This window comes from Periophthalmus magnuspinnatus, chromosome 7, assembly GCF_009829125.3.
Source record: "Periophthalmus magnuspinnatus isolate fPerMag1 chromosome 7, fPerMag1.2.pri, whole genome shotgun sequence".
Lineage (NCBI taxonomy): Eukaryota > Metazoa > Chordata > Actinopteri > Gobiiformes > Gobiidae > Periophthalmus > Periophthalmus magnuspinnatus.
In genome coordinates, this window is record NC_047132.1 from 28,935,321 (window position 1) to 29,079,499 (window position 144,179).

At 38.9% G+C, this 144,179-nt stretch overlaps 1 protein-coding gene across 6 annotated transcripts; it reads left to right on the forward strand.

The window, feature by feature from the left end:
- Positions 1-389: 389 nt before the first annotated feature.
- On the forward strand, positions 390-95,341 carry LOC117373050 (neural cell adhesion molecule L1-like protein). 6 transcript variants are annotated; one of them, XM_055223168.1, is made up of 26 exons: positions 11,312-11,430; positions 17,799-17,896; positions 17,957-18,033; positions 19,798-19,906; positions 19,986-20,161; positions 20,233-20,355; positions 25,888-26,058; positions 27,317-27,428; positions 28,455-28,636; positions 31,013-31,147; positions 33,039-33,179; positions 33,640-33,751; positions 35,981-36,147; positions 37,778-37,937; positions 38,204-38,328; positions 40,600-40,704; positions 42,288-42,485; positions 44,006-44,076; positions 44,180-44,402; positions 46,887-47,002; positions 47,738-47,942; positions 49,933-50,055; positions 58,654-58,836; positions 76,488-76,667; positions 79,034-79,106; positions 93,971-95,341. In XM_055223168.1, the coding sequence occupies exons 2-26, from the start codon at positions 17,892-17,894 to the stop codon at positions 94,182-94,184; spliced, it is 3,486 nt and encodes a 1,161-aa protein (XP_055079143.1). In that variant the 5' UTR covers positions 11,312-11,430; positions 17,799-17,891; the 3' UTR covers positions 94,185-95,341. The 6 variants fall into 6 exon arrangements, with proteins under 6 accessions (XP_055079138.1, XP_055079141.1, XP_055079143.1 ...); XM_055223163.1 differs by lacking the exon at positions 11,312-11,430 and adding an exon at positions 390-550 and having other exon boundaries at positions 17,799-18,033; XM_055223166.1 differs by lacking the exon at positions 11,312-11,430 and adding an exon at positions 391-550 and having other exon boundaries at positions 17,799-18,033; positions 76,488-76,619.
- Positions 95,342-144,179: the final 48,838 nt, after the last annotated feature.

A 144,179-nucleotide genomic window follows, 5' to 3' on the forward strand; every position in this document is an offset into this window, starting at 1 on the left:
CTAACGGTAGTCCTTGTTTTGGCTATGCTTTGGTTCAGTGGAATCCAAAATTACTATGGTGTGCCAGCGGCTTGCGTGCCAGGCCGGCTACAGTTTACAGTGCCAGCCAACCATGTCTTGTAATTCCACAAAACACTTCGGTGACAGAAAAAGCAGCCACTTAAACCGCATTGAAGAGCCCTTAAGAGAGCGACACACCTCCACAAACGGGACATGTGTTTTGGAACGGGCCGGTGCTATAAGGTGGCGTTGCTTGTTAACATGTCAGCGTGGATTTTCTTAAAGGGAATTTCATTGGCCGCTGTGTAGTCCTACTCCTCTCTTGGCGTTTAAACCAGTTGAGCACGTACACAGTGTAATTCAGAGGAAAGCCTTCCCCTTTTACATAAGACTGGCTGCGCAGGTTTGATGTTGACGTCGTTTGAAGTGGCTGTCAGGTGTAGAGCTGCATGTTTTTGTAGTGTGAACTGGCAGCACACATGATTATTAGTTTGGTGGAGGTGATAGAGATGAGCGGCTTTGGAGACTAATGACAGCATGAAACTCTAAGGTAAGGAGACTTGAGGTTTTATTATTTCCATTTTGTCCAAATACTGACTTATAGCTGTTATAGTTGTGATAGTTATAGTTGTAGTTGTTGTAGTTGTTCGCTTCGGTAAACATCTGAGTAAAGGAAACTTCGAAATATATATGAGTTTTTGCGTTAAGTTGGTTTTGTTGAATTGGTTAAGTTCATGTGACATAGCAACATTTTAATTTGTCCATAATTTATAATTGAGGTTGAGGTCAAGTTCAAAGTGCATTTCTGTGATGTTTCGTCTTGGATTAATGGGAAATATCTTTGTAACTATTAAATCAGGCATGCCCAAACTGCGGCCCAGGGGCCAAATGCGGCCCTCAGACCAATTTTTCTTGGCCCATATTTACTTTGAACAGCACTTTTTACTGTACATTTCTGAAAATCTACTTTAACAAGCCCATATCAAATATTTAATGTGTCTCATTGAGGATCTAAGCATGAATATAGATCTAGTGGTTCAGTCTAACTTGTAATAATAACACAGATTTGAAGTATTCACTGTGTTGGTGACCAGTCCATGTCCCTCAATCGGCCCTCAGCTTTGTCTGTGTTTTTATTTGTGGCCCTTAATGACAAAAGTTTGGACACTCCTGTATTAGATCTATCTGTGTGAAGAAAAAACCCCACAAAAACTAGCAAAACCCTCTCTGTAAAAACACTTAAACCATAGTGATTTTTATTTACATTTTTCCAGTCAGTCATTCACTCAACAAGGCGTCACTGTTCTGATTTAATGGAACTTTAAGCCATAAATTTAATATTGCAAATTAACTCTGTAACAAGTAATGACATGATTGTTATTTCTTTCAAACACGGTGAATCACCCCTGAAGTTATATTAGCCCCTGTGCTCCATCTGAACTCATGAAACTCAACACTGACAGGCTAAGGTTGGCACGGGAGTCGAACCGGCGACTTTTTGCTCGCCACTACCCACTATAACGCCACGCTTTCATTTGCATATTATAAAAGGCACCGGCAAAGATCATCATGTAGATATTAATTACCATATTTTCTGGACTATAAGCCGCACTTTTTTCATAATTGGGGGTGCGACTTATATTCAGATGCGACTTATATGTGAAATATCTGTTTTTTTTCCTTCATTATATGCACTTTTTAGCTGGTGCGACTTATACTCCAAAAAATACTGTATATATGTTTAGAAATAGAAGTAAGAAAGTGAACGTGAGTGAGCCCTCTTGTCATTGTCACTTGTAAATAAAAACGACCCAGCTGGTATTTGCTTTAACCATTTAAAGTTGTAGTATTTGCCCTGTAGTAAAATTAGTCCTGTAGCTTCCTGTACCTCAGCACGCTAGATATTTACAGCTGTCTACCCTGTCAGTACTGTCTTCAAGTCTGCCTAAAGTACAGCGTTTCAGCACCTACAAATTGTCCTTGAAATGTATTACGTTTTTGGGATACAAAACAGCCAAAAGCGCTTTTTCTCATCTCAGTCCTGGCGCCGCTAGCTCTTAGACTTAAACAATCGTGTGATCTTGTATTAAAAGTTCCCGTATCAAAGTATAACAAGCAAGTAGTGCCTTATAAATACATTTTATACAGTGTTCTCTTCTGGCAGATAGCGACGGCGAACCTACTTTTTCGAGTGAACAGCGATGGATTTAAATTCATCACCTGTTATGAAACGAAGGGCTGAGTCAAAGAGTGAATCTAAAGGTTTTTCAAAGTTGAAGCTAAAGTCTGCATGTAAATTATATCTCCATAATTCTACTGCCTATACTGCATAGTCAGGTGTGTGCAAAAATATCAAAATATCAATATGTCGTTTTGTTTAATTTAATGATACAGTATTGATATCGTGGGCTGCTGTATCGATATATTTTTTTTGCATATTTTACGAAATTATTCTATCACAGCGCTACATTTGTGTGGCTTGTTTAGAGGAAAGAAACGTATTTATGCAGAACATTTAACATTTGATTCAGTTTTGATGATAAAAACAGGTGTATTTCATATTAACTTTGCGCAGACAGTGGTTTAACAAAGACTTTTAGTATCGCAGTCATGTTTAGTCGATTATATTTTGTGATCCTTCAGATCCATTAAACTGCAGATGTCCTTATGTAAATGTAAATGTGGAGCTCGTATAAACTGTGGATGAGTAATATTGACCAATAGAACAGTCTGATGTGTTCTTCTAGTTAGCAAAATGAGCTAAACAAAACGCACGTGGTTATGTTCATTCATCTTCAGTAAACGGAAGATAAATGCACAGTTAATGTTTGTTTTTTGTGAAAATGGGGTTGATCATTAAGGGTCACAAAAGCCTTTATTTTTCACTGAATCAAAAAAGTACTGTATTGAGATATGTATCGTGTCGCGGCCTATATACTGAGATATGTATCGTGTCGCGGCCTATATACTGAGATACGTATCGTATTGTTGCCTATATATTGAGATATGCATCATATCATGGCCTATATATTGAGATGTATCGTATCGCAGCCTATATATTGAGATATGTATCATATTGTGGCCTATATATTGAGATATGTATCGTATTGTGGCCTATATATTGAGATATGCATCGTATTGTGGCTTATATATTGAGATATGTATCGTGGCCTATATTTTGAGATATGTATCGTATTGTGGCCTATATATTGAGATATGTATCGTATCGCAGCCTATATATTGAGATATGTATCGTATTGTGGCCTATATATTGAGATATGTATCGTATTGTGGCCTATATATTGAGATATGTATCGTATTGTGGCTTATATATTGAGATATGTATCGTGGCCTATATATTGAGATATGTATCGTATCGTGGCCTATATATTGCAATATGCATCGTATCACGTCCTGTGTATCGAGGTATGTATCGCAAGGGCAAAATCTTAACGATACCCAGCCTTAGGGCATAGTCAGGTGTGTGCAAAAATATTAAAATATCTATATATCATATTGTTTAATTTAATGATACAGTATCAATATCGGTGGCTGCTGTATCGATATATATATATTTTTGCATATTTACCAAATTATTCTGTCACAGCGCTACATTTTTATGACTTGTTTAGAGGAAAGAAGCTTGTTTATGCAGACTTTTAATGTTTATTTTTTTGTGAAAATGGGAAAAATTAATCATTAAGTGTCACGAAAGCCTGTATTGAAATATGTATTGTATCGCAGCCTGTGTATCGTATCGGCAAAATCTTAACGATAACTAGCCTTACTGCATCATACTGTCAGGTGTGCGGGTTGTTTTTTTCCGTTGTATACACATATAATGCCTTCTGTTGCCACATTTCCGGCGTCAGGTGTGCCCGTGTACTGTCCGAAGCGTTTTTGATTATACTAATTACGCCCCATCACATATATTTACATGTATTCACCTCAGTCATAAGATGCCCCTGTCTGTGTTTAGCCTGGTCTCTTTGGAAAGCATGTAGTAATTAGCAGTGTGTGGGTGAAGCTTGGGGCTAAAAAAGACTTGTCATTATAAGAACACCACAGGGGAAACTGTTATTATACATTATTCAGGACAAAGGCATGGGGAAGGGCATCTGGGTTAGTCATAAAGGGGCTGAACTACACAGAGGACTTCTCACATACCTGCTGTCACGGATTCGTCTGTAATTTAAGGCTAATGTAACAGAAAGTCCTATGAGTCATTAGAGATTTGAAGTATTTAGCTGGAGGTGAAGTAGTACTACTGTAGTTCAGGGTAGGATTACTTGCGTATTTACTGTAAACCACAGATGTATCATGTACATATTTTACAATCCTAACGTGTAAATAAAAAGTTACACGTGCTACAGACAGCTTTGTTTTTTTATATATATTCTCTGAAGTGTTCTCACTATGAATTATGGGTGAAGAGTAGGGAGAGACATTCAGTAAATTGTCTATCTTATCTTCTAGGACAAAACCCCTTACCTTAGATATAGGGGGGGTGAAGTGCTCATTTTTTTTAAGTAAAAGTAAAAATATCACATGAATAAATCTACTTAAGTAAACGTATTTAAGTACCCTTTTAAAAATGTACTTTAAGAGTAAAAAGTACAAGTATTTCACACAAATGTTGTTTATTATCATACATATTTTGGTCAGAAGTATCAATACAAATCAGTTTCTTCATTTTTCTTATGAATTTTGTGGATTTATTTTTGTTTTGCTCAAAGACGAAGCTTGAACTTTTTGAATTTTTGTCAAAATGTTTCCACGAACATGGGGAAAATAATCCCTCAAATCATATGAAAAGTACTTTTTACTTTTCAGTCCAGTTCAAAAATGTAGTTGACTAGAAAGTACAGATACTGCTCTCAAATGTAATGAAGTAAAAGTGAAAAGTATATACTGTGAAATGTACTTAAGTAAAGTACAGATACCTAAAATTCTACGGTTACATTCCACCACTGCTCTTATCGCTGCAACAAATACGATAACCGCAAACCACAACGAAGTAAACTGACATTACCACAGACTGTAATGCTTAAGCTGATCTAACCCCGGCTAATCCACCGTGTAAAGTACTTTAGATGAGGATTATATATGTATTTTTTGGCCAAATTTCATAATTGTAATTCATGAACCTCTCAATCTTGATTTTCAAATGGATTTTCTTTAGTTAATATAAAATTGTTAATTTATTTACATTTTAATTAGTTATTTCATGGACTGACTTTAAATCCTCATGTTGCACCAAACTCCAAATTTTACTCCAAACCAAGGATGGGACAATAAACAATAATATCGTTTATTGTGATAAAAAGGGTCGACGATAAACGTTCGTGGGACATTTTATATAATCATGATAATCCCCTTTATATCTCCAGAATGTGGAGAAAAACAAAAACAAATTCTCTGTGATGTTTTCTTCTAGATCAATCACTCCCTAAAGAGTCTGCGGCTCTTTAAAACCACCAGTGCGGCTCTTTAAACTCACCAGTGCGGCTCTTTAAACTCACCAGTGCGGCTCTTTAAACTCACCAGTGCGGCTCTTTAAACTCACCAATGCGGCTCTTTAAAACCACCAGTTTTTTGCACTTAGATTGTTTTAAAAAATAATAATAATAAATAATTTAGGAAAACAATTTTTGGGGTATATTTTATTTATTAAGTTTGTATTTGTAGCATATTTATTTCTATTATATTTAATTACTTTGTCTCATTACCTGCAAAAACATGACTTTTTCTGACTCTCATTTGTTTTGAAATGGGCTAATGTGTCTTTTTTGCTGTTAAAGGCTGCAGACTTTGTTCAAGATCACATGTGTCAAACTCTAGGCCTGGGGGCCAAATCCGGCCCGCCACGTCATTTTAAATGGCCCACGACAAGGTAAATTAAAATGTATGACTGTCTTAAAATGTCAGTTTATCAGGAGATACACAGTTACAGTCATATTTTTTACATCTCTGCAAATTTGAGGACAACCATTTTGCTGATGTGGCCCTCGGTGAAATTGAGTTTGATCATTGTTGTTTTCACTGATAACGTACAATTCTATAGAAGTTTTTCAAATACAGAACCTGTTCATAGTATTTAAATGATAATACTTCATATCCATAACATTTTTAAACTGTCAACTTAAATAATTATTGTGATATTATCGTTAATCGCAGTTATTTTGGCCATGATAATCACAACACCAGATTTCCATATCGTCCATGTCTTCTTCAAACTACACAATCCATGTCTAAGCGTCAATCTTGATTCAAATTCTCTTAATCACTCGGCGCTAACGAGAGTATCAGGAGCGTACTTACTCCTCTGTTTTACATAGCGAGTCCTTAAACGAGGCTTGTCTCGGCGCTGATCATGTGACCTCCTGTATACTATTTACACAGACCATAGTTTGCATGTTCGTTCTTGCTACAGCTTTTGTCTTCAGTTGACATTTATCCGCTGCTGACAGTCTGGGCAGGAGGTCACGTACAGGGTGAGCCATGCTTTGAGTTTAGACTAAACATAGGCAATGCATAGTGACGATAATTGTGCTTCAGCTCAGTGTGTGGATTGAAATAGACTCGTTTATGGCGGAGAGTTTAAGGACCGGAGCAAAGTGTCGTACGTTAAAACAGCAAGTCGTAATAGGATTGGAAAGCAACATGGGAAATAAGGAAAAAAGCAATCATTTTGAAGTTAATCTGAGTGAATACACAATGCAGTAACTACGTATAACGCCGTTGAGTGAAGGTATCATCGTAATGTACAACAAACATCTTTACTTTCCTCCCGTACAAAGTTTCTGTACTGGTTTATGGAGATATACTGTATTTTACGAACTATAACTCACACTTTTTTCATAGTTTGTCCGTGGGTGCGACTTATACTCAGATGCAATTTATATGTGATGTTATTAAAATATATCATTTCACACTGACAACCATGTGAGGGCGCTCTAGGCTTGTGTACTGGTATGACAGCCATCTACCTCCGGAGTGGAGTTTAGTGATTTGCAGCTTGTTTTTTCTGCTTTATTTATCTGATTAACTGTTAATATCTTACGTTAACACACCAGACACGTGTTCAGTTCTGTCTATGCTTCATGTACGTGTTTATGTATGTGTTATGTAACAGTTGATTATACATGTTACAGTTCACTTGCTGGTGTGTTTGTAATACCTGTAAGAAAATGTACTGGACTCATTTTCTTTTATCTGTTTTATATTTAATTTCCCCTTCATTTATAAGACCATAAAGGTGATCGATTAAACATTTACAGTATTGTTCCAAATGAAAAATTATCATAAGTCTAGTTTAAGGTCGTGAAAACTACTTCCTGTTTTCCAGTTCAGCCTTTTACACTAATGTGAAGTTTTACCCGACAGAGCACTATTTAAGAAACAACTGAGAAGTAAAATATTAAATTTTCAGTTCAGGGGTTTGTTTACTAGCAGGCCAAAGTGGTGTGTATATTTTCCGTGCGTTCATGTGCAGTTTTGTGTGTTTATGTGATATGAGGCAGAGCTTATGTTATATTTGATGTGTTTGCTCGTTCTACGTTGTTAACTGTGATGAAGAAGTAAGACCACAGTAAACATCAGTGAAAACAACTCTTGTGTTTGTGGACAAGCCGCATATGTGACATTAGCGTAGCATATCTGATTAACTGTTAATATCTTACATAAAAATACCAGACAGTTTGTTGTCTGTGTGATGTTATTGTGCTGTACTGATATTCGGCCTGTTGTTCTCTATTTTATTGCTATTATTATAACTTACCTTTAAAGATTAAGTGTCTGTTCTTGGTGTTGGATTTTGTAGAATAAATTTCAACCAAAAACTGCGACTTATAGTCCAGTGTGACTTATATATGTTTTTTCTTCATTATTATGTATTTTCGGCTGGTGCGACTTATACTCCAGAGCAACTTATAGTCTGGAAAATACAGTAAAAAAAACATCTCTGTTCACTCTATGAAAAAGTAGGTTGGCCATTGCTGTGTCAGAAGAACAACACTGTATAAAATGTATTTATTCAGCACTACGACGACAGACTGACTCAATATCTCACTTGCTTTTTGAACATTGATACGGGAACTTTTAATACCAGATCTTGAAATTATCTATGTCTAAACACTGGCTGCACTAGAACTGAAATGGAAAAAAGGGCTTTTGGCTGTTTTGCTTCTCAAAAATAGAATATATTTCAAGGACATGCAAAACTGGATACATCGGTGCCACTAATGCACTTTAAAAACAGGAGCAGGTTTGATTATCAATGTCTATCACCAGATTATTAATGTTTTAAATGGACTTATGTACTTACTAGTTTTATTTATATTGCTCTGTATTTGAACGCACATGAAAACGAGAGTTGAGTTCTGTCATTGGGCTTTCCCTAAACTCATTTTCAAAGGTATTTTATTGGATGGAAGGAAGCATTGGAGGGACAGGTAATTTGATCCAATCAGAGACATTGGGTGAAAAATGGGATCATCTTTTCCCAGAGAGTTGTTTTAGTGTCACGGTTCATCATCAGAGTGAGACATAAGACGTATCTCTGAAGGATTTAAGGTTCAAAATAGGGTTCAACTATTATTTCTATGAATCCTGTCACGATAAATGCGACATCGACTTATCGTTCAATACATGACAAATGGAACAATAGCGTTTGTCCACTGATCTGAAGGTTGGTGGTTTGAATCCCGCTCTTCTCAACGTACACCGGTACATCATTGATTGAGCGCTGAAATCCACTGACTCAGAGGTTGGCGGTGTGATTTCAGCTCCCACAGATGACTTTTGTTGTTGTGTTCTTGGGCAAAACACTTAACCCACTTTGTCCCAGGTGTTTGCGTAAAGTGGTGTTTGAATGGAAAGCGCTTTGAGTGGAAAAACTGTATAAAAACGTAACCATTTACCATTTTTACCATTGTGAGGACTATTTCTATGTACTAATTTGACATTTTTGCTTATTTTTTCTGCACTAAAGATAGAATTTGAACTGTAGAAAGTTGCATTATGAAGTTCTATGACTCATTATGCATACAAACTAACCATGCAACTATTACATTCTGGCTTTTACGTATTGCAGCTCATATTTCTTTAACAATTTTGTACATTTAGAACACGTTTTTGGGGATATTTCTGCTTCAAGGTTTGGTTTCAGTGTTCTCTTTTATCGTCTATATTTACTTCAGCAATATATCGCACTTCAAAATGTGTTTCTACATTCGTAAGGTAGAATAAAAACACGGGATTTCTCTTATAGAAACGCCTCATGATATATACTTCAACGTGTAACATGATGTCAGTTTGTGCCATGTGAATTGCTTAAAATACTTTCCAGCGGCTTCCTCACAGCTTCACACTTGACCGACTTGAGAATTTTCACACTACATCATAATTTTTTGGTTACGTGGCAGACTTAACCAAAAAAATGATGATGCCTGCAACTTTAGCAGCAGTGCGGAGAGTTAGAGCAAAAGCCAAATGTGAGTAAAGACGTACGTAACTGTAAATGTGCTGTTTACAATCCAGCCAGAAAAACACGCGGCACAACACGACGACCGTTACAACTCAATAAAAGGTAATGTCTGGTAATAAACAACCAGAACGAACACTTATACCTGCAGCCCTGCTAGTCTGAAGCTACTGAAGTAAAGGAGTTTAATTAACAACAATACGGCGTTTAATTCACACGTTTAAGTATGAAAGACTTCAGTTACATCAACAAACGCCCAGCTCTTCGTTCTGTATCTACTGAAGCAGGGCCCTATTTCCTGATCTATGTTATAATGTTGTTAGGCTGAGTTCTTCTCTCAAACGGAAAACACACTGTTCCACTTTGTGATGTCATCATGTGGTAAAACAGGGAGTGCTTCGCCGTGTTTTCAAACTCGTATACACCTTCACTAGAATCATTTAGATCATTTCAGCCCTGGAATTGACAATTAAAAAAAGTAAAAGTAGCTGTTAACTTGAAAACTACCACAAAACACAACTTCAGGTGTGTTTTTTAAGCAAGGTAATAGTGTTGTTATTTCCTCAAAAACACACAACTTCAGGTGTGTTTTTGAGGAAATAACAACACTATTACATTGCTTAAAGCTCAATTTTATGCAATGTTTGTAATGTTTTGTGTAATATAAGACCTTTAAGACATCAGTTCTCAGCTTAAAGAAACGACTAGTATTTTGCTGACATTTTGTATAATTTGTTCTTTTGTTCTTGGATTGAAAAAATAATGTTTTTACCTGAGCAGATCTCATAGGCTTTATAGTTTTGATTATTTATAATAATCTAATATAGACCATTTGAGTATTCAGAAAAAGAATGTTCTTTTCTGGAAGAGAGCAGAAAAGAAACCTCTTTGCCTCTCCATGGAGATGTTATTACTTTGCCTGGAATGTCCCATAGTATAGTATTAAATGTAACTATCTTCATGGGGAAAAACAGGGGACACTACCAGGGCTGTTAAAAGTCAGGTGTGGAGAGACAGTTAGACAATTTTTCAATGTATTTCTGAATTAAATGAAAAATTCCGTTGTCTTTTACGATGGATCACACCTGGACTACTCAGAGATTACACAGACGATGTATTTTTGAGCAATAGAAACACCTGTACTTGAATTAATTGTGAATGAAACATGAATTTTGTTGGTTTAAGTGTAGGAATAGCATCAAAAGCATATGTCGATTTGTGATATTATTGACTGGATTAACCAAAAAAACACAGTAATTCAGTTCTAAAAGTTAGCCCTAGCTTAAGACTTTATATCTTCCGAGTCCTGCAGACGTTTTAACCTTGACTGTAACATGAAGGTGGCTTAAGTAGAGCAAAACCATCAACAGCCGTCTATTTCGGGAACGTCGTCCTTTGCATCCATTTATGATTGCCCCAAAGCACACCACTAATAGTGCACTTCCACAAAAGCCCCGGTCCTGTGGCTGAAGATGCCTCCCTTCTGTGTTCAATGGACCTACTGCACATTGCATTTAACATGTGAGCGGGTGTAGTGTAAATGGGCGTGCAAGTTTTGTAGAAAGACGGCACAGAAAAAGAGAGAGAGACAGATAAGCGTTCATAGACTCTGCTGTATACTTCCTCTCCTCCTCGTCCTTAATGCGCCCTGAGTACCCCCACAGTGCAGCCTTTGTTCCACTCATTGTCAGAGGGAGCTTAGCTTTGCCAAGTGAGAGGCTTTGGTCACATATGTCACTCCGGTGCGGACTCTTGAGTGGAGGGGCGGGCCGGGGGGGCGTGCCTTTGCCCCGGGACAGGAGCAGAGACACGGGCAGGGAGGGACATGTCAGAGGTGCTGCTGCTGGTTTACTATAAGGATCGTCCTGGACTATCTCTGCTGGACTTTAAACACTACAGTACGTCTCTACCAACTTGTACAAGGATGTAGCAGGGGCAGTAAAACAGTGAGTTGAGTTTAGAGTTGTTTAACGGCAGTGTAGGGCTGGGGATATGCTGGTAAAAGTCAAAATGTGAGCTCATGCCTGTTACGATTTGGTATTTTGTGAACTTTGTTGCTTCATCACGCATCGATTTTCTCTTGAACGCAGCTCTACATGCTCAAACGAAGATACTTATTCCCAGTTTTGCTCTATTTAGTCAAATTTAGAGTGAATGACAAGTGGATTTAACTACTTCGAGATGACTTTAGTTACCTGTTCTAGCTACATTTTCTTCAGTTTTGAGTTTACGATTATAATTTCAGAACAATTCAAGTAATCTAGCTCCAAGAAAAGTGCGATATCAGTGCTATGTTTCATGTCCACCTCTATGACGATGCATAGAAGTAGTAGAAGAAGAAGTAGTAGTAGTAGTAGTGAGTAATAGGAAGGAACATAAGAATCTGTTTAGCACCTAATCACTTTACTTAGACCGTGTGCTTTCCAGTCTGGCGTGCGCTGTTTATAGGTGCGCTTCGGTGTCAATTATAGTGTGTCCTGAAGTTTTGTTTTGGGGAGGAGGGGCAGGGGTGTCGGATTAGCCGCGTTGTAGTCACACTTGTGGTGCCCAAGCAAACTACGGGCTTAGAGAAACACAATCCCTTTACAGATTTGTGGCTATGATCCGCCATGTGTGCAGGTAACAGATCCCCGTCTACGTGCTTTGTTTTATGTTTACATAGTAACTCCACCCCGTTTTTACGCTGGCAGAAATTCCCCTGCGGAACGTGCACGCGGTTGACTTTGGAGTGGCGGGTTTGCAAATCTGCACATGTACTCGGAGGACTAGCGCGACGTAGATAAAGGTCTTAGGGCGTGCGCCACCTGTTTGCTGCGTGAATGAAAGTTGCTTCTGAAGTGGCTCAGGTGCGGAATCGAGTCAAATCCTCGGAAAGGTCACAGTTGTCATGTCAGCGAGGGGCTTTAGGATGCTCACCCGTCACCTCCAAGACATCGGGGATTTTCCAGATGATTTGGAAAGTTAAATGGACCATAGTGCACTGCAAAAAAGAAATAGAGGGTTGAATTTAGAGTATTTTTGGTTTGGATATGGCTGTAGAAAGATATCCACGTACGTATTTCAGAATGATGGAAAATTCAGACCTGTGCCGTAGCTATTAAGGAAAATATTATATCTTTTGAATGGGGAGAAGTCCTCAAACTGTTGCATTTAACACGAAAATAAAACCCACAAATATGTCTAGTTCATAGCACTTTGTAAAGCTGATTGTCAACAACTCCTCTGACCAAATCATTTCGCTTCAAAAAAGTTAAATCATGACACAAACTTAATCCTAACTGTTAAAACTACAAAAAAAAAAAAAAGGCGAGAATTTCATATCAACTGTTTATAGCAAACAGTGGCGTGTTGTCACTGAGGAAGCGTCCGTTTTCTCAGATGCAGAAAGAAGCCTTGAAAGTGTTTTTGTGAAAAGCAATTTGTACCAAAAAAACATGGCAAAACAAACTAATATGCAGCACAGTTTGCGAACAGAATAGCCTCTTTGAAACTTTGTGATTACCATTTTCCGACTGAAAACGTTCATTTCGGTACAAAAATGTGAGAGTTTTTTTCTTTCTTTCCTTGGCTCCTGTCTGACCCAGTGTGTAAGCCTACTGTTTTCTTTGGCACAAACAAATGACCCGACTGCAAAATTTGTTTAGATATTTCGCAGACGCTGCCACTGACAGATGCGTTCTTATTATCTCACCACTGCGTATGCTTTTTATGCAAGTACAGTATGTCTATTGCCAGCTCAGGATAAGACCGTAGGTGGCCCGTAAAACCAGAGCTGCATGTGGGAGCTTGTGTGGGGCCACTGTGTCAAAACATGCCACAGTATAAGGCCACAGTAACAATAACTACACAACAGCCTGCTTGGTCACTGCGCAAAACTACAGTGTTGAACATCTACTGCTGCTATTGTACTTTTAATCCACCGGAAACATAATCTGTCTGAAGTTTTGTTCCATATAATTCGTAGCAACTGTTCAATTTGTCTAATGGGTTGTACATTTAAGCAGCGTAATCCTATATGTCGTCTTAACAATCGCCACGTGGTGTAACTTACCCTTTGAAAACGGCACAAAACGTGACAAAACATGACAAAACCCAACCCGTTTCTACTGTATATGTCATTGTTTAGCATCGTCTTAGTACAGTGATGCATGTGACTGCTCGTTTCACTCTCTTGATAGTGGGATTAGCAGGAGGATGAAACCATTTGGCATCAACGCAGCCTCTGGGAGAAGTAAAGCCGTGAAATACTGACAGGCTCAGACCAATTTATAGTCTGCCATCTTGGATCTAGCGGTGGTTGCAGCCAGCAGCTTAGCTTTTGTGCCCGTCGTTTCTACTGTAAGCATGCCATGCGATGCCACCAGGCAGAATGGGGAGTTCAGAGGGTAATCTGTAGACAAGTGCTCCGCTGTGTTGGGCTGCGACATCAGACTGGAAAAGACAATAGACTATGCCTCGCTCGGTGATAGAGGATTTGCATCAATTAAAAGAAGAATTTTTGGGGGGGTCTTTTTGAAAGTCAACAAACCGGTCGAAATACGCTGGTGCCGAAATCACTCTGACTGATTTACTTTACTGTTAATCAGCGCTGGATGAAGTATTCAATATGGTTACTTAAGTTAAAGTACAGATACAGAGGTAAAAAGTTACTCTAACATGAAAAAATTTACTTAAGTCAAAGCATTTAAGCGCCTGTTTAAACGTGCGTGCAATACTTTTACATTTTAATCTTAATATACAAGTGTTTTTCATTTGTTAACGTGATATTGATTAAATATCCGTAGCAATACAAATTCATTTCTTTATTTTTCTTATGAGTTTTGTGTACAGCGGTCCCTCGTTTATCGCGGGGGGTTACGTTCTAAAAATAACCCGTAATAGGTGAAATTCACGAAGTATCAGCTTTATTTTTTTCCAGTTATTCTATATGTTTTTGGCTGTAAAACCCCTCACCACACACTTTATACACTTTTCTCACACAGGCATTAACATTTTCTCACATTTCTCTCTCGTTTAAACTCTCTCAAAGTTCAAACCTTCGTAGGCGCCTTTGTCGGTGCAGAACGTTTCATCGACATTGTGGTTTTTGTCCAGGAGAAAACAAATTGCAAACATACAGCACTTCAGAGTCACACTGCGATCCAACATTTATGTAAATTTGTCTGAACACATTCTGTACTGCACAGGAGACACGGCACGGAGGAGACTGATGGACAATGGTCTACAGTCCAACAGCCAATCAGGACGCAGAACACAATGCACGCTCATACGCCGTAAAAAAGCATGAAAAATTACACGAAAAAAATCCGCGGGACAGCGAAAGGTGAACCGCGATATGGCGAGGGACAACTGTATTTATTTTTCTTTGGTCAAAGCTAAACGTAGCCTCAAAAACTTTAGTCAGGATGTTACGAAAACATGGTAAAATAACCCCTCAGATCATATGAAAAGAGTAGAAGAAGAGTAGATGTAGAAGAGTAGAAAGTACAGATACTGCTCTCAAATGTAGTGAAGTAAAAGTAAAGCAGATATTTTTTTTATTTGTAATTTCTCTTCCACTGCTGTTTACTAATTGAAATACATGAGCTTCTTATTACCTGAACATGCTCATATTCTCTTAAATTTCCTTATATTTTAGTTTTTTGGGGGTTATGCTGCATGGCCTGTTATAAACGCTCAGAATAAGACTCCTGACTTCTGTTTGCATGAGCTGGAAATCATTTTTAGAGCTCTTTCGGGGTCTGGCAAATTGTGTCTGCATGTACTAATGGTATCTTGAAGAGTCATGCAACGTGTGAAGTGTTTCTTATCCGTGTTGCTGACAAAGAAGCAGTGGGAGAGTGGCAGACTGTACCACGTTAAAACACTTAGTAGCGAGCGAGCACACGGACTCAAAATAAGTGGGCTTATCATTACTGCGATTCCTCTCTCTAAAAATGAGTGAATGCATTATCTCTGTTTTAAAATAGTTTTGTCGGGCTTCAGTTTTTGAGGTGCATCTGACTTAGGCCTGTCACATTTTGAAAGGCGATATATTTCCACAGAGATATACCTCGATAAACTATAATATTGTAAATACTTTATGCCACTGACACAATAACAATAAAGCAAGATATAAATATTTTAATATACAAAATCATTAACAGACACAAGCTGCAACAAATAAAGCAGCAGGATGAACCAAAAAATTTGCCACATAAGTTACTTTTTCAACCCCTCAACAGCTAGATTTTTTTGTATTACAACAAAAATAACAAAAATCTCTCCACTTTTGCAAAGAAACTATACACAAGACAAATACTGAGCACCAAAGAACATCTCCCACATGAGCCACATGAGCCATCTCACACTCTGAGGACTTCAGGGGCAGACCTCCTGCTGTAGTCCTGATGTAGTCCTGGTTTAGTCCTGGTTTTGCCTTAGTTTAGCCCTAGTTTAGTTCTGGTTAAGTCCTGGTTTAGTCCTGGTTTAGTCCTGGTTTAGTCCTGGTTTAATCCTGGTTTAGTTCTTATTTAGACCCGGTTTAGTCCTGGCTTAGTCCTGGTTTAGTCCTGGTGTAGTCCTTGTTTAGTCCTGGTTTAGTCTTGGTTTAGTCCTGTTTTAGTCCTGGTTTAGTTCTGGTTTAGTCCTGTTTTAGTTAGTCCTGGTTTAATCCTGGTTTAGTCCTGTCTTAGTCCTGGTTTAGTTCTGTCTTAGTCCTTGTTTAGTTCTGGTTTAGTCCTGGTGTAGTCCTTGTTTAGTCCTGGTGTAGTCCTTGTTTAGTCCTGGTTTAGTCTTGGTTTAGTCCTGTTTTAGTCCTGGTTTAGTTCTGGTTTAGTCCTGTTTTAGTCCTGTTTTAATCCTGGTTTAGTCCTGTTTTAGTCCTGGTTTAATTCTGGTTTAGTTCTGTCTTAGTCCTGGTTTAATCCTGGTTTAGTTCTGTCTTAGTCCTGGTTTAATTCTGGTTTAGTCCTGTCTTAGTCCTGGTTTAATTTTGGTTTAGTCCTGTCTTAGTCCTGGTTTAATCCTGGTTTAGTCCTGGTTTAGTCCTGGTTTAGTCCTGTTTTATTCATGGTTTAGTCCTGTATTAGTCCTGTCTTAGTCCTGGTTTAATCCTGGTTTAGTCCTGGTTTAATCCTGGTTTAGTCCTGTCTTAGTCCTGGTTTAGTTCTGCTTTAGTCCTGATTTAACTGTCCATATGACTGAAAGTTTTTTACTCTACACTCTTCTCTTTTAATATTAACTTTACAATGATTATTTATATTTTGTTTTGTTGTATTGTGATTTTAATGTCTTTCTTATTCTGTAAAGCAATTACTCTGTGTGCAAAATGTGTTGTACAAATAAACCTTCCCTTATTGAACGATAAATGGATATAGCTGTAATTATCATGACAGGCCTAATGTGAGTCACTACCTACAGCAGTGAAGTAACAGTCACAGTGATCACTATATCGACTTATTGCTCAATACATAATACATGAAACTATACATTTTGGGGGTGAATATTTATCATTAGCAGTATTTTTTCTTTCTAAACTAGAGCTGAGATTTTTTTTTAGATGAGATTTAAACTGTAGACGGTTGGATTATGAACTTCTAATTACTAAAAAGTGTTTCATTTTGATATTTATTTATTACAGCTCATGGTTTTTAACAATATTGCATATTTAAAATACGTTTGTGGCTAATTCTGCTTTAAGATTTTGCTTCAATATTATCGTTTATCGTCTATATTTACTTCAGAAACATATCGTACTTAAATTTTTTTTTTAATTTTGACAGGCCTACGAAGTAATGACAACAAACAAAGGCAAAAAAACTCCAGTTGAAGCGGCGTCGTTGTGTCTTTTCTGTCTTTTTACTTTGTTGATTTTGTAAACCTGCTGCGTCGCAAAGGCTGACGACATTATTTGCAAACATGGCGGTATGTAAATATGTCAGCTCCGCAATTTCCAATCTCCTGAGGTCTACTCCCTTCTCCCGAGGACACGCAGAATCAAAGGTGCGCTATGTAACTTTTCTGGCGGAGCGTCTGCCAGCTGCTCGTCGCCGTGGAGATGTTACTGCTCAGCCTGAAATATTTCACAATACAGCGTTGGCCTTATGTATCTCTGAAGACAAGCAGGTGACGCAACCGGGACAAATTAGTGGTAAAAGCCGTGCAGATTTGACCCAACTCACAGTCAGAACGCGTGTTTTTGAAAGCCTTAAACGCACTCACAAACAGATAAACTTAATACCGTACTGCGGGACATTCCAGACAAAGCAATAACAGGTGCATCTTTATTTTAGCTTTACTTCGTTCACTTAAAATCTTTTGTTTCTTTCCGTAGCTCGCCGGTGCCTTAGGGTTTCCCAGTGACCGTAGCTGATCCCAGTTCCCTGTCAGTCCAGAGCTCCGGTGTCTTCTGACCGTGTGGAGGGGGATGAGGCGGGCCGGGGGTCTGCAGCTCCTCCTGCTGCGGGCCGGGGGTCTGCAGCTCCTCCTGCTGCGGGCCGGGGGTCTGCAGCTCCTCCTGCTGCTGGCCTGCACCTCCTGGGCCACAAGTCTCCAAATCCCCCCAGAAGGTACGACAAACACCCGCTCTGCAAATGACTAACGGAGCTTTGACCTCAGTATGAGTAGGGCTGGAATATATGATTTTCTAGGGCTTTAATATATATTATTTTGTAGGGCTAAAATATATATGATATTTAAAGGCTGGAATATATATGATTTTCTAGGGTTTTAATATATATTATTTTGTAGGGCTAAAATATATATGATTTTCTAGGGTTTTAATAGATATTATTTTGTAGGGCTAATATATATATGATTTTCTAGGGTTTTAATAGATATTATTTTGTAGGGCTAAAATATATATGATATTTAAGGGCTGGAATATACACCATTTTGCCACGAGCGCCGCCATCGTCATTTGGGTGGTATTATTTAAACTGGGGCTAGTGATTTTGACAGCAAATAAGTTCTACACGGATCACAGAGCTGTTTTAAAGCCTCCCAGAGAATCGGTGCAGTGTTGACTTGTTGGTCACATGAACGTAGAACATTTTACACAAATCAACACAAACTTTATATCAGATTTTTGAGGCAGTGTTTCACGAATTCGCCATTGAAAAGAGTGGAATTTCTCCTTAATCCAGAAGTGTCACCACAAAGAAAGTGCGGTTTGGAATAAGGTCAAAATGATCACAGTTTTACTTACAAATAGAAATGTCTTTATATTAGAGAAGGATGATGTGACAAAATAAGTAATCTGATTTTTTCCCCCATAGTGATGAACCCTGTTTTTTGGTTTTGGGCGGTTCACTTCACCTGCTCGTCTCCTTTGGGTTTTTATTGCGTTGCCTGGAATGTTCCACTGTTTGACCTTAAACCTGTCGATCTAGCCTTCATTTATTTAATTACAGGAATTTTTATTGCTAAAAAGACCTTGAAAAACATGGATTCTTACTGTCAGCGAGGTTGGCTCTCCACAGATCTTACTAGTAACTTGGCATAGCCGCGTTATCTACTCATGTCCGTGGTTTAAGTTTGATTCCATAGTGCACAGTGGAACATTATAGGCAAAGAAATAACATGTGGAGACAAGTGCATATTGAATAAAATAAATAAATAATTAATAATAAAAAATATAAATAATAATAATAATAATAATAATAATAACAATAATAATAATAATAGTAATAATAATAATAACAATAATAATAATAATAATAATAATAATAATAATAATAATAATAATAATAATGAAATAATAATAATAAATAAATTACAATAATAATAATAATAATAATAATAAATAAATAAATACATAATTAAGTAAATAAAAATGTCTTGCAATATTTTAAATTCCTAAACATAAACAGTGATATTAAAAAAAAAAAAAAAAAAAACTCACTTCACCTTTGCTCCAAACCACACACTTTTACAGACAAATTGGCTGTGAACCTCTGAATTAAAAACAGTCAAACATCATTTTGTTTTTATTTCATTCTTTTTTTTTTTTGTTATTTATACAGAAAATACAAAAACACAAACAAAAAAAACCCAAAACAGACAGACACAAGAAATAAGCACACAAGTCCATTTAAAACATTAAAAACAGGAGCAGGTGTGAGTATAAATGTTCGTTACCACATTATTAAAGTGCAATTGCAGCCTTAAAGTATCCAGTTTTGCTTGTCCTTGAAATATATTCCATTGTTGTGACGCAAAACACGGAAAAGCCGAAGACGATTTTAAAATTTGAATGATTTCCTGATTCAGATTTGACTGACTGCACTGTGCTAAACTGACTTGCTTCTCTTCTACTTTGTTTTTCACTACAGTTGAACAGCTTCCAACGATAATTACACAAACCTCCAGTCCTATTATCGCTCTTCCTTATGACGGGAATGTTACTATCAAGTGTGAAGCTACCGGCAACCCTCAGCCGCAGTAAGTGTTTGACTTACTACAACTCAGTCCAAGCAGGTAGGATTACGATTTATAAAATGTTTTGTTTTGTAATCGACAGGTTCAGGTGGACGAAAGACGGCGTTGACTTCGTTCCTCCGCAGCTCGTCGACCGCACAAAAGGATCGTTTGTCGTACATAACAAGCAGCTCGCTCAGTATCAGGGGAAGTACAAGTGTTACGCCTCCAACAGACTGGGCACGGCGATGACGGACGAGATTCAGCTGATCGCCTTAAGTAAGCGGCCCCCGTTTTAAATCTGAACGATGTGACGTACGATAACGAGGTTTGGCGTTGCTTTGGTGCAGGTGCCCCCAAATTTCCAAAGGAGAAACTCGATCCGATCTCGGTAAACGAAGGAGATCCACTCGTCCTGAGATGTAACCCTCCAGCCAGCGTGGTCCCCTCGCAAATCCACTGGATGTCCATTAGTAAGATCTTTTTTTTATAAATACTTGCAAAACGTAGTCGTAAAATGGTTCCAAGAAGTTGTCATTTGGATTTTCTTATCCAGTTGAAAACGTTGATAGTTTAAGAGCCATAGAAGTGTTTTCCAATCAGGCGTGACCACTTACCAGAGGGTACTTGGGATGATTTCAGAGTCATTTGAACAGTATTTGAGTGCAAAATGGTATTTGCAGTACAGTGGTCCCTCGTTTATCGCATGGTTACGTTCTAAAAATAATCTGCAATGGGCAAAACCTGCGAACGAGTAGTAGTAGCTTTATTTTTTGCAGTTATTCTATATGTTTTTGTCTGTAAAACCCCTCACCACACACTTTATACACTTTTCTCACACAGGCGTTGACATTTTCTCACTTTTCTCTCTTGTTTAAACTCTCTCAAAGTTCAAACCTTCGTAGGCGCCTTTGTCGGTGCAGAACGTTTCATCGACATCGTGGGTTTCGTCGTGGAGAAAACAAATTGCAAACGTACAGCACTTCAGAGTCACTGCGATCCAACGTTTGTGTAAATTTGTCTGAACACATTCTGTACTGTACAGGAGACACGGCACGGAGGAGACTGATGGACAATGGTCTACAGTCCAACAGCCAATCAGGACGCAGAACACAGTGCGCGTTTATATAATGCACGGGAAAAAACATGGAAAATTGAACAAAAAAAATCCGCAAAAGAGCGAGACCGTGAAAGGTGAACCGTGATATAGCGAGGGACAACTGTACATTTCACACTCTTTTTATTGATTGTGTAGGATAATTATGGCATCTATTTATAATCAAAACAAGAAAATGTAATTAGTTGGATTAAAATCATGCTACACAATAGAAAACCGGTATAGACGCCATATTGGCAGGAGTAAATTAGCGGTAATGAACGGCTTCCGCGTTTGGAGTTTTTAAACGTCTTTAAATAAAATCGTACACAATGATTTATCTTAAAACTAATCTGTTTAAACATAATGACGCATGACGTGGCTCGGCATGGGACGATATTGAAATTGTGTGTGACAATTCTCATAACTGCGATTAACAATTATATCACGATTATGATTCAAGTTGTTATTGATATGAATAATTACAGTTTTAACAGAGAATATTAAGGATAAGCAGGGCCGTCAATTGAAATTTGGAGGCTTGGGGCAATAAGCCTAACATGCCTCGCTGTAATACAAATAAATAGAAAGAGGGTCTAATTCTGGGCCCCCTAAGACTCTGGGGCCCCGGACAACAGCCCCCTTTGTCCCTCCTGTTGACTCCCCTGTGGATAAGTCATTCTTTTCTGTACATTCAGGTGATAAAACGGTGATTATCTTTGTTACCGACTATCATAATTATGTCCCACGAATGATTTTTGACAACCCTTTTTATCACAATAAACAAAATTATTGATTATTGTTGTTTGTTGTTTTAAAGAGCATAGATGACGTCGATTTCGCTTTAACTTCAATATCTGGACATCTGTTTTACTTTCCACCTTCTTATATCATCAAAACGACTCCCTGGATGTGTGTTTGTGAAAAATAGACTTGTATCTTGTTACATTTACCGATACTGACAGTTTAAATAATGTGAAATTGATGAAATAGTTAAAACACGATGTCCTCTAGCTAATGCGCAGATGTTGTAGCGTGTTAGCAGCTAAATCACTCATGTCAATGTAATAAACACACAAAAAAACACCGCTACAAACGACGTTTCTAAGCAGTCGGTTAACGTTACGCAAATGAACAGAGTTTAGCAAGAGGAATTTGGGATTGTTTCTTCTCAAACTTCTCTCTCTGCTCAATTAATGGACGATAACGTTAACTGACAACACACAAACGTACACTTTTTGAGACCATGCATGAATCTTTCAAATAAAACCAAACCTACAATAGCGATAGCGATATAAAAAATACATTCGTAGCTCAATAAATCTACGTCTTGATTAGCTGTTAGCGCATTTAGCTGCAGAAATCCACTTCTACCGCGAATCTTCTACCCTCGATATACTTCCAAGATGGCGCCACGTACAGTCGTCCTGGTGATTTGGTGCTTTTGTTGTTCTGATTCTGCTGTTGTGTATATTTTCTACCTCTAAGTATATCTTTTTAAACTTTGTGCATGCCCTTATTTGTATTTATTCAGTGTTTTTATGTTGCACTTTATCGCCAAAGTAAGTTCCTAGTTCCGATGGCGATAAAAGTCTTCTGATTCTGATAATGTTTACGTACATCCCACTGTGCAACATTAACCCACAATCTCTAAAACTCCCCAAACGAGCATTAACACAGAACAGTACATCCAGAACACTGCTGCTCGGGTCAGGACTAGAACCAGGAAGTACTTCACACATGTGTCCTGTGGCTCAGGTCTCTGGCTCCTGTGGCTCAGACTTTAAAGCAGCTCAGTGTGAACAAGTCTCTCCATGGACCAGCACCAAAGAACATCTCCCACATGAGCCACATGAACCATCTCACATGAGGAGGACTAAAGCAGGACTAAAGCAGGACTAAAGCAGGACTAAAGCAGGACTAAAGCAGGACTAAACCAGGGCTAAACCAGGACTAAACCAGGACTAAAGCTGGAATTAAACCAGGACTAAATCAGGGCTAAACCAGGGCTAAACCAGGACTAAAGCTGGAATTAAACCAGGAATAAACCAGGACTAAACCAGGGCTAAACCAGGACTAAACCAGGGCTAAACCAGGGCTAAACCAGGACTAAACCAGGGCTAAACCAGGAATAAACCAGGAATAAACCAGGAATAAACCAGGAATAAATCAGGAATAAACCAGGAATAAACCAGGAATAAATCAGGAATAAACCAGGAGTAAACATGGGGAATTAACATTCAGTTTTCTGCAGCTAAAACCTGAAACAATCTTCTTGATGATGTGACTCAGGCCTCGACTTTGACAATGTTTAAATCCAGACTGAAACGGTCCGATTTATCTGTGCACATGACTGAAACGTTTTTACTCTGCACTTTTCTGTTTTAATGTTGATTTTATGATGATTATTTGTGTTTTCATTTGTGTGATTTTAACGTCTTTCTTATTCTGTAAAACACTTTGAATCGTGCTATAGAAATAAACTCGTCTTGCCTAATAACGTCATATTAGCACCAGCATTACATTTTTTTTTACACTTTTAGCAGCATTCGTTTTCGTCTGGAGTCGCTGGAGATTTTTCAGTTATAGTTTTGTTTAATACTGACAACTTCCAACTGCTGTGACGTAATAGTTTACCCGTCGCTGTTTGGCCCTTGTCGCTCAGATCTGTCCTTTTGCACATTCCGATCTTCACATTCATCCTGATTAGTGTATTTTCATTCTCACTGGACCAATTCACGTTTATTTCTGGTGTCTTTTGTGAATGTTAACCAAAGGGAGGACAAGAGAGTTTCCATTCTGCGTTCCTTTAAATAAACAGTAGTTCCAGTCATAATGGCGGGATGAGCGTTAGCGTCTTCCCCCCTCAACGTTCCTAAAATGGACATGAAGATTTACTACGAGGGCTAAACATTTACTTCACCTGTTCAGTTTTTTTGCTGCTCGTGGCTCATCCTTCTCTTTTACGGAGACGTATTATTAACAAAGTAGAAAGTGAAGCCAAAGACGTCAGTAAATAAGGATTTTCTTTTCATTACATAAGACATGGATGTTATATGCACATTTCTGGAAAAAAAACAAAACAAAAAACAAAGTATTTTTTAAAAGTTCTATTGTGTTTTTGTCTGATATGAAGCTCTAATTATGGTTAGAGTTATTGATTATTTTAGTAATCGAGTAATCTAATCTATCTATCAATTATTTACTTCAATCAATCAAGTACTGTGTTAATCTTCCGGTTGGAGGAGGTGGACCAAAGCACGGGACAGTTGCTACGTGTCTTAAGCGTGGAGAGGACAGAGGACAGAGGACAGAGGAAAAAGTGAATGAACTCTGCTCCAAACTCACGCTGACCCCGCGCTCACCTTCAGTCAGGACTGAAAAAGGTTTTGAAGCCTCGTCTCCTGTCGTTCTCGTGTCCCGGTGTCTTTGTCTCCTGTCATCCTCATGTCCTGTTGTCCTCGTCTCCTGTTGTCTTCGTCTCCCGTTGTCCTCATCTCCCTTTGTCCTCGTGTCCCATTGTCCTCGTGTCCCGTTGTCCTCATGTGCCGTTGTCCTCGTGTCCCGTTGTCCTCATGTGCCGTTGTCCTCGTGTCCCGTTGTCCTCATGTGCCGTTGTCCTCGTGTCCAGTTGTCCTCGCGTCCCGTTGTCCTCGTGTCCCGTTGTCCTCGTGTCCTGTTGTCCTTGTGTCCCGTTGTCCTTGTGTCCCGTTGTCCTCGTGTCCCGTTGTTCTCGTGTCCTGTCGTTCTCGTGTCCTGTCGTCCTCGTGTCCTGTCGTCCTCGTGTCCCTTTGTCCTTGTGTCCCGTTGTCCTCGTGTCCTGTGGTCCTCGTGTTCTGTTGTCCTCATGTCCCGTTGTCCTCATGTCCTGTTGTCCTCGCCTCGTTGCGTCACAGCAGGACTCATATCTCCTTCACTCTTTAAGAGTTGGACTTGTCTTCTGTCCTAACGCGTTCGCGCTGCGTCTCGACCTGTAAACAAACAGCTCTGTGTGATGACGTCAGTGGGCGTGGCTTTGGCTGTGCAGGTGTGACTCCGGGTTCAAAGGTCAGTGTGGACCTAAACTCATGGGTCTAAACACACAGCTCTTTTCACTCGTGCACAGTCCGTGTTGTTCAGGCTCCGTTTAATTGATCCACCTCAGTGTTTCCAAGCTCCTCAGTTTCATGTGGTTTTATCTCATTATTATAATTAAAGGAGGCAATAAAATAGAACTGGAGCTTTTTAGAAATTAAATTACTCGATTTACTCAATTGTTTCAGCCTTTGCTATAATAATCTGTGACACGGTCTATTCATCTAAAACGAACATGGATCTGTTAAAATAACGACTTAATAAAAGAAACAAATCCATTGACTTTATTAGAAAACGGCGGCGCCCAATGGGACCGGACACTGTAAACGTCACTGCGACAGAATTTTTTTTTTTTCATTTCTTCCCAATTTACTACACAACACCGCTGAATCCCGTGCGAAGTGTGTACGTCACAGTGGGCGTGTGGCACCTTCAAAATAAACTCAAACACAAATCACTGCAAACTGAGGGTGAAATCATGAGAGGAAACAACTGCAACGTGATGAAAAACTGATTTTACATAATAGTTCTGCTTTAATTGTTTTGATGTTTTACAAGTTTATGAAATGTGATCTCGCCATTACACAAAAGGTTAAAGATTAAAGTCAGATTTGTGGAATAATCACTTTTCAAATAGTGAATGATTCATATTTGGGTGTAACCTTTTGTTTACTTCTATATTTAAACCAGGCAATACAACATCATTAAAATTCCATAATCAACCCGTCCTTCAGCTTCTCTGTAATTACTCCATGTTTATTTCTATACGTCTCACTGTGGCTCCAGGTGACTTCATCTAGTCGTACATTAAAATAACTTTTCTTTTTTTTTCCAGATCTACAGCACATCCTCCAGGACGAGCGGGTTTCCATGGGGATGGACGGAAACTTGTACTTTTCCCACACGTTACAAAACGACAGCAGGACGGACTACACGTGTGTGGCGGCGTTCAACAAGATCAGAACCATCGTCCAGAAGAGCCCCATGACCCTGGTGGTAAAAAGTGGTACGTCTGTGTATTTATTTATTTATTTGTTTGTGTATTTATTTATGCATGTATTTATTAGTGGCAGTAGTAAGAAGTAAAAGTACAGATACAGAGGCAAAAGGTTACTCAAGTACAAGTAAAAGTATCATATGAACAAAGCAACTTAACTAAAAGTATTAAAGTACCCATTTAAAATTGTACTTTAAGAGTAAAAAGTAAACGTTTTTCACAGTGTTAAGTGTTAAATGTAGGGATATTTAATTAAAAAAACAACAAAATAAAACATATTATGGTCAATAGTAGCAGTACAAATCAATCCCCTAATTTTTCTTATGAATTTTGTGAATTTATTTTGTTTCCTGAAGCTTGAAATAGAAAACTTGAGTCAGAATGTTACTACGAACATGGTCAAAGTAGCTCCTCAAGTCATATGAAAAGTACTTTTTACTTTGCAGTCCGGTTAAAAACGTAATGGAGTAGAAAGTAATACTTGCTTTCAAATGTAGTGAAGTAAAAGTAAAAGTATCCACTGTAAAATCTGCCTCAGACACCTATAAATTCTACTTAAGTACAGCACTTTACTACTTGTACTTCGTCACCTTCCATCTCAGGTATTTACTTATCTATTTTCTTATCGATACTTGCAATAGGTAAAATCACAGCATCAACACAACCCGTGGTTAATATGCAAATAAATACTTTGAATACTTTGGCATGAGGGATCGTCTTGTAATGACAAATGTAATCCGTTTAATACCTTTAACTGTATCTTCATTTGATAGTTTAAATTCTGATTTTCTGCACTTAACAAAACCTTTACATGCGTCGAAAAGCGTCACGTTTCCAAGATTATACGATTATAAACCAGTCCAGAATTACATGTTTATATTTCGCTGTATTTTTTGGGGCATTTTTCACAAAGTATTGGACAACTGTGTGTTTTGAATCACAGCCAAACAGTTTAATAGTAGATTTTTCCCACATTATATCATTAATAGTCTCTTTCTACACTTATATTATAGTAATTTGTACAACAGAACCTCATCCAGACGCCATCACCATCTTTATTTACAGATAAAAATAGAGCGATAGGACATTTGAACCTCTGCACGTGTTCTAGCGCGAGGCCTTTTCTCAACGATTGCTCACACCGCTCTGAGACACCGGGAAGCGAACGCACGTCACAAACATCTCACACAGTCAATTCTCTTTGTTAACAAGCTGCGTGACAATCTGATTACCGTCTGCTCACATGTGACAACTGTGTCCCGAGCAGGAGCTGCCCCCGCACTCTCCAAACCCAGGATCCTGCTGCCCTCTGGTGTTCAGAGCGAGGTAGTGCTGCTGAAAGGGAAGGAGCTGAAGCTGGAGTGTTTGCCCGGAGGATTGTAAGAATATTTATATTTGAAAAACACAGTACATATGCAGTAGTTTTCTTCTTTTAACTCCTTTTCGAGCTTGTGTAAGGATTAATTTGTGAAATGTGCTGATACATGTGCTCGAAATGAATAAATAAATGAAAAGAAATGAATAAAATGGCCAAAAACACACTAAACGTTAAGCCAATTAAACTATATTTCAAAAAAAAAAAAAGTTGACATCTCATCAATATAAATGTGTGGATATGTAAAGCTGCACTATGTAATTTCTCTGGAAAAGACCTGCTTTTATTTATGGAGATGTTACTTCTTTGCCTAGAATATCCCGTTGTATGGCTTTAAAAGTGTCTCTCGCCGCTGAGACAAAAGTGTGGAGTCAAATTTGAATTTTAAAGTATTTTTGAGACATAAATATATTAAATGAATGCAAGAAAGATGTGTAAAGTGCAGAAGAAAAGAGAAAAGAGAAGGGAGGGTGGGAAAAAGGAAAATAAAGAAGAAAAAAGGGAAAAGGGAGAGAAGAAAAGGAAGGAAGAAAGGAAAGGAAGGAAAAAATAAATAAATAAGAGAGACTCAACCCTGAAACTCATGTCAAAACTAGTTTAAACTTCATAACTAAACTCACTCATTCATTTTACAACTCAATAATAAAACATTAGCTCATTGTAAGACCCCAGCCCACCCCCTCAACCCACTGTACTGTTTTTTTCATAAATAAAATAAAAAATAAATAAATACTATAAAAAATAAATTTAAAATAAAATAAAATAAAATACAAAAAAATAAAAAATAAAAATAACATATAATAAAAATACAAAGTTAAAATAAAATAAAAATACAAAATATTACAAAAAATGAAATAAAATACAAAATATACAAAAAATACAATACAATACAATACAATACAGTTGAACAATCTATCTAGGCAAAACAATTACAGCTTTAAAATATTCATTGCAGTATCTTAGGCCAGGTATAACATGCATTATATAATGTGCATATCTGTATAAATCTCTGTCTGTTTTGTCATTCCAGCCCCACTCCAACTGTTGAGTGGATTAAACTGGGGGACAATCTTCCAGAACGGACCAAATATGAGAACTTTGGGAGGATGTTAACAGTGGCAAGCGTGGACGAGAGCGTGGAGGGAAAATACATGTGCAAGGCTCAAAACCTGGAAGGAGAGGAGGTGCACTACTTTGACGTCATCGTGGAGGGTGAGTTTAGACACTTCAGGTAAATTCTGTTTCATATATAGATAAAAACAGAAAAAAATTATATATTTGATGTTAGGTACTTTTACACTACCAGTCACAATTTTTATTTTTTTATTTTTTTTATTTTTACTATTTTTGACATTTTATATACATACAGAAGGCATCAAATATATGAAGTAAGTAGCATTATTTAGCAAAAAGTGAAACAACTCTACTAAATACATTTTAAAAATCTATATATTCACATCCTCTAAGAAGCCACCCTTTGCTTTGTCTAAAAATTATTATTATTATTATTATATTTTTATTACAGTTTTTTTTCCTTTACTTTAATTCCATATACCTTGCTTCATTTATTTGATGTGTTCTATTTGTAAAAAAAAATAATAATAATAATAAAAAAAAAAAAAAATAATAATAATAATAATAACTGTTACTCAGATTTAATGCTCAAATTAATGCTCAAAATAATCTTTAGTTAATCCAAGCCAAGAAATACATTAAACTCTAATATCAACCACTGCTATTACTTTTTCTACATATATTTAAGCCTCTATATCCATTACCGCTACTTCAAACCGCACTATGTAACATTTCATGCAGAGGTTTTCGAACCTGTTTTTTATCTCCATGGAGATGTTGTTGCTTTTCCCACACACAATATGGAATTTAATTTAGTTTTCATGGAGTAGAGTAGGTGATGCCTCCACAGGTCAGCTCTGTGGAGAGATGGCTCTAGTCTGATACATGTTTTTCATCATATCACATGTAATTGAAAAAACGCACGATAAACAACGCCGTAATATTCCCGACAAAGCTATATTATCTCCATGGCGACGAGCAGGTTGGCAAATCACCTGCACCAGAAGTGACTTAATTGTTTTTAGTTCTGTTACCAGTAAGAAATAACCTGCAAATAATGATGTTTTATATTGGTTTGGACTGTAGGAAACAGACTGTATTAGACATTTGGACATTTTATTGTGTTTTACTGCTAGTGTCAATGATAAACTGATAGTTTTATAATGCAATTGTAATGAAATATGTGTTTTTAATGTGTGTTCACCTGCCCAGCGACTGCACATGGAAAGTAAAAGCAGCTAAATCTCATACAAATCATCTTTTCTTTTGTAACTTTAATGAATTTGTACATGATCCCTGATAAATTAAAGTACTGCTACTACTGTTACACTGACAGAAGTACAGTTGTCCCTCATTATATCGCGGTTCAGCCAAATTTACATAAACGTTGGATCGCAGTGTGACTCTGAAGTGCTGTATGTTTGCAATTAGTTTTCTCCCCGACAAAACCCACAACGTTCTGCACCGACAAAGGCGCCTACAAAGGTTTGAACTTTGAGAGAGTTTAAACAAGAGAGAAATGTGAGAAAATGTTAACGCCTGTGTGAGAAAAGTGTATAAAGTGTGTGGTGAGGGGTTTTATAGCAAAAAACAGAGAATAATTGTAAAAATAAAGCTGATTTGATTGAGTTTATGAACACTTTTCACAACTTTCACATCAGACAAGAGCAGAGTTTGGGGTTACGGTAAACAACTAGCATGCTAACACACACTTCCATATTGTCAGACATTAAAACGCTTCATAATTTCGATGCTGACAGCACTTTGGAACTTAGAAACGCTGAAAAAACCAACAGAAAAAACTCAACACTGGCTCACGTAATGGTTCCGTCTTTGAGTCATATTGAGGAGTGTCCAAATAATCTTAATCCAGTTTATATTTCTGCGTATTACGGGTTATTTTTAGACTTAACTCACGAGATAAACGAAGGACCACTGTTTTTTTAATGTGTGTTCACCTGCCCAGGGACTGCACATGGGAAGTAGTTGTCACGCTGGTGAATTCATAAAGTTTATTTGAAAATGAAAGAGCCTGCATGTCTTCTAAATGAACAACCAACCAAATGAACAAACAATCCAGACACTCGAAATGAACACAGGGAGAACATAAAGGCCACACCCCTGATAACAACAAACTTCAGGTGCGGGGAAACAGGGAGGAAGCAAACCATGGACTGGAGATAACCAAAACAGGCAGAGTTGTGACAGTAGTAGTAGCTAAATCTGGTACAAACCATCTTTTCTTTTGTAAGATTAATACATTTGTGCATAATCCCTAAAGATTAAAGAGTATTTGGATTAAAAGTACTGCTACTACTGTTATACTGACAGAAATACACTGATCCATACTTATAAGACAACACGTTTAACCTACTGAATCCATGTACTTGTGGTTGATTTTTACGTGCAGACTACATAACCCTCTGTACCCCCCTTCGCTTTTTCAATAAGTGCCATCCGCCCTGGTCTGAACTGCTTGTTGACTCCCCTCTCTTTCTCTTTCTTCTCTCCCAGAGCCTCCGCAGTGGCAGAGCGAGCCGCCCCAGAGCCAGCTCTCTGTGATTGGCTCAGATGTCCAGATCAGGTGCGCAGTCAGAGGGAAACCAGTGCCAGACATCACATGGAGGAAGAATGGAGAGATTTTCCGAGGTGAGGGAGAGTAATTGTGGCTGTGGTTTGAAGCCTGTGTTGCCGGTGGGCAGATGGACTGAGCTGTGAGGCTCTGAAGACAAATTGAAGTTGGCAAAGAACTTCAGAAGTGTGTTTTTCAAAGTGCCTGAGACGCTTGGCTATTGGGACGAATTATTTTGAAGATGTTTTAAAGAGAGTGGTTTAACACTTTCAGATGGACGGCTTAAAACGCACAATGATCATTACTTGGAATATTTATTACACCAAAAAGTTCTGCATAATAACCTTTCCTTTCAACGCACTATATCGACTTATCGTTCAATATATGAAAGTTTGAACTATATTTTTGGGATTAGTATTTATTTATCGTACATTTTCTTTGCATTAATGGAATATTTTTTGGTTATATTTGGCTATATCATAAGATTTGAGCCATAAAAGGTTGAATTAATTACGTTTATGACTCATTGCAGACTCAAACTGACGACTAAACTGTTTCATTCTGCTGTTTTTAACCATATTGTAGATTTAGAATAATTTTTGCGGTTTAAATCTGCTCTTAGGTTTTGCGTCAGTGGCATAAATTAGTTGAAATATTATTGTTTATTGACTATATTTGCTTCAGCGATATATAGAACTTCAAAATATGTTATCGTGACTAAGTAATAGGCAGTTAAAGTGTAAATAAATAAAGACATTATAATGAACTCATTGACAACTGATGGTTTGTTTTTGCTGCTAGTCATTACATGCAATAATTTATATGAAAAAATGTCACTCTGTCTCTGTTTATAAGTGTATCATTCGCTGCTATTGAAGAAAAATAATGTGTAGTTGTAACTTCGTCTATGTATATCTTGGCGCTTACTCTACTCTACATTTACCATCTGTTTCGCTCACACTAAATGAAAACAATATATATGGCACTTATTTTCTTATTTTCTTAATGAATTGCTGCACATCAGTGATCGGCCGATATGTTTATTTATTTGTTTATTTATTATTTTATGGCCGATGTCGATACCGATTGTTTAGAATCCAGAACAACCGATGGTCGATAAGTTCTGTTGATATTTTTGGGTCGATATACAAGACCGATTTTTGATGATTTTACCCAAAAATATATGATTTGAAACTACAACTAATGTAAATATTGTCTATACTTTTTACTGTTGCGTAATTAAACTATTATAAGGAAAAATGGATGTCTAAAAATACAAAAGCATAAGAATCACACCACATAGACTGTATATATAAATGGACAAAGCTAACGTGCTAGCCGCCACGTTCCAAACAGGAAGTGATCATGGGCGCGCGTTCGGCTCCATCGACTCTGGCTCCAATTCACTTTACATTGGAAAACTGTTACTCCTCTCTCTGTAACCTTTGTCAGACTTGTCATTTTGGTCTTAAATGTTCGTATTAACCCGCTGTACATGATCCTGGTGTTTTTATTTCGCTTTTTTGTCTGTAAATCAAGATACGAACATGAATAAGAGACAAATCAGCTGCCTTCTTTCCAGCGTTAGCAACAGGTTTGATTGACAGTGTTGCTAAGCGCTTGCTCCCTGCTAAACGAGCGATGCGGGCGGGAAGGGGCGTTACCTTCAACAGCCTGGCTCCGGATTGGCTCTTTGGTTGCTATGATACTCACGGTCGGAACTGCAAATATGGAATCAGCTGCAAATTCGCCGCTAAAACCACTCGCCGAATACTGAACACTATGGGTGACGTCACACTCACTTAATCCACTTCTTTACACAGTCTAGCATTAAAATAAAGGTTTATGCAGCAGTTGATGAACCCAAACTAAATATCAGCCCAAGCGAGAGACTTAAAGAGACGCCAAAAAGTGCAAATATCAATCTCTACTACAGTGTAATCATTATATTTTCTTAAATGCTTTCAGGCGACCCAGAGCAGAAGAAGCGCGTTATTGAGGACACAGTGGTTTTACATAACGCCGGTCCTGAAGACACCGCCGTTTATCAGTGTGAAGCCTCCAACACACACGGCACTCTGCTCGCCAACGTCAACATCCTGGTCATGAGTGAGTAACATTACAGTCTTTTTACACTTTGCTCGGCTGCCGTATTAATTATTATTCATAAAGGAAGTGATGTTTAATACATTTCCTAACATAAACGCAAACATTCTAACCAAAATGTCCAAAATGTTATTAATTATTCTACGCGGGATGTGCATCAAAACATATTTTTCTGTTTAAAATAATCAGAATATGTGTTAGTTATAACCAGAGTCTCTTTCAATAACAGTTTTTGCGCGATGAAGGTGTAAAGGCTTTTCATGCTGCATCTTTGAACATTTAATTATGCCATACCGGGCTGGTTTATTTGATAAGAAAAGTCCATAACACGAGTAGAGATTTCAATGAATAAAAATGACGTTATTTTTAGTCAAAGAGAAAAGAAAGTTCAGCTCAAAGTCTCATCAATCCAACTGTGATCTACTATTTCTCAGCTTTGTCTGTATATTTTCTTGTATTGCAGATATGTCTCCCCTGATCCTGACTGCAGACCTCCAGGAGTACGCTGTGGTCCAGGGGGGTAACGTCGTTCTGAACTGCAACGTTTTTGGCTCTCCTCCGCCATCAATCTCGTGGTAAGGAAACACTTGATGGCGAGAAAATGGCGAGAAGTAGCCAATAAAATGTTTTCTCTCCAAGGAAGTTTGTGCTATTGCGTTTTGAGCTTGACCAAAATTTCTACTACTTAAAAAAAAACAACAGTCAACAGATAATTAAAGGTGTTATACCCGATTTTGACTCGCTTAAAAACATGAAAAACAGAAGTAGTTTGTGTGAAATGGTTTCTCATGGTCCTAAGCTGTTGCACTTTTGTTTTGCAGTCCAAGCGTCCCAATTAGAGCTTATAAGCATCGTTCACAAGTTTCAGAGGCCAGAACTGAGTTTTGCTGTCACGGAAAGCTGACAACTAGCATGCTAAGACGTACTTAAAAATTGGGTACAGGGCTTTGAAGTTAAGTTTGGACTGAGTAGCTGTATTGTGTTTTAGAAATCCAAGTAATTTGCAAAAATTACTAGTTACTAGTAGGAATCGTGATATATTGCTAAAGAGAAATATTGAGATAAATGATAAAATTGAAACTTTATTTCATTGACACAAACCAGGAGAGTCTCATTAAACCAATTTCTAAATATACTGTGTCATTAAAAGCCCTGAGCCTCCTCAGGGTCAGGCAACAGCTGAGCTTAACAGGCCTTCACCAACACCAAAGGAACACTTTCTTTATTATTTTCTTTTTTTTAAATTTTTTTTTATTTTTAAATTTTTATTTCTATTTTTTTTTTCTCTCTCCAGGTATATTTTCTATACCTATCTTTCTTTCTTTCTTTCTTTCTTTCTTTCTTTATGTATTTATTTTTTTATTATTATTATTTTATTTCTATTATTTTGTTTTATTTTTTTCTCTCTGTCTATATTCTCTATACCTTTCTTTCTTTCTTTCTTTCTTTCTTTCTTTATAATAATAATAATATTTTATTTTATTTCTATGATGTTATTTAATTTATTTTCCCTCTCTGTCTATATTCTCTATGCCTTTCTTTCTTTCTTTCTTTCTTTCTTATTAATTTTATTTTATTAATTTTATTTTTTTATTATTTAATTTCTTTTTTTTCTCTCTCTGTCTATATTCTCTATACCTTTCTTTATCACTTAACAATGACTAGTACCAGCGCTCTCCTCTGCCGTCTCCACCTTAACCCCCTCCAAAATCACAAAAAAGTCTCACACACACAACACACGCACACACACACCCCCACACACACACGCACACACACACCCCCACACACACACGCACACACACAACACACACACACACACAACATAAACATACAATTGTAAACAGCTGTTGCATCTACAAACCACGTTATGTCTTGTATGTCTTTCCACCACTTGTCACTATTGTATATGTGTATTGTATTGTGTGGTCACTATGTTTGTATGTATTACATTAAATACATCAATAAAAAAAAGAACATCCAAAGAGAGGGAAAAAAAGCCCTGAGCTGCAACAAATGAACAGCAAAATGAAGCAATAATCACCCCTCTGCAGCTCAAATCTAAATATCGACCCCCAAATTCTATAGTTCCAGTTTTATATATTGAACAATAAGTCGATAATATAGTGATTATCATGGCAGGTAGTTACTAATATAAAATTATATAACGTCTACTTAACTATAGCTTAAACACTGTTATAATCACAAACAATAGATTTCGCAGTGGACTTGGAAACACATTATTTATCCGACAGCTTTTCTTACCTCACCATCCCAGTGGCTCGTGTTAAAACAAAACAATTTTCACAGTTTTTGTGTGGGAGGAAATTGCTCCTTCCTAACAGCCTTGGGTCGCACTAATAATCCCCAAATGCTTGAGGTGTCTGTGTGCCGGAGTCTGCTGACACCTGTGCCTTTTTAATGAGATAGCAGTACACTACAAATGGAGGAGGCTAATTAAAGAAGCGTCGTCAGTAAAGAACAGCTCAGACAGTGCTTGACAATGTACAAAATTCACAAACAAATACAAATACAGTTGGATTTTTTATTCAAGATAGATTGAAACGTGCGCTTTCCAAATCAGACGTTGTAATGCATCTTATACGCTTGACCTTGCTGGAAGAAAGTGACACATAATTGATGCAAATTCAGTTCAACAAAGAATTTTAATTAGCTCCCCCAACAAAAAATCAACTGCAATCAAATCTAGACAAAACTGTAATTTTAGTCTTATTATTTTCAGCGTTTCCAGGCAACATGGCTTGTCTAATTAGTACGCTAAACTCGGTCTGAAAACTCTCTCCCAGGGCCGTGAATGAGACTTCGGCGAACATCGAAGGGGAGCGGTTCTCGGTCCTGACGAACAAGTCGCTGCGGCTCATCAGTGCGGAAAAAAACGACAGCGGGGGGTACGTGTGTGCGGCGTCCAACTCGGAGGGCAAGGCTTCAATCACCGCCCTGCTGGATGTGAAAGGTACTGGTGGAAGTGGAAAAACAACACGAGACAGAGACAGACTGGTGTTACAGATGAATTAAGGGGTTTAAATGTGTGTTTTGAATTGGATCTGTACACGCCTGACATGATGGGTGCGATATCGACTTATCGTGTTAATATTTATCGTGGGTAGTTTTTCTTTCAATACGAGTGAATATTTTAGTTTTTTTTTTTTTCAATACGATGAGATTTGAGCTGTAGAAGGTTGAATTATGAACTTCTATGACTCATTACAGGCACAAACTAACTACTTAAATGTTTTATTCTGTCATTTATTTCTTGCAGTTCATATTTTTTTACATTTTTGTGTACATTTAGAATGATTTTTGGGGGATAATTTAGCTCAGGATTTGTTTTTTATTTGTTTATTTAGTTATGTATTTATTTATGTATTTATTTATTTTAATTTTATTTATTTTAATTTTGTATTTATTTAGCTTTTTTTTTTAATTTATCTTCTGTATTTACTTCAACGATATATTGCACTTCCTGATTCTTGAGGATAAACCAAGACATTTTTTTTTTAACATATAACTGGATTATATCTATAGCATTTTTGCAGTTCATATATCTTTTTTTTTTTTTTTTTTTTTTTTTTTTTTGTACATTCAGAATGATTTTGGGGGGTAATTGTGCTTAGGGTTCAGTTTTATTGTTTTATTTATTTATTTTATTTTATTTTATTTTTTGTATTTATTTATTTGTTTTATTTATTTACCATGTGTATTTACTTAAACGATATATATTGCACTTACTACTTATTGAGAATAGACCAAGACAATTTTTTTTTTTTTTTTTTTTTACACATATAAATAAATAATACAAAATAATTCAACATTATCATTTCCCGAGCCATCAGGAGATATGTTGTTACCTCTATTCACGAGAAAATTGTAGAATATTGTCCATATTTTCCAAAACGTGTCAAATTAAAGTCATTCTTTTCAACCATTTAAAAGCAGAACAAGGAATATGTGAGTTCCACGATGTTACTATACAACGTTTGGTGTCCAGAAAACAAATATTCAGCAAAGATTCCATATTTTTAGGCAAATCTACTGAATAAATACACTTTTGACCTTTGACCTTTGACCCATGACCATGCTAGCTCGTGATTGGCTTATTTACCTGTCAATCACGCCTATCTGAAGACTACTTTTTTGTAAAGTATTGGAAAAATGTGTATTCTTGTTGAGGAAGTAACAAAAGTACCACACACCTTCTTCTTCTCGCTCTTCTTCTTCTTCTTCTTTTTGCTTTTCTTCTTCTTGCTCTTCTTCTTCTTCTTGCTCTTCTTCTTCTTCTTCTTGCTCTTCTTCTTCTTGCTCTTCTTCTTCTTCTTCTTGCTCTTCTTCTTCTTGCTCTTGTTCTTCTTCTTCTTGCTCTTGTTCTTCTTCTTCTTGCTCTTCTTCTTCTTCTTGCTCTTCTTCTTCTTGCTCTTCTTCTTCTTCTTGCTCTTCTTCTTCTTCTTGCTCTTCTTCTTCTTGCTCTTCTTCTTCCTCTTCTTCTTGCTCTTCTTCTTCTTCTTGCTCTTCTTCTTCCTCTTCATCTTCTTGCTCTTCTTCTTCTTCTTGCTCTTCTTCCTCTTGCTCTTCTTCTTCCTCTCCAGACCCAACCAAAATCGTGACCCCGCCCCAGGACACGCAGGTCGTCAGCGGGACGGCGGCTCGGCTAAAGTGCGGCGCGGAGTTTGATGAAAGCCTGGAGAGCAGCTTTGAGGTGACGTGGATGAAAGACGACGAGCGGATCCCACTTAACTTTGAAGAAAAGTAGGTGCCATTTCTTTGAGTGCGTTTATTGATTCGCAAATGCGTTTTTAAATCACAAACGCCGTAAACGCTCGCACGCCGCCCGGTCTCGTTCTAATGAAAGCGGCCGTGCGACTTCAAGGCCGGCTAATGCTGAGAGATTATGAAAATATGATTGATGCATTAACAGGACCTTGAGAATATACGTCTGAGATGGATAGTGTGCTGTTTATGTACATACACATACATTTTATACACCTCTAATGCACTTCCATCTTTTTTTACAGATACTCCATGACCAAAGGAACGCTGCAAATCATGAACGTGAACTTAAGCGACCAGGGAGTTTACACGTGTATCGCAAAAACCAGCCTTGACATGGACAACGCTTCCTCTTTAATAACAGTTTTAGGTACGTCTTTGTATATTTACAGGATGTTACGCTTAATTTATCTTTATTTATACAGAGAGAGCCTAATTTGAGCACTCAGACTCTCCTTTTCATAGGCGTTTTGTTCAAATACAGTAAAATATAAAAGCAAAAAACAAGCAAAATAAATATAAACTGTGCAGGTCCATTTAAAACGTTAAAAACAGGAGCAGGTGTGAGGATAAATGTTTATCTCCGCATTATTAAAGTGCATTTGTGGCGCGATGTCCTTGAAATACATTCCATTTTTGAGAAGCAAAATAAATACCAAAAGCTTTTTTTCCCAGTGTTTTTTCAGTTCTAGTGTGGCTAGTTTTTAGACGAAGACGATAATTTGGGGAAACGCTGTAAAACATACGTAGATCCTTTAATTAAACTACAGAAATGGGCAATAAGAATAATTAATAAAGCCTGATCCGACTAATGGACTAGTTATACAATCGAATATAGTAAAATTTACGGACATACTGTAGTTAAGTTAAAAATTTTGAGGGTTAGGGTTCAGTCAGAATCAGTCTTTCTTTAAATTAAGAAGTACTCGCTATAATTTAAGATGTTTGCTTCGGTTTAAATCTAATAAAATAAGAACTAATGTGAGACAAAGGTGTGTCTGTTTGAGGAATAAGACTTTGGAATGAGCTCACTGATGAATTTAAGTTAATTAAAACTCTGTCTAAATAAAAAAAAAACTCTAAAACCTGACTTTATTCACACATGTACATCGCAGTAGGTCAGGTGTGTCCAAACTTCTCATTAAGAGCCACAAATAAAAACACAGACAAAGCCGAGAGTCAATTGAGGGCCATAGACTGGTTAATACAGTGAATATTTTAAATCTGTGTTATTATTACAAGTTAGACTGAACCACTAGATCTTTATTCATGTCATCATTAAAATATTTGGGATAAGTAGATTTTCAGTAAAAAGTACTGTTTAAAGTAATATGGGCCAATTCACCTGGAAACTTGAGGGCCGAGAAAAATTGGTCTGAGGGCCACATTTTGCCCCGGGGCCACAATTTGGGAATAGGTTATGCGAGCCGGGACATCTGTGTTTTTAAGATATTGATTGTGGAGTTATGTGTTGGTCAGGACGGTCTTACATAAACACGTACCTTCAGCCTAATCCTTTTTTTGGCTGTAATTAATAAAGAAAATGCTTTGTTTTCCGTATTAAAGCTGAAAAAATCGAGTGAGATATTGAGTCAGTCTATCGTCGTGGTGCCGTATAAATACATTTTACACTGTTGTTTTGACTGTTTTTACTACTTTTTCATAGCGATGGGTTTAAACTCATCATCTGTTATGAAACGAAGACTTGAGTAAAAGAGTCAATCTAAATGTTTCAAAGTAGAAGCTGAAGTCTGCATGTTTATTATATCTCCATAATCCAGTACAGACAGAAACGTGCTTGAACAATGTCTTTTCTTTAAATCAATGCGACACAAAATTTGTTTCTGCAATAAAATGATATAAATATATTTACTCCAACGATACATCACTTTTCTAAATGAGTTATCGTGACAGGCCTAGATCTGTATTACGATAATGGTAATGATAGTTTTTTTTTTTCTTTTTTTTTCTTTTACATATGACTGGATAATATTTATACCACCTTATTTCCTATATTTTTTAGAATTTTATTTCTGTCATTATCAGCTATCCAGAGACAACATTGTGATTTTTGGAATATACCGCTACTAATTTGGAAATAATGTACCGTATTGTATAGCAAGGAAGTAGCATGGGATCCAGACTGCTCCTCTTTGTATTTTCTAAACAGAACATTTCTCAGTCTGGTCACCGTCCTTCCTCTGTGTCTAAGGCCAAACTCGTGTATTTTAGTGGATTATGGGTAACGGAGGAGGTTGCTTTCAAGGCAAGGCGACTTTATTTGTATAGCACAGTTCATACGCGAGGTAATTCAAAGTGTTTTACGGAATAAAAACAACATTAAAATCACAATACAACAAATCGAAACATTATCAATCACAAATAATCATCATAAAATTAAACATTAAAGGAGAAAAGTGCAGAATAAAAACCTTTCAGTCATCAAGAAAGACAAAACGATGCTTGAACAATGTTTTTTTTTCTATAATTTGATGGGACATGATATTTCTTTCTGTAATAAAATGCTACTTTTGGTTTATTTATGTATTTTAAAGTTTTTCGTCAAGTCAAAACTCAACATATTTCCATGTCGTGACTCTTTAAAGACTAAAACATGTATTTGTATTTGTTCGTTTCGTAGATGTTCCAGACGCTCCTGTAAATTTATCGATTTCTGAACTTCAAGACCTTAGAAACATCAGCTTGTCCTGGACTCCTGGAGCTGAAAACAACAGCCCCGTCACAGGTGCAGTATTTAATCTTCACTATAATTACTCTCGTCTTTATCGTTAAACATTAAATTAACTGGTCCAGTGCTCCATCATTTTGAGAATTTGTGAGTTACTGCAGCATCAAAACCCATTTAATACATTTAATACGGCCATAACACATCCGTAATATAGATAACTAGAGGTGTATCATTAAAACAGTGTGGATTGATTTCATGATAGTTAACATCTGAATTATACTTTTAGTTTGCAAATTGTAACATATGTAAAATTCTGAAGTGTTTTATTTGGTTATGTATGTTCTTAAGTGAAGTTTAAGTCATGTTATAATGTTGTTACTGCCTGAAAAACAGACCTGGCGTTGTGTTTTTGTTTCATTCACACACGTTTGAGTCACATTTTATTATTAGTCTGTCCATCTCCAAACCTCAAAATGCTCTGGTCCACCTCATGATGTCATAGTTTATTGGTTTATTTTAAGAGGGACCATGTGCAAACACGTTAATATCATAAAAAAAGAGATGCTTTACACTAGATTTAGCTAAAACTAGTTTCAATTTGCAGGTTATAAACGATTAAAATACCTCTAATTATCCATCAATTTCAATCAAACCATGTATACTCCCATTCGGTCATGTAAAAACATCCATATTTCCACATTTAAAGGGCTGATATTATCTTTAGTGAAGGTGTGTGGAGTTTAAAAACACAGTGGAGCACTTCCTGTATTACCACACGATGACATCACAAGTTGGAACAGAGTGTTTTCAGTTTGAGAGAAGAAGTCAGCGTAAATCTGCAGGGTTTGTGTGTTAAACATGTGTGAATGAAACAAAACATAAGTCCAGGTCTGTTTGTGATGAGGAAACATTATAACGTAGATCAGAAAATAGCGTAATATGGGCCCTTTAAGAGTAGTGTGTGCATACAACCACAACTGACATTTAAATGATTTTATTTTTTTATTTTTGCGAGTAATGCTAATTTTTCACGTTGTATTATGCCCCACTTTACTTTTTCTTACAGTTTCCTCCATTCCAGAAATTAAAATGTATTTGTACAAACTTTTAAAGGGCCTATTGCTTTATTTTTCACAATTATTCTATATGTTTTTTGCTGTAAAACCCCTCACCACACACTTTATACACTTTTCTCACACAGGCGTTAACATTTTCTCACATTTCTCTCTCGTTTAAACTCTCTCAAAGCTCAAACCTTCGTAGGCGTCTTTGTCGGTGCAGATCGTTTCATCGACAATGTGGGTTTTGTCGGGGAGAAAACAAATTGCAAACGTACAGCACTTCAGAGTCACACTGCGATCCAACGTTTATGTAAATTTGTCTGAACACACTCTGTACTGTACAGGAGACACGAGGGACAAGTTTAATCCTAATTTTTCACACTGCATTTTACGTTTGCCTCCAGAATTCCACATTTAGAGTATATTTGTACAACTTTTAAAGGACCTACTGCTTACTCTATCCTGGTACACACACGTCTTCTTGTATCTAAAATGTATACAGTGTAATATCATAAGCCCCATGTGAAAATCTGACTATTGTGCTCGTGGCTAAACCTGTTTTTTCGCGCCCGGCTGCAGAATTCGTGGTGGAGTACGAGGAAAGCCAGTGGGAACCGGGAAGATGGAAGGAGCTGAAGAAAGTCCCTGGTAACCTGGCAACCGCCAACCTGATTTTACATGGACACCTCAACTATCAATTCAGGGTGTACGCCGCTAATATGGTGGGACCGGGACCCCCCAGTGAGCCCACGCTGAGACACAAAACGCCCCCTGCTGGTAACACTCACACAGCTGTATTATGTTTTCTTCTCGGGTTTATCTGTCTGGTTTTGAACCTATATGCAAAGTTTTAACTACTCTTTTGAAACGCACGGAAAGGAGGAGGATGTAGCCACAGGATTTAGTCGCAGTGGGGGGTTAGGAGATAGTTTTGAAGGCCTTGAAATCCCACAGTATCTGCTCCAGCACATGTCAATGCTTCACCTTGACTCTTCCATTTGAATATTTGCATCACCAGCTGCGCAAAACCTGTTTCAACCTCCAAGGCGTGCTTCAAAAACACCTCAAATCTCAGGTCGAGGTGAACGAAAACGAAAGTTATTGCGGTCGGTAAATAGGGGACGTAAGCAGCTCTGAGCAAAGTGAATTTATAAACATCAAAATATGACATGAGAAGAAACGGAGAACTGAGAAACTGTGGGCGATATGATTTGAAATTGAACTGCGGCGTGGTCTTGTAGTACCTGTATTTTGGAGAGGAAATATTTGTGATGTAATGAATTTCTGTTGCGTCTACGTTTTCCCCTGTCGTCCTTCCTTTGTCATGCTTCACGTGATTGACCAGATGAACCAGTGTGTGACAGTGATGTATGATTCTAAGAAGAGGCAGACAACTTTAATTACTGCTTAAGCCAAAGTAAAGATTAGACGTAAAACTGGAAATAGGGCTTTGAAATTGACTGAATTTTCATAGAAGCAATGCAATACTTTCAAACTGACTAGATTGGGTTTTTATTAGTAAAAACATCCAGTTTGGAGGAAAGATTTTTTTTTTTTTACTTTACTTTTTTACTTTTTCTTTTTATATTTTTTATTGATTTTGTAGTACAAAATATGCATATAGTGTACAATTGATATTTTTTTTTCTTATGTAAAAGGAAATAATTATAAAAAAAACAATAATAAAAAATAAATAAAATAAATAAAAGCTACAAATAAATAATAAAACAATAAAATAAATAATAAATAAATAAACAAATTAATAAGTAAATATATATATAATAAACAAATAAATAAGTAAATAAATATATAAATAAAAAATAAAAAATAAATAAATAAAAAATAAAAATAAATTAAAATTAATAAAATAAAATAACAGTAGCAGAACCAAAACAAAGGGGGAATAAAGGCATTTAAATAAAGTCCGATCTTAGTGGTTTTACAAAGTCCAGCCAGTCTTTCCATATATTCTCAAATTTCTCTGTTTCTAATCTTTAAAGTATAACTCAGTTTCTCCATAACATAAATATCAGCCATCACATCAACCCAGTTTTCCATTTTTGGTGGGAGTTCAGACTTTTAAGGATTGACGTGACTATCTTTGTGTTATTTAGGGCTCTGAGAAAAGTCTGCCTTGTTTATATCAAAAACATAACATTTAAAGCCATGTTTATCAAAGTAAAAGTCGATTTTTTGGTCATCGCGATCACATTAAAATCAAGATCTGCAGTAGACTCTTATAAAATTGCCATATGATGATTTTCTTTCACCCACTTTTACATAATATGTCTTCACAGCACCTGATCAAAACCCAGAGAACATCAAAATTCAAGGCTACCTCCCTCATCAAATGGAAATAAGCTGGGACGTGAGTTAACCATTTTTCCATCTATATATTTGTACAGTAAAAATGATTGTGCTTGGAGCTGTGAATTTCATTAACATCTTGTCCGTTCATTATTCCGTCACAGCCGCTGTTGCCCATCGAGCACAACGGGCCGGGCCTCGAGTACAGGGTGAGCTACAGGAGGCTGGGGGTGGACGACCAGTGGAAAGAGTCTCTCGTCAAAAGACACTCCTTCGTCGTCAGGAATACGTCAACGTTTGTGCCGTACGAGATTAAAATCCAAAGCAGGAACAGTCACGGGTGGGGGCCTGAACCGAAAACTATCACAGGGTACTCAGGAGAAGACGGTAAGTGGACAGTAAGACACATTTATAGACAAGAGACAAGTTATATCAACCACACGGGATTATCGAAAAGGTCACTCTCTTTCAGAAAATGTTGAGGTTCTGACTATACAACCTTGAAAACACTTGATTTTGCCTGATCGAGTACATACTGTTGTTGTATCCTGTGAATACATTTGGTAGCGGTGGGAAGGGTCAACGTCGGAGATTGGTAGCCTTCCTTCCATCAGTCTGCCCCACGGCCACTGTAGCTACGATAATATCTTACCACCAACAAGTATGGAGTGAATGACTTTGAGCAAAAAAAAAAAAAGGAGTATATACAGTAAATTTCGGACCATAGAGCGCACCTGAATATAAGTCGAATCAACTAAATTTGAAAAGAAAATCAATTTTGTGCATATGTAACCCGCACCTGAATATAAGTCGCAGGTTTTCATGTTGTAAAATGAGATATTTACACAGAAAAACTACAGGTACAGGGAAGTTTTGTTTTTCTTTTTTAGTTTTAATTTAAGACACACTTTTTAAAAAAAACTGTGCCTGGAAATCGACAGTAAAGCACCAACACGGGATGAACATACCTGCAGGTTTAGAAAATAAAACAGCACGAACACTGGCTATCTGCGTTTATTTCCTCTAAAAGCTTTTGTCGTCTTTTTACATTGACTAAGTTCTTCCCGCTGCCGCCTACAACGTTGCACCATCGGTTCATCAATGCCAAACTTACGTGCAGTGGCTCTTCTTTGTGTGTTTTCCATGATGAGGCTGTGGCGTGATGGACAAAATCAAAACTAGTCTTTCTCCACATCTCTATTACTTTTGCGTTTACTGCTAGAGAGCGCCCCCTGGTGGGCCATTAGCCAGTAAAAATATATAAATTAGCCACACCGTTGTAGAGGCTGCAGGGTTCAAATCATGGGAAAAAAGTAGCATCTTATAGTCTGAAATGTATGTTAATTTACTAATGCATTATTATTATTATTTTGTATCAAGATTATGCTAAATACTTGAATTGATGAATTGTTTAAAAAAGACAAACAAGTAAGAGAGAGAACAAAACAAAAGCCATAGTTTTTGTGCAGCTTTTTGTGGAATAATGTTTGACTGATTTATTCAAATTTTAAAATCTCCCCCTCTGCAATTTCTAAAGAAAAGCACAACAACAATTTTCCACTGTTCAAATCATAACATTGTTGCAAACTTTTACATCTTACAAAGCAAGTATTAATTTAGATGTTCTTGAGGGTTTAAACTCTAGCTCTTTACACCCAGACATTTCTTTGAACATGCTTATGACAATTGTAAAAATCTTCCGTAACACCTCTGTTTTATTTGTTCCTCCCCCGTCGCTGTCAGCTGTTGTGTGGCATTGCCTGCGTGAAAATGTCTCAGGTTGAGTTCCTCCTCTCTTGTTGTTCTAACTCTGTGCAGGTGTGCAGTAGTGACTATTAGCCCCCTAAGAAAAAGTAGTTGTGTACAGCAGGTGTCTCCCGGCCTGTGTTTCCCTTGTGTGTGAGAATCTGTGGGGGTTTTCACAGATCACGACACAGCTTGAGTAGGCCCGCAGCGGCAGAGTGCTTCCCTCCAGTGAGCCTTTGAATTCAGCCCGCCGTGTTTAGAGCATTTGGCTTTCATGATAGATGTGCTGTTGCTTTGTGATAGGAGTCAGGGGCTTCATTGGGGGGTTCTGTATTGCATAAATACATCTGTATATTGGAATATTAAGGAAAGCCGTGTAGACTCGGCCGTAGCTGTATGGAGTTAGTTAAACATAACACACATTTGAAATAGGATGATATATATTGGTACAGAGAACAATTAAGTCAGTAGTCACTTCAAATCATATATATATAGGCGAAATTATGGAGTTTATTGGCTCTCATCTGCTCTAGATTCTAAAATATCAGCATCGGCCATAATAAAACCCATATCGGACGATCTCTAACACATTATATTTTGCTTAAGCTGAAAGAAAATGCATTTTTTAACATCATTCTAGCGTTCATAAAAAAGTAAATAAACTTTTAGTGTGAAAATGATTATTTGTTCATAAAAAATTGAGAAGGTCTCACAACAAAACCCTCTAAAATTGACCCATAACAGAATGTCTTATTTTATTTTTATTCCATAAGTGGGTGGCTGGAGCCTATTCCACCATTACAGGCCTGGGGCAGCACAACCTGGACTGTGGCCAGTTCGCTGCAGCTGTGGGATTAACACTCTCTATCACATTAGTTCACTATGAGACATTTAACTCACCCACACATTCATGTCTCTGTGAAGAAGCCCGGGTGCTAAGAAATGTAAATATTTTGGGGAGTTTATGTTGCCTTTTTATATAGTTCCACACATTTTGACAATGGATACAACTGAGAGTACTTTTTTTACCTTCAGGACAAATAAACTTTATGGCAGCTCTAAAACTTCTGTATTGTTCATATTGTGTCTATTGCTTTACTGACCCCTGGCTCTGACTTTGTTCAGTTCCCACTGCAGCACCGCGGGACGTGGCGGTGGAGGTGATCAACACCACTGTGCTGAGAGTTAGCTGGACCCCAGTCCCACCGGCCACAGTGCGAGGGCATCTGGGGGGATACAATGTGAGTAATCATGTTCCAAAAACACTGGACTCCACACCGGCCCAAGATCTCGATGCAACAAACTGGGACACTTTAATTTTAGACAGAAAAATCCACAAGGTTAAGGAGTAGATGGTACATTTTTATAGACTAGGCTTGTGTACAGATTTTGTCATTTTAAACAGTTAATGTATATTTCCTTATGTTTTTGCTGAACTTCAACATTTCATCTAGTTTGTGTATGTTTTTTCTGGAGCATATCTGAATATAAATAGAATTAAAACACCAAAACATGTTTCGCCAAATCGCCAGACTATGGAACAGCGCCCTCTGCCTGTCAAACCCTCTCAGTATTTACCACAGTTTAAAACTAGACTGAAAACCCACCTCTCCTCCCTGGTATTTAACACTAACTACACAGGATATCTTGGTGTTTTCTTGTTCTTTTCCTATTTATTGTGTTATTTGAATATTTGTTTTTTGTTGACTTTTACGTGAAGCTCTTGAAGTTGTGTTTAAATGTGCTTTATAAATACATTTGAACTGAACTGAACTGACAAAAAATCCCAATAGCCTCCATGTTTTTCCTGACCTGAACTTTCTAACGAACGTTTTTGATAATAACTCGGTTTGAATAAGGCGTTTTCAGTGCGTCTTACCAATTACTGCCCTGTCAAATCTCTTTTCACCGTTTGACCCTCTTTGTCTCCTCGTGTCTGCTCTCGGGCTAACCACTCTGCCGCTCTCCTCCCACAGATCCACTGGTTGAGAAAACGAAGCCTCCTGTATCCGAGCAAGCTTTTAGACGAACGCCAATCCCTGTCATTTCCCGGGAAAAGGAATCACGCCATTGTGCCCAGTCTTGAACCGTTTTCCGAGTACAGCCTCACCGTCAATGTGTTCAATAAGAAGGGCAATGGGCCAAAGAGCGACCCGGTCATCTTCAGCACTCCCGAAGGAGGTGAGAGGCACCGCTATCCCACTTTTCCTATACATTAGTTATAAAGCATTGAACCAGTGTCTATTTTCTTGTGCGTTTGAATCGGAACTGACAGCCGGTGTCAAAACCTCGCTTCCATTAAAGACCCAGAAAATGTTTAATGACTTGCACAGGTCACAAGAGCAGAAAAAGTAAAACTACAAGAGAATGGAAAACAGCTATTAAGTCGGCTGTTGCTGAGTGTTGAGCGCAGAAAAGCATGCACTCACAACGAGAATTCATATACACCAACATGAGAATGTGAATTATAGCTATTGTAAGAGGAAAAGTGGATAATTGGACTTTAAGTGGAAATACTTTTGGCTGTTTATTCTTAAAGCAGATCTATTCTACATTATTGACTTTTCAGAGCTTTTAGCAATGATTAAGTTGTTCCGTATTCGCATTTAACCTCTCCAAGTAGTTTTTGGAGCGGTTCGTGCATGTTCGAGCAATCATTAATCGCTTATTTTCAAGACGCCATATTGTCGATTAATCCTCGTTTTTGCTGTCACTGTAAAACACCCACTGTAACGTACGGACTGTTACTTACTTGTTCTTCAATTTTATTTTCTTAATCGATGGTACGCATAGGATTTGGCCGCCTTGTGTAGTCATTTTGGCACAAATTTGTTTTTAAAATCGCTATTCGCTAGTCTGATCTGCAGCTATCTATAGGAGAGGCCAACAGCTACACGGCTCTTTGTTGCGATGACATTTACGCCAACATCAGCTCCCATTGGACACTGCATATTTCTAACACTTAAGTCAGCGAACTTCTTGTATTGAGTTGTTTAAGATGAATATTATGATTTAAAATGTGCAAGTTTTAACATAATGATCCACGAGTGTCAGATTATACACTGCCTGGCCAAAAAAAAAGTCGCCACCTGGATTTAACTAAGCAAATATGTTGGTCTTGCTGCAGTTGGTCCGGTCTAGGTTCAGCAGAATGAGGTCAGCTGACACCTCTACCATCATCAATGCACGATCAGGGTGGAAAATTAATGCAACACTGGATGGAAATAAATCTCGTGACGTTGCAGAAGCGAAATCGAAACAATGCTACGGCGAATGTGTGACGTAATCAAAGCTAAAGGCGGAACAACCAAATATTAGAGTGTGTGAGTGTGTTTTTTTGGACAGGCAATGTAATTATATAGCAGACACAAGCATAATAGGTCTTCTTTTAAACATAATTTGGGATTAAAAAAATAAAAAAAAGGGTGGTATGCTTTCATAATTGTAATTAAGGTAAGGTCTTCCCCTGCTCCTATTGTCTGTTGTGTTACTAACTCCTTTGTGGTTATTGTTGCACATAAACAGTGCAATCCTGGTTCAGATCTGTGTGGCATTCATGCAGGTTTCAAAATGTTACGCTTGGATGATCACATAGAAGCAGTTCAAAACACAAAAGGAATAATCAGGAAAAGAAAAAGCGATAAATGCCAATTAAATATGTGACTTTAAACGAGGCTAAAACGAGATAATTGCTGGTTTGCATCTGTGACTGCTTCGCTTATTTCTTTTAAATTTAAGAAGAGATTAAAAGGCTGCATGCAAAAGAAAAGGAACGATAACTATAGACGTTGGCGTTGAACATTTTTGCTTATATACGTTGAAAATCTGACAATCTGACATTAAGATTTTGATCAAACAAAGTTACATTAACCGCGACACACTTCACAATAGCGACAAATGAACGCGGTAAGTAAGAATAGCCCCCAGTTGTTTACCGCTCCATATATGCAGTACCTCTTGATGCTTTAGGCTAACAAATACACGGTAGAATAAAAACGAGATCAAAGAATTCAGAGGAAATCCATGACATGATGACAGCCCTGTTAAATTGTCAGGTTTCTGATAACTGACGGAGCGCTGTTCATGACTAAATAAAAATAATGATAGTTCTCATACGGTACATCGAACAGATATATATTTTAACGTGAGATTATCATTTTTTTCATTACAGTTCCCGACCAGGTGCCCATCCTGACCACCTCCAACGCACAAAAAGACTCCATTTTACTGGTGTGGAGTCCCCCGTCTGAGACAAAGGGCGTCCTCACGGGCTACGTCCTCCAGTATCACCTCAGTAAGTCACAAAGTGTTGATATCTGTCTATGGATTACATTTAATTTATGTTCTAAGAGGCTCTTTTTTGAAATATGTGGCTTCCATTACACATTTAATCATATGACACTGTATAAATAATCCTTGACTGAATTTGGGGTTTGTTAAAAGCTCCAGTTTTACTCCATTATCGCTATTTCTTATTGTTAAAAGTCTTATATTAAAAATTGACTCTTGTGAGCTTTACGTCATGTTCTAATGCTGTTACCTCCTCAAAAACAGACCTGGAGTTGTGTTTTGTTTCATTCACATGTTTGAGTCACCCTTTATTATTAGTCTGTACATCTCCAAAGCTCAAAACGCTCTGTTCCACCTTGTGATGTCATGACGTGGGAGTTTTCAGGTTCACACGCTTCTTTTAGCTTTAGTTCTGTAGAGATTGGCAATTCCAGGGCTTAAATCATCCAAATGAGTCTAGAGAAGGTGTGTGGAGTTTAAAAACGCAGTGGACCTACTTTATGACGTCATAAGGTGGAACAGCGTGTTTTAATTTGAGAAAATAACTCGGCTAAATATGCAGTTTGTGTGTTAAACATGTGTGTATGAAACAAAAGAACAAAACACACAACTGCAGGTATATTTGTGATAATAATAAAGCTCAGAAAATAGCATAATATGGGCCCTTTAATGCAGAGTCCAATAGTGTGTGGAGGACAGTTAGTAACCTAAGAGCAAAGATTGAAGTTCTTGTTTACCTTTGAGCCTTGGGTTGTTTTTCTCATTTGATGAGGCTGATAGCCTGCTGTTTACTCTTTCAATCACTCGCCCTTTCTCATCTCCCCTCTTCAATACATTATGTTCTCCCAGTAAACACTAGGTGGCACTGTTTAATTCTGAACTCACTGCTCTGTTCCTTCCCTGCAGCAGCCCAATTTGTGCTCCGGCTTTGGGACTGCATTTTGACAGTTCTGTCTGTGTATCTTATCTTTTCTCCCCTCTTGGACTGCAGCTTTTTTGCTCTAAAAGGGAACATCCCACTCAATAGCATCTTTTTTCTTCAATTTATTTGGCATTTATCACTCACAAGCGCTCCGTCTGTACAAACAGGCCACCTTTATGTGAACGGACAGTCCGGGGTGAAGGAGTGAGGGAGGGTCTTTCATTGGGTTTGCTCTGTTTCCAAAGGCTACGCTCTTGTTGGCTGACATTTGTAAAATCTTTTGTATAAAATGGAAAGCTAGAGACAGCCCTTTGCCGCCTACGCCCCTGCCCACCGGGTCTAGTCAGATTCTCAATACATTACATCCTGTTCTTCCTTATTCAAATATATGTAAAGAGTCAGAGGTTCAGTGTGTATGCTCCAAAATCTAGATGATTTTTTTCGGATTCCTGTTATAATAATATTTGAGATAAAGGTACATTAAAAAGATCCCCTCTGTGGCTTTCTCTTTATACCTTTTATATCCAGTTAGACCAATCCACTTATCCACTCAGTCTGTAGTAAAATATGTTAATTGGTGTCATGTAGGAACAATCCAAAGAGCAAGAGTAGGCGTATTGTTGCATATTTTTGTTTTGATTCAATCACTGTACTGCTTCGCTCCAAATTTAGTTCAAGTGCAAAAAGTCTTTCATTCATAATTCTTATTCATATGGGCTCGACACACACGGGAGGGGATGACGTCGACGCTTTTCTACTCGTTTCCGATGGAACGTGCGCGACAAGCCAAAAAATCGTCTGTCTCCCTGGCGACAAGCGAAAAAGGAAAGTAGTGCCCCTGGAAATTTTGCGGTCGTGCATGTGGATGTGCACACGGCATCCTGAAACGTTTTTAACTTTTGACGCTGTCGCCGATGCTACAGTCAATCAAGGAGGGTTTTTGAGCTGACATGAGGACTGCCAAACTCAACATGGAGGAAAGATGATGTTCACTGTGTTCGATTGTCCCCTGCCTGGCCAAAAAAAAAGTTGCCACCTGGATTTAACTAAGCAAATATGTTGGTGTTGCTGCAGTTGGTCCGGTCTAGGTTCAGCAGAATGAGGTCAGCTGACACCTGAATATACTGAATGACCAGGTTATTCCATCAATGGATTTTTTCTTCCCTGATGACACGGGCATATTCCAAGATGACAATGCCAGGATTCATCGGGCTCAAATTGTGAAAGAGTGGATCAGGAGCATGAGACATCATTTTCACACATGGATTGTCCACCACAGAGTCCAGACCTTAACCCCATTGAGAATTTTTGGGATGAGCTGGAGAAGCTTTGTGCAGCGTCAGACTCGACCATCATCAATGCGACACTGGATGGAAATAAATCTTGTGACGTTGCAGAAGCGAAATCAAATTGATGTATTTCTAACATTTAAAAAACATGAACTTGTTTACATTTTGTCCGATTTAAGATGATCCTTCGCTAGTTACCACGTAGCTGGTTGAACTCTAATCTGTCTTTAAGCTCTTAATATATATTTTTAAAGTCTATAGGGAAAAAAAGTGAGATTTTATATTCTGAAACCAGAAACCTCCGCCTACGATTGCTCTACATACTCATAGTTTTTTTGGATAAAGTTCAGACTGCAGGCGGTCCAAGGAAATATTAGAGTGTGTGACCTTTTTTTTTTGGTGGCAACTTATTTTTTGGCCAGGCAGTGTATAAATTTTATAAAACTACTACGAGGATATACGTATAAACCCTCAGTTGTCCAGGTCTGATCCATAACTGAACTGAAGAAGTGGCTTGGGTGAGCGGCGACCCAGGTTGTTTTGGGTTTTTTTTGTTTTTTTGATGCAAAGCAGAATTAACACAAACCAATTATTCATGCACAAACCTTATAGGTCTATTTGGCTTCGTATCACAGATTTCCGCCGTATAAATTCCCTCAAATTTCACAGCCAATCAAACCTACGGAAAAGCCGCGATCTGCCCTGAACTAGACCGTGACGTGTGAAGCCGCTCGTAGCTGCAGTCCATCCAGTATTCGCAATGATTCTCTTTAAATTACTGAACCTTATCCATTGAACTATGAGTATGTAGAGCAAACGTGGGCGGAGGTTTATGTTTTCAGAATATAAAATCCCATTTTTTCCCCCTATAGACTTAAAAAATATATATTAAGAGCTTAAAGACAGATTAAAGTTCAACCAGCTACGTGGTAACTAGCGAAGGATCATCTTGAATCGGACAAAATGGAAACAACTTCATGTTTTTTAAATGTCAGAAATACATTTTACTTTTTATTATTCCAAAGGTTAGCTAATTAGCCCTCAAGCTTTTCCATAAAACTCTTAAAATTTATATTATTAAAAAAGAAAAGTCTATTGAAAAACTGTCTGGCAAGTCTCTACCCACTGATGAGCTCCGTACAGGCGGTGACAAGTATTTAGACGCACAACAATAGCAGTTATTGTAATTACCAAAATTAAATCGTTAAGTGCGTTATTTATTTGTTTCTATTTCCATGGCGACACCGTGCATCACCGTCCTGCTTTCACGCCTCGTCATTCTTAAAAACACCTCGACACGTGTGAGAGCATGTTGTGTGCACATTTTCTACGCGTACGTGTACCGACGACGCCGACACCGGGATCAGGAGGAGGCGGACTGAGCGTGATTCTCTTGACATCCTCTGAAGGACATAAATAAGCAGAGGGCGCAGCCAAGACATCGTGACTACGACTCTATAGGGTACACGGACAAAGATAGTCCAAGGTTTGCGCTGGATGCATGAGATATTTGAAGACATTTCATTTCAAAACTTCAAATGATCCATAGCAGAAACGCAGATTTATTGGCTCGTAGTGATGCGAGTGAAAAGTTATGCTATGCTTGAGCGAACGTTTTCATGCATTTGTATTTATTTCTCAAGTGGAAGTTTAACAAGCTCAACTTTTTCCTATAAGATCTGCATTTTAAACTTCACAAGACTAATAGCACTACTTTAGTCTAGTTCTAGCCTAACACCGTGAACTGTGAACTGTTAGCATCGCACTTACATCGGCGGACATGGGTCGGCTCTGGGGATCTGCACACTCTGTAGCTACAATCCTATTAACGCGGAAAAAAGCAGCTATGGCGAAGAGTATCTTGACTGCAAAAAGGGTAGTACTTGTGTATATATGTGTCGATGATTATTAGGACACTGAGTGATACACTGCCCGGCCAAAAAAAAGTGGAGATGCTGCTTTTCTGATCTGATTTCTTTTTTTTTTGATGCAGAAGAAATAACACTAATCAACAAAATATTAGCATGTGTCACCTTTTTTTTGATGCCGACTTTTTTATTTATTTTTTGCCCAGGCACTGTATCTATGCAGAAACTATTGAAACCAGACACTCATTTACAGCTAGTACTAAAGTATCAACACTGAAAAAAAACTACAAAATGATCTTGATCCGTTTCCGATCTAAGGTAACACATCGTTTCTGTCATTTTTGTATTATCATTGCTGTATCAAAATAGACACTAGGAGCATCAAGTCTATTCCTTAGCAAGCGTCACAATTGAGTTTTTACTGCTGGGACTACACTACGGGGCTATATATGTATGTAAATTTTGTGTAAGTGTGATATAAAGCTATATACTGTACAGGTATAAAGTTGATTTGAGGCTGCAGCTCATTTAAAGTTCAGGTAATTACAGCATCTCCCCAATCGCACATATTTGAAACGGCTTAGGAGAGGCCCATAACATAGATTTTCCTCAACAGTCTCAGCGTAGTTGCACCTGCATTTTAATGTCTGCCCAGCGTGATATGAACGAGGGAGGTTCCCGGAGATGCATCGCTCTCTCAGTCTGCACACACACTGTACTCTGATGTTTAATGCATGCTGGGTATTCCTGCTTGTGACTGCAACTCTTCACATGTCTCCAGATATCCCATGTTTAATTTCTCTTTTGGTCTATTTTCAATTTCCCGGGACTGTCAGCTGCGGGTGTAAGGTGAACAGATTATTAAGAATGTAATGGAAAACTTCAATGATTCAGTAGCGATGCAGTATTTGTGTTTTATCGTTTGTATTTTGCGGTTGTTATGGTGATTGATGGACGGTACATATTGCGAGCGGGCGTTGTCGGCGAGTAACTTTGCCGGATGGTGTCGCCGGATTATCTGCGCGGAGATAGATACGTTTAATAAGTTGTGTTCACGTTTTAGGATTTGATGATTGATCGGTTGGATTCTCAGATGATTTGCAAGGGCTTATGTAACTTTACGGAGTTTTTTTTTTTTTAAAGAAATATATCAAATAGAAATCCACGTTTTTAAGGATCAGCTCCACAAACTTGGAATATTAATCTCATGACTCAAAAATCCTTTCAAATGACTTGGGTTATGCATGTATGTGCATGGTAGAATGTTGAGCTGTTACAAATTAGCGAACTCTGTCAAATAAGGTTAAACAGCGTCTGAAAACTCAAAAAAAAAGACAAAATTTAGTTAAACAATGCATTTTTGGGAGCCTGTGATCAATACAAACAGTGCCATGAGGATTTTGAATGTACAGGTTTATTTGCAGGCTGAAAAAGTCTGAAAATGAAATAAAAATGTCACTCACAGACATGAAGATTCAGTGCAATCCGCTTCAGTCCAAGATGTGGAGACACTGGTGTGGCTAAATGTTCACTGTTTATATTGTCACTGTCCTTGTCTGTTTTTAAAAATGGACCATGAGTCTGGAATAAAGATGAATTAAACTGAATCCGAGGGTTTATGGTCCTGTTTAGGTGTTTGATTTTCACTCAAAAACTGTTGGCTAATGCTACCTACCGTGCGACTGTAATGTTATGTCAGACAGTCTTGTTCAACGTTTACAAAATCCGCTCACCTGTTGTAGTTCCAGCTACGTCAGTTCTTTTTTTGCATTAAAATAAAACTCGGATTAAACTCTAGCAAAGCCTCAGACAGAGCAGTGCTTCCAGATAGCATCACAACCCCAGGGAATATCGATAACGTCAGCTGCAAATCAAAATCATTTCACTTTTGTTTATTTATACTGACGCTGAACTTGGTGACATCATTTTCGAATCGCGTAAAACAATAATTAACATAAAAATACTGCTACCGACACCGGAAACGCATTTTAATTTATCATTTAAGGAAAGCTTTTTAAAACTTAATATATTCAGTAAATCTCCTCGGTATGATACTGTACACGTTTCACTTTGAAGAAACCAGGCCCTTCCATGATATTCTAATTTGTTGACGCTGCGCTTGTTTTCGTTTCTTCTCCTCCTCCACTCCTCCTCATCCATTGCTCCTTGTTTACCCTCTCCACCCAAGCTCTCTGACTGTTCCTTTAATCTTCCCTCTGCTCTGTTCATAATGTATTCCTCCTCGGCTCACCTGTCACCGCCGCTATCTGCTACTTTCTGTTTCAGCTTGAGCTAACGTGACATCTCTTCATCAATCGCCTCCCTCTCCCATTGACCCTCGTTATAACCGCGTCTTATTATCGCGCCGCATACATCGCGCTGGGGAGAATTTCTTTGGCATTTATCTAAAGATATGGAAATTTGGACTCAAGGACAAGTACTGTTAAGAAACATTAATATACATAATACTTCAACCGCTATTACTGTCATCGGGCGATAGTAGCTCAGGGGTTTGTCCAAAGATTGGACGTTGGAGTCCCGTTCTCGACATAAACGTCATTGGTTGAGCGGTCAGATCCAATGACGCGCAAGTTGACGGTGCAATTCTGGCTCCCACACATGAATCCTGTCATTTTGTCCTTGGGCAAGACACTTAATCCACCTCATTCCCCGTGTCCGTGTTCTCCCGTGTCTGAATTTGTGAGTGGTTCCTTGTTGTGAAGCGCTTTGAGTGTCTTAAAAGTGGAAACACGCTATATAAAAATGAGAGCGTTTACTATTACTATAACTAGAATGATTAATACAGGTTTTACTATCGCCGCTGCTGCTATTGGGAATAACGCCAAGACACTTTACAAGGCGCTATACTGTCTTTACTGTCTTCGAAAGTGACAAAATGAATGTGTTTTAAAGCGTTTGCAGTGGTTCAAAGTTATTCTTCACTTTTCTAATGCATTACTAGCATCGTAATTGTTCACCATGATGAGTTTTTAAGCTTGTTTCACACACTTTCAGAGGCTAGAGCCGAGTTTTGTCGTCTCTTGTAATGCAAAACAGACCAAAAAGTGAACAAATATATGGTTTATAATTAGACGCAGACAGCAGGGGTCTCATTTTTACCAGAAGAGCTGCTTATATGCTACATTTTTACTGAGATGAAACAGGTTTTACTCAACTACATGGACACATCCGGTACAGACACTTTTTTTTTTTTTTACTCTTTTTAATCACTTTTTTATTGACTCTTTTACTCTTTTTGTTGTTTATCATAAAACATCAGAGGAGTCGAGTTGGGTAAAAGTACAAACACTTTGTACCTCTGCACAGGTAACACGTCTGGTGATGACTTTTTCAGTCTGTCTGACTTCCACACCTGTACTGACATGACATCTCTCACCTCTCTTCTCACGCTCTTTCTCCCTCTGTCCTCTCTCTCTCTCTCCTGCTCTATCCACTTTCTCCTCTTTTCGTCTCTCTCTCCTCCTTTCTCTTCCCTCTGTCGCTCTTTCTCTCTTCCTCTATCTCCCATCTCTCTCCCCTCTTGCTCTCTCTCCCCCACCTCTCTCGCCTCTTCCCTCCCTCCCTCTCTCTCTCTCTGTCCTCTCTCTCTTCTCTCTCCCCCATTCTCTCTCTGTCTTGCTCTCTTCCCTCCCTCTCTTTCTCCCTCTCTCTCCTCTTTCTCTCTCTTCCCCCTTCTCACTCTGTCTGTCTCTCTTCCCTCTCCCTCTTTCTCTCTCCTCATTCTCTTTCTCCCCCTACCCTCTCTCCCCCTCCCTTCTCTCTCTTCTCTCTCTCTTCCTTCTCCCTCTTTGTCTTTCTCTCTTCTCTTTCTCTCTCTCCCCGTGCCTTCTCTCCCTCTCTCTTCCCTCTCTCTCTTTCTCTCTCTTCTCTCGGTCTCTCTCCCTCTCCTCACTCTCTCTTCACTCCCTCTCTCCTCTCTCTCTCTTCTCTCGGTCTCTCTCCCTCTTTCTATCTCTCCCCCTCCCCACTCTCTCTTCTCTCCCTCTCTCTGTCCTCTTTCTCTCTCTCCCCATTCTCTCTCTGTCTTGCTCTCTTCCCTCCCTCTCTTTCTCCACCCCTCTCTCTCTCCCTCTCTCTCCTCTCTCTCTCTTCCCCTTCTCACTCTGTCTGTCTCTCTTCCCTCTCCCTCTTTCTCTCTCCTCATTCTCTTTCTCTCTCTCCCCCTCCCTTCTCTCTTCCCTCTCCCTCTCCCCACTCTCTCTCTCTCTCTTCCCTCTCTCTCTCTCCTCTTACTCTCTCTTCCCCCTTCTCACTTTGTCTCTCTCTCTTCCCTCTCCCTCTTTCTCCCTCTTTCTCTCTCCTCATTCTGTTTCTCCCCCTCCCTTCTCTCTCTTCTCTCTCTTCCCTCTCCCTCTTCGTCTTTCGCTCTCCTCTTTCTCTCTCTCCCCGTGCCTTCTCTCCCTCTCTCTTCCCTCTCTCTGTCTTCTCTCGGTCTCTCTCCCTCTTTCTCTCTCCCCCTCCCCACTCTCTCTTCTCTCCCTCTCTCCTCTCTCTGTCCATAGTTAATGAGAGTTCCCTGGAGGTGTTGGAGTCCCGGGAGAAGAACATCACTGCTCCTGACACCACCCAGTGGCGGCTGCAGGACTTGCAGGAGGGCAGCCTGTACCGGTTCCAGATTCGCGCCTGCACCAGGGCGGGATGTGGACCCCCGCGGACAGAGGAGAGTCACACCTTCACTCCTAAAGGTGAGGCACAAACCACTGCACTGAAAGACGAGGGGGGTGGGGACTTTAGTAGAGTTTTAAAGCTGGACTATGTAACTTTTCTGGTGAAGGGGCCACCCAATAATGTGTTTTTTGTACTGCAAAAATGACAAACTAAAACTGAAACTTACTTGCTTTTATGGAGAGTTTATCGTTTTACCTAGAATGTTCCAAAGTATTGCATTGAAATTATTTAGCGGTCGATACCATAGAGTAAAATGTCAGGTCAGATCTGTGGAGAGGTGACCCCACTCACAGTAAGAATGGAAGAAGCCATCGTTTATCGCAGGGGTTACGTTAAAAATAACCCGCAATAGGCGAAATCCGCACATTTTTTACAGTTATTCTATATGTTTTTTGCTGTAAAACCCCTCACCACACACTTTATACACTTTTCTCACACAGGCGTTAACATTTTCTCACATTTCTCTTTCGTTTAAACACTTTGTAGTTTCGTAGGCGCCTTTGTCGGTGCAGAACGTTTCATCGACATTGTGGGTTTTGTCGAGGGGAAAACGTGCAAACATACAGCACTTCAGAGTCACACATGTATTATTATGTAAATGGAATACTGTGAAAGAATTCGAGATAAAGCTAAAACATCTCCATGGAAACAAGCAGGTGGCCGACCCCGACTAGAAAAGATCCATAGTCCACCTTTAACCCCATTTAACCATATAACAATCTATGCGATGTAAAAAGATAACGCTCACTTAACCCGACAAATCGCGCCAACAAAAGGAGTCTGTTACGAGACACGGAGGAGGCTGCAGAAGAGGAGTGATCTGAACAGCCCCCTGGACCCCGCACACTGACACTGTCCTCCTTTTCCCTCCCTCTGATATGACAGTGAGTGACAGCGGCGTTCTCTGAGCCTGGATCATCTGACAGGCGGAGATGCTACAGATCAACACACCAAACATGTGGCTGGGGTTGTAGTGTTTTTTTTTATAGCTTGTCAAATATTAAATTCCCTTTTCCGTGCAGTCAGATTTCATTATTGTCCTTCCTGGTTTGGGTGTCGTACGTGTCTCTAAAGTCCAGGATTAAAGTGGGCTAATTAAAGATTGCACAACAAGGACAAGGCTAATTTGGTTGTAAACATTAAGCGAAAATTGCTGGTAGCGCTAACTGTTCGGCTAATGTACGGACTTTTACGCGTCGTTTAGTTTGAACAATTGACACATGTGTAAAATACATTGTTTTTAATTTATTATTAACGTATTTTCTGGAGTTTAAGTCGCACCAGCCAAAAAATGCATAATAATGAAGAAAAAAAACCCATATTTCTCATATAAGTCGCATCTGAGTATAAGTCGCACCCGCAGGCCAAACTATGAAAAAAAGTGTGACTTATAGTCTCGAAAATACGGTATTATTTATTTATCATTTATTATTATTTATTAGACTTTTTGGTCTCAGGTCAGATCGAAATGTTTTTGTTTTTGTTTTGTTTTTTATTTAACAAAAGCTATTCACATTTTTTAATCGTTGGCTTTATTTTCAGTTTGGTGTAAGGAAAAAAAAAACTATATGGTGTCTAACTGAAATTTTTTTTGCTAACGTTTGCTAGCTTGTGGCTGTATTGTTATTTGAGAAGGACTTTTATAACTTTTACAACATTAGCTCACCTGGTATAGTTATAGCTATAACTTATAGTTATAAGGTTTTTTTTTGGTTTTTTTGGTCAGAACGAAAGGTTTTTTTTAGTTGTTTTTTTTCATTGAACAAAAACATTCACATTTTTGCACAGCTGACTTTAGTTTTCAGTTCTGTACAAGGAAAAATAACTATTTGGTGTCTAACTGAAAAACTGTTGGCTAATGTTAGCTAGCTTGTGGCTATAATACTATCTGAGAGGAACTTTAACATTTACAACGTCTGCTCACCTGTTGTTATTTTTTGTTTTTTGTTTTTTTTTTAACAAAAACATATTCACATTTTTGCATAGTTGGCTTTAGATTTCAGTTCACTGTAAGGAAAAAAAATAATTAGGTCTAACTGTAAAATTGTTTGCTAATGCTAACTAGCTTGTGGCTGTAATATTATTTGAGAAGGATTTAAAAATTTACAACAGCTCACATGTTTTTTTTAATTGAACAAAAACATTCACATTTTTTGCATAGTTGAATTTAGTTTTCAGATCTGTATAAGGAAAAACTAACAGACTAACAGAAAAATTGTTTGCACGCTAGCTTGTGCCTGTAATGTTATTTGTGAGGGACTTTTATAGCATTTACAACATCAGCTCACCTGATGTTGTTAAAGTCCCCCAGATTGTGTTAAAAAACAGCTCAGATCAAAAAAAATTTTAATTTTTTTTTTTAATTGAACAAAAACATTCACATTTTTACATGGCTGACTTAAGCTTTCAGTTCTGTACAATGTAGTTCCAGTCTAGACTTTGGTTTTGAATAATATCTGGACCATTTCTTTAACGTTGGGCGGGGATTATGTCATGCGTTGTCTTGGTTTAAAAATCGCCCATATTATATCAGTCTTCCATACTTCACATCTTTATGAAACTCATTATTCTTCCGCCAAAATCAAATCCTTATTATACATATAACGTTGACGTTTTAACAAGATTTTAACAAAATTACACACTGGCCGGATTTGCTTGAACTTATTACTACAGTGTTGTTTCTAGGCAACCAAAGGGAAATGGCCAATGTCCCTTATTTCAGTGTCAGGACATTGTCATTATCAGTAATTATGTTTCTTTATAAACAAAACATAGACTTCCAATTTAGCCGTTGCGCTTGTCCCTCATCTGTAGTGCTTGAGAGCTGATAAACCACAGTAAAACCCTGCCACACGCAGCTTTTAAATGGGAGACAGTATGTTCTGAGTAAATCCAGATTAGAAATGAAGGATGTGGAGGAGTCATTAGACGGCAGGGTGGCAGAACGGACCAAAAGTAATGAACACAAGAGCACGGGCAGATACAGGGCTTTATATTAAGGTGCGGTACTTTATAATCGCCTGTAGTAACAATATATACCGCTGTGTTAATGCAATGAACTTGAATCAGCAATTTACTCGTTCCCTGTTTCCTGAATGCACCATTTACAAGGAATTTCGAGACAGATGCGCGATAGGAACATCTGAAAAGTTCTTGTTCAAACAGCCTTTCTTTCTGTCCTAGATTATGGAGATATATTATACATGCGGATGTCAGACTCTACTTTGAAACCTTTAGATTCACTCTTTCACTCAGCGCTTCGTTTCATAACAGGTGGTGAATTTAAAAGCCATCGCTGTTCACGCTACGAAAAGTAGGTTGGATATCGCTGTGTCAGAAGAACAACACTGTATAAAATGTATTTATAAGGGACAACGACGATAGACTGCCTGAATATCTCACTTGCGTTTTGAAGTTTTATACCAGATTTCATGATTGTCTGCGTCTAAAAACTGTCCGCACTAGAAGCTTTTCGTTATTTTGCTTCCCGAAAATGGAATATATTTCAAGGACATGCAAAACTGGATAGATTGGTGCCGCTAATGCACTTTAATAATGTGGTGACAAACATTTATAATCACACCTGCTCCTGTTTTTAACGTTTTAAATGGACCTATGCAGGTATTTGTTCTGTTTTTGTTTGTTTTGTTCTGTATTTGAGCCTCTCATTGTGCTCTCCCTGTATAAATCAAATGAACAAATTGACAAATTGTTGGGCAATATGTTAAAATGATTCAAAAATTCACAAATGCCACATGTGACATTACTACATTACGCTCATAAACAGACACACACTGATGTTTACTCTGACACGTGAAGTTTAAGACTGTCATTAGAGATTGACCGATGTGGGTTTTTTCCATGATCGAAGACATTTTTAGTCGGGGGAGTTAAGGCGGGGGGCTAAGGTCGTCAATGTGGATGTTCACTTAACATGTTAATTTAGAGCAGGGGTCTCAAACTCAAATTATCTGGTGCCTGCAGGAGGAAGAGTCCGGGTGAAGCTGGGCCGCACCAGGTATTCCACAAAAAAAAAAGCTTTGTTAAAATCTTCTCAAACATCATCGCTGTTTTCAACTTACATGAGGAAATACGCCAGTTCTTGTGGATTTTATGGATATACATCGTTATTTGTTGAATCTTTTGAGACGGGACTACAAACATCTGACCACAGCACAAGTGACACGTGTGTTTGGGGTTTACAGATTTGGAGGAACCTTCTACACACAACATGGTAAAGCCACACTAATATTAAACTTTCATGTTGTCCTGCGGGCCACAAAATATCACCTCACGGGCCGCAATTGGCCCACAGGCCGCGAGTTTGAGACTCTTGATTTAGAGCCTTTTAACGATGCAGCAAACCTCCCTCCTCCTACCATGTTTGCTTTGCTGTTTTATACAAGTTTAAATGTAGTTACCCCTGTAGTGATTTTAAAAAGCTAGTAAGAAATTCTTCTTTTATTGGAGCCTTTTGAACATTTTTAGTCGAGATTGGATGCGCTTTAGAAGTGGGGCAAACATCTTTGGGGGATTTATGGTGGTGCAATGACCATTCTAGGGAAGACTAGCGCCCCCTGAAGCCCCCCTGGCAGCGCCCCTGTCGATGCCAATGCCGATTGTTAAGAATTCAGAAAAAAACAATGGCCAATAAGCTCTGCCGATGTCTTGGGGTCGATATTTAGGACAGATTTTGATGATTTTCACCAAATTATATCATTTCAATTTACCGTATTTTCTAGTCGCACTGGAGTATAAGTCGCACCAGCCAAAAAAATGCATAATAATGAAGAAAAAAACAAACATATTTCACATATAAGTCGCAACCCTCCGGAAAATACGGTACTACAAACTCACCCACAGTCCGTTTTTACCACGTTTCATGTTTTCAGCAGTTATTTCTTCACATTTAAATAGTAAAATAAAGCTTTGTGTATGTTTTTAGGCAACGCATCGACCAAAACAAAGCATCGACCTGTGCTGGAGATTTAAAGCCGTTAGCCACTGCGCTAAAAAGGACAATTATCGGTCCATCTTGAGCTGTCATCTTTTTTGACACCTTTTTTGTACCTTATCTTCACACCCGCCTTTACCCTTAAAAATTGTCAAACAGTGTTCAGTGTTTGTACAACTGTGTGATTTATTTTCATAATTTCCTTAAAAAAATTTCTTCAATATCTTCAATTTGAATAATTTCTACTTTTGTTCAAAACGTTTTCCTCACAGCTTGATTTTTTCATTTTTCCCGCAATTATGTCAATTATTATCTTCTCCAACAGTTTGTCTAAAATAAAGACGTTGCTCGAAATGGAAAAACATGACAATACGCTTGCTCTGTGTGATTTTTCACTCCACTGCGGCTCTTGGCATAAACTGTATAAGGAAGTGGACTAAGTGAGTGCGACGTGGCCCGTAGCGTTCAGCTCCAGTCGAATGAAGCTCATCGAGGCTAGCGGTTATAGCGGCGAATTTGGAGCTGAATCCATATTTGAAGTTCTGAAAGCAAGTATCATAGCAACCAAAGAGCCAATCTGGAGCGAGGCTGTCGAAGTTAACACCCTTCCCTTCCCGCACCGTTGATTTGGGAGGGAGGGGAACTTAGCAACACTGTCAATCAAACCTGTTGCTAACGCTAGCGGGAGCAACCTCGGGGAAAGAAGGCAGCTGATTTGTCTCTTATTAATGTTCATATCTTGATTTATGGACACAATAGTGAAATAAAAACACCGGGATCATGTAGAGCAGGTTAATATGAACATTTTAAGACCAAAATGCAGCAAAATGCAACATTTTCAGAGAGAGGGGCCACAGTTTTCTAATGTAAAGTGAATTGGAGTCAGAGCTGATGCAGCCAGAAGCACGCCCCCTGCTCACTTCCTATGAAGAACGTGACAGCTAGCAGGTTAGCTATGTCCATTTATATGCATTTGTCCCTCGCTATATCGCGGTTCACCTTTCATGGTCTCGCTGTTTCGCGTATTTTTTTAGCGCAATTTTCCATGCTTTTTTACAGCGTCTGAACGTGCATTGTGTTCTGCGTCCTGATTGGCTGTCGGACTGTAGACCATTGTCCATCAGTCTCCTCCGTGCCGTGTCTCTGTGCAGTACAGAATGTGTTCAGACAAATTTACATAAACGTTGGATCGCAGTGTGACTCTGAAGTGCTGTACGTTTGCGATTTGTTTTCTCCCCGACAAAACCCACAATGTCGATGAAACGTTCTGCACCGACAAAGACGCCTACGAAGGTTTGAACTTTGAGAGTGTTTAAACGAAAGAGAAATGTGAGAAAATGTTAATGCCTGTGTGAGAAAAGTGTATAAAGTGTGTGGTGAGGGGTTTAACAGCTACAAAACATAAAATAATAGTAAAAAATAAAACTGATACTTTGCGGATTTCACCTATTGCGGGTTATTTGTAGAACGTGACCCCCGCGATAAACGAGGGACCGCTGTACACAGTCTCCGATCCCTGGAGAGCCCTTGCTTCTCGCAGGTGGACATCCGACCTGAGACTCATTGGATGCATTGTTTGTAAATGTGGCAAAGTGGGTGAGGAATGGCATCTGGCTCAGTAGGTAGATAAAACGCTGTGTGTTTGGAAAGCCCGTGGTCCTCCGGGCATGGCGCTCGCGGTGCAGAGGCAGAGGGGAGATTTATGGTTGCCAATAGCACCGCGCCAGGGCACCGCGGCTTTACCGACATTAATGGGCTGTGATTGAGTGACAGTTAGGGGAATGAATGCGCGCAAGTGAGAAGGGCTCCTGGAAAGGTGGCATCAGACTCAATTTGGGAGAGCTGCAGTAGTAAACAGGGAGAATATAGAAGGCTGTGGGTTTTGTTAATTCGCTTTTAAATGCCGTTGTCAGTGTTTGTGTTTTATTTCGGTTAACGTCTTTGGTGGCACTTAAACACCCTATAGTGAGTGATTGTCATTACAGATTGGCACAGAACGGCACTGAAGGAGAGTCTTGACGAGCTTAGAAGGCGAAATCACTCTAAATTTAGCAAGAAGACTATGAACTTTTGACCACGTTGTTGTGACGTTCCCTCATTATTAAAGCGCTCATATTATAATGTTTCCTCATCACAAACAGACCTGGAGTTGTGTTTGTTTCATTCACGCATGTTTAACACACAAACGCTGCATATTTAAGCTCTTCTCTCAAACAGAAAACACTCTGTTCCACCTTGTGATGTCATCATGTGGCAATACAAGAAGTGCTCCACTGTGTTTTTAAACTCCACACACCTTCATTTGGATAATTTCAGTCCTGAAATTGACCATTTTTACTTAACAAAAGGTAAAAGGAAGCTGTTAACTTGAAAACTACAAATTTTTTTTATTTACATTTTTTATGTTATTTTATAAAAAAAAAAAAAGTTATATTTTTTTAAATGTTATGTTATTTTATTTTCTTATGTTATTTAATTTTTTAATGTTATTTTATTTTTTATGTTATTTTTTATGGTTTTTTATGTTATTTTATTTTTTATGTTATTTTATTGTTTATGTTATTTTATTTTATTTTTTTATGTTATTTTATTTTTTATGTTATTTTATTTGATTAATTTATTTATTTATCCATTTATTTATTCATTTATTTATTTAGGACAATGCATGTTAATGAACAAACATGATTTAACATGAATGTAAACACGCCAGATTATTTCTATCTGCTGTCCCAAGGGCTGGGGTCACGAAAGGGTCAACATAAAAATTGCACACTACACACATTGCACAGTTCCCATTATTGCACCATACAAAACACTGCACATTCCATTCATTACACAGTCCCCATTATTTCAGTGAGTTTGGTCCATTCAAGACAATTACATTCTATTTCCAACCTCTTCATATTTGCCCACACATGAAAATATGTCTCCATAGAAATGACATCACAAGGTGGAACAGAGCATTTTGAGCTTTAGAGATGGAGACAGACAGATAAAGTGTTACTCAAACATGTGTGAATGAAACAAAACACAACTCTGGATATGTTTTTGATGAAGTAACAGCATTATAACATGGATAAAAGCTCACAAGGGTCAGTTATGCTTAATATAGGACCTTTTACTCACAGTTGTATTTTAATAGATTTATAGACGCTGGAGCAGTCTGGCATTGCTCTGCTGCTGAGGCTTAAGTGCGCAAAAAAATTCTGTTTTCACATATCCCCTATCTGTGCACACAGCTCTGTACTACTTTACGATCCTTCAAAAGACAGTACAGGAAGTCAAATGACCCGTTTTAGATTAATATTGCAAAAATGGTCTGTAAAATTTAAGAATAAACACATTTTTAAACCCCCCCGAGGATTTACCGGTCAGTCTACGTTCCTACTTTTACCTATGATCATGAGCTTTAGGTAATGACCAAAAGAACAAGATCGCAAATACAAGCAGAAGAAATGGGTTTCCTCCGTATGATGGCTGGGCGCTCCCTTAGAGATAAGGTGAGGAGACCCAGGAAACTCTCTTGGAACGCCTTGAGGTCCAACCAAAGGAGCTGGAGGACATGTCTGGGGTGGGGGAAGTCTTGGGAATCCGTGCTTATACCCCTGCCCCCGCGACCTGGCCCCAGATAAGCAAAAGAAAATGTCTGGATGGATCTAAACACCCAAAATTAATAATTGTCAGCACATTGAACGCAAGACTTGAACAAATTTGGAAAAGAAATATCACAAAACACTGGAGGATCATCTCAACTCCCCAGAGACGGGTGGAGCCTTTCTGTGTAGAGTTTGAATGTTCTCACAGCGTCGACTTGGGTTTCCTCCTTCAACTTAAAACATGCACAATAGACTGAAATCCTGGCCAAACCTCACTCAAAATCTGGAGAATTGTCCCTACACAGTGCGCCCCCTGCAGGTTGTCATCGTTCTGCTCATCTTACGCCAACTACCATTTCTGTGAGCCATATTTTTCTGTTGATGTCAGAGCCTTATTTCTTCTGTCTTATCCTAAATAGCAGAAAACTAGTTCACTGTCGCCTCCCCCTGTTTTGAACTCACGTAATACAAAACAATGAACCACTGATCAAAAAACCCAGCCTGCTGTAAAAACATATGTACCAGGGAAGAAACGTAAAAGGCTGCGAGAGGAGCAAATGGCAGAGAGACTGTGGCAGACTCAAAAATATCTATTTTTCTCCATCAAGTCTCATGAGATAAGAAACCAGCAGAGATAAAGGCCGCCGCAAACTAGACAAAAGCACAGAGGAGGAGAGCGTATACCTCTAAAGTCACTCTGAAAAGCCAGCCTCTCCCAGGATTAAATTATTTGCTCCCTGCCATTGTATTTGTTCAGCCAAGTTTGTATTTCCAAAATATTTGCAAAAGGCTCGGGGACGGTGTTTGAAGCAGTGGGAAACATAAACTACGGAGAGAATTTGCTGACATAATCAGCGATCTGCATTTACACCGCGATAATGGAATTGCACATTAACAGTTAATTGGGCTGATTGTTTAGACTAAAGACGTGTAATCACAGGCTTTGTACATATGGAAGAAATATAGTTGTACGCATCAGCTTCTTTCGTAAATATGTTGGTGTTGCTGCATTTGGTCCGGTCTAGGTTCAGCAGAATGAGGTCAGCTGACACCTGAATATACTGAATGACCAGGTTATTCCATCAATGGAGTTTTTCTTCCCTGATGACAAGGACATATTCTAAGATGACAATGCCAGGATTCAACGGGCTCAAATTGTGAAAGAGTGGATCAGGGAGGATGAATACAGAGATAGACAGGAGAGAGGGAGGAGAAGGGAGAGAAAGGGAGGCTGAGAGGGAGAGAGAAGCAGAGAGAGAGAGAAACAGAGGCAGGGGGAGAGATGCACAGAGAGAGAGAGGGAGAAACAGAGACAGAGATGCACTGGGAGAGAGAGAGAAAGGGAGAGAGAGAGAAATAGAAGCAGAGAGGGAGGCAGAGCGAGAAAGAAGCAAAGAGAGACAGAGAGAGAGATGCACAGAGAGATAGAGGAAATGAGAGAGGGAGAGAGAAACAGAGGCAGGGAGAAAGATGCACAGAGAGAAAAAGAGAGAAAGCAGAGAGAAAGGGAGAAACAGAGGCAGAGAGAGATGCTCGGGGAGATGGAGGGAGAGAGAGAGAAATAGAAGCAGAGAGGGAGGCAGAGCGAGAAAGAGAAGCAGAGAGAAACAGAGAGAGAGAGATGCACAGAGTGAAGGAGAGAGGAAGAGCGTGAGAGGAAGAGAGAGAGAAATAGAAGCAGAGAGGGAGAAAGAGAGAGAGCGGGAGGCAGAGAGAAAGAGAAGCAGAGAGAGGGAGAGGCTGAAAGAGAGACAGAGACGTCATTTTCACACATGGATTGTCCACCACAGAGTCCAGACCTTAACCCCATTGAGAATCTTTGAGAGACGGAACAACCAAATATTAGAATGTGTGACTTTATTTTTTTTTTTTTTGACCAGGCAGTGTATATTTAACCATGTGTTCTCCTCCAACTGCTCCACAGAAAGTAAAAAAAAAGTAAACATCTCTTGTTAACTTGCCTCTAACCATTGTTGCCGGTATCCATGGGTTTAAGAGTGATGAAAATCTAGGACTGTTGCTATAGCGATTTAAAGGTCCCATATTAAATTATTATTTATATCTATGTCATAATGTTGTTTCCTCATCACAAACAGACCTGGAGTTGTGTTTTTCTTCATTCACACAAGTTTAACAAATAAACCCTGCACATTTAGGCTGAGTTTTTCTCTCAAACAGAAAACACTCGGTTCCACCTTGTGATGTCATGTCGTAAATACAGGAAGTGCTCCACTGTGTTGTTAAACTCCACACATGTTCACTGGAAAAAGTTGGATAATTTCAACTCTGGAACTTGAAAACTATGACTTTGTTACATCACAAGGTGGAACAGAGCATTTTCAGCTTTGGAGATGTAAACAAATAATAAAGGATCAGTCAAACATGTGTGAATGAAACACAAAACGCAACTTCAGGTATATTTTTGATGAAGTAACATGACTTAAACCTCACAAGAGTCCATTTTGTATAATATTAGACCTTAAAATAAAATATTATATCTTTTGAATACTAAAAAGTCCTCAAAATGTTGCATATAACAGGACGTTGAAAGCACAAAACAGCACAGAAATAATCACAGGAGCATTTTGGACTGTAGCTCTTGACTCCATCTAGTGGTGTTATTTAAATGAGCAATTTGCATTTAGAAACAAGACCGCGGTTGAAAAGGCAGATTCAGAAAATAGTCAAATAGTGTTTTGTTTCACCTTTTCCCATTGAGAGGTGCTCTGTTTTGGAGATGGAATCACAGAATGACAGGGCCTTGGTGGATTTTGCCCTTGCAATTCACATAAGCAATTCAAATGAACGCCGGAGCAAAGTTTGACTGTGAAACTTTCTGCTTTGATAATTGTCCCCATCCGCTCAGATGAATCTTTTCTTTTTCTTGGCAAAAATCTTTAAAATTGTCAGTTCTCAGATGATAACAGTTCAACCTATTTCCTTGTTAATATTAAGCCTTTGGTAATTGGGGAAATGTAGAGCTCCGTTTTGGAGGTCAAAAATTAAATCAATATTTGAAGCCCTACACGCTCGAGTCCAGAACTGTCACGATGCTAAAAATTATAACTCAATGTAGATTCAAAGGTAAAAGCTGGATACTAGTTACCAGCTTTGATAGGCTTAATCAAAAACAAACATATAATGAACATTTTAACACGTATAATTGTAGTTTCTTCAATATTACACATTATAGATTATCAAAACGATTCAAGATCCATTCTATCCTGTTTATTTCCTGTATTGATTCTTATTCAAATATGATTTTTGACACTATAGTATTTTACGGACTAGACGTTGCTCCGGAGTATAATGTAATAATGAAGAAAAAACATATATAAGTCGCATTTTTGAGGACATTTATTTCACAAAATCTGAGACCAAGAACAGACATTTTATCTTTAAAGGCAAATTAGAATAATAAGAAAAAAAAAATAGAGATTCCCACTTTGGATTGCAATTTTCTTACAGGTATTACAAACACACCAGTGCCATCTAGTGGTCAGCAAGTGAACTGTAACCTATATAATCAACCGTTACATAACACATGCATAAACACAATTATGAAGCACAGACAGAACTGAACACGTGTCTGGTTTGTTAACGTAAGATATTAACAGTTAATCAGATAAATAAAGCAGAAAAAACAAGCTAACGAGTTTACTCTGGATCTCACTCCAAATCAATAAATCCACTGAATTCTTCATCTTTGGTTTCGCTTCTGAACAACTCCACCAACTCCGGGGGTAGATGAATCGCTGCTCTGGAAGTAGATGTCTGTCATACTGGTAAACAAGCCTAAAGTGACGATAACGAAGATGTGGAATTATATATTTTAATAATTTCACATATAAGTCGCGTCTGAGTATAAGTCACACCTCCTGGACAAACTATGAAAAAAGTGCAACTTATAATCCGGAAAATACAGTAGTTATAGTGTTGATTATTGGCTAACGTTCTCGAGACACCTGTATGATTCCATGGAAATACAAACCGTATTTTGGCTCTTTGTCCATAGAGAAAAATACGTTTTACTGTGAAAATGTTACAGCCAAAGGAATACAGACGACGGTGGCTCAGTTGGTCGAGCGTTTGTCCACTGATCTGAAGGTTGGCGGTTTGAATCCCTCCCTCAAAATAAACATAATTGATCGAATGGTCCAATCCACTGACCCACAGATTGGCGATGCGTTTCCAGCTCCCACAGATGAATGCTGTCATTGTGTCCTTGGGCAAGACACTTTACCCATTGTCTGCTATTGCTGGTGTGTGAAACATTCAGCACTTTTCAGAGCAATAGAAACTTCAACAGTGAAGAAAAAGTTTTTATCTGAGTCTTTTCTTGGCTAAAAAGTTCCACGGCGGGGCTTTAACCGGGTATGGATTTTTCGACAACCCTTGAGTCGTATTATTTACCATCACAAACAAATATGGAAAGATGAAAAGAAACGAAAAAAAACTCCAAATGAATAGAACTTCACAATGCATTTCCGTGCTGCTCTGTGACTTGTAACTTCTATTGTTGCCCTCTACCATTCACCAATTCTTATCTAGCCCATAGAAACAGATTGTTTTGGGAGCACATTTGCACCTTTACGACAGCGGCGATGAAAATTCATGCTATGTGTGTGCGTACATAGTTTTATTTGGGTGTGCGAGTGTGTGCGTCACCCTTAAAGCTGGCTTTCCATATATCTCTAATCTTGAGCTGTATTTTATTTTCTTCTTATCCCTCTGAAGATTTGTCCCTGACTGCAGCTGGGGCCCCTGTTCAGAGCAGTATGTACGCCGCCTGGAGCTGCCTCACATAGAAGTAGTGCTATAGATAGTCCACACTTTAAGCATTCACAGCAAAACTCTGGCTTTTAGTGGCTTTCAGTAGTAGAGCATTTGTGGTGGAAAACACAAAATTAACCACGCAATTAGTAAAAGAACCTATTCACCTCTGCTAATAAACCCGAGGCATTTCTGCAAATTACCTACATTATCTGATTTAATTTATGCATGAATTTGTCAGCTTTTTAAATAGTTTTCAGTATCTTTTGCAACATTCGACAGTAAACACTAGACACCAAGAATCACAATATTTTCGCCCAATATTTTATCTAACACGGAACGTACCATTTTAAGTTCAGGTCAAATCAACGAAAACATGCTAATATGCTTATCGCGGCACACACGCTAGCGATGTTTACATGCAAACCAAAAATCTGATTGTTATCTGATTTCCGGAGATTATCCCAAACGTCGTGGAAACAGTTAAATCCGATGTGGGTAATTTCGGATTTCTTCCTGATTGTTCACTGATTTCGACAATGATAATTATAAAGAGAGTCTGGCCGCTGACCCTCCACCCGAGAACCCTAATCCTGCAGACCTCCACCAGGATGCACCTCCACCCACATGTCCCTCACCATCATTTTTCATTAGTTTACTTATGACTTTACTTAAACGACTTGATTACGCTTCGTACCAGCTGTCGCCTTCGTTCATTGTCTATAAAAAGTCATTAAAGAAAAGCTAATTTCAAATAGTTTAGAGCGAAGCGTTTCAAAGAGATTTAATCACCAATAGATTTCATTTCTAGTCGCAAATGAACCAGCTTCATGTTGCTTCTACTTATGTTGGTTAATTAGCAGTTTAACAGTCAACATATAGGCGTAAAAAGCAAACGCATTGTAGATGTAGTTTGTCCGTGAACGTGTTGCCGAAGGCCCTTTGTCTGGTTAAAAATGAGGCACAAAACGGTAACGGTTAAGGTTAGGAAAAGGTTTTTAAGTTTGTCTTTAGTGTTAAACTAAGTAAACTTTAGTAACATTACACTGAAACCAGAAATAGTGAACTTTGGTGTTTTTTTGGCAGTTTTTTTTTCGCACTTTTTTAACTTTCAAGGACCTGTGGGTGGAGTTGAGTCACGTCAGGGTCCTCTGGGTGAAGGTCTGCAGCCAGATCCCTCCTAAAATCATGTAAAAACGGCAAACTAATGAAAAACAGATCTAAAAATTGGGTTATCTTATTGTCCATATCTGTTTCGTACTGGCTATGTAACTGTACCTGATTATCAAATTGGAGTCTCCAGGTATGACGCACGATTTATTTGGATTTTCTACGCATTAAAAAAAAACAAACTCTTAAGCTTTCCAAATACTACACACTCACAGAACATCACAGTCTGAGAAACTGATATAGTCACGGCACATACCACGCTTTTTATGTACCTGTAATTTGCCGAAATGCCACTTCTACCTTTTTGATTTGCATGATTCTCTCCGCCTGTGCCTTTTGCCATTAATCCCACTTTTCTGCTTACTTTTACTATTCTTTCTTCCATTGTATCCTATAGAGATCCTTTCTGGAGCATATTATATAGAGTCGATAGAAGCCTGTGACAGCGATGGTAGCGGGATTGGCACCTCAGAGACTTGTCTTTTCATTTCAGACCACTACTGTTCTCGCTCTCACTTCAGCTCGTCCCCAGCCGGCGCCACTCTCCTGCCTTTAGGTACACCTCTAACTCGGAGACACCTGCGCGAGGCGACGCCATCCATGTGATCTGATACGCCCCAACTTCCATCTTAACAATCACGCTGTATTTGAAGCGACTGGGATATGAGCTGAAGGGAGGGGAAGAAGCGCGGAAACGGGGAGGAAGGGGGGATGTCGTTTTCGCTTAAGACAGACTGAAAAGTGACAACTACACGCCATCCCCGCCTACCATCTCTGTATCTTTCCTTTATGAGGCAGAAATCCAGCTTCAGTCAATTAAGTGTGCAGCCCGTGCTTGGCGTTTCAACTGTCGCTCTGAAGGGCTTCCTCTCCCGAGCTGTGGGGGGATTCTATTTGCCTCTGCTAATCCTCTTTGCCTGACTCTCTGTCTCTTTTCTGTGTTTTCCTTTCCTCCTCCCGACTCCTCTCTCTTTATCAGTTCCAGCCCTGTTCAACATAAGCTCCTATGTGAGTGACACCTATGCCAAAATCAGCTGGACTGCCACACACCAGCAGCACGACTTGGAGCTTTATGTGGCTTATATGAATAACCGTAAGCTTCTTCACCTGTTCACCGACTTGTCTGTAGTGGAATTATTATATAAACATCTAATATATAAGAATGTACGGTGCGATTAACAGTAGTAGTAGCAGTAGTAGTCGTAGTAGTAGTAGTTTTTATGGGTGTGAATGATAAATGCACGAGTTTGAACATTAACCGCTTTATAAAACCAATGCGTTTTTATTTGTAGTAGTCATAGCAGTAGTTTTAGTAGTAGTAGTAGTGTGATGTACTGTTATAGCATGGTGGAAGTAGATTCACTGATCAACACGTGACTGTGGACTTTGACATCATCCAAATGGGGTCTTGTGCTAAGAAAGTGTGAAAAACAATTAGCAGCATCGAGCGTTAATGTTGACAAGACTATGAAAGTTTATTATAATCTTTTTATTTCAGTCCGGATGTGTTGAGTAATTGAGTAAAGTTTATACAGTACGTTATTGAATGAAATGCCAGTGTACTCAATTTTTTTTCTTCATAAGTTTCTTCTTAAAAAGCTACTGAACATTATGGTATAGTTATGATAATTTTGTTGAATTTTAGATGGCTGAAACTAGGGGTGTTAAGATTATTATCAATAACTGTGATTACTTTAGTCATAATATAATTGTGTACAGTTGTCCCTCGCTATATCGCGGTTCACCTTTTGCGGTCTCGCCTTTTTACAGTGTACGAGCGTGCATTGTGTTCTGCGTCCTGATTGGCTGAGGGACTGTAGACCATTGTCAATCAATCTCCTCCGTGCTGTGCAGAATGTGTTCGGTCAAATTGACATAAACGTTCGATCGCGGTGTGACTCTGAAGTGGTGTATGTTTGCACGTTTTCCCCTCGACAAAACCCACAATGTCGATGAAACGTTCTGCACCGACAAAGGCGCCTATGAAGGTTTGAACTTTGAGAGAGTTTAAACGAGAGAGAAATGTGAGAAAATGTTAACGCCTGTGTGAGAAAAGTGTATAAAGTGTGTGGTGAGGGGTTTTACAGCCTTAAAAATATATAATAATTGTAAAAAATAAAGCTGATACTTCGTGGATTTCGCCTTTTGTGGGTTATTTTTAGAACGTAACCCCCGCGATAAATGAGGGACCACTGTATAGCAAATGTAGATTTAAATTTTTAGCTGGGTATTCATGTCACAATAACGTAAATTCATCATTCATAAAGATTGATTTCTTGAAGCCAGTGACATACTACACTGTCAAATCCTTATATTCTCAAAATAATCTTAACCCCAAAGTTTGACGCTGTGTTATTCCTGTCCTAAACCCTTTCTTCTGCCGGACCCTCGGATGATCTCTCCGTCCACAGCTTGTTAGTTTCTTACAAATGACATTGCAAAGGACGCCACAAATGGTCCGCTCTGTGCTTGGCTGTGTAGGTGATGGTTTGTGGCAGATTTCAGAAGCGGTAAATTCCTCTCTGAGTTTCCACTTACTCGATGGGCTTGAACCTGCAACGGTGTACACTGTGCGCCTCATGTCCAAGAGGCTGTTCGATAACGCTAGCATTTATGAAGACGTGTTCCAGACCCAAGTCACAGGTGAGAGGGGTCAATACTAGGGTGATCACCTGTCCTTCTTTTGGCTGTCCTTGATGCCACATGAACTGTATAAAAGAGACTTACATGAAAAAAATACCTTAATATTAGCTTTTCCTTGCTAAGAAATTGATATGTTGTAGGTGAACCGCTATTGCTATTCAATCTCTATATGTTTTGATTGATAGAAACTGGTGTTATTCCGGTTATTATGCCCATCTATGTCTCTTTTTCTACATTTTGAGGTGGTCACCCTAGTCATTACTGTGAATAACAATGTAAAAACAGCTCTACTGACACATCCACCCCAGTAGACGTGGGTTATCTGTAATATATATTTTATTTTACCCCAGCATGGGTTCCCTGCCGTGTTGTCTTTTCTCAACTGTGCAATAGCTAAAGGGGAAATAAAATGTTGCAAACCTGAATCTTCTGTTTTGTTTTCATCTTAGACTCATAAGTGAGGTGCTGCGGGGGGCTGTTACACTCAAATATCTGTCTGTGTGAGCTTGAATCTTTTGTTATTTGTCCTCAGGAGTGGTCAGCTCGCAGAGGGACACGACGACGCAGGGCTGGCTGATCGGGACCATGTGCGCCGTGGCTCTGTTGACCCTGGTTGCGCTCATTGCCTGCTTTGTGCGGAGAAACAAAGGGGGAAAGTACTCAGGTACGCCACCACCAGCGCAGCCAAAGGACATGCTGTCCATGGAGCAAGGTCAGTTAGACGTGGGACGGGGACGGACCTGATTGTGTTTCAGAATGTCAACCAAAATCAAATTAAAGCTGGTTATAGATACAAATGCTTTATACAACTGCGCATTTGTATCGTCCCATCGTATTTGTCTAATCTTGGGTTTTTGTTTCCAACTTTCATGTTTCAAAAGGTCACAATTCATACATATTACAAACATAAACATTCTATTACAACCTCACAGTTATGGCATAAACAAAAAGCGTGCCATCCTAATTTGAGTAAAAAATCGTAAGCCAAGACTGTGCGAGAATTTCTCCAAGGCACTAAAACCACAATATCTAGTTATAAATCAGAAAAAACAAACAAAAAAACACCATATTTCAGGATGCCTTTGCCACATGGGGCCAACAAACAAAGCTTCCGATGCTTTAATTAGGCAGTGTTTTTGATTTTGGTTCACCTCCTGAAAGATCAGACTTGCGCTTTGGGCCTGCCGCCTGACCCCCGCACCCCTCCATCTGGACCTGCTGGACACCTGTGCATGCAGACCCTCTAAATCTCAACACGATTAACCCTGAGTGACCCGTCCAGTCACAGCCCACAGCAGTGTAAAAGCCCTTTGTTTTGTATTTCCTGCTTGTGGGTGTAATTTGCATGGTCCCTTTAGTTCTGCTCGGTTCACCTGATTAGACAGGCTGTCGACTGCACCTGTGAGAATCAGCTGGACACGTTCCCTCGCACCTCTGGACTAGGCATGGGATGATATTGAAATTTTGTGGCGCGATTATCATGGCTAAAATAATTTCGATTAACGATTATATCACAGTTTTTTGAATATGAATAATTATAATTTCAATGTCATGAAGTTCCATGTTTAATCAACTGTTAGAGAATTGGAAGATCTACAGGGGTGTCCAAACTTTTTTCACCGAGGGCCACGTACTGAAACATATTTGAACCTTTAACGCAGGTTTGACAGAGACATTGTGCTGTTAATAAGACTTCAAAGTCTTAACCCTAACCCTCACTATATCGTGGTTCACCTTTTGCCGTCTTGCGGATTTTTTTTTACATCGTCTGAACGTGCATTGTGTTCTGCGTCCTGATTGGCTGTTGGACTGTAGACCATTGTCCATCAGTCTCCTCCGTGCCGTGTCTCCTGTACAGTACAGAATGTGTTCAGACAAATTTACATAAACGTTGGATCGCAGTGTGACTCTGAAGTGCTGTATGTTTGCAATTTGTTTTCTCCCCGACAAAACCCACAATGTCGATGAAACGTTCTGCACCGACAAAGACGCCTACAAAGGTTTGAACTTTGAGAGAGTTTAAACGAGAGAGAAATGTGAGAAAACGTTAATGCCTGTGTGAGAAAAGTGTATAAAGTGTGTGGTGAGCTTGATGCTCTTTTCTCAGACCGGCATTAACATTAAAACATATATAATAATTGTAAAAAAATAAAGCTGATACTTCGCGGATTTCACCTATTAAGGGTTATTTTTAGAACGTAACCCCCACGATAAACGAGGGACCACTGTACACAGATAAGCCGAGCCCTCAACAGAAATTTGGCGCCCCCTAAGACCTGACGACCCCCGCGACAACAAACCCATTTGCCCCCCTCTGTCGAAACACCCCTGTGATTAAGCCGCTTTTTTACGCACATTGTAGCGATTATCTTTGCTGCCGATTATCACGATATAAACACTCATTTTGTTTATCGTCCCATCCCTACTCTGTACTTCCCCTGAGTCACAGCCAAACTCTCTCTCAACACAAGAACGCTTCCGAAATCTATACAAAGTGTCTCTTATCTCTACTTTCTGTCTCCCTTGTTTGCCTGCAGTAGCTTTTGACACTAGGCGCTGAATAGTTTATCAGAACCTTTTGATTTCCCTATTTGCCAACCCTTAAAAAGCTTTTGTCTCTTACTGGTATATTTAGAGTATGCTGACACAAAAAGGTGGTGTGTAGTACTGCGCACGGATACACAAACGACGGGCTTATATGCCGTTTACTTAGCCCACTTGGTTTGTCAAAGCTACGAGATAAAATACACTTAAAATAAACGTAAACATTCGCCAATTATGTTGAAATTGATCGAGTTTTTTCATAGGCTATCGATCTGACTTGACCTTGTGCACCGCTTTATTTTGAAAACTGCTCGTCCTACACACATTACAGAAGAAATGACACTCCTTTTTTTATGCATTACATCATATTATCTCCACGTAATTGTTATTCCGTTGCCCTAGTTCAAAAAGCATATGCATAAGTGAGTATACGTGGCCCTACGGTCTTAACACGGAGGATGTAAAAGCGTTATTACATATATATAGATACTTGTCCCTGAACCAATGTGCTGAAATAGCTCTTGTTCCCTGCAGTGAAAGAAAAGGAGGACCTACACCCCGACGCGGAGTCACAAGGAATGAATGATGACACCTACTGCGAATACAGGTGAGGGGGAGCCGCGGTGCCAAAGAGCTCCGAGCAAATGACATTTTTGGTCTCCTTGAAAAGCAATGTGTTGTAGCTGTATTTATACAACCATATGTTAAATATTTCCTTCCATGGAAACTCATTTGTCATGTGTCACTGTGTTTTTTTTCTCTCGTTCTCAATCCCAAAAGCAAAGCGTGCATGCGTGAGCCGTACCAGGATCAGCATAAGTGTCCTCAGCACTTAAAGGGCTAGGTAATCCCACGGTATAGCTAGCGTTGTAGACAGTTTGTTCATATTGTGTTTCTACTTTGTCTCCAGCCAGTGAGTGTCAGTGTGCAGCAGGATGTGAGTTCCTCCGTTCCCACTTTTTCTTTTTTTTTTCTCCACTGAATGAATGCATGTGGCGTGTTTGTGTGCGCCGCGCTCGTCCTCATCATCCCCTTTAGTTCCAGTGGATGTAATGAATTGTCGCCGCACCTTCATTTCATTGTAAATTATGAGTGTGTGTGTGTGAAAATCCCTGCATGCTGCTTTTCTGTGTAATTGCATCATGAGAGACGTATAAGCTGTGAATTATAGTCATTGTACTGTAGCTGCTGGATGGATGCCAAGTCTGTCACACAAAAGCACGTGTCAAATGTGAGCTGAAACCGCGATGGAGACACATTTCGGGGAAGTTGTAGGTTTTTTTTTGTTGTTGCTATCCTTAGGTTTCAGGTGACATCAGAACAGTGTATAAATCAATTATATTTAATAGAGATGGGGGCAGATAATGCAGATTTTCTTTGTAATAGAGTGAGTTACTGGGTTTGGTCGGTAATAAAAGTGACCAGGCTTGACTTTTGTTAATTTACCTTTTAGATATTTCACATAAAGTACAATTTAATCAATAAGGAAAGCAGATTCTTGTGTCGTCACTTACTAAAATCTTACTGTTGTTTGAGGAATCTGTGAATATCATAATTTTTTTTACGTTTTTACCCATCTAATTAACTCCTTAGAATGTATTTAATCAATGTTTTGAACTGGAAAATATCTAAGAAAAAGAGCACATTTGTTATAATCTACTGTTGAATAAAAGTGACCAGGCTTCACTTTGTTAATTTACCTTTTAGATATTTCACATAAAGTACAATCTAATCAATGGGGAAAGCTGATTCTTGTATTGTCATTTACTAAAATCTGAAAACTACCAATATAAAATGCAACTAATATATTGTTGTTGAGGAACGTGATTGAAAATCTGTGAATATCATTAATTTTATACATTTTTACCCATCTAATTAACTCCTTAGAATGTATTTCATCAACGTTTGTACAAGAAAAAGAGCACATTTGTTATAATCCGCTGCTGAATACAAGAACTTATATCTCATACTCTTAAACTGCCAACTTTAGAAGCGCACCTTTGTTCTTTTTATAACAAATTGATGGAAAAACGCATTACACATGTATCTTTACTTTACTTGAAAAGCCGTTAATTAACTGTTACATAAGACTCCTTGAATCCGTCATCTGTGAAAAAGTCCGTAATAAGGAGAGGCTTGAGAGTGGATGATAAAAGTGCACTCATTTCACAGTCTAAAAGCCATAAACGTTGGGCTTTGCAGAAAATGTGCTTTTAAGCCGGGTGCGGACAGCTGTTCTACTGTATAATAGCTGTTGGATTGGTATTGTTTGCGTTGTTTTCTGTCGCGGTGACAGTTTAGGCAAATGGAGTGAATCCTATTTTGCTTGACAGCGCTGGGCGACAATGGGCCGTTTGTTTGTGCTCTGGCAACAGAAATCACCTAAAATAGCCTCTTCTGTCGGCTTTGATTCGGCTCGTCATCATATTATCCCCGACATGATTACTCACAATTGTGGGGCTGCTGCCAATTCCAGCCCCTACGTTTTGTGCCAAGACAGTAATTCATTTAAATAGGGAAAATACATTGTCTGCCATATCGCAAAGCCGTTTAACAATGCCATAGCTTAAGTAATAATAAGTATATACCCAATTTGCATGCGTATGTCTGGTGCTTGTTGGATGGATTTCACTATAGATCAATTTGCGTGAACCAAGAATGGCTTTTGAAAGACAGACTGACAGGCTCTGGCTCTCAGACGCACTCTCGGTTTTATCTGAGTGTAATCAAAGTTATAGTAATAATAAGTGATGTCAGGAGAATAACTAAGGCTCCAGGCTATGCTAATGCGCTGGCTATGAGTCACCGATATGCCTAAATATTGAAACAGAAAATATTTTTGCTAAACTCCAGAGTAGTAATTGGGGGAATAGCTGTCCAGTTAACACACAATTAGTGCAAAAAGTGAAGCTGGAGAAGTCCTTATTTGTTAGACGGATTTTGGTCTCTTCTAAAAAGCAACTTTGTATGAGCCTTTACTTATTGAGTCTTTATAAATGCATTTTAAACACTAACTTTTTTATAATTCTGTAAAATCGGTGTCATAAGTTGTCGATAAAATAGTTAAATCTAAAATAAATTAATTAAATGCATGAATTTTTGACCAATTTAGTGTGTATTAAATGCATAAAGGTCATTTTGTAGTTGCGATAAACATCTAAATTCACAAAAAGTAGAACGATCAAATATATTCATAATAAATTAACATCTTTATCAAGTATTTGTATTTGAAATAAATGTGACGTCGTGATTGGCTGTCCGGTAAATTGTCAGAAAAGAATTACAAAACGCCACTGCTCTGTCACAAATTACATCACGACCTTTAAAATACAAGATAAAAAAAAAAGGTCACCACGAAAAAAAAAGGTCACACTGTGAAGCACTTCCTGTATTACCACGTGACATCACAAGGTGGAACAGCGTGTTGTGGTTGAGAGAAGAACTCAGCCTAAATATGAAGGGTTTATTTGTTAAACTTGTGTGAATGAAGCAAAAAAAAAAACAACACAACTCCAGGTCTGTTTGTGATGAGGAAACAACATTATAACATAGATCAGAAAATAGTGTAATATGGGACCTTTAAATCGCTATAGCAACAGTCATAGATTTTTATCGCTCTAAAACTCATGGATACTGGTAACAGCAGTAAGAGGCAAAGTATCTACAATGAGTAAACAAGAGATGTTTACTTGTTTTTTTTTACTTTCTGTGGAGCAGTTGGAGGAGAACACATGGTTAAATATACACCGCCTGGTCAAAAAAAAAAAAGGTCACACACTCTAATATTTGGTTTTTCCGCCTTTAGCTTTGATTATTCACTGTGGCATTGTTTCGATTTCGCTTCTGCAACGTCACAAGATTTATTTCCATCCAGTGTCGCACTAATTCTTCACCCAGATGTTGCATTGATGCTGGTCGAGTCTGACGCTGCACAAAGCTTCTCCAGCTCATCCCAAAGATTCTCAATGGGGTTAAGGTCTGGACTCTGTGGTGGACAATCCATGTGTGAAAATGATCGTTCAGTATATTCAGGTGTCAGCTGACCTCATTCTGCTGAACCTAGACCGGACCAACTGCAGCAACCCCAACATATTTGCTTAGTTAAATCCAGGTGGTGACTTTTTTTTTTGACCGGGAAGTGTACAACATGGTCGTTTGTTCATCAGTCATGCATACACCCAGCAACGAACAATAACGACCAACGTACAGCCCATACGTGTCCCCGATTGGCTAATCCACCCGTCAATCACACCCATTCGAAAACAGGAAGATTCACCAGTGACCGCATCTTCGTAAAGTATTACCGAAGTGTGTATTCTCGATCCCAGGCAATGAAATCACAGTTACATCAAATCAAACGCTCAACAATCCTTCATTTTTATAGTCTGACGATAACCTATACGTCCAGCACATTCACGCCGCCCGTCCCGTTGTGGCAGTATAGACGTGTTATTCGGTGTCTGGCAGCAGCACCTGTTTAAGATGCGTGTCAGGGCGGCCCCTCTCAGACCACTGTCCCCCCGTGCGCCCTTAGCCGCTCTGTGATGTTGTTTCCATGGCTTTAGTGCTGCGTTCAGGGCTCTCTCGCGGCCTTTGAATCTCACAAGGCAATAGACCTCCTATAGCGCCTCGTCCCGCGTCTACCACTCGACAAGCGATAATTATGCCCTCCTCTATTTCTCTTCAGAGACAGAGCCGCACTCGTGGGCCCCGTGTCCGGAGCTAACAGCAGGCGTCGTGGTCATTGCGCTACGGCTCTGCTCGTTTGTTTGTTTTGTGTGGCTGTTCCGTGCGCGTCTTTTCATATTTTATGTCCAATTTGGAAGTTGGCAGCGCAAGTGTGAAACTTTCCTCCACAAGTGATAAAAAAGTGACTACAGATGTGAGCGAGGGAAAAAAAAAAAAAACATCTCTCAAGGTGGAAGGTAACACGTTTTACCAAAGCAATTTACTTTAAGTGATTTTTGTGAATCTGTTTTCTAAAGCACGTGTTTACTCGGAAGTGAGGACGATTTTCAAAAAGCCTTACTTTCATTATTCTTACCTCCGTGTAGATAGCGTGATTAAACAACATGGCTCCAGGTTTTGTAGTTTTGTGGAAAGCGTATACAGGGTGTCTATAAAGCCTCTTTCCAAATAAAAACAAAATTATTACTAAGGCAATTGTAAAGATATTTTAATCAGACCTGTTCTCTTATACTCAGTGGTTTCCAATGTTTTTTTTGCCTAATTTAATACACCTTTCTATGGGCATAATTAGTCTCACGAAGCACATCAAGACAGTACTGCATTTCTTGCCGTGTTCGCTGCAGCAGAGCCTCATCAGTGGTTGCAATCACATCTGTATATTTTGAATCTTTATTTTTGTTCTGTAGTTTTGTTAAGTCTGTGTATCTGATTTTGTCTCAGTAAACCTTGATATACATTGTGCGTTCTCTTGATGCGTAGCAAATTCTAAGGATACCTGACACACAAAAATGCAACATGATTAAACACTTTTATAACCACTGAGTACAACAGAACAAATATAATTAATATGTCTTATCAACTGCCTTTGTAATTACATTTTAAAATGGACACACTTACCATTGATGTTTTCCAGTATTATTTTGCTTTTGTTTCACTGTAAACGAGCGCTCTGGATATATATAACCTAATTGTACTGAGCTGTCACTAAACTGGATCAATTAAAACTACTTTCTGCATTATATCTTGGTGGTGAGTTTCATCAGGCTTCAATTAAAGTCAGTGCAGCTTCAGATAAACGTCCACATCAGAAGGACACAAACGTTATACTGTCATTGTCAGTAAACAGAAAAACTCATGATTTTCACCCTCGTCTTATACTGTTTATTATTATTTGTAAACATTTTAAGTCTGATATATTATTATTATTATTGGTAGTAGTAGTAGTAGTAGTAGTCGTCTTCATAGTAGTAGTCGTCATAGTTGTTGTAGTAGTCGTTATCGTCGCAGTAGTATTCGTCGTAATAGTTCTCATAGTAGTCGTCATCGTAGTAGTAGTAGTCGTCCTCCTCCTCTTAGCCATTGTACTCGTAGTCGTTGTAATAGTCATAGTAGTCGTCGTTGTCATAGTAGTCATCGTAGTAGTAGTAGCAGTAGTTGTCATCTTCGTCATAGTCGTTGTAGTAGTAGTAGTTGTCGTAGTAGTAGTAGTCGTCGTCGTAGTAGAAGTAGTAGTCGTCGTCATTGTAGTTGTAGTCATTGTAGTAGTAGTAGTTGTCGTAGTACTAGTAGCCTTCGTAGTAGTCGTCGTTGTCATAGTAGTAGTAGTAGTAGTAGTAGTAGTAGTAGTAGTAGTAGTCGTCATTCTCATAGTAGTCATTGTAGTAGTAGTAGTAGTAGTAGTTGTCATCTTCGTTGTAGTCATTGTAGTAGTAGTAGTAGTAGTCGTCATCTTTGTTGTAGTCATTGTAGTAGTAGTAGTAGTAGTAGTTGTAGTAGTAGTAGTTGTTAAAGGAGTTACCATGGTGACATGATGCACACTTTAGCAAACACTGTCAAAAAAGTTTTAAAATTGTCTGAAAACTCAACAAAAAACACAAAATGGATTTAAAAAACACATTTTCAGGAGCTTGTGAACAATCCGAACATTCATGATCCTCTTTAAGTGTATGATTTTCAACAAAATGGAGAGAGTGACTTACTGAATAACTTTGGCTAACTAGCTTGTGACTGCGTTTGAATGCTAGTTGAGAGGGACTTTTAACAGCACAAATCAGCTCACCTGCTGTAGTTCCAGCTAAATCAGTTCTTTCTGGCCAGATTGTGTTAAAAATAAAGCTCAGATTAAAGTCTAACAAAGCCTCAGACAGAGCAGTGCTTACAGTTAGCATCACACCCCTAGGGAATGTTAATGGCATCAGCTGCAAAGTATCAATAGTAAAATGTAAACTATGATAAAATAGACTTTGTGCGAAACTAGCAGTGCAAACGAGTGTTTTTGTTATACTTTATGTTGTACTGTAATATTTGTGATGTAAACTTTTTCTGTTTTCTATTTATTTCTTTATTTACTTTGGACAATTTTGTAAGAAAAAAGTCAAAAATAGCCAACAGTTGCGAGCATAAAAGTAAGGTTATTTTGACTAGTCACAAAAAATACAGAAAACAGCGTAATATAGGCCGTTTAATGAGAACTATTCCTTTCACAATTTGAGTCATTTCGATCAGTTCAAATCAATTCTCCAAAGCTCAAAATACCCTTTTCCACCTTATGATGTCATGAAGTGGTCGTTTTTCGAAGTGAGTACCTCCTGTCTGAAATGATCATCTATTACTCTTCTCTCTCGTTTAATCAATTAATAGTGTATTTCACAGTTTCACAGGACGCAGAACACAATGCACAGTCAGTTGCTGTAAAAAAACATGCAAAATTCCACTGAAAAAATCCGCAAAAACAGCGAGACCGTGAGAGGTGAACCACGATATAGCGAGGGACAACTGTGTTACCGTACACTGACCCGTAGATCTTTTACTCAGACGTCAAGTAGGGCTCTTCCTTCTTCCGTCATTCCCGCCGCCCTCATTCTCGTAAAACGCGGGTCAGTGAACGGACAAATGTAATGAGCGCCCGCCCGTGATGTGTGTCCGTCTCACCTGTTTTGCGAGGGCCCAGCTGAGACGCACCGGAGTTGTCCCAGTGTTCCGAATAAGTCCGGGCCTCCAAAGCACTCAGCTTCATTTTATCACTGCATTCAAAGTCACTGTGGGCGGGCCGTTCGACTGTGCCTTTCCACTGCTCTTAGATAACAGCCACTTATCTGCCAAGCTCTCGAGTCGTCAGAGAAAGGAGGCTTGATAAGGTTTGAAATGCAGACCCTATGTGGCCCGCATGGTAAACGCTGCCGTGAAATAGGATAGATAAGATTGGCTATTAAAAACCCACGTGAAGGAGAGCTGTTTGGCAATCTTGGAATCGAGAATGTCTGAATGTCAAACTGCTATTTGACTCCAGTTTCAACTACTGTGACGGCAAATGGAACCGTCATATAGATCAGTCCTCGCCGTGACGTTAACTGAGAGGGGAGACATTTATAAACCCAAGCTGACTTTTCTCGAAACGGTGTGTATTTATCTGCAGAAAAAAAAAAACAATGTCAAATCGGTAGAAATGTCACGCAGTAATCCAGATTGTAGTATCAGTTTCAATCCAGAAAAAAATATGATGAATCGCTTCGAGGTCGTGATTTGTTTGGTCAGTTGGTGGAGTGTTTTCTTTACTGATCTGAAGGTTGGTGGTTCGAATCGACATAAACATCCTGAGAGCCCATACATTTATATTGTAAATAATATATCAAGTTTTATTGGACACAGGGCTCGAGACTAAATGTCCCTCTCAAACGATTATATTTGTTTTATATCTATAGTAGTAAAATATCTACTGCTGTCTACGTTTGTTTTTGAGTCGGGCAGAGTTGAGGGCAGCTATGTGTTTACACCGGTGCAAGGACCCCTGATAACACATGTCAAACTCAAGGCCCACGGGTCAAATGCGGCCCTCCACATCATTTTATGTGGCCCTCGACAGGGTAAATTAAAAGGTATGATGGTCTTAAAATGTCATTTTATCAGGAGATATGTAGTTACAAAGCCATATTTTTACATCTAGGCAAATACATATGTAATATTTGTAACTTTAGTAAGTAATAAATACAAAAACAGTTAATTAAAAACACTTAACCCACTTTGCCTCTAGTGTCTGCGTACACTGATGTATGAATGTGCGTTTTGAAGCAATTCTGACAATTTACCACAACATTATGATCAGTTTTGCTACTACGGAAATGAAATTCGTTAGTTTTCATTTCAGATATCTGACAAAACTTCAAGCCAGAGTTTTAGCATTGGATTTGGAAAAGCTGTTAGCGCTTTTATATTCACACTCCTAAGACGTAAAACTAGCATATTGAAAAGTGGTCAAATGTTCGACTTAAAATTTAAAAGAAGTTAAATAAATATTGCGTTTCCATTCACTTTTGTTTGAAAATGGCTGCTCTGTTTTGACATCGTCCAACCCATTTTACGTGTCTGGACGTAACTGTTCTCAAAGTGGTGACCTTTGAACGGAGGAGTTGACAGAGGTCAGACTTTAGTGCATTTTCATGTGTCCTCTGGTGATAGTGTATCCACCTGGAAAGTGTTTTTTACGCTTCCCTCACTGCACTGGACAGATAGGCTACTTTTCTCTGTGTGGCATCAATACGCCACAAATATGTACAACCCGAGGCTATTCCTGGTTTTAGTTTGATGTTGCTACCCACATATTAAAGCAACTGTATGTAAATCTGGCAAGTCCTTCAAAATAACTTTTTCACAGTGCACCTGGCATACCAAGTAGTCTACTTAATAACACTCTGCAATAGGGCACGCTGCCATCTTGTAAAAACATCTTGCCAAATAAACTTTCCAAAGATACGTAAGCCAAGAGTTTTAAAAAACAACGTTAACATGGTCCAAAAGTTGTGTTGCTTTAAGAATGTAGTCATCTGCTGCAGGTAGCATATTTTATTTATCGGCCTCATTTCTAATACAATAAAGCAAATGATGCAACAGACAGAGAGATTTTACACAAAAAAAAAAAATAAAAAAACGCTTCATGAATGTCTAGCTCGAATCTGTCGCTCGGTGCGGTTGTTTACAAATGGCAGCATCATAGACCAGCCTCTTCAGAGTCCGGTCTCAACGGGATTGTGTGTGGTGAATACTAAAGCCTCTGGGGGGAGACGGAGTGTGACCAAACATAGATGGTTTATGGAATTAGAAGGGCGGACAGCGGAGGGAGAAATATCCGCAGTGTTTTGAGGTGACCCCGCGTCTTGGAGCCAGACACCTGCTTGTTGGCCACTTGCCCAGCTTTAAATTGGCATCTAATCTCTTCGGCCCGCGCCTGGGACCTCCGGGAATACCGGGAATGACAGGCTGTTTGTCTGGGATTGCATATGCCCCACCTTTCCCACCATTTTTCTCCCTCTTGCTCTCTCAATTGACCCCACACACATGTTAGGTTTACATGGTTTGTGCGGATTTTAATGTGCACTGCAGGCTACTACGGAACGAAATTATTATTATATTTATTTTTGATTAAAATGGAACCAAGACGACAAGCTGATTTGCTAACTTCCACTTCATAAATTCATATAAATAAGCCAATAAACATTGACTTACATTCATTTTTGGACATTACTGTATTTTCCGGACTATAAGTTGCAATTTTTTTCATATAAATCACACCCCCGACTTATACTCAGATGTGACTTTTATGTGAAATTATTAAAATATATCATTTCACATCTTTGTTATTCTCACACTGACAACTGCACACTGCCCCCTAAAAGAAAATTATAACGCAAAAGACGAAGCGGCGCTGTATGTACCTCAGGAGTGAGCGAAATTGTTCCGAAGCGACACCGAAGATGAAGAATTCAATTTAGTGATTGGATTTGATTTAGTGACTTGGAGTGAAATCGAGACTAAACTTGTTTGCTTGTTTTTTTCTGCTTTATTTATCTGATTAACAGTTAATATCTTACGTTAACAAACCAGACACGTGTTCAGTTCTGTTTATGCTTCATGGAGCTGAATAAATATAAATGTGTTACGTTACCGTGCTGTACTGATATTCAGCCTGTTGTTCTTTATTTTATTATTATGATTGCCTTTAAAGATAAAATGTCACTTCTTGGTCTCAGATTGGTCAAATAGATTTCCATAAAAGATGCGACTTATAGTCCAGTGCGACTTATATATGTTTTTTCTTCATTATTATGCATTTTTCACTGGTGCGACTTATACTCCAGAGCGACTTATACTCCGAAAAATACGGTAATCCTAACTTTACCAAAAATTACTACTTGCCTAACGTTAACCTAAGATTTTTCTTGATCTTAATTCACCCATATCTTAACTTTAAACCGTCTCGGATCTAAAGATTTACCTCGTACAGACGTGATTCCTGGTGCCCACACAGCACGAAATCCCCATGGTGATCCCAGTCCCTACAACGTGATAAATACCCGTCTGCCCATACGATGCATATCCACAGACACGGTGCCACCCACTCGTCTCGCTGTTTGGAATAGACCGGCTCTAGGCAATTTCCACGGCCGCCTCTAAAGAGATTTGAAATTGCCTTTGGTCCTGAAGCCCTGGCAATTAGCAATTAGTGGAGTGATTGTATAGCAAGCTCTCCACTGCCTCCCCTGGGCTGGCTTCCCCGCTGCGTCCCCCCCCTCCCCACACCCCTGCCTGGGAGCTGGAGTGATGTGCTGGAGCCATAAGATGATGCTCGGGTCTGCGTGTGAGTGGGAGCATGTGTGAGTGGCAGCGCATCCAGGCGTTTAATACAGTCTATAGGCACAGTGCGGCCTGCGGACTGGCTGCCGGTGGCCCACGAACGCCAAGCACGGTGTGATCGTAGGCGCTGTTGCACGGAGACGGGGGGTAGAGTCATCCGTTACTGCATGAGATACGAATGTGCATGTTGTGGAAAAGGCTGTTCGGAGTCGACATTTGAAATCAAAACACATCAAGAATGGTTTAGTTAAAGGGCCCGGGTTGTACGATTTTCTGATCTACGTTAAAATGCTGTTTCCTGGAGTCGTGTTTGGTTTCATTCATGCATTTTTAACACACGAAGCCTCATAGTTCAGCTGGGTTCTTTTCTCAAATAGAAAACGCTCTGTTACACCTTGTGATGTCATCATGTGGTAATAAAGGAAGTGCTTCACTGTGTTTTTAAACTCCACACACCTTCACTAGAATCATTTGGATAATTTCAGCCCTGGAGTTGCCGATTTCTCGCGAACTAAAAGTAAAAAAAGGAGCTGTTAACTTGAAAACTAGTGCTTCATGACATCACAAGGTGCAACGGAGCATTTTGAGCTTTGGAGATGTACGCAGGGTTATTCAAACATGTGTGAATGAAGCAAAACTCAACTCTAGGCACGTTTTTGATGAGGTAACACCATTTTAACATGAGTAAAAGCTCACAAGAAGCCGTTTTGTGCGGGGGTTATGTTCTAAAAATAACCCGCAATAGACGAAATCCGCGAAGTAGTCAGCTTTATTTTTATGTTTTTAAGGCTGTCAAACCCCTCACCACACACGTTATACACTTTTCTCACACAGGCATTAACATTTTCTCACATTTCTCTCTTGTTTAATTAATTAATAGTGACTTTCGCGTATTTCACAGTTCCTCTGACCATGCGTCTTCATTCTAACTCTGTGTCGATCAAACATTTATATACATTTGGAGAATGATTGACAACGGTCTACAGTCCTTTAGCCAATCAGGACGCAGAACACAATGCACGTTTATACGATGTAAAAAAGCATATAAAATTCCACAAAAAATCCGCGAAACAGCGAGACCATGAAAGGTGAACTGTACAGAACCTTTATGGACATGTATATATGCATCTTACTGGTTAGAAAAGGAACCTGCCCTAACCTGCATAAAAAAAAAAGTTTGTTTTTTCTTCGTTTCATAGACCATGCATCAATTGAAACCTCAGAATCACTGACAGTCACTGCTCAAGGACTGATTAATGATTGGCTGCAGGTGCCGGGGTTTTGAATATTCTGATCCGAGAGAGTCCTTTGGGTTTATTTCCAACTGTTTTTGTCATCTGGCATCTGGATCTGGCAACCCAACGTTCTGTTTTCCGTGGACTTGAGCACTAAAACAACATGGAAATATACAGTAAACTCATTGACCGTTAGGTACGATACTGTTGTAATTAAGAATAAATCAGGTTGACAATCGCTGTTAATTAAAATCATGATTTGATTTGAATGTTTACTTCGTTTCTGAGGGTGCAGATGGGTAACGTTAATGGAATATTCAAAACTACTTAAATAAGACGTAAGAGAAACGTATTTTACACAAGCACGGCAACATCGCAACCTTTTTATGAATCAAATTATCCATATATCACATTTTGTCGTGCAATAAATGATAGCTATCTTCGCAACATTCGCTATTTATTTATAGCGAACTCACGCGGGCTAAAAGGGACAGGCGGTGATTAAGGCATGCGAGGGTAAATTGGTGAATTTAAATGGCTGCAGTGAATGAATAGCAAAAATGAATAGTTTTAAACTTGCAATTAGCTGGTCCCTCGTATCCACATGGAAACCAACGCTCAAAATAAGACATAATTGGTTCTATTTTTGTATAGGAAGTTAAACGTTACACTCAGAAATTTGGTGCAGGAATGATTAAAGATTTGGACATTTTCTGAGCACTGCAATCATCCATTCGACTGTGATCATTTCCTGAGCTGAAAACGCTTCTTCCACTTCACTTTAAAATCTTTATTATTGCCTTGATGTTTGCAAGTCAAGGTTTAGCCTTTGTGTGTGTTCTGAGCAAACGATCAAAACGCTCCAAAAACATTTTCAATATTAAACTGCTTTCGAGTAGGTCTTTAAACTTTACTTGTGACTCACTACTTTTTCAAATCATTTCACCTTAAACCAAAACTATAAATCGCCTCAGTGCCAGGCGTCTTTTGAACAGTCCGCCTTTTGGAGCTGCGCGCTGTGGAACTCACACCAACTGAAGGTGATGAAAACGGCTAAAGATTTACCAAAACTGTAGCCTTTTGTGAATTGTTTATGCGTTGAAGGCAAATAATAATAATCCGTAATAATCTAAACAACAATACAGCGTCTGTGTAAAGCCTCAGTGTTTCAGGAAAGCGAAAAGAAAACTAAATTCTGTTAACCGGACATAGTTTCTTCAGTTCTGACAGAGTTCTGATAAGTCACTGCCTTATATCTGTCTGAAAAGAGGAGCTACAACAAAACAAACTATGATAAAACACACTCATAGTTGTTTTACAGAACGGAGTATCTGTTATTACCTTATTTTCTGGACTAAAATGGCACTTTTTTTTCATAGTTTGTCCAGGGGTGCGACTTATACTCAGATGCGACTTATATGTGAAACTATTAAAATATATAGGCTTGTGTACCAGTATCTACTACTCCTGTATCATTGAAAACTTAAAATTTCAACGTTACGGTAATTTAAAAGACATCTGAGAAAGACTGAACAAAAATGCCCCTAAAAGAAAATTGTATTCTGCTGAGTCTGATGACGCTGGAGTTGTTCAGAAGGGATGAAGAATACATTGGATTTAGTGATTTGTAGTGAGATCCAGAGTAAACTGCTTGTTTTTTTATGCTGTTAGACTGTTAATATCTTACGTTAACAAACCAGACTAAATGTGTTCAGTTCTGTCTGTGCTTCATGTAGCAGAATAAATATAAATGTGTTACGTTAGCGTGCTGTACTGATATTCAGCCTTTTATTCTCTATTTTATTATTATAACTTGCCTTTAAAGATAAAATGTCTGTTCTTGGTCTCGGATTTTGTCAAATAAATTTCCCCCAAAAATACGACTTATAGTCCAGTGCGACTTAAATATGTTTTATTCTTCATTATTATACATTTTTTTAACTGGTGTGACCCTGGAGCAACTTATAGTCCAGAAAATACAGCAGTTAAGTCTGTTCAACAACCTTATTAGCTCTTATTAGCTAATTGTCAAACTGAAGAAGCTACTTGGATGAGAAATGTATTCACTCTTAAAGACTTTTGTCCAGTTGGTAGGATTCAGTTTTCTTTTGCTGTAAACAATGGCAGTGTCAGAATGTCCACAATATTCCCTACAGTCACGCCATTTTTAGTGGTGTCCGAATGTCCAGTTATGGAAAAAGCGGTGCACTGAAAATTTCCCACAATGCACCTTGAAAAGTAGTGGCCATCAGTATTCTCTAAACCAGTCAATATAGACCATAATGCATTGCGAGAGTCAGAAAAACAACAGCGCGGCGTCAGGTTTTTAACTGGAATGAAGCAGACTGAAGCACTGGTTTATCTCAATATTGATCCGTGATTATGACAAAACACTCTTAAATAAACTATTGTTGTGCAAAGTTGCTAGCGTTAGCCGTTTACCTTAGCTCGGGCTGTTAAAAGAGTGACAATTTCCACATCTCAGACAAAAAACTGAACGATCCAGTTCGTTAACATTATTATTAACGCATAAATACTTGTGTGCCAGTCGGATTTGATGTTTAATTATTACAGAAATCAAGTTTTTTAAGCGTTTAGCTGGGGGTTTTTTTCCACCCAGACTCCAAAATCGCATGACCCATCTGTAGTGAGCTGTGTGGATGAGGGGTTTGGGGCTGGGGGGGGGGCGTAAATGATCAAGCAGCCATATTAGAAAACCTCCTTCCCTTTTATGCAGTAGCGTTATTGCATATGTATCCCCCACCTACTTCTGTGCATCTTGTGAACGCTTGAGTCCCTGCATAGCTCTACATCTGCTGCTAGTGAACATCTGCCTGTCGAGCTTTCCCATGTGTTTGTCTATTCCCTGCACCGCTGACCTCTCCCATCCTTCTTCCTCCTCCCCTGTTGTTGATTGCAGTGACAGCGAGGAGAAGCCGCTGAAGGGCAGCTTGTGTTCCCTGACCGCCAATGACGAGATGGGGGACAGCCTCAGCCGGGACAGCCTGGTGGACTACGCGGACGGAGGAGGGGAGTTCGATGAGGACGGGTCATTTATAGGTGAATATTCCGGACCTAAACATCGGGGATCTGTGAGCGAACCCAACGGACATAGCGTACTCGCACAGGTCTGAAACGGCCGAATCCGGATTACTGCGATATCTGCCTTCCTCGTGGTGAGAAGATAAGACTTTGAAATAACTGGAACGGACAGAAGTTACGCGTGGGGGTTGCCAAAAGACTTTTAGAGGAGTATTCAATCTTTTTACACAGCTATAAGTGGACCTAATATAGATAAGGAACTCATTTTGCAAGTTTAAAGCTCAGAACGTTTGGCGACGCACTGTACAGTTTGTAGTGCCTCCCCGCATTGCAGAGGGGCAGCAATAAGAGAAGAGAACCTTTATTTGTCCCGCAATGGGGAAATTCCAGTGTTGCAACACACAGTTCAGGTAAATAGAAATATGCAAGAATAGAAATGTGTTTAGATATTTGTACTACTTTATTTTTTACACAGTGAACGCACCGGTTTATATTCACAGCTAAAACTCGTTGTTTTAAAGTCCGCCATGTGACTTTTTGGATGGGCGGGTCCGCAACCTGCTTGTCTCCATGGAGATGTTACTTATCTGCCTGGAATGTATCAAAAAATGGCATTAAAGTTAGTTATTGCTTAAAAAAAAAAAAAAAAAAAAAAGATCCAGGCTTGTCCCACCGGGAAAAGGCTTCGGGGAAAACCCAGGACACGCTGAAGGGACGATGTCTCTCGGCTGGCCTGGGAACGCCTTGGGGTCCCACCGGAGGAGCTGGAGGACGTGTCTGGGGTGAGGGAAGTCTGGGAGTCCCTGCTTAGACTGCTGTCCCCACGACCCAGCCTCAGATAAGCGGAAGAAAATCGATGGATGGATGGAAAAACGATGCTTTCTCACTATGAGCGGGATCGCCTCTCCACAGAGCTGACCTGTAACCTCGCCCGGTGTGCCACTTGCTTGCCTCCATGGATAGTGATGAGTTTAAATAAGTTCAATGCCATACTGCGGCAAGAAATAACACAAAACAATAACAGCTCTATGGAGATAAGAAGGTTGCAGACCCTACGTCAGAAATGTTCCACAGTGCATCTTTAACGTACCACTAAATGTCACAATATGAATGCCATTTTTCAGTTTTTCCGTTCCACGTTACAAAACCATGCTCCAGTTTAGGACCTCATTCGTTTTTCATTCATGTACATTATGTAAATACAAAATAGATGGATGTTGATTATGTTAGCGTGAAAGTTGTTAATATGACTGCCATGTTTTTCTATCTATTTTTGTTTTGTTACATGATTTTGAAATATTAAATTTATCAACTAAAAGGTGGCTGTCGAAGTGTACCTTTTTGATGATCCTGAAAAGAACACAGATTATTTCTCAATGACTTGACCTCGGTAAAAAATGATTGAATGAATGAATGAATATTGTCATTTTAAAGTGTCTCCTGTCGTTCGGAAACGGGAGTAGGACAGATGCTTTTCTCATTTTTACTTCATACCAAAATAATTGACTTTGCTGAATTACCGCTATCATCAAATAAAGTACTTCTAGCAGTTTTCGAGGTGAAACTATTATATTCATAAGTACACGAAGTCTGGTACCTCTGGCAGTTTACCCTTCGAACAGTTAGTTATCATTGAGATTTCTTACATTCAGCTTCTATAGTTTCATTCAACATTGCAGAACATTTCTATAAGGAATTCATTCTTGTGTCTCTTTTGAAATAGTTTTCATTTTTCCACTGTTGAGCACGATCTTAGAGGGTGACTGACTCCATTGCCTTATAATAGTACTGGACTATTTATTAACACAGCTCCTCCATCTCACACTTCACAAGTCAACGGAAAAAAAAAATCACATTTAAATACGCTGCCTTTGCATTCTGCTTAAACCTACGTATACCGAAAACCCGTATTTGACGTTAAACGCTACGGCTAAACACTGAATACGAATGCACCGTATCAACAGTATACTCATTTGCTATTCCTTAAATTATGCAGCCAATTTTGCATTCACACCACGCTTGCAGAAAGAGAGGAAGGAAACACACACACACAGCTAAATTAAACCCACTATTCACTAAGGTCAAACAGATCCCAGAATCCTAGAAAGATTTTTTTTTTCTTCTACTGTATGTGTGTAATACATGCAGTGGGCCCTCACATACATAATGCATTTTGCTGAAATATTCATCAAGGGTATCTCAAATAAAGTTGAGGTTCAACCAATCCACATTCGTTTTGAAAGAGATGCAAAGGGATCCAGCTGTGTCAGTGTTTGCAGCTAAAATCTTAATGTTTTATGGACTGGGACATGTTCAGTTTTTAATATCTAGACTCGTGGTAAATAGTCCCAGTAGCTAAACAGCAGCAGTAAACTTTGTATTGAAGTATTGGAGCTTATCGATCAAAGATTGCGTGTGATATAGTACGTTTTGGGTCCATTTTTTCCCCTTAGAGGCGAAGGTGTTATTCTTCTCTGCACGAAAAGTTCAGGGTTGACTCTGGGTGGATGTTTCGTGCACATGTCTAGGAGCGTTTTTCCAGGTATTCCAGTTTCCCGCTTTCAACCTAAAACATTTACTTTAATAGTCTAATCCTCCAGCCAGTTACTCCTGACCATGAACCTATCTGGAGTATCTGGAGATGGGTTCCTTGTTTCTTAGAGTTTGGCACAACAGCACGAAAAGGTTTGGCAAAAACGGAGAAAAAAACCTATCTACCTATGGACTTCAGGAAGGATAGTTATTGCTGTGGTGATAAATGGGGATTCAAAACAAAATGGTAGACAACAGTAGCGTGCGGTGACATTTATGGGGAGGTAAAGACTTCGTGTGGACATCAGTATTACACAAGGCGTTTTCCTTATTTTGTACAAAACTATATTTAACTTCTCCAGGGAAAGGACCACCGCCTTCTTGAATCCATGGACGTTCCTTACAGGTGAGGCCGCTACGACAAGCTACAGGTCAGAGCTATAGAAATGTGATCTCGCCAACAGTAACAATACATGTTTTTCAAGGTATTTTTTATAGCAGTTTAAAAAAAAATGGGTCTGAGGCGTCGATCGGTCAAGATACCCGGAGGCCGAGACCAAACCGGTAATGATCCTTCTGCGGGTTCACCTACGGAAACCTTGTCACGACTTTTACTTCCTCCAGATCAGGGGTGTCAAACTCATTTTTACAAAGGGCCAGGTCAACAAAATGGTTGCTCTCAAAGGGCCAGATGTAACTGTAAGATAAATGTACGTTTTAATCTTGTTAATTAACCGTTTCTATATTTATTACTTATTCAAGTTACAAATATTGCATATGGATTTGCATAGACATGTGAAAAACGGCTGTTTAACTGTGTATCTCCTGATAAACTGATATTTTAAGACAGTCATACCTTTAAATTTACTTCACGGGCCACATAAAATGACGTGGCGGGCCGCATTTGGCCCACGGGCCTTGAGTTTGACACGTGTGCTCCAGATAGTCAAGTCTGATCGTCTTCTTTAAAAAGCAAGATAGATCTGTTTATGACATATCACGAAAAATCTACAGCAAACCAAAGAATCGTACATCATAATCCTTAAGACAAATAAGTGACCATCCCTCCAGAAAAGTTACACAGTGCAACTTTATTACAAGAGCATTGAGACCTTTACCGACCTCGCTTTGACTAAAATCTTGCGGGCAGTTTCATGCGTCCTCTCTTTAATTTTAGGTGGAAACACCACCTCACCACAAGACAGACCTAACTTTTACTGTTGCCATGGTAACTGTCACCTGCTAACCACCAGCCCGCAACAAAAGGAAGAAAGTGCTCATAATTTGGGGTTTGGTGTTGTTCATGGGGGGAGAGCGAATTTTACTGACCAGAGTCACACGCCGGTTGCAGCAAGAAATCTTTAATCCACTCACAAAACTGAAACATCTAAGGACAGAATTTAAATGAGAAAGTGTTTTGTTTTTTTTGTGGGTTTTTTTTACTGTATATGGGGGTTATATATAGATCCAGAGACAAAGCTGGCTGTACTTTTAGGAGACCAAAAGCGGGAAAAGAAGAACAGTGGCTGATTGGTTCACGAGTTGCTTGAGGCCAGTCCAATCCTTCCACCATAAACTTTGTTTTTTGGACTTGCTTGGAAAAACAGAAGTCATTGCCCCATAGTGAGGACTCTCCTTTAAGAGAAAGACGAATGCCATAGTGCTGGTTAACCTTGTGCAATTCCTCCATAGTAAAAAGAATGCCATTAATTATTGAAAAAGTACCGTATTTGTTGTTAGTATTCAGGCAAGATATCCATTGGCTCCAGTTCACCAAAGCTCTGAACGTCTTACCTGGCGAATACAGACTGATATTTCTCTGTATGTTTTGACAGATTGATATCAGTCTGGTTCCTACGTCTTCCATTGCGTCTCAAGCTAGTCAGATTTGTTTTTCTCAGTGACACGTGTAAAACAAAGTCGCTCATTGGTTACCTATGACTTACAAATAAAATCAAATTTATCTCCCCTCACTATTAACAAAGTTTAGGCTTCGCTCAATGATTCTTCAGAAATCTGCACTGTTTTTCAGCCTCTGTGATATTTTTCCTTTATTTTTTTCCGACCTTGCGTGTCCTTGATTGGCTAATCCACCTGTCAATCACGTTGAAAATGGAGAGATTCAGTTGTAGCCGGACTCGCATCTTCGTAAAGTATTGAAGAAGTTTGTGCTCTAGATCCCAGGCAACTGAACGTCTATTTCTGACCAAACGTGAACCAGTGATCACAAAATCAAGAGGCTGCACATTTGCTTGCTGTTTAGTGCCCCATCTAAAAGAAAATGCTCTGACTGATGTTATAACTCTAGGTGTTGCAATAAAACTGTTTGGTGGGTGTTTTTATGAAGTTGCGAATCTTTTACAAGCATTTTTCACAGCCAAACTTTTAACAAGGTGAGCATTACAGGACCAGAAAGTATATTCTGCTCCAGACTTGAGATATTTTTGACACCGGAGGCTCGTTCCACATCTCTACAATACCTACGAGACCCATACGTGCATTTGAATACACAGTCTGTCTGCTTCTATGGCTTGGTGACTACAGATGCAGAGGTAATCAAGCAGAGGGGAAGCCGCAGTTGGGAAACAGTCCATGTCTCACGGTAAAATAAAGGTCATTTAAAGAGATAATCCCTGCATTGTCTGGGATTATGTCCTCATCCGATTTAAAACGGCTTTCTCCAAGGATCGTGGAAACTCTACACAACAACACCAGATTATTCCGGTCAAAGTCCCAAGTGTGTCGCAAAGCACACATTAGCCCTGCTCCATTTAGTTTGTAATAAAAATGACTTACAGGTGACCTTTGTTTAAATAAATAAAGGTGCAATGAACCCAATGAGATTTAACTGCTCACATCTTTATAGTTTTGTATAATAATGAGCAGTGGCCATTTAGCCTTGGCTGTAAATAATAAACTTGCAGAGGTTCATTTTTATAAAGGTCAGATTTGACGACCATATTTATAAAGTACACAGGACACTTTCTGCATGTCTAAAAAGTCGTATCTGAGGAAATTTCTGACAAAACTGATATAACTAAACAAAATGGTGTTATCTTGTGTCTAAATGGATAGACATTTATTTGACAAAAAGTACACAACATTCTTCTTGAAAATAGAAAACACGCAGGATTAAGATCACCGGATGACGTTGCCTAAGCAAATGTGTAGGTTTTATTCTCTTAAATATGGTACAGTTGTCTCTCACTATTACACAGTTCAACTTTCGCGGCCTCATTGTGTCACGGATTTTTTGATTTTTTTAGTGTCTGAACGTGCATTGTGTTCTGCGTCCTGATTGGCTGTTGGACTGTAGACCATTGTCCATCAGTCTCCTCCGTGCCGTGTCTCCTGTACAGTACAGAATGTGTTCAGACAAATTTACATAAACGTTGGATCGCAGTGTGACTCTGAAGTGCTGTACGTTTGCAATTTGTTTTCTCCCCGACAAAACCCACAATGTCGATGAAACGTTCCGCACCGACAAAGACGCCTACGAAGGTTTGAACTTTGAGAGAGTTTAAACGAGAGAGAAATGTGAGAAAATGTTAACGCCTGTGTGAGAAAAGTGTATAAAGTGTGTGGTGAGGGGTTTTACAGCCAAAAACCTAGAGAATAACTGTAAAAAATAAAACTCATCTATTGCAGGTTATTTTTAGAATGTAACTCCCGCGATAAACGAGGGACCACTGTAGTCAAAACATGAAAAAAAAAACAAGATCTGCAAACGATCCAGGAAGATCACCCATTCACACACACGTCATACACCAATGTACGCAGACAATGGGGACGAGGCGAGTTAAGCGTCTTGCACAAGGACACAACAGCATCATTCCTTTGTTGGAAGCTGGAATCGCACCGCCAACCTGTGCCCAGACCACTCTACCAATGATGTTAACGTTGAGAGCGGGATTCGAAACCAGCAACCTTCAGATTATTGGACAAACGCACGAACACCAACGGATCTACTGTTTGTAAAAAGATATACACACAAACAAGATATATAAAATTGTGTCATATTACAGACAATTTAAATCTCAATTGTTTGTCCACCAAGATCAATAAAGCCAAACTCTGTTATTTGGTTTGATTAGTGCATTTTAAAGACTCCCACTCCATTCAGTCCTAAAGCTAATCATTGAGTGAAGCCAATCCGACCAGATCTTATATTTAAGTTAAATGCCCTGGAAATTGACTGGTGCGTCCAAATCAATACAACTCTCACACATGAGTTCAGCCCTGCGCCCACTGCCTGTCGGCTCGAACAACTTCTCGCTAGCTATAGGGCCACGGCAAGGACAAAAAGGACAGAAATAGCAGCGTGGAGTGGATTGGTAGCTTTTCTCATGTAACCGGTGCATGTAATTGCAGAAGTCAGTAGTGTGATGGCCCTGAAAATCTCATCAATAATAGACTGTGCCGCGGGTTCATGGAGAGGAGAGCGTTGACAGGTGCTTCAGTCTCCTTTTTTCGTGAATGAGTCAAAAGGAGACGCATCCAGTCCGAGATTTTAAAACATTAGAAAGAAACAGGTTATCCGTTAAGTCCCGCTGAGACAAACACGCAAATACTTTCAAGGACAAACTAAAAAGGAAAGTAGGTCAAAGGTGGATGCAGCGAGAAACTGAGAAGATAATGTGATTTGAGAAGGATCTGCTCGTGTTCCGAACCTCACGCGAAAACACAGTGAAGAGAAGGCAGCGGAGAGGACCCCGACCTTGGCTCACAGTTACAATGACAGTGTTTTATTTTGCACTCAAATATATGCATTTCAATTGGCTGTTGGATGAAAAGCTCTTCATTGAAATTCAAAGAAAAGATTGCACCGGGGCTAATAAATGTTTCAATAAAAGTGACAAAATCGGCAGTCCTTCAAATCACAAAAGGCAGGTTCAAAAACAGACGTGAGGTAAAAATACGAATTTTTAAAAGCTCTTTTGCTACGTTTTTTTTTTTTTTTTCTCCGTGCATACAATCTGGAGCAAATGTTTGTGCTCATTTTGTTATAGTGCACGACACGACCATCACAAACTGTTGCGTTTAAACATTTTCTCGTCCAATAAGTTTCATCAAGGTCTCCTATTTTAATAAAATCGTTTTCCAGACCAAGGTTTAGTTTGTTTTCATCCCTGATAGTTTGGACCATTCACAGTGGTCACATAATGCCGTTGTATCGTGTCCAATCAGCTGATTTAAACACGTTTTTCCATAGTTTTTCTACCAGGATAGACAGGACGACAGCGATACCTGCATCCCAACTTCCTCAGGACGGTATCCCAGGTGTGAGAGAGTAAAAAAGCCCCCTCGTCGCGGTTTATAGTCCCATGGTTGTCGATTTTTCAGTGCTAAAAGCCCCAATAACAGCAGGTGTCGCTTGTGCTCACCTGCATCATAAAAAAAACATCACTAAAAACCTGGGCGGAGAGATTGAGAAATGTTTTAAAGTGCCGGAACAATGCGTAAGTGCTTATAGACGAGTGCGTATTAATACCTTTTAAATAATTCACTGATTAACCATTTGTTGAAAGGATTAACTGTATATCTATCTGTCTAAATCCCCATTTCTTGTTTCAGAAATGCATGTCGAAATGTATTTTTACTCTAATAATTTCATTTCTTCTCTTTCGTATCATTATTGTTTTTTATTCCAAGTGAGTTTTATATTATTCAGCTGTAGCGTCATCCAATTAAATGTGGATTCAAAGGTCCTATAATACGCAAAATTGACTCTTGTGAGCTTTAAGTCGTGTTATAATTCTGTTACCTCATCAAAAACATACCCCAAAAATATACTCCAAAGCTCAAAATGCTCTGTTCCACCTTGTGATGTCATGAAGTGGTAGTTTTCAAGCTAACAGATACTTTTTTACCTTGAGTTCAGTAGAGATTGGAAATTCTAGGGCGGAAATGATCCAAATGATTGTAGAAATGAAGGTGTGTGGAGTTTAAAATCCACAGCGGAGCACTTCCTGTATTACCACATGATGACATCACAAGGTGGAACAGAGTGCTTTGAGCTTTGAGTTTTTTTTTCGGGGTATCTTTTTGATGAGGTAACAGAATTATAACATGACTTAAAGCTCACAAGAGTCAATTTTGCGCATTATAGGACCTTTGAATCCACATTTAATTGGATGATGCTACAGCTGAATAATATAAAACTCACTTGGAATAAAAAATAATAATGATACGAAAGAGAAGAAATGAAATTATTAGAGCAAATACATTTCGACATGCATTTTTGGGGTATGTTTTTGTGTGAGTGTTTTCAGTTTGAGATCAAAACTCAGCCTAAATGTGCAGGATTTGTGCGTTAAACATGTGTGAATGAAACAAAACACAACTCCAGGTCTGTTTGTGATGAGGAAACATTATAACATATCACAAAACAGCGTAATACGGGCTCTTTAATGTCGCTATACAAATATCTTCCATTCTGCGGGCGTATTCACACTTATACTTGTTTCGTTTTGGTTTGAGGCTTGTTTAATTCTGATGTAGACTTGGGTTTGACCTTGTTCTAATCCTGGTTTAGCACTGGTCTAGTCCAGATTTAGTCTCAAATTTGAGCCAATTTGAATGTGGTGTTTGTACAAGTGTGAATTCACCCTGAGAAGATATTCAACCAGCCATCAAACATACAGAAAAATAAAAGCATCCAATCCAACCGAGGATTCGCAAAACAAACAAGCGTCTCCTGGCCCATTTTATATTCTTACTGCCTGCAGATTTTTTAATTCCTTTTGAAATCAGTCATTAAAGTTAAACTCTCATCAGTGTAGCAGCATGAAACAGCCCCATCCCGCCTCTGTCTCAGGTGTCCTCCTCCAGCTCATTCCTTTGTCACGTTCTCTTTGTGCCAGCTTCACCTGCCGAAATTAAATTTGTCTCACTCCAATGCAAATGGAACAGGCCGATTCTGCATACAGCGAATCCTTTTAGAGACCTATTATTTCTGCGGTAAACTGCTTTAGATGCAAGCCCAGACGTTCGGAAATGCCAGCCAGCGTCGGAGAGCGCTGTGTGTTTGTGTGTGAATAGGGAGGAAGCGGGGACACTCAGCCATGGCACAAACTAATGAGACATGCATCTCTAATATGATTACAAAGTCAGTGAATGGACCGATCGCTGTGGTAGAGACATCTGCAGAGGACGAACTGGCAGCGGGGCGAACGCTATCTGAAATGTATGCTTACAGTTTTGTGACATAAAACAGCTGTTGTGGCTCTAAATACGCAAAAATACAACTAAAAAAGATGCCATTTTAGGTTTATTACCATATATCATACCGTATTATAATACCCATAGACTTGTGTGTGTGTGCGTTTGTCCACTGATCTGAAGGTTGGAGGTTCGAATCCTGCTCTCGACGTAAACATCATTGGTAGAACGGGCAGATCTACTAACTCAAAGGTTGGCAGTGCGATTCCAGCTTCCACAAACGTCGTGTCCTTTGGCAAAACCCTTAATCCACTTTGCGCCCAGAGTCTGCGCAGATTGGTGTATGAATGTTTGTGTGAATGGGTGAATTATTTCTTAAAGTAAAGCACTTTGAGGTCATTGAAGGTGAGAAAGTGCTACGTAAAAACTGGACCAATGACCGTGTTTTGCTTGTTGTTCATCTTAAAGCACTAAGGATATCCCAAAACAACAAATGTAACCATCATACTGACGTTTCATTCATAGTGGAAGACCCAGGACACGCCGGAGGGACGATGTCTCTCGGCTGGCCTGGAAGCGCCTTGGGGTCCCACTGGAGGAGCCGGAGGACACGTCTGGGGTGAGGGAAGTCTGGAAGTCCCTGCTTAGACTGCTGCCCCCGCGACCCGGCCCCAGATATGCGGAAGAAAATGGATGGATGGATGGATGTGGAACATGTGGAGCCACTTGTTTGGTTCCATAGAGATGTTATGGCTTTGTCTGGAATGTTACACAGCATGGCATTACATACATCTATCTAGCAAAAATACCTTGAAAAACATGGCAAAACTGGAGAACTGGAGAAATCGTTGACAGTTTTAAATTGCGTCTTTTGCTATGGATCAGACCTGGACGACTGAGGGATTACACACACATCTTCCCTTGAAAAACATAAATATTTCCTGTGAGCAGGGTCACCTCTCCACAGATCGGACCAGTAACTTGTCCTGGTGGATCGCAAACGAAAAATTCAATTCTGTAACTCTTCAGTTTTGGTCAGATTGTTGGTGGACACTGCCTTATATCTGCCTGAAGATCGGCGCTAACTACACTGAATCTAACACTTATTTGTTTACCGTTCCTGCTTTGCTAGGTCTGCTGAACTGCACTAAGTGTGAACTGTGCCCGAGTCATATTTTGCATAATCTTTGAGACCCTTCATGGATGCTCTCACACCTATTAGCATACTGGCTAGCACTATTGTTTTCCTTGTTTAGCTTTAGGTCTGAGGATGGAGTTATAAATAGGAGATAAAAGATGTCTAAGCCTCCCATTCCTGTTCCAAGATGGATTGTCTTTCCTAACAAAAACTGCCTTTTTAACTCCCCCCTCAAACCATTTCTTTTCTTTTCTTTGGCTGAGATCTGCACCGGAGCAGAAGAAGCAGCTTGGAAATGTCTTCAATCTAAAACTTTGGTCCGGTTGTTTGCTATGGATCACACAGACATAGCTTTACCGACATTTCTCCTTAATTTCATACTGTGCAAAATTACATGGAGACGTTGGTGATGTACTGTCTATTAGTGAAGTTACGCAATGTGCTTTTAAGGTAAAAAGATAAGTTCTGATAGTTAGTCTAAAATGTATTTTGATTACTAGCCCTGCCCTGATTATATAAAATATGTTTTAGTTATATTTGGTCAGTAGGTTCCAGGATTTTGCACTACTCCAAAATGGTCTCGATTAAGGTAAATGTGCCCAACTGTGGATATGGAACACATGGGGGATCACCAGGACGCTATGGAGACCAGTGTGGGACATTACAAGGACTGTGGACAATAAAATAACAGCTATGTTCTGGTCATTTTGGTTCTTAGGAATGCGTGACCTCCACTTTAGTAGGGTCATAAAACACTCAACTTGTTCGACGTTGCCTCAAGTTTCTTCATGTGTAACACTCATACATTGGGAGACCGTATAAAAGCTGTCGTCAGGCACATCTCAGGACTCTCTTCCTATCTTTTCTGGAGAGTCCGTTGCTTCATTGTTCACTTTACCTTTGTGGAACTCATTAAACCCTTCTGACTTTGTTTCATCCTCTTTGTCCTCTTTGATGCTTACACCAGAAACGAACAATTCTTACGTGTCTTAAAAACTTCATTTACAGCATTTTCTTTTATTTAAACCTGTACAAATTAAACCTCTCATGTTTGATCCGGTGTGCTTTATGAATATGAGTGACAGGTAGTCCACACAGAGAACGACTGAACACAGCTAACTGTCAATCAAAGGTAATGACAACTTCAGGGAGATGGATACGGGACGCTCTGAAACAAGAGTTAAAAACGCGCTGTTTCAGGCTTTGGGGGGTCAACACGTCCTGAGTTTGATCAGAGATTCATGTTGATGCTGCAGGATTAGATAAGACACTGGTAAGCGTAGCGTGGGCGCAGAATAATTCACACCTTCCTTTCTTAGCCCAGGGCTGTCACGCTAACAACTTGGCACCAAGCACAATTTCTACACAAAACCTATAACTGCTCCAAGTCGGACAAAATGGCAGCCTCAACCCGCCTGGCGAGGAAGGCTAATGAAAACAACTTTGTGATTTGTTCTTGTTTGAATGTTCTGCTTTCTCTCCCACAGTTTAAGTTATTTTTAGTGGATCCAAATGGCTGCACTCAAGGATGTAATAGGACTGTTTTAACAAATGTCAAAACAAGAAAGTTCAGTACAGTGTGACTTTTTGCGCAGTGGTACTTTTAAAACTAACTTCTCAAAGCACAAAGTGTAACCGGATCTACAGCAAATTCACTCCACTAAAGTATATTTATGGACACAGTTAAGCTTCTACTCAAACCCAGCTAAGCCAACGTTAGTAAAAACACGACCTAATTAACTATTCCTTCAATTCTGCGAAGCTTTTTAAAATTCAGAAGCAATAAAGGCTGATGCGGAGGCCTGCACTTCATTACACACACAAAATATGAATTGTTAGCGAGTAAGAACGTGCTCAAAACTGTCTGCTAACTTGTACATTGGAGTATTTTAAACAGATAAAGACAAATAAATAGATGATTAGACACTAGTAATAAAGGGAAAACGATTTGTTCCCGAGACTGAAGATTATTTGAAGACGCAGCGATGGAGAAGCTGAGGTAGTTGATTGTTTTGCTGCTGTTTCTGGGCCGTGCAATGAACTGAATTTGAATCTAATTATGATTTGATTGTTTCACTTTGTCAATAAGTCTGGCACTTTGGAATTGAAAGGTTTTGGATAAATAAACTGGAATATATTTTATGCTCGTCGCGTTGTAGTGGACTGGAAACCTTTCACTGTCTGTTTAAAGGTTCATTATGCAACTTTTCTGGTGGCGGGTCTGTAATAGTGTCTCCGTAGAGTTGTTACTGACTGGAATCCTACTCAGTATAGCATTAAACTCTATTCAATTACAGGCGTTTTTATACAATACAATACAAAAATACAGTGAAAAACATGCATTCTTCTGACCCATTTGCCCCCATGGAGATGTTTAAGGTCTTTTCTATTCAGAATGGCTTAAAAACAAAATGGTCGACAAGAAAAGGAGACTGTTGAAGTCCTGAATCATCTGTAGAGCATATTTTCGGCCCACATATCTGGCAGCTACAGACACCAACCCAGTCATTTTGCTAATTCGGTATGAAATCTTTTAATAACATATTTTTGTGAAGTAAGTTTAGTTTTGGAGGAGAAGACGTGAATTGAATGGACACACGACAGTACACTTCCTCAAACTAATTAAAGCGGTTATTTCAGTGTGCTGCTTTCGCTAATGAGCCAGTGATGGGCTGCTCTGGATATCAAACAGGCAGGAGAGATGCTTCAATGTCAATTTTGGTTTTTCGCCGAAGCAAAGTCGTTTTTTTCTATGAATTTGTTCCTGCTGTGTTTTCCCCATAACACCGTCTTTATAAATTATTCATAGCACCTTCATTAAACAAGCTCGTATTTGCATAACACACACGGGCCGCCGTAAACGCATTAGGGCTTTTGATCCAGGAGTACATGTCAAACAGATTAACATGGGACGCGAGTGGACCGGGGCATCGCCACGTCAAGACAATATGGTGGATATACAGGTAAATCAATGCAGAAGATCCTCGTCATGTGAAGTCAACAGGCAAGGCAAGTTTGTTTGTAATTGTTTGTAAGTAATTCAAAGTGCTAAGAATAAGAAAGACATTGAAATCGCAATACAACAAATCACAAATAATCATCATAAAATTAACATTAAAATAGAAGAGCGTAGAATAAAACCTTTTCAGTCGTATGCACAGCTAAACAGAACCATTTTGAGCCTGGATTTAAACATTGTCAAAGTAGATCCCTGGGGAACACCACAGGTCAGAGGCATTTTATCTAAGACATATTTTCTAATTTCAGCAAAGTACTCCCAGAGATGTCCACTCAGTCTTCTAGTCTCCGTAAGAGCATCTTATGATCAACAGTGTAAAATGCAGCACTCAGGTCTAACAGGATCAAGACTGAGGCTTAACCTTTTCATCTAAGGGCCCAACTTCCTTAGCACAAAGTCACCTGTAGCCCATTTTGTATATTAGATTATTTGTAAGCCGATCAAAGCGGTGTTTGTGTTTGTATCATTCGTACGTGATGTCAAATACAGGGTCTGAACGTTTGATCCATAGACTAACAATTAATAATTCTTTGTATTTTTGGTTAAAACCCCCCAAACTTGCCCTTGCTTGTCCCTCTTTAAACATCTCCTGGTGAACTAATGAGATTCCCTGAGAAAAGTTTGAAGAAAAATGATCGTGCTGCGAGACAAGTGGGTCAGAGTTGGACCCCTTTGGAGCCATAACCCATTTGAGCAAATGAATACTAAAGTGTGATAAAGGAGCCTTGCATTTCTCCAGAGCTATGCCAATGATTTATTCTTATAATTACTTTGATGAAGACAGTGACGGCAACTTGGAAATTACACCTGTAAACATGAATATATAATGACCACAATATGTTTTCATTTAGCTTAGAGCCGAACATCACAGCGACAATATAAGGCCACACGCAACTCGCCCCGGTCTTAATCAGGGTAATGAGCACAAACGGAGTAATTAAAGGTTATTCTTTGCTGCAGAAAACCCAGTTACCCGCCAAATTCATTAATACTTGTAACTACAGCTTGTCCTGACGAGGTTACTCTATTTACAACAGTGACCTTAGCTCCGACAGTACATCATACAAGAGGATACGCCCAATCAATATGTGTCATCTCTGAGCCTGTCCAGCAGTGGAGTTCTCCTTTACAAAATGCAGTGGCTCTACAGTGTCATCCATAATGCTCCCAGATGAGTTCAGCCGAATGTCTGAATTGTTTACTGAAACTTGAAACTAGTTTTTGGACTCTTGACGGATAAACAACCTTGTAGTGAAAGAAAAAATGACAGATATTTTGGCTGTGAAGAGAAGGAGAGGTTGAAGAGGTTGACGGTAATGCTGCGGTAGTGAAGATAGGAGATCGAAGGGGTTCCAGGGTCAGTGTAATCCCTCAGTCGTCCAGGTATGATCCGTGGTAAAACTCAGAACTGAAGAAGTGACTTGGACGTGTGGGATCTGACCTTACAGCCCCTTTAACCCTATAGCGTCGGATACTATCATCACCGATCGAGCGCGGTTGCGGATTTTCCATTACCGTAACTCCGCAACCAACTGTGCGATCATGTAAATTCAAACGCCGTCTCAAAGCAGAGGCATGACGCTCTTTAAATATTTTACTGTCATTATGGTAATGTGCTTACGTTGTCCCTCGAAGATGACTAATCAGAGCGCAGGTGCAGCGAGGATATTGCCAGTCAGTTATTCGATTCGTCAAAGAAAAAATACGGATGGATGTGTAAATGTCATGATCCCTGTCAGTCCTGCTCTTTTTTGCACTTTCTCCCCTCCCTTCTGTGTCTGAGCCTGGAGCTGGATGGAGATTTGGGCTGCTCCCGTGCACACCTGGAGCTAATCCGCAATCAGCTGCAACTGGGGAGGATAAGAGGAGCCAGGACCTGACACTCGACGCCAGATCGTCCGTGTATCTCTGTGGTACTCCCTGCTTGACTTAGTTCATATTTTTGCGCTTTTTGACTTTGCTAAACTGGATACTTTTGCTTCTCACCAGATCCCGCTCAGCTCTCCCGCCTCTGACCCTGCTCTTCTCTGCCGGTCCTGTTCGTCCCGTCTCAGACTCTGCTACTCACGCTCTGTCCCTGGACCACGGCAAACACCCCGCTCCCGATTCACTGACTAATATAGCGTAATTTTACACTCTGCGCTTTTGTAAATAAACACGTTAAGTTAAACCTTCCCTGAGATCTGTCTTTTTGCTCCCTCCTGTCAGTCGTTATGACAATAAAATAGAGGTAGTTGTGTAAAAAAATGCAGTACATTCTGATACTTACTTTAGCATGATTTTTATGGCTGAAAAAAGAATAAAAGTCTAAGCGCGATATACTGGTCTATAAAGGGTTGAGATCTTAATGCGTAGAGTTGCTTGGGGTTTAAAGCACGTGTCAAACTTAAGGCCCTCGGGTCAAATGTGGCCCTCCACATCATTTTATGTGGCCCTCGACAGGATAAATGAAAAGGTTTGATGGTCTTAAAATGCCATTTTATCAACTGATGTATAGTTCCACAGTCATATTTTTTACATCTAGGCAAATGGATATGCAATATTTGAAACCTGAAAAAGTAATAAGTACAAAAACAGTTAATTAACAAGTTCAAAATAGTTAGATTTATTTTACAACTGGCCCTTTGAGGTCAACCAGTTTGCTGATGTGGCCTTTGGTGAAAACGTGTTTGACACCCCTGTTTTTTTAGAGGTTCACATTCATAACACTGAGATGTAACGTGTAGAAGATCTGGAATTGTTTAAGTCTTTGGACATAGGATAGAAGTCAGGTTACAAAGGAGGCGTCCTACAGATACTATAAATACGTGATAGATTCCTTTGTTTGGACTGCAGGACAGCTACAAACGTGAGCAGCTGTATTGAAAAGTAAACCACAGATGAACAGCCAAACGTCTTCACTCCTACCACATTTTTCGTCCAGTTCGCAGATTTGGATTGGATTTTTCTTTTACTACGTTCCAGGGTTACTTAATTTGACCAGAAACTATTCACACGTTTTACTTTCCTATTATACGTGACATTTTGGAGACTTTTCACTATTAAAAAATATATAATTTGTTGAATGTTTTTGTTTTAAATCGCTCATTTCTACGGCAACAGTCCTCATTTTTAATTATTCCGAAACCCATGGATACTTCGGTAATCTGTAAGCAGGAGCTCGGTCGCAAAGCCGCCGCATAAACAATGGGACCAAACTAATTAAACCTGGACCAGAGCAGGACTAAACCAGGACTATCGAGCAAAACCCAAACCCAAAAATCTCAAATTAGATCCTTTTATATGTCAACTCAAGGTGTATCATTAAAACTGACTGATTACATCACACGATTACATAACTCAACAAGCTGCCATTTAAAATTTAGGCCGTGCACTTTTACGCGAATAGATTTTTTTTGTTGTTGAAAAATGGATGTGGCCAAAGAGCGTGGCAAAAACATGACTCTAATGGGCCTTTTATACTTCACTGGGTCCTTTTAAGGCAAAACATTTCAAATAATGCAGTTTAAATAATTGGTTTACAGACTTCCACATCAAAGAAAGTAAGTAGGCTACTGTATTTTTCTCACTTTCTGCATTGAACAAGGGAACAAAGAAGTTTAAATGTTACCGTTTACTCATTATCTGTATTCAAACTGTGGCTTTAAGCGTCCCTGGTCTTTATTGTGATTCGAACATTGCGTTGGGTTTTGATTTCCTGCAGTTACATGTCACTTTGTCTCTTTGCTTTTGTGAACCGGCGTAATGGACCAAAATGGTGAGTCATAAAAACAGTGTTATTCAGTTAAGATAATATCCCGAATGGTCCGAAATCCTGGTGACAAATTTAGGCCGTTTAGATCACTGATTGCTCAAACAGCTCATGCATTTGTCTGATCTGTTTGGTGTGGAAGCTCCCGTCAAGTGATCACTAGATGGAAAAATAATTTAAATATGACCAAAATATATATCGATTTATGCTATAATGTTGTTTCCTCATCACAAACAAACCTGGAGTTGTGTTTTGTTTCATTCGTACATGTTTAACCCTGCATTTTCAGGCTGATCTCTCAAACGGAAAACACTCCGTTCCACCTTGTGATGTCATGAGGCAATACAGGAAGTGCTCCACTGTGTTTTTAAACTCCACACACCTTCATTACTAGAATCATTTTGATCATTTCAGCCCTGGAATTGCCAGTCACTACTGAACTCAAGGTAAAAAAGTGGCTGTTAACTTGAAAACTACCACTTCATGACATCACAAGGTGGAACAGAGCATTTTGAGCTTTGGAGTTGAAGACAGACGAATAAACCAGGATTAATCAAACGTGTGGATGAAACAAAACACAATTCCAGATTTGTTTTTGAGGAGGTAGCAACATTTTAACAGCTTAAAGTGTAATTTTTCAATAATATAGGATATTTAATATATATATATCTCACATGTGTCAAACTCAAGGCCCGTGGGCCAAATGTGGCCCGCAACAAGGTAAATTAAAAGGTCTGACTGTCTTAAAATATCAGTTTTTCAGGAGATACACAGTTGCACAGCCTTTTTTCATATCTATGCAAATCCATATGTAATATTTGTAACTTGAAGAAGATTAAAAAGTAGTTGCATTTGTTTTACATTACATTTGGTTACATTTAGTTATTGTCTTACGTTTACATCTGGCCCAACCATTTTGTTGATGTGGCCCTTGGTAAAAATGAGTTTGACACCTCTGATATATATAAATATATCATATATATAATTGGGACTGGGTTGTTCTCAATTCCCATTAAAAACTAAAGCAAAAATTACTGATGGAAAAAAAAAAGCAACAATTGCAGCGGTTGTGTTGTTTTGTTCGTCTAAAAGCACATACAGGTTTTGTTGGATGTTCCAAAGGAGAGACGCTCGGCTGCTGTGTTTGTCTGGGACAGCTTGGATTCAGGGAAATATCTGAAAGTTCTAATTAAAATGACAGAAACACAACCAGATGCAAGCAAAGCACAGACGTCGGGGTTGTAAAATGATTTAGACAATTTAGAGGTGATATCAACACATTGCAATGCTACAGACCCTTGTCAGAGAAACAGAACTGAAAAGAACTTTGCAAATACTGACATAGAAACAGGGAATTGTATTTTTTTTTACTCAAATTGGTGTTAACTTTATGTAATCTGAAGTCGTGTTAACAGAAAACCAATTGATAATATGCAACAGAAGAAAACTAGTACAACTCTTACATTAGAAGTAGTTATTTTGTCCACTGCGCTGAAGGTTGGCGGTGCGATTCCAGCTCTCATAGATGAATGCTGTGGTTGTGTCCTTGGGCAAGACACTTAACCCACCTCGCTCCCCGTGTCTGCATACACTGGGGAGTGAATAGGTGAGTGGCTCTTTAATGTAAACCATTTTGAGAGCCTTGAAGGTGGAAAAGCGCTATATAAAAACGTGACCATTTGCTTTTCTTTAAGTATTTAAGCTAATGAAGATTCTTCTTCCTTCTGATCCTCATCCGACTGCACACCAACGTAGAGCATGTTAAAGTCGGGTAAAGTCAACAGAACAGAACAGAAAAGATCATCAGTTACAGCAGCCTTAACTTTTACACTGAAGAAGTCTGATCAACATCTGCAGTCATGGGGTCATTTCATAATAAAATAAAAAATAAAAATAAAAAATGGAATGAAAAAAAATTGAATAAAATAAAATATAAAGAAATAAAATATAAAGAAATAAAATATAAAGAAATGAAATATAAAGAAATGAAAATAAAATACAAATTAAATTAAATTAAAATAAAATAAAAAAAACAAAATTAAATAAAATTAAAAAATACAATACAATACAATAAATAAAATAATCACACTGAAAAATACAAGAAGATGCGAATTTTTCAAATTTACTGTAGATAGAAAATGTCATTTATCAGAACTGGGTGTAAAATTGGTTCGGAGGTAGCAAAAATTAAACAGGAAAAAGTACTTTTAGTGTTGAAAATTCATGGTCCCATTTTGATTTGGTATTTCAACTTTACAAAAACATACAAGGACATTTCAACGACATGTCTGACTTCTCTGCCCGCTGTAAATGGTTGAATAAATTGAAATAAGCAGACCCGTACCTGCTGACTTACCCCTGACACCTCCACAGTCTGAACCATAGTCTGGGAGCTTGGCTTGTCTGCCCTCGTACTCCTTAAACCTTTCTAACTTTTCACACTTGGGTGGCTATTACTCCCCTTAGGAACTGTACCCTCTGCATCGCTCCATCTAAATCATCTCATTCCCCTTCCTTTACATCCTTTACCTCCCGTAAGACTTGGCACCCGTCTAATATGCCCTCCAATATCTCTGGCGCAGGTTTCGCGACACAACGGGGCGCTCCTTTCTCAATTAGCGGTCAGTCATCCCAGAATCCATCAGTGTGGCACTTTTGGCTTGTCCTCTTAACTCCGCAGTTTCCGCCCGAGCAGAACCCCTCCCGACATGTATGATTACTAGAAAGCCTCTCAGTGTCCTTGGCCATCATCCTTATTCAGCTGTGATGGAGCCTAATTCAACCCGATACAGAGTGTGTGCAGTGTGAAATTCGGTCTTTGCTCCCTTGTCATTTACGCCGTGTGGATGGCTATGTTTGCAAACCCCAGACAGCAATTTTCACTGGTAAGGCAGCTTTTCTACCATCTATATCCTGGGGCATGAAAAAGTCCTGCTGAAGCAAAAAACGACGACTGTGTGTATATGTGTGAAAGATAAAAAAATATGGTGAAAAGAAAGAATATGGTTCATGAATATGGTGTTTTGGTGTTCCCCGTGTTTAGCAAAGAGGTGTGGCAGATTCAGATAAGATTTTTAAAAAGTGATATTAGAAGCTTGTAGAGTAATGAACATACACTGCCTGACCAAAAAAAAGTTGCCACCCCCCCAAAAAAACACTAATATTTGGTTGTTCCGCCTTTAGCTTTGATTATTCGCTGTGGCATTGTTTCAATTTCGCTTCTGCAATGTCACAAGATTTATTTCCATCCAGTCTTGCGTTAATTTTTCACCAAGATGTTGCATTGATGCTGGTCGAGTCTGACCGCTGCACAAAGCTTCTCCAGCTCATCCCAAAGATTCTCAATGGGGTTAAGGTCTGGACTCTGTGGTGGACAATCCATGTGTGAAAATGATGTCTCATGCTCCTGAACCACTCTGTCACGATTTGAGCCCGATGAATCCTGGCATTGTCATCTTGGAATATGCCCGTGTCATCAGGGAAGAACAAATCCACTGATGGAATAACCTGGTCATTCAGTATATTCAGGTGTCAGCTGACCTCATTCTGCTGAACCTAGACCGGACCAACTGCAGCAACACCAACATATTTGCTTAGTTAAATCCAGGTGCCGACTTTTTTTTTGACCAGGCAGTGTATAATGATTTCTGTGATTAAGAGTGGCGGGACTTTGATAAACTGTTGTTACAGCTAGATTGCCAAGCACCAAAGTACATCTCTGACATGTTAGTGCCACCTGAACCATCTCACACTCTGAGGACTTCAGGGACCGGCCTCCTGCTGGTGCCCAGAGTCAGGACTAAACATGGAGAATCAGAGTTTCAGTTTTCTACAGCTAAAACCTGGAACAGTCTCCCTGAAGATGTGAGACAGGCCTCTACTTTGACAATGTTTAAACCCAGACTCAAATGGTTCTGTTTAGCTGCATATGACTGAAAAGTTTTTATCCTGCACTCTTCTCTTTTAATGTTAATTTTATCTTTCTTATTCTGTAAATCACTGAATAGCTTTATGTATGACTTATGCTATACAAATAAACCCGTCTTGCCTTGATCGCTGAAATATGCACAAATTAAACACAACATAAGGCCAAGTATCAACCGGTAAATGTTTCCATAATTTAGAGCTTTTGACTTTAAGCCGACACAAGTCCTTGTTGAGAAGCTTGTGTTGAAAATGTCAGTTGAGTCACATCTGTGCTGGAGTCATCCCATTCAGTGTCAGGCCAGACAATACAGTGACTGAAGTCTCTGAGGTTAGTCACCAGACATTTGCACAAAAATCTGAGCTTCTATCAGGACCAACAGTTCTCCATCTTTGACCCTTTCCAAAAGTTTTAAGATTTGCTCCTCGAAAACAAAGCATTTAGCTGACCAAAGTGTTGCATGTCAAAGTACGTCTAGATCCTTGTAACAATTAACTGAACATTTTCTCCAATTATTAAGACTCTTTGCTGTATAAAAAAGGACTACAAGTATAACAGAGTTTCCATAATATGTGGAAGCAACTATCTCAACTGTATTTGGTGCTCCATATTGGGTTTATCAGACAACCGGGTTTATTTGTTATGGTGGAGCACATTTCGCTTTGTGTACTGCATTTTACAGGGTTGGGAAACTCATAAGGAGAATTTTTTATAACTCTTATCAAAGCCGGAATAAGGCCCACAGCACGACTGCACTAGCATCCTATTAAATGTAATGAATTACCAGCTGCCTGCTACTGTATAAGACACTAGCAAAGTGCTGTGTGGGAGTTTTATCTCCAACATGATAATGAAGAAGATGAATGGAGATGGTAAATCTTATTGTCACTTCTATTATGTTTTATTGAAGAACCATGTGTTTTCATCTCCAGACAGTAGGCAGCCCACTGGTGTGTTTACTGTTGTTGGATTGTGTCCACGGAACGGCAGCGTGTGATCTGAAAACTACAGTGCTCGTAAACTGCTCCGACAGAGATATGAGGTATCCACACTACTCTCATTTTTATGTTACTAACTGGCATCCTCCAGGGCGTCTGTCTGACTACTTCAGAGCCGGCTTTATGTGAGCTTTGCATCAGGTGCGTGCCATGTGACCACCATCATCTCAAATTTAATTGGATAAACCCCAAAGCATACATTCCCCGCGAACATGTCACATTGCACCTGGCTGAGTGTAATTGGTTTCTCTGCATAGTCTTGTCAGTAACCAGATCAGGCACCTACTTATGTGTATCTGTGTGTAACCATGGGGCTTATTATAATATGTTGCAGTACATGCGAAGATGATCCAAACTGATGGAAACCCACAAACATTTCGAATCATTTCCGTTTCTCTCTCGGCGGATGGTGAATCGCAAACAAATGTAATTTCACATTTTGTCTGGGTACACTTTAACTCATCACATTTAGATTCCTTCTGTGACAGTTGGATATACACACATTTGAATAGTAAAGTCAACAAGCTGTTTTTCTCCCCAAATTGCCTCTATTGTAGATGAGAATCCTCGGTACAAAAGGGAAATCCGACGACCCGCCATTTCTGACGGTTAAACTGAAATGTAATATTATAGTTGGTTCTGTCTTGGTAGTGTTTTGTTTATTTTCTACAGGCGATAATCCTCCTCCTCCTCGCTCACTGTGCACGGCTTGAGTCGCACCGAAATTTCCCCGACAAAAGTGACAAAGCAGAATCTTTTATCGTCATTTTCTGACATGGAGTTAATTATGAGCTGTGATCAATCAGGGAGAGTTAAGATCCACTTATCAGAGCAACTGTCATTTCTGCATGCATTATTCAACACTGAACAATCTGCAACACTTTGGCTGATTTACACAAGGCAAAAGCTGCGCCGTGGCAGAAGCACACGTCTGAGATAGTCGTGAAGTAATATCTCAGCGGCGGCGTGCTCACAGAAATCAAACTGCTATCAAAAGAAATAAATGTTTGTATCAAAGGAAGACTAACAACTAACGGTCTATTTCCAAATGTCCAGAATACCGTTTCCATCAAAGACACGCTTTTTAATTTTTGCTGAAGCGTTACTATTTGGTGTAAACTCCATCTGTGGACATGGACGGAACATTTTAGCCTAAAAATAGCTGCATTTAAAACATGAACAAGGGAAAAATACGTTTTAGCTGAGTGCTTTGGTCTGGTACATTATCTGTAATTTGCAATTCATTCACTGAAAAAATCATGCATTACTTTTTTCAGCAAAGGAGAGAATATTCAGTGCTACTATATCCACAATATGCCTTATCACAGTAAAAATCAACGTTTATTCTCATCCCACTTTGTCAACGTCAAATTTATGAAAAAGTGTTGATCATATATTGGTGTTTTTTTTAGATTCTGATGACGTCGTGCTCCCAGATGGAGGTTAAAGCCAGTTTTCTCTATTGATTACTTTGTACTTTATTCTGAAATACCCAAAAAGTAAATTCACAAATGTTCAACCTGATCATGTTTATTAGTAACTATGTCCTTGATCCTGCTATATAACAAAAAAGGCGTCCTAACATTACCGTATTTTCCGGACTATACGTCGCTCTGGAGTATAAGTCGCACCATCAAAAAATGCATAATAATGAAGAAAAAAATATATACAAGTCGCAGTTTTGGGGGAAATGTATTTTATACTCGTTTCTGTGTAGACTCTGCACACTTGACTGGGCGACAGGTGCGTTGGAGGAGAAGCACTTGATCTGAAAGGTTAAGAAAACTCCCGCACACTGTCTCACTCTTCATTCACTTCTATTCACATGTTTTGGTACTTGAGGAAGGTCAGAGGGATTGAAACATTGTGTGAATAAACGTGAATGAAGATCAGATCAGGGGGATTTATTTTACAAAATCCGAGATCAAAAACAGACATTTTATCTTTAAAGGCAAGTTATAATAATGATAAAATAGACAACAGGCTGAATAGAAGTGCAACACGCTAACGTAACACATAGACAATTAACTGTGCGGTATGTTTACGTAAGATATTTACAGTTAATCAGATACGCTAACGTAACATATGCTGCTTTTCGACAAACACGAGACACGAGAGTTTTCACTGATGTTTACTGTGGTCTTACTTCTTAGAACGAGCAAACACGTCAAATATAACATAAGCTCTGGTTCATGTTACATAAACACGCAAAACTGCACGTGAACGCATGGAAAATATACGTAACACTTTGTCCTGCGAGTAAACAAACCGCTGAACCGAAAACTTTATATTTTACTTTTCAATTGTTTCTTAAATAGTGCTCTGTTGGGTAAGACTTCACAATAGCGTAAAAGGCTGAACTGGAAAACAGGAGGTAGTTTTCACAACCTTTAACTAGACTTTTAATAGTTACAATATTGTACCAAATGAAAAATTATCACATTTATGGCCTTATAAATGAAGGAGTAATAATTAAGGGGAAATTAAATATGAAATGTATAAAAGAAAACACGTCAAGTACATTTTTGGTACTTATTTTAGCCTCCCCCATCCATTATTGTTCTATAGAATGTCGTGGTTGTTTGGTTGTTACAGAGAAAATTCTACAACCTTTGATATATTAAAATGATGAAGTACATTTCATAATATTTCTAACCGTACTGGGCCAGTGAAGAGTGATCCCTTCATCCATCTATCAGGCCTGTGTGTACATAAGCTCTCCTCCCACTGACACCGGGTCAGACCGGGCCCGTCCCCGTCTCCTCAGCCCTGGTAATTGAAACTCTTTATGGCATATGCTGTGATGACAGAGAGAGTCCATGATGTTCAAACTCCCTCAAGTGACCTTTGACCTGGCAGTGATTCATTCGGTGTCATGGCCGTTCTCTGGTGAGAAAGGTCCCACAGCGGGGCTCCTCTCATCACAGCTCCATGTGTCCGCCACGTCAGCTCTCTGGCCTTTTTAGAACTCTTTGCAATAAGCTAATTTTATTTTATTTACACTGCCTGGCTAAAAAAAAAGGTCAGACACTCTAATATTTGGTTGTTCCGCCTTTAGCTTTGATTACAGCAAATATTCGCTGTGGTATTGTTTCGATTTCGCTTCTGCAACGTCACAAGATTTATTTCCATCCAGTGTTGCATTAATTTTTCACCAAGATGTTGCATTGATGATGGTCGAGTCTGGCACAGGGGCTAAATGCGGCCCGCCATGTCATTTTATGTGGCCAGTGACAAAGTAAATTAAAGGGTATGACTGTCCTAAAATATCAGTTTATCAGGAGTTACGCAGTTACACAGACATATTTTTTTTATATCTTTGAAAATTTGAGATAAACCATTTTGCTGATGTGGCCCTCGGTGAAATTGAGTTTGACACTCCTGACTTAGACTCTTTTTTTCATGGGTGCCCTGTTCAAAATACAATACAAACAAACAAAACAAACAAGTACACGCAGTAAGTCCATATAAAACATTAAAAACAGGTGCAAAAACTGTGTGTATAAAAGTTCATTACCTGAATATTAAATTGCGATCGTGTCACCAAAGTATCCAATTTTGCTTGTACTTGAAATATATCCCATTCGATTTAAGTGGCTTTTACTCATATCAGTCAGAAGTTACTCAAAGACATGATGGGATATAGATATGCCCTAGTGCTCTGGCTCAAGCTGCACTCACGCATTATTTACCTCAAGTGTACATGGCCAAGAAAAAGCCGAATGCATTATGTGTCATCAGATATTACACAAAGGATGGCACTGTGCTATCCTCCCACTTACTGCTGTTATCTTTGAACATAAGCTCCAGAGCATACGTTTGCTCCCCCAGCTTTTGCACAATATTTGCCAATATTAGTTTTACATCTTTGTTTGGGGGCGGCAGGAGTTCAGTTGGTGTAAGTGTTCATCCGCTGTTGAAAGTTTGAATCCCGCTTCGGGCGATAGCGAGCGTTGACATCCACTGACCCACGGGTTGGAGGTTTGTACCCACACATAGATACTGCTGTTGTGTCCTTGAGCAAGGCGATTAAACAGCCAAACCCCAAGTGTCTGCCTACACGGGTGTATGAATGTGTGTGGCTGTGTGATATAAAGAGCTTTGAGTGCCAAGTGGTAGAGGTAGTGCTATAAAAAAACATAAATAAAATTGACCATCGTAAAGGAGACAAAACTTTTATGAGCTTTTAACCATGTTGTAAAGGTGTTCGCTCATGCATTATGTAACTTTTCTGACATGACTCCATGGAGATGTTATTGTTTTGTCTGGAATGTAAGCTCCTGTAATGTCACAAGATTTATTTCCATCCAGTCTTGCGTTAATTTTTCACCAAGATCTTGCATTGATGATGGTCGAGTCTGACGCTGCACAAAGCTTCTCCAGCACATCCCAAAGATTCTCAGTGGGGTTAAGGTCTGGACTCTGGTTCAGGAGCATGAGACAGCATTTTCACACATGGATTGTCCACCACACTCTTTCACAATTTGAGCCCGATGAATCCTGGCATTGTCATCTTGGAATATGCCCGTGCCATCAGGGAAGAAAAAATCCATTGATGGAATAACCTGGTCATTCAGTATATTCAGGTGTCAGCTGACCTCATTCTGCTGAACCTAGACCGGACCAACTGCAGCAACACCAACATATTTGCTAAGTTAAATCCAGGTGGCGACTATTTTTTTTTGGTCAGGCAGTGTATCTCCATATAACAGTTATAAATGAGGCGCCCTGGTCTTGATGCAGAGAAAGCCTCTTCCATCATCACCTAAAGACAGACCTGCAGATGGGTGGATCCACACAGAATCTGGAAGTATAAATAACAGGCAGAGCCACATTGTCATTCATGAGGTGGACGAGGCCCAGCAGAAGACCACGGGCTCTGTTTACAGTCGTACTCTTCTCATTTGTTTAATCAAACAGCAGCATGCAGGATTTATCACACTTTGTCACTCTCCCAGTCTCTCTGTACCAACTGGACTGTACCAGCTGTCACTGTAATAATAGAGTTTGCACATTTTACATTCAAAAGTTAAGTAAGCATATATCATTGGCAGAGGTTCATTCTGTCTTCAGTCTTAATCTTAGAATGAGCTCTTCTATTTGTCAGATGGAGCGTTTATTTAAGAGTTGGGGAAACTTACGCCCCCTACTGTCTGATGTCTTCTCCAGAACTGTATCCCGTGTGTGTGAAAAGGTGTACGCTCCGTTGTCACGATTCATGCTCCTTGGATTTCATTTACGGGTCTCGATGGCGCTAAACCAGCGTTAGTTTTTGTTGCTTTTAGCCTGGACTGTCCTGGCATTGACCCTGACATTGTTCCAGTCCATGATGTGGTTTTTGTCTCTTGGAGTGGTCAGATATTGCCGATTTCAGATTTTCCTGCTCTGCTTGTTTTTCTTGTTCTTTTATAGCCCTGGTTTGTCTGTTGGCCGTCTATTTCTCACACTCTTTTTGATGTTCTTTTTTCTGTGTTCCAAATGGTCTTCCCGTTTCCCCTACATATGTATTTGTGTTCTAGTTGTATTCTGCCCTTTGGTTTCACTGACTAGTACCTACTATGGACGTCTGAACACCCAACAGAACACAAACCTTTTGCTGCCTCTCTGTTTTTTTTTTTGGTGTCATTTTTCATGCTTTTTTTTTTTTTTACCACGTTTGTGTTCTGCGTCCTGATTGGCTAAGGAACTGTAGACTATTGTCCATCAGTCTCCTGTACAGTACAGAATGTGTTCAGACAAATTTACATAAACGTTGGATCGCAGTGTGACTCTGAAGTGCTGTATGTTTGCAATTTGTTTCCTCCCCGACAAAACCCACAATATCGATGAAACGTTCTGCACTGACAAAGACGCCTACGAAGGTTTGAACTTTGAGAGAGTTTAAACAAGAGAGAAATGTGAGAAAATGTTAATGTCTATGTGAGAAAAGTGTATAAAGTGTGTGGTGAGGGGTTTTACAGCAAAAAACATAGAATAATTGTGAAAAATAAAGCTGATACTTCACGGATTTCAGCTATTGCGGGTTATTTTTATAACATAACCCCCGCGATAAACGTGGGAACACTGTAGTCAGGACATAGAAAAAAGAGATCCGCAATCGATCCAAGGAGCATGAATTGTGACGAGGGAGCGTACACTTTATCGCACACTTGGGATGCAGTCCTGAAGAAGGCATCAGACAGTAGGGGGCGTAAGCTTCCCCTACTGTCTGGCAAAACCAAGTAAAGCAGCCGACAAGACACAACACTACGCCTTCACGTGACACTTTTGAGGACGATACAGGAAGTAAACAAACAAACACAAAAATAATCGCTAATTATATGCACATAGCAGTTGTACAGAATTAACAGCCCATTAAGGAAAGAAGTGTATCTATATGTACCAAGCAAACAGCTGCACTACACATTTGTTTTGTAGAATTAGTTGAAAATTTTGGCTACAATGTGAGATATGAACACACACATCAAATGCAGGGCTACACGTTGCTAATTATAAAACTGACAGACAGCCAAAATACAGCTCCAAAAATAAAAGAATCTGCACAAAAGGGAAGCTTTGAAAAGACCAAACGGAAAATGAACATTCCTCTTTAGCAGACGCATCAGTGTCTATGAGAATATCAAATACAATATTGCATTTGTGTTACATCAGACGTGTGAGTGGAGCTGCTGTGTCCCACCTACAGCACAGTTACCTCTGGTTTATTGATAATTGCTCTCGCTGCTGCAACCGCTGTGTGTGCCGCGTTTTTGTCACGCAGAAACAGAACATCGTTTGGAGTTCTGGAGAATTTAGGTGTTTAAATACTTTAGTTTTAAGGTGCAATATAAAACTTTACTGGTGGAGAGTTAGACCTGCTTGTCTTGATGGTGTTGTTATTGCTTTATGAAAATGTTCCACAATATAGCTTTGAACATCTCCATGCAGGAAATCAGGAGATGCCAAAGGGTGAAGTGGCCTTTTTTTTAAACTCTTTTTATTAAGTTTTTGAAATATAGAACAGACAAAATAGAATAAGAATAAGAATAAGAATAAGAATAAGAATAAGAATAAGAATAAGAATAAGAATAAGAATAAGAAGAAGAAGAAGAAGAAGAAGAAGAAGAAGAAGAAGAAGAAGAAGAAGAAGAAGAAGAAGAAGAAGAAGAAGAAGAAGAAGAAGAAGAAGAAGAAGAAGAAGAAGAAGAAGAAGAAGAAGAAGAAGAAGAAGAAGAAGAAGAAGAAGAAGAAGAAGAAGAAGAAGAAGAAGAAGAAGAAGAAGAAGAAGAAGAAGAAGAAGAAGAAGAAGAAGAAGAAGAAGAAGAAGAAGAAGAAGAAGAAGAAGAAGAAGAAGAAGAAGAAGAAGAAGAAGAAGAAGAAGAAGAAGAAGAAGAAGAAGAAGAAGAAGAAGAAGAAGAAGAAGAAGAAGAAGAAGAAGAAGAAGAAGAAGAAGAAGAAGAAGAAGAAGAAGAAGAAGAAGAAGAAGAAGAAGAAGAAGAAGAAGAAGAAGAAGAAGAAGAAGAAGAAGAAGAAGAAGAAGAAGAAGAAGAAGAAGAAGAAGAAGAAGAATAAGAAGAAGAATAAGAAGAAGAATAAGAAGAAGAATAAGAAGAAGAATAAGAAGAAGAATAAGAAGAAGAATAAGAAGAAGAATAAGAAGAAGAATAAGAATAAGAATAAGAATAAGAATAAGAATAAGAATAAGAATAAGAATAAGAATAAGAATAAGAATAAGAATAAGAATAAGAATAAGAATAAGAATAAGAAGAAGAAGAAGAAGAAGAAGAAGAAGAAGAAGAAGAAGAAGAAGAAGAAGAAGAAGAAGAAGAAGAAGAAGAAGAAGAAGAAGAAGAAGAAGAAGAAGAAGAAGAAGAAGAAGAAGAAGAAGAAGAAGAAGAAGAAGAAGAAGAAGAAGAAGAAGAAGAAGAAGAAGAAGAAGAAGAAGAAGAAGAAGAAGAAGAAGAAGAAGAAGAAGAAGAAGAAGAAGAAGAAGAAGAAGAAGAAGAAGAAGAAGAAGAAGAAGAAGAAGAAGAAGAAGAAGAAGAAGAAGAAGAAGAAGAAGAAGAAGAAGAAGAAGAAGAAGAAGAAGAAGAAGAAGAAGAAGAAGAAGAAGAAGAAGAAGAAGAAGAAGAAGAAGAAGAAGAAGAAGAAGAAGAAGAAGAAGAAGAAGAAGAAGAAGAAGAAGAAGAAGAAGAAGAAGAAGAAGAAGAAGAAGAAGAAGAAGAAGAAGAAGAAGAAGAAGAAGAAGAAGAAGAAGAAGAAGAAGAAGAAGAAGAAGAAGAAGAAGAAGAAGAAGAAGAAGAAGAAGAAGAAGAAGAAGAAGAAGAAGAAGAAGAAGAAGAAGAAGAAGAAGAAGAAGAAGAAGAAGAAGAAGAAGAAGAAGAAGAAGAAGAAGAAGAAGAAGAAGAAGAAGAAGAAGAAGAAGAAGAAGAAGAAGAAGAAGAAGTTATAGAATATAGATATAAAAAATATATTTAAAAAAATAAACATTAAAATTAAATAAATAAAATTAAATACATAATTAAATACAATTAAATAAATTAAAAAATATTTAAAAAAATAATAAGAAGAAGAAATCAATATAGATATAAAAAAAATAATAGAATTGAATACCTGCACATATACATACACATACAAATCTATACACGTATTTATATTTATACATTTATACATATAGCAGAACAGTCTCAATATTTATCTGTGAAGTGTCCTTTTTAGCAGAAACATGGCCTTCAATATGTTTGTAACTGACGGCAAATTTAAATGTTTTTCTTTTGTTAGCTGTAAACAAATTTTTTGCTGTAAAACCCCTCACCACACACTTTAGACACTTTATACACTTTTCTCACACAGGCATTAACATTTTCTCACATTTCTCTCTCGTTTAAACTCTCTCAAAGTTCAAACCTTCGTAGGCGCCTTTGTCGGTGCAGAACGTTTCATCGACATTGTGGGTTTTGTCGGGGAGAAAACTTGCAAACATACAGCGCTTCAGAGTCACACTGCGATCCAACATTTATGTAAATTTGGCAAGGTAATATGGGTCAATTCACCTGGAAGCTTGAGGGCCAAGAAAAGTTGGTCTGAGGGCCGCATTTGGCCCCTGGGCTACAGTTTGGGCATGACTGAAATAGAGCTTTAAACTGGAAATGGCAGCTCAGGCAGGAACCACAGCATTCTTATCAAAATTGATTTTTTTGGCTCATTTTCACATCTTAAGTGCTGTCATAACCTCTCACTGACAGTCCCAGAGCCAATTTAAGTGAGAAATACTGGGGGGTTTAGAGTAAGTTTTGAATAATTGTTTATCATGACAACTTGTATGCACCGTTCCAGTGATGTAAGCGTCTATAGGGAAAATAAATGGCACGTTTCCATTGTATTCATGGTCTAAAGCGGTGCCATTTGAATCCCATTTTGAACTTTGTGACAGGACGCTCTGGCACGAGATTACAGAGTGACGTACAATCTCCGGTCTCGCTTTCACACGCACCGTTCAACGTTCCCACAATCCTTCACTTCAAAAGAGCCTTTAATGACGTTTATTATCTGACAAAGGAGCGGTAATATTTCTACCACGCAAAAAAATCAAAGTTGCGTTGCTATGGAAACTGTGAATATCGGCGTCTCTCGCAGGCAGTGGCTCAAATACAATCCCGTAGACACGTCTTATCAGGCTCCTGGCTTGTTAAAAGTTTGCACTACTTTTAGTGCATGATCTCATTTTTCTGTCTTTGTTAGTTTCAATCAATGAAAGCTGACATTTCTTTTTAAGCCGAGTTATAAAAGGTGTAGTTTGGAGAAAGATGGGTGAAAAATCTTGCAATTAACTTTTCTGGGTCAAGTTCAGGAATTTTTTATGCTCTTTGTTCTTGACGAGTTCGTTGGAGGAGAATGTAAATGACTGGTACAGGTGTGGCGTGTTCATGGCTGAGATTTGAATAAAGTTATACCTGATGGAGCATTTGATTGTGGCATTACCAGCTGCCCTGTGCTTCATGATCATACGACATGAACTAAAATAGAAACTTCAGCTCCAACTGTTTTTTATTAAGGGCCACATATTGAAGCGCGGCTGGTGGTCGGTGAATCATTCAAATGACTGAATGTTTCACAGGTTTCACTCTGACACCATGTTCTGTTTCAGCCAACATTTTGTTTTTTTCATGTTGATTACTGAAGTTATGATGGTAGAGGATTTTTCAGCGTGTAAAGTAAAATGTAGCGTCATGTCCATAGACTATATACATAAATGGACATAGCTAACCTGCTAGCCTTTGACTTCAATTCACTTTTTATTGAAAAACTGTCACCTCTCTTTCTGTAAGTGCTGCCGTCAGACTTGTCATTTTGCTCTTAAAATGTTCGTATTAATCCACGCAAAATAATCCTGGTCTTTTATTTGGATATTTCGTCTATAATCAAGATATAAACATTAATAACAAACCGCTGAGGTGCCTTCTTTCTCCCGTCTTTTCCCGCTAGTGATAGCCACATGCGACTGACGGCAAAAAACAGCGGTGCAGGCGGAAATTGGCGTTACTTTCAACAGCCTCGCTCCGGATTAGCTCTTTGGTTGCTATGATACTTGCAGTCGGGATTCAAAACATGAAACTCGGCTCTAAATTCACCGTTACAACTGCTAGCCTCGATGAGCTTCATTTAACCGGAGCCGAACGCTATGTACGGTTGACATCACGCTCACTCAGTCCACTATTTATACAGTCTACGGTCATGTCATTAAGAGGTGTGATGACCAACAGAGATCAGAAGGTTGGATTTGGCTCCTGGGCCATAGTTTCTCCTCTGTTTTAAGTGTAAGTGTAAAAAAAACTGTTATAATCACTGCATGTTCCCTTTATGTTGGGTCGGTATCCTCTACTACTGCTATATTCCATTGCAATAACATTATTTCTCTCTTTATTACAACAAAGAGTCATATTTGATGAGCAAAAACAGATGCGACACACTCCCTGACCTTCATTTACCATCAGCGTGTGACTTACTACCGAAATATCTTATCGAAGCTGCTAATTGTTTACAGTCAGATGTGGATATTTCCAGCATACGCTCCACTGTCAGGGTGGCTGGCGTAGTGCCTGTATGAATCACTCTGAACGTCTATCGTATAATCTGTTTGGTGGACCGCTGCCACACAATGCCTGACCCCAAGACCCAAGAAAGCCACTGCATATTATCATTATTAACCCCAGTTTGCCCCAGAGGAGATCGCATTTCCGCCAAGCTATTGTGTTTCCAGCTAACTCCCGCTAACCCGAAACTCGAGCTTGGCAACGATGAGCTGTGAAATTTACTACCCGTGAATCTTGGCTCATAAAAAATTAAGAGGGAGTTGGTATTGACCCGAGCCCCATGTGACCTCCCAACATAAAGAAATTATCATCACATCCAAGTATTATAAATTACGCTGCCCATATGTCGGCTACGAGAGGATGGCGCGTTACTTTTGGAGGCATCTGTAGAAGGTTTTGAACATCTGTCTATTTACAATAAACGTAAAAATGATCTAAAATTTCACTGACTGTTATAGTGATGAAACGTTTGGCTCTTTTATGAGATCCGAATCTTTTGGATGCATTAATTTTAAAGAGCCGTTCAAAAAAAACTGGCTCTTTTACTGTTAATTTAAATGACAGAAGCCAATGTGAGAACTCATTTTAGCTACAAACTAATCGTGAACTAACCCAGGCTCAGATTTGTTTAAAATGGTTCAAACTGAAACTGGAAGCGCGTTTACCCTTTGGAATTATGCATAATGTAAATAAAATGTTGCACGACAATAACAATCATTTTAAAAGTACCGTATTTTCCAGATTATAAGTCGCACGTTTTTCATAGTTTGGCCTGGGATGCGACTTATACTCAATGCAATTTATATGTGAAATATGTGTTTTTTCTTCATTATTTTGCATTTTTTTGTCTGGTGCGACTTATACTCCAGTGCAGCTTATACTCTGGAAAATACGGTAACTGTTATTTTGATGCGACTTATACTCAGATGCAATTTATATGTGAAATATATGGGTTTTTTTCTTCATTATTATGCATTTTTTTGGCTGGTGCGACTTATACTTCAGTGCGACTTATACTCCAGTGCGACTTATACTGTTTTTTGAGTGTGTGTGTGTGCAAAAAGATCACTTGTGCCGCCTGCTCTGCTTCTGTGCTGTTTCTTGTGTTGGTTCAGCGTTAATCAGTATTAAAATGCATACAAATTTGACAGAAAAAGATCGGTTCTTTTAAAAAACCAAGATCTAATTCCAAGCGTTCACGTTGAGGAACCATTCAAAAGAGCCAACTCATGCCATAATGTCCATCAGTCTCACGCAAAGCAGCAAGTCTCTAGGATTTTTAATGGGAGAATAATTTAAAAGCCTTAATACTGTTATTTCAGCATAAATACCCTTATGATACGACGAGAATCCACAGTAATGCTATCAGTGATTTATTGTGGGGGGTGCGTACAGTGAACCATCGGACCAAGGACTTTTAAAGAATGGCATCTGGACAAATCAATTGTGGAATGACAGAGGCTGTGAGGAGGGACACGATGTCCTCTGTGGAGACACTGGGCCTATTTATAATCATCAAACAATCGAGTATTATTAGGTCCAAGAACAAGGCCACATGCTTTTGACTCTATTTTTTATATAAACCAATATAAGCTACATTTCTGTGACTTTATATATTTACATTTATGTCACCAATGAGCATTTGCAGAAGATACAACTGCAATATAGAACAGTGTGTGCTCGTTTTTATAGCTGTTTATGGCTATTCTCAGTAATAGAATAGAGAAACTACACTGAGTTAATTTGCATAGTTTCATAAAAAAATAATTTTGCCGTTTAATGTGTACAGTTAAATCAATTTTGTGCAATATAACGGATAAACTGTAAAACTATAAAATTAAATCTAGTAAGTTTTTCAACACAAAAACCATCTTTGCAAATGAATCCATGATTCCTCCAGCTCTCTAAACACGGACGCAGGTTTGGGTTGACACCTGGAGCCCTCAGTAAATGCATGTATCTCTATTATTAACCTTTTAGTTTATAAGCTTGAATTCGCCACTAAGTCCACACCAGAACGTCATTTTGCATCTGGACGTTTTTTTACATTCAAATCTCTCTCCATATCAAGATCTGCTGTTTACACAAAGATTCATTTACAATACAGGTCCAGCTGAGAGCATGAGGCCAGAATAGATATGTGAATCTCATATTAAAAGCAGCGTGAGGCGTTTGCTCATAAAATGCAGCTACATCCACAAACATATGAGCGTAAATGGCACCGTGCTGTATTGAAGACGGCGGCCCACCTTCTAAAGCCCCGGCGTCACACACTTTCTATTTGCTCATGGGGAAAAAACCAACAGCTTTGTTTGAATAGAATTTCAGTTCAATTTAGATTTTCAAAAACAGCAAAAAGTGGAAAAAGGAAGGAGATTTTTTATGAAGTCAGACAGAAAGGCCAGAGTATAGCGGTGCACATATGAATAATTCAAGTTTTACTCTGTTTAAAAATGTATACCACTCATACAAGGTGTGAAACATAACAAGCACAAGTGGAACAACTGAAAGCATCGTCTGTTCCGCCTGAATTTTTGATCGCATGTATTAATAAAATAAAAAAAAAATAAAATACATAAAATTAAAATAAAAAATAAAATAAAATAATAAATACATATATCAATTAAATTAAAATTAAATGAAATTAAAAATATACATAAAATAAATAATAAAACTAAAGAAATTCAATTCAATTAAATAATAATAATAATAATAATTTTCAGGTAACTGGGTTTTTATTTTATTTCAACCCCAAAATACAATTGTACTTATAGTTTATGTCTCTTTACTGTAAAAGTTGATGTTCATAGTCTCAAATCACTACACAGATAAAACTTCTTGTGCTTCTCGGACTCAGGCGGTGATTAAAAGCACATAGTTTTTAGCTCTTAATTCAAGCTCAAATGGAAATGGTTTTAATATTTTGGTGTTTGAAAAATGAAATCATCTTAATGGAGCCAAGATGGTGAGGATCCTGAATACAATTTATGTGACAATTTCCTTGGTTCTAACATTGGCTACTTTTAATTAAAGTGTCAAGGTGCCCAAGTGTCATAAACTAAGCAAGAACAATATTTTAGCCAAGAGTAAAACTTTATAATAACTACTATTTATAGCATTAATAAAGCAGCTCATAATTAAAGGAACTGTATGTAGCCTGCGCTCTTACTTTACTTTTTTACTCATTTATAAATAACACTCACAACTGAACCTGTGCCAGTGCTTAAACCTGCAGAGGACACATACACGTTTTTATAAGTATATATAAATGAACATAGCTAACCTGCTATCTGTCATTCTGGGTCCAATTCACTTTACATTGAAAAACTGTCACCACTCTCTCTATAACTGCTGCTCTCAGACTCATCATTTTGTTCTATGTGATCCTGGTGTTTTTATTTCGCTATTGCATCCAGAAATCAAGATATGAACATTAATAAGAGACAAATCAGCTGCGTTCTTTCCCCAAGGTCACTCCTGCTAGCGTTAGCAACTGGTTTGATTGACAGTGTTCTCTGTTAACTTCTCAATTAAGAGGTTAAGAGCTAGAATTATGGTATTATGTGAAAGAACTATGCCCTGAAATAGCATGTGATATGAAAAATACTGGGGTAATGTCTTGCAACCTTGTGCAGTTGGAGTATCGGGATTATTACAACATTAAAAATATATGGAAGCTTTCATTTTTTAACCACATAAGCAGCAACACTGTTAAAACATTAAGCTACTATCGAACCGCACAAACAGCAAAGTCCTTATAATTTCTATAGTCGGAAGTGTATTCTTTCCCTACACTAACCCAAAAAGCACAGACTCTCCGATGTTTTGGCTACAGCAGCTTTTGGAAAGACAGGTTAAAAGAATGATAAATCCTAAGGTGAAACTGGCGCTTATATAAATAGTTGTATTATGCTGTTGTGGTTCTAACAGCTCCATTTCTCACCGGGCTCTCAGCTGCTCAGGCATGTTCTGAGCCACTGTACCAGCCACAGAAATCCATCCGAGGCATGACCTGAACGCCCAAGCAGCCCGAGCATCCCGAGCAGCACATCACCGACACTGAGAGATGTGGGAGACTGCACTGGCTTTAGGTCTTTATTATTTCACTGTAACCTCTCATGCTGCTGTAATTCCTCTTACACTTTCCCACAGATTTACTCCAGGCAATTACATGACGTTGGGATGTTCCACAAAAACAATCAAATAAATCCGATCTGCCAAATGAAATAGCTTATTTTTTTCTGGTGGGGGGTTCGTCACCGGTTTTCAGAGATGTAACGTAACAAAGTAAAAGTAGTAAAGTACAGTATTTAAGTGCATTGATGCATGTACAGGACTGAAAAGTAAAAGCGTGTTTCATTATTGTGTGAGAACTGTTAAAAAGGCTTAGGGCGCCGGGGTGTCAAACTCAATTTCACCGAGGGCCACATCACCAAAATGGTTGCCCTCAAAATTGCATAGATGTAAAAAATACGACTGTGTAACTGCGTATTTCTGATAAACTGACATTTTAAGACAGTCATACATATTAAATTACTTTGTCGCGGGCCTCATAAAATGACACAGTGGGCCATATTTAGCCCCGGGGCCTTGAGTTTGACAAATGTGGCTTAGGGTTTATTTATTACACTTTCATAATTTGAGCAAACAAAAAAAAAAAAGTTTAAAAACAGCCAGAAAAAAACAAGAAAAAAAAACCAATCGATTCAGTAGTTTCAAACAAAATTCAGCACAAATCTTGACCAAAGTCACTACGTTTGAAGCTTTACTAATATCACTATAATGCTATTTTTCTTATTGTACATGTATGTGTGTGAGAGCTGGTGGCGTTATCTGAGCCCAAAAGACTTCTTCTTACCTAAAATATATCTCTTACCTGTTTTTAATCACAAAACAGTTTATATTATGCCCTTAAGTTGCAAAAAAAAACAACTCAATTCTCTGCAGACTACAACACCATTGTGGAAAATAAATGAGGAAGTCCAGCTCTGTTCTTCCTTTGTCTTTGCGGGCTGCTCGTGCTTTGGAGGTTCAGTGGGATTTCTAAAATACTAATTACCCACTGTCCACTGGGTCTGCTGTATGCGAGCACAGGCCACACACCTCAGGATTAAACTTTCACGAGCGACCCACTATTACGCCCATATATGGTCACAGAAACAGCAGAGGAAAAACAAAAGTGGGAGAGGTCTGCCACAGAGGAAATACGTCCTTGACACAGTTTTATTTAGAAACGATGCCATACCATTGAGTCACTGTATACAGCAGAGGAAAAGTAGCAGGGGAGGTCTCGGCCTTTATTTTTTTAATAGACAAATTGGGTAATTGCGGTGGCGGTTATTTTTAATGAAAAAGCCCGAGGACACAGCTGGACACCTGAGATGCAGTCCCGGGAGTGGACGCTGGCTTGACGCAGTAATATCAGGTTCACACAGGGGGCAGCGTCTGAAGCTATGTGCATATCAAAACAGATAGACTGCCATCATTTATGCAAAGTAAGCAGGACCACATATCACTTCACATAGCCTTGGGACGCAGGGTTTTCTGCATGAAATATCAGTCTTTAAAAAAACGTTATGTAAAACTTCACAGACCAGTTTTAATAACGGTAGTTTCCAAGAATAGCTGGTTTGACACTGGTTATGTGGAGTGGTATTAGAAACTAAATGGTCAGATTTTTATATAGCGAACACTCAACACTAAAAGGCATTTTTTTCTGTTTGATTTTTGCTACTTCCAACCAATTTAACACCCAGTTCTGATAAATGACATTTCCTATCTACAGTAAATTTGAAAAATCCCCATCCTTTTGTATTTTGCAGTTTATTTTATTTATTTGTTTATTTATTTATTTACTTATTTATTTTTATTTTTACATTTATTTATTTTATTTATTCATTGATTGATTTTATTATGTATTTATTTATTTTATTATTATTTTATTTGCTTTTATTTGAGGTGATCCCATGACTACAGATGCTGAGCAAACTTCTTCAATGTAAAAGTTATGCACGACAAGGCTGTCCACTGTCACTTTTCACTTGTTATTTCTCTTTATAACCACAATTTCTGACCTGTTGACTTTACTAGACTTTACTAACATGCGCTACGTTGGTGTGCAGTCGGATGAGGATCAGATCGAAGGTCGCTTGTCCTCTCCAGGTCATCGAACTGTCCCCGTCTCAAGAGGAAGAATCTTCATTAGCTTAAATACTTAAAGAAAAGTAAATGCTTCTGCCGATGATGTTTCTGTAGAGCCAGATTCAAACCACCTACAGTCAACATTTTAATTACTTTGCAAATGAAATGTGTACGGCTAATATGTGCGCAGACAAGAAGAGAGTTTTTCCTTAAGTAAAACTAAGCTATTATTACACTGGAACATAAAGAAAAACACTCACATTTTTACACTGGTTTGAAAGTAGTTTTGGTCAGTGATACAACAAACAAGTACATGTAAGACTAAAATAGAAAAACCTGGACTTGTTCTTGTTTCTCTCTCTGTAAGATTTTGCTCAGAGCAGATATCAAGGAACAGGCCGTCTTGCTGTGCGGTGGCAAAACTCCCTGCTGCGGATTTTTCATCAGTATCTAAAAGAGATTATTCCTCATTTGCATAAACATGTTCTCGTTTCTGTCCAAATGGTAAGTGAGAACTGAGAAATGTTCTACTACTACTTTCCCTCAGTCATCCATGAGTCGTCCGGTTAGACCAATAAGAACTCTGTTGTATTGTATTCATTTGGATTTTTCCCAATCTTGTTAAAATGTATTTCAAGAAGACTTTCAAAAATAGGATTGAAAATACAGAGTTCAAGATTGATCTTCTTAACGCCATCTGGTTGGAGCAATTCTTCAAGGTAAAGATGTGTTGCTGACTTTTCTTTTCTTCTAAAAACTTTTACAAAATACAAATCATCCATCCATTTTTTTCCACTTATCCAGGGCCGGTTTGGAGGGGCAGCAGTCTAAGCAGTGTCTTCCTTCCTCCAGCTCCTCCGGTGGAACCCCAAGGCGTTCCCAACAAAATACAATTCCCAACATGGAATTAATTAAGGTCAGGTGTTGGTCATCCGAAAAAACTTGGATAAGCGGGAAAAAAATGGATGGACAGATGGATGAATTGTATTTTATAAAGCACCTGATATGGTCCATTTTGTATTGCAGGAAACATTCACATGCTTGAGGTTCCCATGCAATGCCGGGCTAAATCCGTCTACAAAACATAGGCAAGCAGATTCCAGGTTTGGAAGGCTATTTCTAACGACAGTGAAACATTGGGGCTGACAGTGATTTCCAATATCTCTTTTTGCTACTTATTTAGACTTTCATAATAAGCTACAAAAGGGCAAAGAAAAAATCCCAATGTTGTTCAAAGGTGTTTCTAGAAGACTTTCAAAAACAGCATTAAAAATACACAGAGTCCAGGATCGATCTTCTTGATGTCATCTGGTTGGAACAATTCGTTTTGCTGACTTTTCTTCATAAAACCTTTACAAAATCCATTCATCCATCCATTTTCTTCCATTTATCCAGGGCCGGTTTGCAAGGGCAGCAGTCTAAGCAGGGACTTCCAGACTTTCTGCAACCCAGACACTTCCTCCAGCTCCTCCAGTGGGACCCCAAGGCATTCCCGATAAAACACAATTCCCAACATGGAATTAATTAAGGTCAGGTTTTGGTCATTCCAAAAACAATATTTACCAAACACCAGATTTGCTCCATTTTGCATTGGAGGAAATCTCTTTTTGCGACTTATTTTGATTAATTTCATAATAAGATGCAAAAGGGCAAAGGAAAAATCCCAATCTTGTTAAAAGGCGTTTCTAGAAGACTTTCAAAAATAGCATTAAAAATACACTATAGTTCAGGATCGATCTTGGTGATTTCATCTGGATGGAACAATTCTTCAAGTTAAAGATGTGTTGCTGACTTTTCTTTATAAAACCTTTACAAAATCCATTCATCTATCCATTTTCTTCCATTTATCCAGGGCCGGTTTGCAGGGGCAGTAGACTTCCTACTCCCTAGACACTTCCTCCAGCTCCCCCAGTGGGACCCCAAGGTGTTTCCAACAAAATACAATCCCTATCATGGAATTAAGGTCAGGTGTTGGTCATCCCAATAACCCAAAAGAGCAGGGAAAAAAATGGATGTACAGATGGATGAATTATATTTTATAAAGCACTCAATATGGTCCATTTTGTATTGCAGGAAACATTCACATGGCTGAAATCCCCATGCAATTCCAGGCTAAATCCATATACAATACATAGGCAAACAGTTTCCAGGTTTGGAAGGCAATTTGCAACGACAGTGAACAATTGGAACTGACAGTGATTTCCAATATCTCTTTTTACAACTTATTTTGACTAATTTCATAATAAGCTGCAAAGGGGCAGAGCAAAAATCCCAAATCTAAAATGATAAGCCAGACTAATCGCAGAAATTAAAATTGACAGTTTTTCATATCAACTTGTAATTCTGTTCAGAGTTTGAGGTGTGTTACGACGGGCTCGCTGCACTTGCCGAAGAAGGCTAATTGACTTGCCGCAACTAATTAATTCAAAGGTTGGGAGGTTGTGATAACAGTGTAATGAGAGGAGGGAGTGTCAACACCAGTTCATAATAGCCCTCCTAAATATAGATGAGATGATGTTTGACAGCTTTTCTACAGGGATCCGACGGCCAGATGTAAAAAACAGATGGTGTGGAGCAATGTGTAAGATAGCAGAGTACAACAGGTTATGCCCTAAGTGCTACATCGCGAGCAGGATATGTTATAACTGTCATTGAAACCGGTTTTTACGGAGTGGGAATGTAAGGATCTGAACACCAGGGCAGCAAGAAGGAAAGCCAACAAAAATATCAACATACAGATGCAAAACAACAGACACTGAGGTCCAATTTAGACTAATTAGGAATATAAAATAAAAAAAAAACACCTTTAAACCATAGACTGTAGCTATAAATGGACATAGCTAACCTGCTAGCCGCCACGTTCCAAATAGGAAGTGAGCATGGGTGCGCTTCCGGCTTCATCGACCGTCTCCGATTCACTTTGTATTGACAAACTGTGGCCTATCTCTCGATAACTGCTGCTGTCAGACTCGTCATTTTGGTCTTAAAACGTCCGTATTAACCCGCTCTACATGATCCTGGTGTTTTTATTTGGCTATTGTGTCCGTAAATCAAGACATGCCCATTAATAACAGACAAATCTTTCGCCAAAGTTGCAAACGCTAGCGATTAACAGCGTTCCTAAGCTCCCAACTCCCTGTTCAACCAACGCTGCGGACGGGAAGGGGTGTTACCTTCAACAGCCTCGCTCCGGATTGGCTATTTGGTTGCTAGGATACTCACGGTCGGAATTGCAAATATGGAAATCGGCTTCAAATTCACCGCTATAACTGCTAGCCTCGATGAGCTTCATTTGACTGGAGCTGGACACTACGGGTGACGTGAAACTCCCTTAGTCCACTTCTTTAAACGGTCTAGGGTTCATCATTTCTGTATGTGAGATGTAAACAAGTAAATGTGTGAAAGGGTTTTAGGCTTTTAAGTAAGTTATTGTTGTAAAACTTTGAAAATCTGATAAAAGTAGACAGGATATGATAAGTCGATATGCTATACTAGTGCCATTAGCTTACATAAGGTTGTATTTTGATTTAGACATGTCTGAGTAACGCATATGGTCGTGTATTCAAGGCTTAAGAGCTAAAAAAAAATTGTAAGCTTGAAATGCTCTGCCTATCAGTTCTGTCAGTTCATTAGTATGCGTACTGTATGTTATAGTTTAATGATAACCGCTTCAAAACGCATAATATTTCATCTTTAAGTAGTGTAACCAAGGTTGGAGCTCGTGAGTTGGAAATCGTCAGCCCTGTGCCCTGACATCTGGCCGGTCAGTGTGTACAGCTGCTGGTGACTCAAGGCGAGGCCACATGAATTAGCGGGATTCTACGGGGATGATGGAAGTCATTAAACGGATGGGTCCAGTTCACACTCTCACATGACACCAGGTGTGAGCAGGTGCGGGCTATAGGAGGCTCTGCACGCTGCTCCACGGACAACCGCTGCTTTCTAATGAGTGACATCTGGCTTGAACTTGACGAAAACAAGTCTAAAATCGCGCTTAAAGAAGACATAATGTGCTTTTAAGTTGGGGTTTTGTAACATTTTGTTCACTGTAAATTGCAATATTGATCTAAAACGGCTTAACTGTAGACATAGGACCACAGATTTCATGCTCAAATGGCTAAACCTGTCACGATCAAAACACAACTTTCTCTAAGCTAACGATGAAAACCAAGGAACTATTTTTTCTCACAGTTAAAACAAAGCGTTGTCATATAACTGTGTAAATTAGGCAAGCTTTGGCCCTTGTTTACTTTGTCGTTGCTAGGTAACTGTTATAAAATCTTCAATCTCTACATTATACCACATGTTCATGTCTAACCAAGAAGTACAAATATAAACACTAAAACTGTCAAACTAGTGAAAACCTAAATATCTGAAACTGAATTATGTTAACTTTGTCTTTGTCTGTGCATTTTAAAGTCAGTTTTGCATAATGCGTCACCTTCAAACGTAAAAAAAAACAACGTATAACTTTTGAAACTACAAGTGAAGCCATGCCCTTATTTGTCACATGTGCAGGTACAAGCCACAGCGAAGCCAAAGCCCCATTGAAGAAGTGTAATAGCTTCTGCTCTGATCGTTTGTGGCACAGACTTCATAACACCAGGATGGCCATTTGGCATTTCACAGCTGGATAATGCAGCGTCATTGGTCCAAGAACGGCCTCAAGGAGCATCTGGCTCTGCAGTCTCTCCCAACAGTCCAACCAGCTTTAAAGAAGGAGCTTGTGTCCTCTATAAGACACCCGTGGATCATTATGTTAGAATTTGCACATTCCAGATTGTAATATTCATCTAAAACGACTTCATAAAAGACACAAGTGCGCGGACTAGTGTGTTAGAAAACTGCGGTGTCCGACGGGAGCTGACGTCACCGTAAAAGTCGAGTCGGCACCTCTGTTGGATGGCGCAGATCACACTAACGAGCACCAGAACTTTGTTAATTTGTACCAAAATGACTAAACAATGCTGCCGAATCCTGTGCGTATCACCGATTAAGAAAATAAAACTGAAGAATGAAGTAATTACGTCACAGTGGGCATGTGAAATTAGGGACGGATCGTCAAAACGGCGTCTTGAAAATAAGCGATTAAAAAATTACTCAAACATGCACGAATCACTCCAAATACAACTTCGAGTGAGTAAATGTTGAGGAGAAACAACTGTAACATGATTAAAAGATGTTCCATAATAGGTCTGCTTTAACATAACAACCAAAACATGTATTAAAAAACTTTTGCCAGCAACTTTTAAACTTTTTTGTAATGCCTGAACTTTTGAATTGTTGGAGTTGCCATTTGAAGAAAATAAACTATAATGAACTATCCACAATTTGCAAAAGACCCAAAAGAGGAATGTTCAATAACTCCTCGAGTAAACAACGCTGAACCGAGCAATGAACCGTGGCCATCAAACAAAATCTGCGAAACTTCAGTAGAAAACCACAACAACATAATTATCAATGCTTGAACTGCAGTATATTCTCATTTCATTACATCACAGTCGTAAGATATTGACATGGATACCAACACCGAAGAACTAGAGGCATTTATAATCCAATGAATGCCAATAAAGTATTAAAGAGACAAAGGATACATACATATCTGAACAAAAATCGCAGTTGGGACAAACATTTAGGTAACATAATGTCCTCTGTAAACAACAAAAAAATCCTGTTTTTGTTGGAAAAAAAACTTAGCTTGCGAACCCTGTCTCTCAAACAGTTAATAGTTTATGGTATATGTTAACAGTTAATTGTGTTTAAATGGTGCGCTCCTGATTGGAAAATATAAAAAACAGCTAATTTAACCGGAATAGATGTCAGAAAAACGCCATTAACGTGAGTGTCTAGAAAAGTTGCTATATGAGATGAATCATTATTGGTAAGTGGTCACATTGTTATACAGCACTTTCCACCGCATTTTCCAAGGCACTTAAAGCGTTTTACATCAAGGGACCACTCGCACATTAACGCACAAGGACTCGTTCATCTATGGGAGTTGGAATCGCACCGCCAACCTGTGGGTCAGCGGACAAACACGCTACATTTTTCCATAATTGTGCAGCTCTAATCGTAACCACTATATCCATGTGGTTATGTGCATGTCTCCTTCACCTTCAAGACTCTCTATATTACCGCCAAAAGACACACAGTTCACTCCAAATCACTTCAGACTTCAATATGGCACCCATCTCCAAGTGTGCCTTTGTTAATAACACCTTTGGACTACACCCACGTGTTGTAATCCAGCTGTCACCTCCTGATCCCTGCGTCACTATCTTTCAACCGCCAAAGACAACCCCTTCTAATAAAACCTACTCCCAAAACTTTGCCTCAGAAAGTTTAGACATCAAGAAAATATCACAGCGCTTCCCAAAATATAAGTTGAAGGTGAAAGTGGGTGTAACTCAGCGTAAAAGATCCTCCCCCCTGCAGTTAAAGCTGGAATCAATCTGTTTTAATAGAGACAAGCGCTACATCACAACCAGGAAACGCCATAACTGATACCGAAACCTGTTTAACGGAGCGGGAATGTAAGGTCTGAACATGAGGACAGTAGGATGTAAAGTCAACGACAATTGTATGGATGCAAAACAAAATACAATTAAAAAGTCTAATTAGGAATATAAAATAAATTGTCTGACTGAGCACATTATAGACCAGTGTAGCTCGCCTAGACTTTTATTCTTTTTCAGCCATAAAAATCATGTTAAAGTATCGGAATGTACTGCATTTTTTCACACAACTACCTCAACTACCTTTTATATATCCATCTGTATTTTTTCTTTGACGCATCGAATAACTGACTGGGAAAATCCCCGTGGCACCTGCGCTCTGATTGGTCATTTTCAAGGGACGACGTAAGCACATTACCGTAACAACAGTAAAATATTTAAAGAGCCCCATGCCTCTGCTTTGAGACGCCGTTTGAATTTACATGACGCACAATTGGTTGCGGAGTTACAGTAATGGAAAGTCCGCAACCGTGAGTGTATCGGCGACGACACCATCCGCCTCTACAGCGTTAATCCTTCAGTCATCCAGGTCCGATCCATAGCAAAAGCCGAAGTTAAATCTGTCAAAACGTTGTAGGAGTGAAGATGTTTCGTCGTTATAAAATAAAATTGAAAAAAAGAGAGAGTTCAAACCATAGATTGTATATATAAATGGATATAGCTGACCTGCTAGCTAGCTTCCAAATAGGAAATCACTATGGATGCGCTTCCGGCTACATCAACTCTGGCTCCAATTCCCTTCCTTTTGAAAAACTGTCACCCCTCTTTCTGCAACTGCTGCTGTCAGACTTGTCATTTTGGTCTTAAATGTTCATATTGTCCTGCTCTACATGATCCTGGTGTTTTTATTTCGCCATTTTGAATCAAGAGACGAGAAGGGGCTTTACCTTCACCAGCCCCGCTCCAGATCGGCTATTGGGTTGCTATGATACTCGGGGTCGAAAGTCAGAGTACGGTGCTCCAAATTGGCCTCTATAACTGCTCTAAGCCTCAATGAGCTTCATCTGACTAGAGCCCAACGCTATGGGTGAGATCACACTCCTTTAGTCCATTTCTTTATACGGTCTATGGTCCTGCTTCCCAAATTTTGACTCAGAAAGTTTACAGATCAAGAAAAAATCCCAACATATAGGTTGAAGGCGAAGCTGGGTGTAACTCAAAGTGTAAAAGATCCTCCTCCCCCGCAGTCAAAGCTAGAATCAATCCATTTTAATAGGGACAATTGGGGTGAATTCTGTTGACCACACAAGGAGCCCTTTCCTAATTGGCTTGTCAATGTGCTACAGAGAAAAGCACAGTTTGGCTTTCAACCGAAGCAAAACACGAGCCGGTAACAAACAAGGATTTTTGAAAACCCTCCAGCTACAGTAAAATACATTGTTTCCTTAAACCAAAAGAGCGTGAACAAACTCAAGAGGCATCCGGGCTTAATCACGTTTTCTTGAGCTTAAACATCTTTTCTAATTACGCCATGTCCCCGTTGGCAGACTAAGATGTTTTGTTGAGCAATAAAGTTGTGACATTTTGAAATGAGAGGAAGGACCACAATTAAATCTTACAGTGGGAATACGGCTCCTTGTTCATGACCCAAATGCACAAAGCTGCTAGAGAACCGCCTGTTCACCCCAATAATTACGTTTCTAATTCAACATTAATTTGATCGTATTTTCTTTCCTTCCACACATCTGCAAATGTCACACCGAAATGAGGATTATTTCTTGTGAGAAAGTGTCGGGTCATTGCTGCAATCTTTTATTCAAGGGGTAATGAAAGATTCTGAGAAAGATTGTTAAGATCCTGTTACATCATCCCGTCTGAATCCTAGAAACGCCCCCTGTGGTGCGATATGCAAAGTGGGATAAAAGGGCTTTGTCATATAAGCAAGCTCAAACAATTTTGGCAGTGGTGACATGCTGGTGACCAAGACAATTTGTTAAACAGTTTGAAGTAGGATTACGTAAACTCTAAAAAGTATTTCCGTGAATGGATTTAGTGTTTCTCCTGATTGTCATAGAAGTTATAAAACCGTTAAATGTTTCCATCCATACATAAATGAATTCAAGTACAGTTCTCTTTGTTTGCAGATGGTTAACGTAATCACCCAATTTTCTTACATAACACAATATAATGAGTACATTTTTTCCAGTTTCTAACCATTTTTCTGGTTATATATTTCACATTGAACTGCAGAGGGGTTTAGGAAAGCACAGCCCAGAGGCACAAAGTTCTGTAATATGTGAAGTAGATTTACCTGGCATATTCAGAACGATATCTCTCTGTATTTTTTATACAATTTGATATCAGTCTGGTCCCCACGCCCTTCATTACGCCACGAGCCTGAGCAAACGAGATCGCGCAATCAGACTAGTTTTTATCTGTGTCACATGTGAAATGAAGGAGCTCATTGGTCACCTACGATTTACAAATAAAGTCTAATTGATTCTGCGGAAATCTGTGATGTTTTTCAGTCCTTTGTGATTTTTTTTCCCTTTCTTTTTCTTCGTAAGCAGCCATATTTATTTTGATACGTTTCCCTGATTCGCTAACCCACTTGTCAGTCATGGATATCTTGAAATGGGGTGTCCAGACTCACATCTTCGTAAAGTGTCTGTGTAATCCCTTCAATCGTCCAGATCTGATCCACAGCAAAAGACGAAATTTAAATCTGTCAACTGGACAAAGCGTTGTTGGAGTGAAGACGTTTCGTTGCTCATACAAGCCGCTTTTTCAGTTCTGGTCGGATAAGCTGGAGGACGCTGCCTTATATCTATTTCAAAGGAGGGACTAACTACACTGAAACTGTAAAAATCTTTGTAAAGTATTGGAGAAGTGTGTATTCTGGATCCCAGGCTTGAGGCGTATATGTGAGGGCAGCTTCAATATTTCTGTCACTGTCCATAGTCTATATTATTCAAGGCAACCGAGTGTATTCCATGTTTTCTCCCGGGGAACATATGCTCATGACAGGGCCTATGTCGTCACAGTTATGCGTATGTGTACATGAGCAACTGTGTCACAACTGAAAAATGCTTCTCCTGCATCGACATTCACATGGGGACTCACACTAGACAAACATATTCTGGTTTTAGAGTTTTAGGGTTTAGGGTTAGGTTGGCCAAGGTTAAATTACCCTAATGTGATAGCGGTCTAACAAAAATACAAAATAGAAGTTAAAGTTAACACATTTCTGAGTGATTCTGGTTATTTTTGAGTAAGAATCTAAAACCCTGAAGACAGCTAACTTACCCAACGTTCCCTGTTTAAAACCAGCTCTCTAAAATACCATGTTCGCCAAAGGGTTTCTTCGCTAAAGGTCACACATGTCTCGTAAGACCAAATTAAACTTTGATCACACCACATTTGTTCTCTCTGTTTTCAAAGTTCAGCCCTTCTACAAGCGCACACTTCCTATGTAAAAGAGCTTGTCGATAAAAATAAGAAGCGATCCATCTATCAAGCCATCTTTGCGTCGGTGTCAGAAAGCAACACCCTGGCACTGCATAAATAGCTGCTGAGATGGCCCGATTGATAATTAGCGTTATCTCCAAATGTCTCCTGTTACGGGGAAACAAATAAGGGCCGAGGCAGACTAGGCGAGCACGGAGGTCACAGCGAGGACTTCTACATTTCATCCAGAGAGATGGGAGTGCCATGGAGCGACAGCACAGACCCCTGGGTGAGATGGGAGAGCGGTGATAAAGGCCTATAGTGACACGGGGGAAAATGGACTGATAATTACGAAGGCTAGAGGGCTACATTTTCCCGGCGCTCCCTGTCATCGGACAAACACACAAACATAATGCAGGAGCAGAGACAGGCGCGCGCTTACAATGGG

Excerpts from the sequence above, each read along its gene's own strand:
- LOC117373050 (XM_055223163.1), top strand. The coding sequence starts at position 17,892 with ATGAGGCGGGCCGGGGGTCTGCAGCTCCTCCTGCTGCGGGCCGGGGGT. Across the intron at positions 36,148-37,777 it reads CGCCCTGCTGGATGTGAAAG|ACCCAACCAAAATCGTGACC; the intron begins GTACTGGTGGAA and ends CTTCCTCTCCAG. Across the intron at positions 76,668-79,033 it reads CATGCTGTCCATGGAGCAAG|TGAAAGAAAAGGAGGACCTA; the intron begins GTCAGTTAGACG and ends TGTTCCCTGCAG.